This window comes from Cimex lectularius, unplaced genomic scaffold (assembly GCF_000648675.2).
Source record: "Cimex lectularius strain Harlan isolate CLEC.00 unplaced genomic scaffold, Clec_2.1 scaffold145, whole genome shotgun sequence".
Lineage (NCBI taxonomy): Eukaryota > Metazoa > Arthropoda > Insecta > Hemiptera > Cimicidae > Cimex > Cimex lectularius.
This window is the reverse complement of record NW_019392922.1, coordinates 379,112-508,340: the sequence shown is the minus strand read 5'-3', so window position 1 is coordinate 508,340 and position 129,229 is coordinate 379,112. Positions and strand designations below refer to the sequence as shown.

The 129,229-nt window shown below is 34.9% G+C and overlaps 4 protein-coding genes across 10 annotated transcripts; 2 read left to right on the top strand and 2 right to left on the bottom strand.

Annotated features, from left to right (window-relative positions):
* The first annotated feature begins 20,470 nt into the window (after positions 1-20,470).
* Positions 20,471-108,793, top strand: LOC106669185 (single-minded homolog 2). Of its 6 annotated transcripts, none has more exons than XM_014398500.2 (9): positions 20,471-20,560; positions 95,167-95,341; positions 100,908-100,993; positions 101,058-101,259; positions 101,587-101,672; positions 103,081-103,280; positions 103,361-103,467; positions 106,358-106,505; positions 107,928-108,793. In XM_014398500.2, the coding sequence occupies exons 2-9, from the start codon at positions 95,167-95,169 to the stop codon at positions 108,352-108,354; spliced, it is 1,431 nt and encodes a 476-aa protein (XP_014253986.1). In that variant the 5' UTR covers positions 20,471-20,560; the 3' UTR covers positions 108,355-108,793. The 6 variants fall into 6 exon arrangements, with proteins under 6 accessions (XP_014253986.1, XP_014253984.1, XP_014253982.1 ...); XM_014398498.2 differs by lacking the exon at positions 20,471-20,560 and adding an exon at positions 20,581-20,831; XM_014398496.2 differs by lacking the exon at positions 20,471-20,560 and adding an exon at positions 31,568-31,796.
* A 6,085-nt stretch (positions 108,794-114,878) lies between these two features.
* Positions 114,879-115,893, bottom strand: LOC106669151. Its single transcript, XM_024229322.1, has 6 exons — positions 115,780-115,893; positions 115,628-115,706; positions 115,472-115,571; positions 115,335-115,417; positions 115,184-115,276; positions 114,879-115,079 (listed from the first exon to the last, which is right to left on the bottom strand). The coding sequence occupies exons 1-6, from the start codon at positions 115,891-115,893 to the stop codon at positions 114,928-114,930; spliced, it is 621 nt and encodes a 206-aa protein (XP_024085090.1). The 3' UTR covers positions 114,879-114,927.
* Positions 115,894-119,082: 3,189 nt separating this feature from the next.
* On the bottom strand, positions 119,083-125,627 carry LOC106669180 (WD repeat-containing protein 6). 2 transcript variants are annotated; one of them, XM_014398487.2, is made up of 15 exons: positions 125,533-125,627; positions 122,638-122,827; positions 122,411-122,575; positions 122,195-122,330; positions 121,894-122,106; positions 121,640-121,833; positions 121,228-121,577; positions 121,017-121,162; positions 120,734-120,961; positions 120,486-120,677; positions 120,167-120,428; positions 119,936-120,107; positions 119,514-119,878; positions 119,270-119,429; positions 119,083-119,201 (listed from the first exon to the last, which is right to left on the bottom strand). In XM_014398487.2, the coding sequence occupies exons 1-15, from the start codon at positions 125,609-125,611 to the stop codon at positions 119,132-119,134; spliced, it is 2,922 nt and encodes a 973-aa protein (XP_014253973.2). In that variant the 5' UTR covers positions 125,612-125,627; the 3' UTR covers positions 119,083-119,131. The 2 variants fall into 2 exon arrangements, with proteins under 2 accessions (XP_014253973.2, XP_024085089.1); XM_024229321.1 differs by lacking the exons at positions 119,083-119,201; positions 119,270-119,429 and having other exon boundaries at positions 119,515-119,680; positions 119,772-119,878.
* Positions 125,569-128,767, top strand: LOC106669181 (trafficking protein particle complex subunit 5). Its single transcript, XM_014398488.2, has 4 exons — positions 125,569-125,987; positions 126,043-126,169; positions 128,232-128,414; positions 128,485-128,767. The coding sequence occupies exons 1-4, from the start codon at positions 125,764-125,766 to the stop codon at positions 128,581-128,583; spliced, it is 633 nt and encodes a 210-aa protein (XP_014253974.1). The 5' UTR covers positions 125,569-125,763; the 3' UTR covers positions 128,584-128,767.
* The last annotated feature ends 462 nt before the right edge of the window (positions 128,768-129,229 follow it).

The window sequence follows — 129,229 nt, the reverse complement described above, 5'->3', positions numbered from 1 at the left end:
ATTGCAGATGAACTTTGTTGTACTTTCCATAATTCACTATTCACTGATCCATTGTATGCGATGACTTTACAATCTACAGAATTCTCTGATTTTATCTGATTAAACATTTTCAAGTTCCTGTCGATCAAACCGTTACCTTTTCTCACCCTGTTCAATTTTACTATATTGGTTCTTTCCAAAAGGTAGATTGGGGATGAGGCCAGGAAGATAGAAACAACATTTATTTTCTTGTCGAGCTTTTGGCAGAATATATCGCCTTCCTCAGAACTTCGAAAAAATCATTATACTATATGAACAGGTACATGTGTGGATAATGGATTGGTTCTACTAGCTGTCCATTATCCACACATGTACCTGTCCATATAGTATAACGATTTTTTCAAACTCCTAATGAAGGCGATATATTCTGCCGAAAGCGCGACAAGAAAATAAATGTTGTTTCTGTCTTCCTGGCCTCATCCCCAATCTACCTTTTGGAAAGAACCAATATAGTAAAATTGAACATGGTGAGAAAAGGTAACGGATTGATCGACAGGAACCTGAAAATATTTAATCAGATAAAATCAAAGAATTCTGTAGATTGTAAAGTCATCGCATACAATGGATCAGTGAATAGTGAATTATGGAAAGTACAACAAAGTTCATCTGCAAGAGAACGAGCAAAGTCCTTCATACAATGGCGCAATCTACCTGATCTGATAGGACCGAAGACCTAAAAGCCCCCTATCCTTTGCATTTCATTGTCAAAGAAAAAATATTTATCAAACGGTTTTATTTTCTTACAAAAGTAGAGACATGACATAATTGGTGCTTACCCAGAGTCATATAAAAGAGCAGTGCAGGAAGAGGTGCATTAAAGTTAAGTTTTGATTATTTAAGGGTTAGCAAATGAAAATAATATAAAACCAAATGTGTAAAGAATAAGTATATCATTAAGTTTTTATTTTAAAGAAAGTTCTTACTCACAGTTTGTTGTTTTCATCTTTCCGGATTTCAAGCTTAAAGCTCATCACAGGTTGAAGGAGTTACAGGCATATCTCACGACATGAACTGACATGAAGAATGAACCCGCCGATCACCCGCCAACGCTTGGGACGTTCCAATGAGAAGCTCGTTTTAATGCCGCCTTATTTTAAATATGCGAAAAAACGTTAATTACAACACAACTAAATATTATCTTAATAAAGAAATAATTTTAAATTAGTGATTAATTTATATATCAAATATTATTTAGGTACATGATTAAAATAGGAATTAGAGCAAAAACTGTATTAGTTATGCATTTTATCTCCACGTTTAATTTTACATTTTTGAATTTCAAATTTCTCAAACCAATCTAGTTCCCTCCGATTGTTGAAACGGTCTACCACTGCTGCATTTAAATTTAAATTGTGTTTTGTTTCATTTATATGATTGTTAAATTTTTTAAAAAGAATTGTTCGAAATTGGCAAATTTTTTTTAAACTCTCGTTTTCATTTCTCTGCCGCTTTTTCCAGTATATTTAATATTACAATAATTATAATTAAGTTGGTAAACCTCGCTTTTGGACAAGTTGTCAACCTTGTTTTTAGGTTGTGAGAGAATGTTTCTAAGTGAAAACGAACCATTAAAAGCTGCTCTAAAAAAGCTTTAAGCTTGAAATTCGGATAGTTGAAAACAGTAAGTAAGAACTTTCTTTTTTAAAAAAAACTTAAACAACATGCTCACCCCATTTTTATCATTTCTGTCACATAAGTTGTCATACAGTATATCTAGATAGTGAAAACTTTATAATAGTAATAATGAAGTCAAATATGATGTACTTCAATGATCCATTTTAGGACCTATATTTTTTGTGATATATTTAAATGGATTAAAAGGTTTCGTAAATAGTACAGATAATGGTTGTTTTGAGATCGTGAGATGCAGTCTGGTGTGATATAGGTTTTATAAAAACATTTTCTTTAACGTGCCAACGCTTCGATCTTTATTGAGATCATATTCAGGGCTCAAAGAGTTTATTTTCTGTGTAAATGTGTCATTCTTGTGTGTCGTGTTGAGAATACAGATAATATTTCCCTCTTCCAACTAGCTGACGATACTAATTTTATTAGTACAGGTTTCCCAAAACATTTTAGTCAGCGGATCCCTTTCCCAGTACAAAATCCCAGGTGGACCCCTCTCAGTTAAGTATTTAAAATTAGATAATTATACTATATGTAGTAAATTAAAGTTTTATAAATTAGCCAGTCCATTCCTAATTAATAGAGAGGGATATCACTCTGAAAATAAACTTTAGATTGACATACTTAACAATATTTAAAAATCCGAGACACAAAAACTGTATGGAACATTGGACAGAACTTAATGAATAATGATTGAATTTATGGGAAGAGTGAGGTTGTTTTAGCCTACGAATTTGGATATATTGGGTTTAATTTTTGATTAAGATTGATGTCGGATTCAGCATCTAGAGCTTTGGTATTTAGTTTTGGTGACTGTATAGATAGAAAATCCAGATTCGCCTAGGAAGTTGTGGAAAATGGAAGAACCATTGCTTTTCAACAAGCTGTTGAAATTTTTTGTTTTCCAGACGGAGTCAAAAATAGGGTCAAGTATTGGACTAGAAAGTAGATTTCAAGGTAGAGTCTGAAGTACAGTTAATCACACATTCGTATTCCCATGAAGATAGACTGGTTGGCCTTACCAAAATTGAAAATGGTTTGACCACCCTTTCATGGTCTTGCAGCATTGTATTGTTTCTCAAGCTGTTGGGAAGTAGTGCTCAAAGAGCATCTACCAACTTTGAAGGTGTTCACATATTTCATAAATCAACGCAAGCTGTGTTTTTTTTTTCTAAAAAATCATTTAACACAGAAAAACAGGGGGGATAGGTTGCCGCAATGATTTAGGCGTTGACACGGCGCTCATCACTGTAAGGTTATGGTCCCAGGTTCGAATCCAGTGGCCCTGCATTCGAACCCGACATACTTACAAATGGGCTTTTTTCAAAAACACCAGCACCTGAGGGTTTATATGACCTCTGCTGTTGCAGACCCTCGTAAAAAAATAAATTAATTAATTAAAAAAAAAAACACTAACTTTTCCTTCTCAACGGATCTAACCAAAAACTCGAGCCAAATTCAAAAGTAATAATGTGAACATTAATAAATTAATGGTTTGAGTGAGGTTATTTTAGCCTGCGCAATTTGTCGGGTTCAGCATTTAAACAGCTTAAGTTTTTAGTTTTGGTGGCAGTATAGATAGAAAATCCGGATTTGCATAGGTAATTTGTAGCAAATGGAAGAAGAAAAGTTTTCTTTTTCAACAAGCAGTTGACATTTTTTGTTTTCCAAACGGAGTCAAAAATAGGGGCAAAATTAAACTTGAAAATAGATTTCAAGGAGGAGAATGAAATAATGTCTATCAAACATTCGCATTCACTTCAAGTAGCCTGATCTGTCGAAACTAAAAACGATTTAACCACCCATTCTTGATCTTGCAGTCTTATATCTCGATCAGTTGGGAAGTTGTGCTCAAAGGATATCTCCGAACTTTGGAGTTGTTCACATATTTCATCAATCAACAATTCACAAGCTTCAGTTTGTTTTCTTGTAAAAAATCATTTAATACAGGAAAAACAGTCCAACTCTTCCTTCTCAACAGATTCAACCCAAAACTGAATATTGTTTTGAAGGCGTGAATTTTGTCATTAGCATCAAAAATTGTGATATTCTCAAATATTTATTTAACACAGGAAAACTCTCCACTTCTTCAGTCTCAACAGATTCATCCCAAAACTAGGTTTTTTTGGGTTTTTTTTTAAGGTGTCAACTTTGTCTATGGCATCAAAAGTGTGGTACTTTTCCTATGCAACATCTCATCTCATTCATTTTAATGAAAATATCTGATAAATACGACAGTATATATTGCCATTTCTCATCATTGAAAAATTGGTCAATTTGATATTGTGGTCCATCAACAGAGATAAGACTTCCTGTAATCGTAAGTGCTTTCCCACGAGACAGCCACCTCACTTTTGTATAGTTAAGTAGGGAATGATGTAGACTTCCCATATCGACACATAGTATTGTGAAAAGTCTTGACTTCACCTAAAACTTTTTTGAAAGAGGCTGGCATTTATTTCATAGCTAAAGCATGTCTGCTATGGAGAACACATGGCTGCTGCTGCAGAATAACAAATTTTCGTTTTCCATACTATTGTTATTAATTTTTCATTTTATTTATTCATTCTACGTTTATTTTTGAAATTATTAATTTTTCTCAAAGTTCACCATGAACCCATACGTAGGGTCAACAGACCACAGTGTGGGAAGTCCCGTATTAGTAAGTACAATATAAAAAATTTGAAAACGGTGTTAAATGAAGTATATTTCTGTTCTAACTTCCTTGCTGTAATGTGAATAAAAATCAATTAATCAGTTAGTTATAAGACTTAAAACAATAATGAAAACAAAACTATAAACTTCTAGGTTTTGTACCAGGTAATAAACTTAAATGGCATAATCATATTGACTATGTATGTAGAAAATTTGCCCTGATTTGTTTTATACTAAGGAAATTAAGAAATGATGCTGATCTGTAATATACGAACTATATATTTATCACTATTTCAAGGAATTGCTCTTCCTGTCAACAACAAAAAAAATAGTCCAGAAAACAGTGCAATAGGACACAACATAAAATCATTATTGACTAACAAATCCTTAACATTTATACAAAGTCCTTAACAGATCCTATACACCACAAGGATGAATTCAATGGGGTTTTATAAAGCATAAAGTAATGAATTGTCTATTTATAAGTGTATATTTATTTTGAGACATTTCTACAATGAACTTGTGAATGCAATAAAACTATTCTATTCTATTTAAATATTTAAAATTTTACTTTACACTAAATTCTTGGATGGAAGAAAAATAATATTGAGATTTTAAAAAAATGCTTATTTCTAACAATATTCTGACCATGGAACAGAAAAGCAGTTTTCCTATGGAATTATCTGAAAAATGGCAATCCTCCTCATAAATCAAAGCAATTAACATGCCCTATTGCAAATCTGGTCAATAAGTAACTAGAAAGATAAACCCCAACTCAAGATAATTAGCTAACTCCTTAATGGTGATTCTTCTTTCCAGTTGAAGTCCATTTATTAAAATATAACATTCGAGAACAGTTTTGCCTTTAAAGTTTTGCCTATCACACAACACTATTAGGTTAAGGGACATGGTGTTACTATTACACCAGACATTAATGACTTATGAATGAACTGAAGAGAAATGCAGTAAGAAAAGATTTAGCTTAATATTTTTAGATCTGCATAGACCAGGATGACCTACTGTGAATCAAAAATGTATTGGCACACTTAACTGTTTTTAGGTTTCAGTTTTAAAAAATCAAAAAATTTATTATATCAATTACATATTGTTATTTACAATATGTAATTTGCGGATACATGAACTTATATACAACTATTTACATTGAGGGGAGCAAATAATCAATGTTATCCTCCTTCTTCACTTTGTTTATGTTGTTTTACTGTTTACTCAGAAAGGAGGTCGCGGGGCCATTTCCTCTTGAGACGCCTTTTGGGGTTGTAGGGACGGGTTCTATTGGTCAGGGCTTGGGCAAGACTATTTGGATGTTGGGAGAAGTTTTTTGTGGAACTTGGTAAATTTTTGGGGAATAAATTTTTGGATATAAGGAATTAGAAGGTCGTTGTGGGTGTAGCATTGGAAACATAATAAGGAGCATTTACAATGGATCTGAGGACTTTAGATTGAAAAGATTGGAGACATTGGATAATGGAAGGTTTAGCAGTTCCCCACAGTTCTATTCCGTATGTCCAAATCGATTGTAGTAGAGTTTTGTAAATTGTAAGTTTGTTTTTTGTCGATAGTTTAGACTGTCGTCCTATAAGTCTGTGAAGTAGACCATATCGTCTGTTTAGGTTTTGTCGTGTTAGCCGTGTATGTTGATTCCACATTAGCCATGAGTCTAGGTGAAACCCAAGGTAGCAAACGCAGTCGGATTTGAGGATAGGAACATTGTTGTAGTATATTGTAAGAGGAGGTTTGCTTCGGAGTGTAAATGTGACATGGACGCTCTTGCTTTCATTTAACTTCATTTTCCATTGTATACACCAAACTGCTATACATGAGATATGTTCCTGCAGACCTTCCAAAGCAACCGCAGGATGGGAATTGGAGGATAGTAAAGCTGTGTCATCGGCGAAGGATTCAAGTAGGGTGGTAGGTTTAGTGGGAATATCTGCAGAGTACTCCTGCGGCCTGAGAGCAGTATTCGAAGTAATCTGATCCTTGTCAAACCTGAGAGAACCGCTCTGTTAGATAAGAGCAGAGGATTGTTTATTACTAACATGGTTTTTATGGACGGGCTACCACTAACATTTAGTCACCATACCAGTGGCATCGATGAAACAAGATTTTGGGTAACTTATTGGTGCAACATGCAGATTGCTTAGTAGTTATTTTGAACCTGAACAGTATGCAAATGTTACTGTGGAATACCTAAATTACATTATCTGAGAAATTTCTAATAAAAAAAATATCATTATTTTCTTGAGAAAGGGAAGTATTTATTATTGGTTTAAACATTGTTTATGTATGGGATAAATTCACTAAATAGGGGCAATAATAAAGAATTTTGTAATGTTTGTAATGTATAAAAATGATGGAATGTTAAATATTCAAACAATCATGCATTAATGCTTAATGATGTGACACCCAGCAGTCAACTTACTTTGTAAATTCCCACTGAAAAGAAAGGATTCATTTAAAATGAGAGAATGGTAGGCAACATACATAAATAAACAGCACAAAGGAAATGTTAACTAACAATAATAACATTTATGACACTGAGCAAACCAATTACTGTGACAATTGTAATATTGACATAGTTTTGATCAAGAGCCAGTATTATGGAAGGAATATGAATATGAATATAAAACAATTAATCAACTATAATTATTTTTATTCAGTTTTTATATAATTTAGAATATTATATTTTGATAGTACACTGTCAATTCCAGCTTTTAGTATTTACAATAAACTGCCGATAGACTCAAGAATCGCCCACCTGGTGTTGGCAGTCTGGGGTCAAACCTCGGACTTATCCATCCAGCCACCAAAATTGTGATCCAATGGGGGGTGGGGTGCTGTCAACAGCTTTGTCAATTCTGCATACCCAGTTCCAAACCAATTTATACTCACATTCATTCTTAATTACATTCACTTTTATTTGCATCCCATTCATTCAATTAGGGTGATGGAATACTCGATATTCCTCCATCTCTCTTTACATATATTATACAACTAACCTAATTCAGAGTCGATATTACATTTTGTTTTTCTATAAATGATCTTCATTTGTGATTATTGAAAAAAATTCTAATTTTAGTTTTTGTGACAATGATGAAAAACAAGGTTGCAAACTCGAGTAATTTTGGTTTGCCAGTGATGAGATTTTTTGTCTTCTAATGTGTGTTATATTTTAAACAAGTGAGGGGACGTTGGTGGTTGCAATGGTTTAGGAGTTGATACAACACTTATCACTGTAAGGTAAATGTCCCAGGTTTGGATCCAATGACCCTGTAGTCAAACCCAACAAACTTAAAATGGGCTTTTTCTCAAAAACTATGAGGTTATAAGAGTCCTCAGTGTGCCGAACTTAAACCTCATAATTAGATTACCCAAAGAACCATGAGAAAGACTTTCAGTTGTTCTAAAAAACAAATTATTGAATATTATTGTGATTTATTTCAGCGTTATACAACAAATCTAAATGGTTGAATGTTAATTGCATACAAAATTCTAAATAACTAGAGTCACAGCTGCAAATCATGTTTTCACTTACCAAACTGTCACAAAAAGAACATTCAGTGTTAAAACAAAATGGCATATTGGTCAGTATATAATTGTTAAATTGATAACAAATTGGTTAAGGGTTTGATGATGGATGTTGTCTGTGGACCCTGACATGTAGGTCTGGAGAGTAACGAAAAGTCTGTCAAAACGTATAAAGCTGAGACATACGTTATCACCTCTAATGCATTAAAAAATCAAGGTTAAAAGAATGTGGCAGTGTCAGTGGGCCAGGCTCAAGAATACTGTCAATAGGTGACCCACGGAGGATCTGACTCGTAAAAGAGGGGTAATCCACACCTGATTGGCCATGCGAGGTTGACACATAAACACTTACTTGTGGTATGTGTCTGGTGTTGGCAAGTAGAGAAAGATCGCTTAATGTCACCCATCTAGTTGAAGGGTGCAATTCCTTGGCTCCAAAAAAGAGCATGGAGATTCCCAACATCTGAGGTGGATGATTCTCGAGGCCTGCTGAAATTACAAAAGCTGGAATAGCCAGTGGACCGCGAGAAGTGGTAGGTTCAACTCTGTACGTAGGTGATGAATGTACATGTACGTGTTTATTTGTGCTTATATTAATCAGTAATCATTAGTCAGATTTTTAAACCACGTATAAATGACATCCAGATTAACCTTTGTTTAAAATTATTTCATTGATTTTTAAAATGGGTGCCATCAAGTTATACCATTAATATTCAATGTTGATGCTTAAAAATAATCTGTTAATTGTACACTGTGATAGAATGAATCAATAGAATGAACTCTGATATTATCCTTTTGGAACATTGAAGCAATGTAAATGTGTTCTGGACGCACTTCCAATAGGTTTGTGTGAGTGTGTATGTATGTATCTGTTTATGGGAATATTCAACTTTAATGTTTATTCTTTTCAATTTGGATGTCACAGTTCATAATGCAGTGCATTGCATTTCATGCATTACACTCTCTTTTCGCCTTTATACAAGGTATAACACCTCAAGAATAATACTTCCTTAAAATCTTTGTAAACTTTTTAAAAGAGAAAACAAATCTAGCTCATTAGAATTGTAAGATAATAATCCATAGAACTTTTTTAAAATTATATCATTGCACCTTATATTTCCTGTATTTTATTAAAAATCGTCAGTTAATAACTAGGATTTTTTTTTAGTTCATTGATTTTTGCATCTATCAAATAATTACAATAGTAAAACAGCAGTACTAAGAACAAAACAAAAACAAACTTGATAAACAAGTAAGGAGAATGCCCTCAGAGGCGAGCCTACTAAAAAACCAATAAATAATGATTAATTAAAAAATTGCTCTTTTTTCACTTTTCAATTATATTAGTCACCCATATGAACAGCAGTGTTTGAATCAACCGTGATAGTGTAGTATTTACAGACCAGGGTATTGCAAATTTTTGTCATTGTTTTCAGTAAGATGATTAAGAAGGAAATATTATTTGCTCAATAAATGTGTTTTTATTTCATAATATAAAATTTCCTGTCTTTTGTGCAAAAATTTATATTAGTTATTGTAGTTTAGCTGTTGGTATTCAATTGGTTTACCCTAGCTGTTTAGGTTTACCTTATGCGCTTTGGCTTTTTGCATTCTTCAATTGTGAATCTGTTGAAATTTCAAAGAACCCAAACTTCAATGAGCTATTCTGAGGTGATGATAAAATTTGAGATACACAATAAAAGATCAGCGTATCTATTTAAAAAATTACAGAACATTGAGGCAAATTCCCAAAAAAATATACCAGGCACAAAGTAATAACTTCACAAATAGTAAATAAATCATTGCCATCACACATACATCTGTATAACACCTTTAAAAAAATTAATAAAACGATGATGGTTCTAAACTAGTTTTTGTTGTTAATTTATCTATATCTCCCTCTCACTCTCTCACTCATTCAATTACCCACTCTCTCACACTCGCTCTCATTTTCTATCTATTAATCTATCTCTGTTTATTTAGTTACATCTATACCTATCTACGATCAATTAGACAACGTGTATTGTTAGTAAATATTATTAAGATTAATAAAACACTGTTAAAAAACATTGAAGACGACGTTTCTTATTACTAGTATTATTTGCTACATGGAAAACAGGTCAGAATTAATTTTGCATCCATCAGACTTTTTCCCACTTCGGTGTATTTCTAAGAACGCCATTGACAAATAATGGTATATCCGGAGTGTGTGAGAGAATGCGGGGTGGCCATTCCCGGGTGTGTCGGGGTTGATCGTTGTAGGTGTAATTAGAATAAAGGTGGCCCAGGGTTGCCGAGGGTGAGTTCCGTCCTTCTTGATTGATGGTACCTATGAAGCCCTTCAACCCCCGCTGTAAATCGTGAACCCTGAGTGTGACTCCGCAGTACTCAGGAGGATTAGTACGTCACCTGTACTTCTCACGCCCCCTCCCTCGGATCGCAACTATTACCTTTCCTAGGGCATTTCCTCCTTTCCGCTCTATCAGACCGTTTATTTGATTTTTTTACGTTTTAAACTTGGGACACGTTATTTTAACCCAATTTTGAATCAGTTCAGACAGTGATTTCTGGCGTTTATATGCAATGTATTAAATTTGTGATTCGTAATACTTCAAAAAATACATTTCCTATTACAAAATGTATGCTCACTAAAAGTCGCTAGGACTATGTTAGTCCGTTATGGTCTCCCTCCAAAAATAATTTTGTGCCGATTTCGTAAAAGTCAAAAATAAATGTTTAAGATATGATGCTTTTAAATTATAAATCTCTTTTAAGGATTTGGCTGATGATAACTTGTTCTCCTTCTTACCTTTTACAACCTTTTTCTTTTAGATGTCACAGGGGAAGAAATAGATATATTTATCCTCCACAACTCTATCAAGAATGAATAAAGTTACCTTAAGGTTATTTCCCCTGAAATCCTCTAATTTTCTCGGTTAAAAAGTTCTCCAGGATGCACTGACTATTTTAAATTCACTGACTATTATGGATATGATCTTTTAAAATGATAAGAATACTTTTAGGAGCTGCTTGGCTGTTTTATCTTATGGGGATATTTTGTCAGTGTTACCTTTTAACTAAACTTAACTTTCTATGGTGCAAACATTAATAGCATGTATTTAAAAAATTCCGAGATGTACTTCCCTAATGAGTTTAATTGTTCATCGGTGCCCGAAATCTTTAGTTTCTATCCGATTTGGTTTTTGTAGAGTCTGTGTGGGTGTACAGTAGCTTCTCCTTAGGTATGTTTCCAATGGAAGTAGATTTACTAGTGTTTCTAAGGCAGCTGATGGACTTGTTGTTGCCCTTGCAATTTTAAAATAGAAAAGTGCAAATAAATGTATTATGTTTTAAACCTCCTTAGCGTTTATATAGTTTCTACTACCTAAGTTTTATGTAATGAACATTGAGATTTGTTTGGATGACATCGGTCAGAAATTGGTGAAGATGTTTAAAGATTTTCGAATAAATCAAAAATAAATTGTTGACCAAACTTTAGGTGCTCCATTTTATTTTTAATTACTACTTTGCTTTAGTGATAAATGTTTTATCTTTGATTCAAATTGGCATTAACCAAACTTTTGAAATATCCATTTTTTTAGGTTTGGAGGTTGAATTTTAAAAATCCTTTCGTAGAGGATGTCTATGCGATCTATGTAGACCTGTATAGATGTAGTATCCCTATAAACTATTATCATATCTCAGAAAGTGAACTTTTTCCTATAAGCTTAAGCTCTTTCCTCGTTGCCTTTTCACGCACTTCTTTTGGTGTGAGAATTGCCTAACTGAAATGGCTGTACTGTAACCAGGCTAATGCTTCTTCTTCACAAAGTATAAGTGCAGATGTCTTTGGTTCCTCCTGATAGAGTAAGCATATTTCTGTCTTTTTCTTTGTCCAACTTCTTAAGGTAGCTCAGAGCGCAGAGGCCCGTATAAAGACTATAAGAGTATAATTTTTCTGAAATCCTACTTGCCCAGAGAGAGGAATTTCTTCGTTTTCATTTTTGAGAGATTTATAAATCTCTTAGTTTGCCTCATACCTGGTACTTTTTTGCAGTGTTGCAGTTTTTTCTTTTTCTAGTCGCTTTTCAGTTCCAAAGTAAGCACACCTAGTTATGGTTCTGGTCCCATGGTTAGAGGGTTGCCTCTTTTTTGGCTAGTTGGTCAGCCTGTTCATTTCCCTTTATACTTTCATGTCCAGGGATCCAGTTTAAGATAGATTTAGAGCAGTTTGAAATTAAAAATTTCAAATTCAAATTCAAATTTGAAGTTGAAAGAATCCGGAATTTAGTGACTTTCTAGCTGTCTGCCTGCCAGTATGTAGATCTGTGCATCTACCACTTTTTCTTTATTAAATCCTGTGCACAGAGTTGGATTGCGTGAACCTCAGCTTGGAAGATTGTTAGGACTAGGGTCCATGGGGTTTTGGTAGAATATATTTTGGCCCCTTTATCTCTTTACCTACTCCGTTTCCATCTTTGATTCATCTGTATATTTGAGCCCCTTCCTGAAATTTCTTCTAAAGTAGTCTCTATTATGTATGACCACATATAATGGCCAGTCAAATTTGCGTTTTTCTCCCATTTTGTCAGGTACCGTTAGCTCTCATTTATTTCAAATCTCTGCAGACTGCTGTGGTGGCTTATCTTTAAATTTGGCTTTGTTACCATATATCTCAGGAGTCCATTGGCTCTCTCAAAACACATTCAGTATTCAGCATCTTTTGTACTTAATACGGGGTGTTCGGCTACTCGTGTTATAAATTTTGCCAGTAGATTCTACATTCCAAATGGAACCAGAAAGTCCTGATTAACTATGATCTGAATCTCAACCGTTTTGGAGTCATTTTACTTTTTCTGATTTTTTAAGATTTCACGACCTTGCTTCAAATAAACAATGATAACTTCAAAACTAAAAGGTTTTGGACAAATCCGTTGATACCATTGAAAACTACGTTAAATTTCCAATAAGAGTGATCAATACTAAACTTTTAAACCTTCGTGAAATAAGCTATTTAGTAGCGAGAACTTTGAAAAAAAAATTTCAAAGTTGAAAAACTTACTATGGTGATTCTATACTACTATTTCCAAACCTAGCGACCAGCAAATTTCAGAAAACGTATTCCATTTAATATTCTTTTTAGTGGTGCAATTGCTTTTTTAATTACTTTTTCAAATATGAAGAAATTGATGAAGGAAAATAAAAAAAACCGTGATTGAATCATTGGTAAGATGGAAAGAATAATAATAATAAGAAATAAAAACTTAAAGAAATTTTGAATGATTTATTAAACGTTTTTTACTTTTGATTCGAAATGTTCTCCACCCTCCGGAATGTATTTTCGACGCAATGCCGTCGCATTAAACCCGGAAAACCCTGAACATAAGATGTACATCAGCGTATTCGTCATTAGAAAAAGTAGCCGTAGTGTTAACAAGATATCACATAGATAACTAAAAACGTTTTGGATCTTAAAATTATTTTATTCTGGAGAATAATAACGCAATAATTCTTTAATCAATGTTGCAGTCGTGTTGGTAATTAACTAAACACTTGCACTATTTCGGTTTCGTACCCAAATTTAAAAAAGTTTAATAAATTCGTTCAAAATTTCCTTTTTTTATTTATTTATTATTTTTTAAATTTTACACCTTACTAACCCCTCAGCCACTGTTTATTCCTTTCCTCCATCAATTTCTTCATCTTTGAAGAAAGTAATTAAAAAAGAAATTACACCAACAAACAGGATAATAAATGGAGGACGTTTTCTGAAATTTGCTGGTCTCTAGGTTTGGAATTAGTAGTTCTCGCTAATAAAACATAATCACTAATAACTAAAGCATAGATTAAAGAATCTTGTCACTAGTCTTTGTAGCTTGTTATGAATCTCCTTGTTCAGTGTTTGCAGCCACCGTACTAGAGCTCCTTAGAGGAATAGGGGTCTGACCGTTGTACTTTAGAACCAATACGATATCCTGGGGTTTATTCCCCAGAAATGCTGCATAATTTCTGCCCAATAAGTTAAGTAAGTAGAGCTTTCAGGTAGAATGCTGCCTATGTGATTTCTCCAGTTGAGCCTTTGGTTAAGGGTTATACTTGTTGTTTCTTTGAAGAAACTTAAGACTTCATCTTTTATAGCGCTACTACAGAAAACGTCTAATATTTTTTTAATTATTAGGTATTTATTATTCAGTTGTCGTATATCATTGGAATTCATTTTTCTCCTAGCAATCTTGTACTAGATGTAAAACCCGTGTACGATCATCCAGGTCTTCCAGGGCGAGATATTCAAATATTTTGAGCTGGGAAAGCACTACGTTTAAACATACGCGATAAAGATAACAGCCGTGTCATGGAATAAAATAACCGATTCCTTTCGCATGAGTAATAGCAGTGGAAATTTTTATTTTGGCACGTTTCCTCGAGAAATGAAAACAAAACCTTCTTAGATAATTGTATCACCGAAAAACCCTGTGTGACTGACACATCCATTATATATAGTTTTTCCAATTTTATTGATTAAAAACAACTTATTTACGCATACTTTATGCCATAATTGTATAAATATATTCATTAAATATATTCATACATTAGAAAGTGTGTTTTTACAAAGGCTTATCTACTTAAGCTTAAATTACGTTCTACATGTATTTTTTCTGCCGACCCTTAAGATACGTAAGTTTCCTGTTAGTGCTTTCTATACTCAATTGGCAAAATTAATAAAACGATCGATAAATAATATATAATGTGGCAAATGGCAACTTGGAAAGACACAAATGTCTTGAAGGTTTAGTATAAGCATGGTTCAATAATACGAACTTAGTAAATCATTCGAGCATTTTAGCATTAATTAACCTAAAATAATTAGATTAGTATTAACAAACCGTCTATACTTTACTACTCTAACAAGACAAATGCCAGTGATGGCAAATAAACAGATTTCCAAGCGATACATTGAAACAGAGTATTTATGCGGTATGCGGAACAAAAGTTGCATTCCCAGAAAAAAATTGGAATGAACCACAAAACATTTATTCGTGATTCCCGCAATATGAGGAGTTGCGGATCAGTTGAGTGCGCACCAAGAAATCGAGTATATGGTATGTATATGCGTAGTATGTTTGCGAAAATTCAAATAATTCAAATTCCTCTATACCAAATACTACATAGATTTTGGGTTCCTTTTTCTTCTTCCTCTTTATGTACCCTATCGTTAACGGACGTTGGACACTATCATCGCTATGTGCACTCTGTCAACAGCTCTAAAGAGGGGTCCAGTTCTTTGGTTGAACCATTGCCTCAGGTTTTTCAGCCACGAAATTCTTCTCCTACCAGGTCTTAGTCTCCTTTCGATTTTTCTTTTCAGACTAAACTTAAGCATTTCATATTTATCCGGGTTGCGTAGAACATGACCGAAATATCAAGTTGCCTTGTTTTTGTGATAATTGCTGTTATTTATGCTCTACGTTAGTGATGTGGTCCAGCTTATGTTTAGCAACCTTCTATATCCTACCCTATCTCGAATGCCTCAAGCTTTTTCACAGAGGCTTCCGTTAGTACCCAAGCTTTGACACCATATAGCAGAGTTGAGAAGAAGTAACATTAGAGTAATGTTACCATTAATCTCAGATCAAGTTCGTGACTGCAGAGTACCCTTTTCATTTTGGTAAATGCCGTCTTTACCTTTTCTATCATTGCTTGTATTTCTTTAGATTGGTCCCGTAGGCGTTCAACTGACATAGGTATGTTACCTTTTGGATCCTCTCAAGGTGACATCATCTGGATTTATACGCCCGTGATAGGTGGTTTATTGATGGCCGATTTGCCGCATTTAGTTTTAAATAATGTTCATTATTATTATTATTTTGGTGACATTTTATCCAATAGGCTTTGTAATTTTTCTTGGCTGATTGCAATTAAAAGGTTTTTTAAAGAACAAAATTAGAGATTTGTTTCGAACTTACAATTTTAAGCAGTATTGCTCACATCTTATCTACGAACTTCGTACACTGATTATGACAGGCAGATGTCGATTTGGGATACTGAAGAAAAACTTCTACTATCCTGTAAATTGATGAAATAAAGTTCACAACAAATGTAATATTGAATCTGTGGAAAACCTCCAAATTGCGTACACCTGTACCAAATGAATCTTGAGATAGAATATACCAATTTTTCTAGATGATGATCCTCTGCAACAACGAGGAAGAATAATACTCCAGTTCCATAAGCGCCACAAGGTTAAACAGAGCCGATCTTTCCACCTTGAACCATTAAATTTAGGTTGGTACGTGGATTTTTGGATTATTTTATTTGCTAATTGGACAGTATTTCAACAATTCCTTATTTTTAAACAAAACAAAATACAATAAACAAAAGTTATCTTTGGAAAAAATTAAACAAATCATACAAACAAAATTATGTGTTTTTTCCAAACTTTGAACCAGTATTTTTTGATTAACTTCCAATCGGATTGTGGCGCTTTTCAGAGTAAAAAGTCCTTTAAAATGATATGTCAGAAGGTATAGGACCTTAAATTTTAATGTTGCACAACATCAAATATTGTTATAAGATTATCGATAGAGGATTGTCTAAGAGATAATTAAAAATATTAATGGTTGCCAATATTTTTGTCACTCAGCGTAGGTCAATAAAAGTCACGTTTACTGACAGTTTTATTACCTAGATGGGTTAGACAATTTCATTTTATAATTGAGCGTTGATACAGCAGATTCTAATTTATCATAAGAGTTGTACGATTTTCGTTTTTATGATTATGCAATACTAAAGCATTATGTACTTGATATAAATCCATAAATTACCACAATTATAAACTTAATGTTATTGCCAGATTATATCATTAAACCGATCTATCTTTCCTCAGAAACAACTAAACAGCCAACAGTATTATGTGTTTAGATAAATCCAAGAATTACCAAATTTATGAATTTGGTTTCATTGTTTGGATTATCCAGATTTGGCCAATAGGTGATCGGTCGTTGGTTCAGCAAGTCACTCTATGAATAGCCCAAATAGTCCACCACGATTTTTTCCACAATTTTAAACGTGGTTATGTTGTATTTTGCATTAAACCTATCTATGGTATAGCTGGTCTTGCTTAGATTTTCTCTGATTGTTTGTACGATTTTTGTTTGTTGTTTTTGCAGTATTAACAGCATTATGCTTTTGATATAAATCAATAAATTACCACAATTATAAACATGGAGTTATTGTCAGAGAACGCGGATTTGGCCATTAAACCGACCAGCACGTCTCGCTTTGATTTCCTCTAATTGTTCGTATGATTTTTTTTTTTTTTTTGGTAATGCAATATTGACAGCATTATGATCTTGATATGAATCCATAAATTGCGCCAATTAAAAAACATGGTTTCGTTGTCAGGTGACCCGTATTTGACCATTAGGTGGTCGGTCGTTGATCCAGCAAGTCACTCTCTGATTTACCCAAAGGACCACTATTATAAGCTCAGTTTTATTGCTAAATTACCGGTTTATATTCTTAAACGGTTGATTGTACATCAAGTCTTGTGCTCTGATTTATCCTAAGAGTTCGATTTTTGTTTTTAGGTTATGCAATCAATACTAATAGCAATGCCGCTGATAAATTACCGCAATTATATACTTGATTCAATTGCCTAGAATTCCAGGTTATCCGGATTTTGCCATTAATGGTCGAAATGATGGACCTGCAGTACCCTAAGTACTAGAACGATTTCTGCTTTGTTGTTGTACAATACAAACAGAATTATGTACTTGACATTGAATAAAACTATAAAAAACAAAAATTATAAACTTGTTTCAATTGAGTAGAATTCCAGATTGTCCGGATTTTGTCATTAAACCGAACGATGGTCAAGTGGGCGTCGCCCTAATTTACCCTAATGTTAGAACGATTTCTGTTGTGTTGGTCGAAGAATATAAACCGTATTATTCTTGATATATATCAATAAATACCTACATATTTTTTTTATTTAGAGTACCGAGATTTTTACAATAGGTGTGCGATCATAAGTTTAGCAAGTCGCACTGTGATTTACCCTAAGTCCGTGCTTCCCAAACTGTGATCCGCGGCGAATTTCGAGAAAAATTAATAATCGCAAAAATTAACGTAGAATGAATAAATCAAATTAAAAAACTAATAAATAACTAACTAATAAAATTAAAAACAATGGGAAATGAACACGAAAGTTTTTTTATTATGTAGCAGCAGTCATTGTGCATTAGCTATGAAACAAATGCCAGCCTCTTTCAAGAAAATTTTGGGTGAGTCGGTGAGCAAATAATTAATTATATCAAGTCGCGGCCATTGAAGTCAAGACTTTTCACAATATTATGTGTCGATATGGAAAGCCTACATCATTCCCTGCTTAGCTACACAAAAGTGACGTTACTGTCTCGTGGGAAAGCATTTTAACGATTACGAGAAGTCTTATCTCTGTTAATGGTCCACAATGTCAAATTGTCCAACGATTTCAATGATGAGAAAGGGCAATGTATTTTGTCGTATTTATCAGATATTTTCATTAAAATGAATGAGAATATCACTTCGTATGAGAATATCACAACTTTCGATGCTAATGACTAAATTCACCCCTTCAAAACAATATCCAGTTTTGGGTTGAATCTGTTGAGAAGGAAGAGTTGGAGTGTTTTTCTGTGTTAAATGATTTTTTACAAAAAAGCAAACTGCAGCTTGCGTTGATGGATGAAATATGTGAACACCTTCGAAGTTGTTAGATGTTCTTTGAGCACTACTTCCCAACATCTTGAGATACAATACAATGCTGCAAGACCATGAAAGGGTGGTCAAACCGTTTTCAATTTCGACAAAGCCAACCAGTCTATCTTCACGGGAATATGAATGTCTGATTAACAGTTCTTCAGACTCCACCTTGAAATCTACTTTCTAGTCCGATTCCTGACCCTATTTTTGACTCCGACTGGAAAACAAAAAATTTCAACAGCTTGTTGAAAAGCAATGGTTCTTCTTCCATTTTCGACAACTTACCTAGGCGAATCCGAATTTTCTACTTACACAGTTACCAAAACTAAATACCGAAGCTGTTTAAATGCTAAACCAGATATCCATCTCCAGCTATCAAAAATTAACCCCAATATATCCAAATTGTGTAAGCTAAAACAACCTCACTCTTCGATTTTATGTTCCGGATTTTGTAAATAAAGTTAAGTATGCCAATCTAATGTTTGTTTTCATAGTGATATCCCCCTCCATCACTTAATTAGGAATGGATTGGCTAATGCTAAATTATAAAACTTTAATTGAGTACATGTACAATAAACATCTAAGTTTAAATACACGAATGCGAGGGGTTTGTTTGCCTTGGATTTTGTTCTGTGAATAGGGTCCGCTGGCCAAAAAGTTTGGGAAGCCCTGCCCTAAGCGTTGGAAAGATTTCTGTTTTGTTGTTCACAATACAAACCGTATTATATTCTTCATTTACATCAATAAATACCCACATATATAAAATTGTTTTTATTATTTTGAGTACCGAGGTTTGGACGATATGTGAGAGTTCATTAAGTTCAGCAAGTGTCGCCCTGGCTTAGCCTATGTACTAGCACGATTTCTCCTTTTTCGGAGGTGCAATACAAACAGTATTATGTAGTTGGTATTAAACAATCAATTACCACAATTTTAAACTTGGTTCAATTAAATGGAATTCCAGATTATCCGGATTTTGCTTTTAAAACGAACGATGGTCAGGAGGGTCACGTTCTAATTTACCATAAGTATTACAACGGTCGAACATTACAAACCGTATTATGTTGTTGATATAAATAAATACCCACATTCTGAATAGGGTTTTATTTTCAAGATTGCCGAGATTTTGACAATAGGTGAGAGATCTCGTTATGATATACCCTTAGTGTTAGAAGGATCTCTGTTTTGTTGGTCGAACAATACAAACCATGTTATGTACTTGATATAAAACTATAAATTACCACAATTTTAAACTTGGTTCAATTGCCTGAAATTCCAAATTGTCCGGATTTAACCACTAAACTGATCTATGGTTCTTTAAGTCTCGCTCCGATTTAACTTAACCACTTGCACGATTTTTGTTTTGTTGGTTCATTACAGTTCCACTAACATGCTCTTGCTTTAAAACTATAAATCATCACTATTTTAAACTTGGTTTTATTGTCTATATTACCACAATTTTGCACATGGTTGATCGTTCGCCCAGAAAGTTTTGTGCAGATTTTTTCCTAAGTGTAATTTTCATTCCGATGTTATTTATGCAATACTGACTAATAGTGTAATGCTCCTGAGAAAAATTCATAAACTATCCTACGTCTTACTTCTTACGAGTGTGTACTTTACATAATGTAATATATTAACAGCGTGATGTATTTATAGTATATTTACGTATGTTGATTTTTGTCCGTTTTTCGTTGATATCCGTAATAAAATAAATGTTCAATATGATTCTGTGGTTGATGTTTAAGGACCGTTCGTCTGGGAGTCGTCCTGGCGGACTGAGAGGCAAGGCGCCTGCCGGGGAGGCCATGGCTGGCTGCTGGTTGGCCGCCTCCCCGTCCAATGGCGGCCCCGCCCGAGCCCCCTTCTCGGCCGGCCTCCCGTCGCTACTTGCCGCACCAGTAGTTGCCAGGTCACGTATCAACACCCACAACAGCAAGGAGACGAGGTAAGGCCGCCCTTCATCTTCATTAACAGAGATCACGCGGCCCCAGGACGGACGGCTCACCCGGGCCGCCCCTTCCGGAAATAGCCAGTCCCTCCTCGGCCCCCGGTCCGATAGCGGCTCGGAGGCCCTTTTCACTTAGAGTTAATGGATCTAACGCGATTTACAATTAGGATGTGGACTTAGGTAATTCTAGTAAGCCGGGATTGAGTTTTCGACAAATTCCATCATTCAACCCCTTGGAACAACTGGATTCACGACTGACACAGATGGGGTAGGATCGCACTATTTTCACATTAAAATTATGCTTAGCACTAATAAAAAATGTCAATTTATCATAAACTATATACATTTGAACTTTTGTCTTCTTCCTCCAAAGTCATGGATATGTGATCTCACCCTTAAAAAAATAACAGTTTTTCCTTGTCCTTATCTTTTATACAATACTCTCGATTCATTTTAAAACTTTGTTTACTTTTATAAATAAAATCCATTTCCCTGTAATAGCCATTTGACCTCTTTGAACATCGCCCACCAAGCCTTGACAAATATACTTTTCTCACATATATACATTCTAAATAAAATAACTTGACAATCCACGGGATTTTCCCAAGTTGGACATTTATTTATTCTAAACTCGTTTTGTTTCATCCATTTTTACCACAATTTTTTCCCATAGGGCTTGTTTTTATAAACTTTTTTAGCGTTATGTTCATTCTCATCATCAACCCGTAAATAAATCATTCGTTGCACATAATTTTGCTAAATTAAACACCATTTTTTTCGTTACAAAATTATAGATCAAAAAGAGATATAGTGTTTTCTAATAATTAAACTATTTTTTTATCCTTCTGTTTCTATACTAGTCTTGTTTTATTCTGTTTGTTAAAACTTATAATTGAACCGGGACTTGCAAGTTTGTTTCCTAATAAATAAACAGTCTGTTAGTTTCTTCTTTATCCACCTAGACATTTAATATTTTGACCTACTACAAGTCGAATTGATTTTTCCCACATTTAAAAAAACCTCAGATTGAAGTCAAAATTAGAGTTTTCTGTAAATTCACATTTAAAAGTTTACAAATTTTCCCCCAAACAATCAAGTTGCAGATAAAATTTTCTACGAATATCTTTTCTGATAAATAGTCTCAAAATTATTCTTGAAGGGATTTTGCTATTTTCTTCCTATACACTTTACTTGATTTTCTCCATTTCTGTTACGATTTTTTTACTGCTACCACAGAAATATTCTAAATATAGTAAATTGACAACCCTTTAATAGCGTCTGATTCGCTTGTTGAACCCCATTTTGTTATAGTTTCATATAGGTTTTCTAATAAAGAAAAAGTTTGCTTGATTTTATTGATAAAAATAAATTTTAATTAATTTCATTTAACCTTTCACCAACATATTTAGGCCGTGGTAAACATGTATTTTGCACACTCTTAAGCACAGTACTAAATAGCAATTTTTAACATCCTGATTGGAAGCGTTGTATTAATAAATAAAAGTCCATTTTTTGTCTAATCATAACAATTTTTTGATATTCATCAACTCATGGCGAATATATTTTTCTTACTTTTATACATTTTATACTTTTTTACTTTTATGCATTCTAAATAAACAATTTGACAAGCCTTTCATTTAAAAATTTTGCCAATCGGACATCAATTCGTTCAAGAATGTGCGATTGTTTATTCTCTAGTGTATAAAGAACAGGAATCGAAGTTGGGTATTTTTTATGGTAAACCAACGCTTTTGTTTTGTCCATTTTTACCACAACGATTGTTTTTTTCGTAAGGATTTGTTTTTGTAAAGCATTTTATCATTATATTTATATGACATTTTAACATCCTTCACCAACCCGTGGCCTATTCCTTTTCACCCTTAACCCTTAAATCATTCGGCCAAATTAAACATAATTTTTTCGCTAAAAATTACTATCAGAGCAAAGATGGGTTTTTTCTTATATTAATTTTTTTTAATCCTTCTATTTTCATACTGACCTCTTTTTGTTTTTCCTCGTTTGCTCTTGTAAGTCAAGTCCATTATTGATATATTCATTTGGCATTTTGACTTCGTCCACCTAGACTTAGATGTAAATATATGACACCCTTTAAAATTCTAAACGAAACAACTACACAAAGTCGTGTGTTTTGAAAAAAACCTTCTTTTTCCATGTAGTCATTTGATCTTCTGACCTCCTCCAAGCCACGCCGAATTGAATTTTTCCCACCTCTATTAAATCTGCGATAGCAGTGAAAAGTCCAAAATCTAAACTTTCGGGAAATCTTATTTAAAGGTTTAAATATTTCCTCAAATAGTCAAGTGGTGGATAAAATTTCCATTTTCTGTTTTTCTGATTCTCTCAACACTAGCGTACTTTCTTAAATATACTTTAGCNGAGAGAGAGAGAGAGAGAGAGAGAGAGTGAGAGAGAAAGAAAGGGAGAGGGAGGGAGGGAACGAGAGAGAGGATAGAGATTCAGAGAGAAAGATACATAAACATAGCGAGCGAGTCTACTGTTGAGAGATTATGAGTGTGCGTGCGTGTGTTTAATATGCGAATATATATGTTTATAGCATACCTTCTTAACTCGATTTTCACAATTTTTGACTTAACCCACTTTTCACCGCAACCAAAGAAATATTCTAAATGCATATAGCAAATTGACAGACCTTTAATGTCATATAATTTTACCAATTAAACACTTGTTATAGTTTGGTATAGGTTAACTAATAAACAAACAGTTAGTTTCTTTTTATTGATACAAAATCACTTTTTAATTAACTTCATTGAATCCTTTCAACGATCTTTAAGCTGTGGGAAATATATATTTGCACACCCCTAAATAATAGTTTTTCACAATCTCAATTATGTGATAAAATACACCAAGCTGGATTGAATTTTTAAAAAAATCAGTTTAATATTATAAATGAAGCCCATTTCTTATCAATTATAATTAATTGGCACCTTTTCTCATCAGCCATCAAGCCATGGCAAAAATATTTTTCCCACCTTTACACATATTTAACACATTTTGTTAGTACGACTTGTGTATTTTTAAAATATTGTTTGTTTTCCCTTCTTCCCTCAGTTTTAGCACAAGTGCTCTTGATTTTTGTTTATTTTTTACGCAATACTAATTTCATTATAGTTGCAAGTTAAATCTATAAATTACCGCAATTAAAAACTTGGCTTTATTGTCTTAAATTCTGGATTATACGGAGTTAGCCATTAAACCGATCTATGATCCAGCAAGACTCGCTTTTATTTACCCTAATTGTTATTACAATTTTTGTTTGGATGACTGTGCAATAATTAAAGTTTTATGTGCTTGATATAAGCCTATAATTCACCACAACTTTTAAGTTGGTTTTATAATTTTGAATTCCAGATTTGACCGGATTTTACCCTTAAACTGATCGATAGTTCAACGGATCTCGTTCTGACTTTTTCCTAAGGGTTAGAATAATTTTTGTTTAGTTATTTATGCAACATTAACAGTATTTTGTACTTGATATATATTCATAAGTATCACAATTAAAAACTTGTCTTTATTGTTTGGATGCCAGATTGCCTGGTTTTGCCACTAATCCGATCTATGGTCCAGCAAGTCTCGCTTTGATTTACCCTTCTAAAAAATGTTAGTATGATTTTTGTATTGATGTTCTATAGTTTCTGGAATGTTTATTAATAGTGTAATCCCCTTGATACAAATCCATAAAATATCGTACGTACGTTTTAGTTCCTATGAAAGTGTGCTGTTTTTATTTCCTTCATATTCGTAAATAATTCGTTCTCAGGATTTTTACAGGAGCTCGTTGCATTTTACAACTTTTTCTCCTCTTAATAAAATCCATTTTTTGTTAATTATATCTGCTTAATCTTTCGACTTCGTCTATCAAGCGCCGGTACTATAATCTTTATCGTCTTTAAACAATGTAAATAACCCAACTTGACATAAAGGTTTTGCCAAATTTAAAGTTTGTTGGCAATCTGATTGTTTATTCGATAAGAATTACATTCCAAGTATTTTTATTACATGTGCGGCTCGTTCTTTTCAAACTGGACAACGTAAATAAAGCACATTTTCTGTGCAACGAATTGCAACGAATACAAAAACGATTCTAATTTTTTTAAAAACTGTACAAAATTTCGATTTTTGTGACGAAATAATTGTTGCAAATATCATCAAGGTCATGTATATATATACAAAAATCGAAATTTTTTACAGTTTTTTTAAAAATCAGAATCGTTTTTAAAAACTTGACTTTCTCTTATAGATAACTTGGTCGTTACTGATCATTTTGGTTTGCATTTTATTACTAGGTTCATCTGGTTTTTGTCACTAACACAGCGAAGGTATGCGGATCAACACGATCTATAACTACCAAATCACAGGATAATCATTCCGCAGGCCACACGAAGGACTCTCACAATATCATAAATTTATGACATGTGTTTTCAGTGATTATATCCATTTAGCATTTTGACTCTGTCCACCAACCTACTTGTTCATTTATGACTATTTTCGATAAAGGACTACAATTGGATCAAATTTTGCTAAAGTTCGTTTTCTTGGATTATTTAAACAGGCTGTTAGTTTTTTTTGTCCACATTAGGCAGGTTTCTTGTTAACACTTTCGTTTACTGTTGTACATAAAGTCCATTTCTCGTTTATTAAATCCATTTGGAATTTGAATTTATCCACCGAGCCATTGCAAATAAACTTTTCACGCTTTTGAACATTCTAAACATAGCAATATAGATTAATATTGGCCTTAATAATATAAATGTATATAAAAAAATAGGGAAAGACGAATTTAAAAGAAAAAAAAAACCCTGTTCTTTCAAGGAATGTATCCCCCTCATCAGAACTTTGAAATTATTTCTAATGATTTACCGGGTTAAAAAATATAAACATTTACTTACTATATTAAAAATTATGACTTTAGTTTATGAGTTCATGTTAGTAGAAGGGACCAGATCCATTCTATTATACAATTGTCAATGGTAAGAAAATGAAACTGTGGTTTTATTTTTTTCGAATTTGCATTATCACTGGTATGCATTCATGTATAAACGTTTAATGGCATGCAATTTTTCCAATTGAACACTTGGTTGTTAACTTTTCATTGAATCGAAGAGAAAATATTTTTTCTCACCCTAAAATATATTCAATAACACTTTGTTATTATATTAAATAACACCGATGTTGGGCTCCATGAGCTATCAACAGGTAGGTCATTTCAGCAATTCCTAGATCCACACCCATTCACACTCTCACTCACTCTTAAATATATTCTTTTCTATTTACATGCCATGAACTCAGTGACAGTGGTAAAGTACGAGATATTGCTCCACACCTACGTATAACTAATCTAATTGACTGTCGATGGGCTACTCAATATTCCGCCATTGGCCACTTTACATTCACGCCAATAAATACATTCACTCTCAGCACATGCTAACGACACAAAATTATCAGCCTATATAAAATAAAACAACCCTGCTTATTTCAAAAATCGGAACAGGGGACCCAGATACTCATTCTCTTGTCAGGTGGCACTCCTACACCCTCTCTATATAGAGCCAATGAGTTTCACCCTTTACTTATGTGGGACAAGTGAATCAATCTTTCTCCACATGCCGGACACATAATGAGTATTGTCAAATTAACAATTACACTATTAGAACAGACATTGAGTCTGTTTTGCTTAATTTTGAATTGGGTATATGCATCATCTGAAACGACGACTGTGAAAAAAATGTTTTGCAATTGCTTATTCAATTTTTAAACAAAGGAAATTTATATTTAAAACTTCACATCTGTCTGTCAAAACAGGATGTCGAACAAAAAACAAGGAATTTAGCTTGTTGAAAGGAAAAATATATTCATCGATTTCCGTCGGAATTGTTTGAGGAAAAGGTACGAGAAATCGCACGTCCTGAATAACACGACTGTTCTTTTCTGTTTTCTATTTTGCAAGCACTAAAAAATGAAATTTTCTTTTTATGTTTTATGCTAAACATATTTACGATTCATGCGGAACTTCCGATTTTGACAATCGGATTAATACAAGCGGACAAATTAATCTCGTGTCTGGTTTTATTAAAAGCATTCCGAATGGAAGGAATTAAAACCGCTTACTGGCTAACATTGTGTAATTTTAGAACCAACTGAATTAGCTATTCCCTGTTCGGAAACATTATTTAATGCAATTGACTCGGCCCCCGCATGGGGATTTCAACTCGGGTCTAATTTTAAATTAATTACGAATCGAATCTCTTTAAAAGACCAGATACGCGATGAGGTTTTCGCTCAATGGAAGGTCCGATGAAAATAAATTCTTATGAATCATTAACATTAATTTTAGATCATATTTTGCTATTTGTTGCGATTTTTTAACCCTAAAATGATAACTGAAACAATGTATTTTTTTTATTATTTGACATTTTCAGTACTGATTTTTCCGATGTTACTATTATTTTATTATACTTTTTTAAACCTTATTGCAAAAATTATATAGTTGTAATCGTAAACTAAATATAAAATATGACTTCAAACTTGTAGTGAGGACAAACCCCAGCAGCGTTCCTTACTAATGAAATTTTTAATACATTTGGTAACAATAGCCTTCAATAAATAATTATTTAACAGCAATAAATATCTGATCACTTTTAAAATATAACTACAAGTAATTAAGTTTTTGGCTGAGATAAAAAAGTCAGTGTCACAAGCGGGATTCGAACCCACGACCTTCGGCTAAATACGCCGCTGCTCTACCACTTGCCACTTGAGCTTTCGTGACTTCGATCCATTCGAAATGTCGTGTAATCTATTTGATTCTCGGCGACAAATGAAATGTCCACGGAGAGCTTTCGTGAAGATATATTTCATTTTAACTTATCAACTTCAGTAAATTTCGTGGTCCGATTGACCAAATAAGATCTTTTCAATTAATTAAGTTTTTGGTTGAGATAAAAGTCAGTGCCACGAGCGGGATGAAAAATGGCAAAAGGAAGAAAAATTCAAAAGGTCGGGTTGAGATGTAACACGGTGTCCCTTCCTTTTTAGTCGTCTTTGTGTTCTTGGAGTTGGTTGGCTCTGGGCAATTTCTTGCTTCAGTTGGTTGAGCTGCGCCAGGATGGACTGATGGTGTCGATTGTAAGTGTCCTGGATACAGTGTAAACTTCAGATCCAATCCTTTTTCCTTTGGTTCCGAATATACCAAGGAGCATTTGTTATTAACCGGGGGATAAGGTTCTGAATGGTTTGCTTCTTTTTAATTTGCGAATTACCAAATGGTGCAAACGTATTGCCAGATCATTATATAAATGAGTCTCACGGAGAGGGATGGTTTTACTGGCGATGAGATGGTTAAGTACTCACATTCGATTACAGTGGTTTTGATATATATTTCTCCAGGTGTAGCCCTAGATATCCCACCGATATCGTAGGTGTTAAGGGTTCTCCCTGCCATAAAATTGCTTTATTTGACAATAAGTGAATTGGATTACTTGTGGCTTAGCTGTGTTCACTTTTACCCTCCAGATTTTACATCAATTACTGACGCTGTTGCTTAATAGCTGCAATAACATGTGGATTGGCCTTCTTCACTGGCATATTGACAATATGGCTATCTCATCAGCAAAGAGGGCTCTTTTTAGTAATTTATTATTAAACTTTTACATCTGATTTACGTATTATTTTCTTTAACAATTTATGCTCAAGGACAATCATTTAAACATTATACATTTCCTTTTCTCCGTACTTTGAATTTTTAGATCATCATTATAACAATAAAGTATATAATTAACCTTGGCCATTTCATTTTATGCAATAAAAATACAAACTTGCTCAATTTTCTAAGCAAAACTTTTTTATTTATGATCTTGCATGTTAGCCAGAGAAGTAAGGCTACGAAGCCTATTGGGGGAAGGCTCACGAAGAAGTATCGAACCCGTATGTGTCGTTATAAGCGAGAAAATGAAATTATTTGGATTTATATAAGCTCAAGTCTGCACATCTATGTACATATACATACAGGTACAGAAGAATCGAACCCACGACCATGGGGTCTATGAGGTCTAGAGTTGTCACATTAACCATTAGGTTATCGCCGTCCCTAAACAAAACTTCCATTTTTTTTTTTAATTTTCTATCATCTTTTGTTAAGTATACGACAATCAGCTTGATGCCATTACCCAATTAACTTTAAACGTGTTTTGAAATCTGATATCTCCCGTAAGAATTTTTTTAAACGTTAAAACAATGAGAAATTGGTAGGAAAAATCCATCTTGATAATAAACTATCATTATCTTGGTCTGCCTATCCTCGCTGATTTTTCTGTCAGACGCGTTTCGACTTTTCGCCATCTTCAGTAATTAAAATTCACTCTACAGAAATCACCTATGATCATCATCTACGATTAAACTAAAAGATGTTTTCTGATCTAACTATTTAAATTCTCAACCAAATCTGGAAATAAAACTTTTAAATAGGCTTACAACATAAAAATTTTTTGTCTTTCAAAGGTTATAAAATTATGCAAATGATAGTCTTAAACATACTATCAAATTAAAGAAGCTCGAAAAAATGTTAGTAGATCAGAAAATTGACTTGTTTCTGGTTTTTCTACTACCACAATGCTCACAAGCTCCTAATTCTGAAGGTTGAAGTGAGTACCACATATTGCTTTACTTCGTTTGTTCTTATTCCAACCAGCTTGTTTTTTAGTATCGAGTATCTTTTCATTTATAAAACCTTTCTTTTTTCCAATTGTTCGTAATGTTTTCTGCAGGCTTCCAGCGTAATTGTGAATTTTATGTGTTGGACGATAAAACGTGAATTGGTCGTTGCTTTCTTTGCCAATATATCAACTGTTTTGTTGCGTTTTATTGGCGAATTACCCCGCACTATGTTTAGTTTCACCTATTTTATTTTTGTTTCTTAATATGTGCGTTTTGGATATCAGAAACTCGTAATCCACTAAGTCTATCTTTTTGATGCAGATTCTTATTGATTCAGTGATTTTGGCTCAAATTCATTGTTGTTTTATTATTACCATCAAACATTTTTAACGTGTATTTATTGTTTATTGTTTCACTATGATTTATAACTGTTCGTTAGGCAGATTAGTTATTAAGGCAGTTTAATTTTAATTAATACAGCAAAAAGTGATTATTTATTATTTTCCTTGTAGAAGGGGCAAAATCAAGATTGAAGTGAAAAGTTTATGGTACCACTTTTACTGTTAGTATTGTAGGCCAGCCAATAACTGAATTATAAATACGCGTTCACACAAACACGCATAAATAGGAGAAGGAGAAACAGGCATAGAATGAGTTAGACATAGAAAGATAGTAGATAAATAATAAATAGATAGAGAGAGGGAGAGAGAGAGAGAGAGAGAGAGAGAGAGAGAGAGAGAGAGAGCAGGATTACATAAAATTGACCTAATCACTAATCAATTTAAAAAAATATTAAAGCATAGCAATAAAATAGAAACTTCTAAAAATAGACTTTCTTACCCAGAGGGGTCATTTGCACTACCAGCGATGCGGTGCAAACAATAATTAGTAATAGAGAAAGAAATTGGAAGAAAGTAAAATAGATAGAGGGAGAAATTGAGAGGGAAAGAGAGAGAGAGAACGAGAGAAAGGAAAGGGGGCTAGGGAGAAAGAGAGTGGTAGAGCTAGAAAGAGAGGAATTAGGGAGAGGGAAAGAGATAAACAGATATACAGACAAAGAAAGAGAGAGAGAGAGACAGTGAAAAAGAAAAATACAGTCGATGAGTGAATGGGAGAGAGAAAGAGAGGGAAGGAGAGAGTGAAATAGCTGGAGAGAGCGAGAGAGAGAGAGAGAGAGAGTGAGAGAGAAAGAAAGGGAGAGGGAGGGAGGGAACGAGAGAGAGGATAGAGATTCAGAGAGAAAGATACATAAACATAGCGAGCGAGTCTACTGTTGAGAGATTATGAGTGTGCGTGCGTGTGTTTAATATGCGATAAGAATAATCCTTATACGTCATGAATAAGCTAACCATATGAGCTAAGCATAATTAGGTTACCATAATTAATGACTGATAGAACCTGATCAAATCAAAGAATAAATAATTTAAAGATCCTACCGTTATTCATGTTGCAGGTAGAATGAACATGACTTTTTATCTTTGTCTTGTCCTAGAATAAGCATGTGTTTAAATACTAACATACCATGAATAAGATAAGAATATTGCATAATATTATATCGATAGGGTTTTTTATAAAAAGACATTCATGATTAAATTTTAATTTTTATGTTGGTTGTCTATAATGATAACTGCAGAGAGCTAATTTTCCATTAATTTCAAAAAATTATAATACTAATACAAAATATATGTGATTATTACTTTCTTTTATGTAGGTTGGGAGAAAAATCCTGATTTTGCCATATTTTATTATTGTAACATATGATTATGATTGGAATTTTTTTTGAGGTATGGATATCCTATGGATATTCATGTAATTGGTAATGGTGGTAATTATGATTATTGGGAGATCGTGAGATGCGGTCTGGTGTGTCGTACGTTTTAGAAAAACGTACATTTTTTTTCAAATCCTATACATACATCACACCAGACCTTATCTCAGATCTCCCAATAATCATAATTACCACCATTACCAATTACATGAATATCCATAGGAAGCATGATCTCCGAATAATCATTAACTAACGGTCACTAAACACCACATATGGTGGTACTTATAATACATCATGAACAAACAAAACAACAAACATATGCACTAATGAAGAATACAGCATGATTTAACTTTGTTTACAGTAAGTGAACATAGGAAGTAAGTCCTAATTTGTTTTTCATGTCCACTGTAAGGATGTCCATGTTGGTAGACATGAATGTTTTCCTTATGTTTTTAATTTTGTATTAAAGTTTACAAATAGTTCTAATTCTAAGATGTCGTCCAAGGTTCCGATCAAGGAAAATAACAAACAGTCCTGATTGTTCTATCGTCTGTTCTCCCCACCTCGGTTGGAAATGATCGAAAACCCGGCAAAATAAAACCGAGCCCCGGTGAGCAAGACGCGTCAGTGTTGAGGTAGTCCGGGATTTCAGCTTATGCAGCAGAAACGTTCTGAAGTCAAGGACTCGTCGTTCGAGCAGCCCGTTGCCGTCCGCCGTAAAATCAGTCCCAGTCAACCTTAGCCATGGAAAGGCTCATCGAGGACACCATCCAGGTTAGCGTTTCTGCCTCTAATTCTAAAAAGAAAAAAAAATAGAGAGAACAAACAAGAAAACACGGTTCATTGTGAAGATACAAAAGGCTAAAATCATCCAAGTCTTATTCTTAAGATCTTCAAAATTCAAAAAATATTAAGCCATCCTATTAATTAACTATGCAAATAAGCATACAGCCTGTTTAAAAATATCATTTTTTAACACACAAGCAAAACAAACACGTACAAACATACTCTTCGTAAGACAACGAACAAATCGGATATTTCCCTTTTCAAGCCTTGCCCTTGAGTATGTTAATATCACAAAGGGAAATATTATTAAAAATTTATTGATACCTTTAGCTGCAAAGTCTGCAAAACGATGTTAAAAATACAATCCATACTATCCATTAGAGGGCAACAAAAGGACAGGTTGTTCTCAATTCTTGGCAGTCCACTATTTTGACTTTTATTTTTGAGATCCACCCTCTCACTCTCCTCTCTCTTTCTCTCTCTCTCTCTCTCTCTCTCTCTCTCTCTCTCTCTCTCTCTCTCTAAATCTATCTATATCTATCTATCTGTGTGTGTTTGTGAAAATAAAATTGAGAAGATGGTAACAGCATTTATGGGTTCGTTCTACATCTAGTAAATCTACATCTTTGTCTGGTAAATAACAAGAAAAACATTTGATGTCTAAATTTCTTTATCTTTAGTTTTCGCCCAAATTAGACTTTAGATAGGAGGCATCATTGGGGTTTAAGGAATTAATACGTAAGGATTCGATGACCAAGAATCGGAGTTGTGGTCTTAGCTTTCGATCATTTATTCGATCTTCTTCAGGGCTTTACAATAAAAACCATTTCATAAAATTATATCTATCATTATTAAAGCATTACATACATGAAAAATTATTGTAAAATAGACCAAAAACATAATCCCGACAATGAATTTAAGAGTGAACCCGCCGATCAACTGCCAATGCGACAAATGAGAAGTTGATTTTGATGCAGCTCAATTTTTAACGTGCGACCGACGTTAATTACAACAAAACTAAATATTATCCTAATAAATAATGTAAGAAAATAATTTTAAATCAATGATTGATTTACATATCAAATATTTCTTAGGTACATGCTTAACATGGGAGTAGATCAAAATCTTTATTATTTATGCGTTACGCCCATGTTTAATTTTACATTTGTTTTCTTTCAAATTTCTCACATTAGAAAAAGTTTTAAAATTCTTAAATGAGGAGGTTTTAGAGTAGCATTTAAGTAGTAGCATGATGATGAGCGTTTAATGCTTGAAATTCGGATGGTTGTAAACAACAAATCTATAAGTAGAACCAATATTTACAAAATGTGAAAGATTCTGTTGTCTTATTTAACAGATTCGTCCACCAAATCCGCACAATTGTTTATTGAAATTTCCAAATACTTCTAATTTGGCTAGACAGATTGTCGAGCCATGGGGTTTTTCAACATTTTCTTAGGGGCTTTCTCAGGGAAGTTGTATGTACCTGTATTTTCACGAGGATTTGACTTGGTATCAAAATCCACTGATTCTGATCTGACGATTTTCGCTCTCCCCAAAAATCCCAAATGTTTCATTGGCCTTTGATTATTTTGAAGTTTCTTCAGACTTGACTAGGGCATTTTAGGAGCCACCTAATAATTTTATTTCCTTTTGCGAAAGGAAGAACAAATTTGGCTTCTGCTTGACAAAACCAATCCTACGTCTTTTCTGGGCAAAAAAAGAAGGCAACTTTTATGTCACCTTGCCAAACTTGAATGTGAAGTTTTAACATGCTTCTCCGCTTGGTCAATTTTTTAAGTCTTACGTTAGGTGGTTTATTTCATAAAACGTAAATCCTTTAGATTGGTCGTTGATTTCAATATGCGTGTCACCAACTGCAGGGACATCTAAGTTTAATGACTTCACACTAACAGAGAAGAAACGTTATACTTGTACTAGTCTTACGTGTTTTGTCTCTGTTTCAGTACAAATTTTTGTCTTAATATTAATATCGATAATAAACTTACAGATCCATAGTCTGATTTTCCTTTGACTAATTAACCAATAATAATTGACATAAAACTAAATGTTCCGTTTTTAGGCTCTTTATCGAATAAAAAAAATTAATTTGATATGGATATGTGTAAAAAAAGGCCCAACGTGCAATATTTAATAATGTGTACCACACAAAACTAAAACTAAATAACTAAAATAAACTAATCAATTATTTTACTATTTTGAAACTATCTTTACTAACAACGCCATTGACCATATTTATGCCATAATCGTTTTCTTCAATGCCAAATTATTATTTAGATAGTTAGTTGTGTTAGTTGTTGCTGAGATGTACACGGACATTCTACCTTGGAAACGTTATTTAAAAAGTAAATCCTAGTTTTAAAATTTTTTTTTCAATTTTAAGCGTTAAGAAGTTAGAATTAGTATTTAGTAATTTATTAAATAAACTTGTGAAGCACTGGGCTTAAAATGAAGCAATAATTTTTGAAAGCTGCGAATCATATGTGGTGAATCTTGCCTCCTGAACTTGCACCTTGCTTTCCTACGCACTGCTTGAACACTTTTATGTTGTGAGGACAAAAAAGTCCTTTCTAACTAAACATCTTCTGCCCCTACTTCATGCGGAATCGGTATGTTGTAACGTTTTTATGCCGTAACTTCGGCCTCAACGGGAAAATTCGCTTACAAGTTGTATTTTTTCACTTTTTCGTACACTTTTCTACGGAACTCTTCACTACATTGAGAAGAATTTTGTATAATTATCTCGCGAACAATGTCTTTTGTTAACATCCGGGGGTGGAGAAATAAATTTGGTTGCATAGAAAAAGGTAATTTTTATGTAAACTTGAATTGTCAAAAATTAACCATTTATTATTTGTAAGAAACCCTTAGCTACGAAATTGAAATATACAAAGAAAAACAAAACTAAACAATATTGGCTGTACTTGGCAAAATAGATTTTGAGAAAATGGTACAGAAATATGTCAACTTTTTGGCTCTATTTTCGAGTTTTGTATACTTAGCCAGAAGTTAAAGAATCCCCTAATAAGAAATGCTTACCAAAATTAACACTGAATTACTGAATTATAGTTTTGTCCTTTTAATTGTAATTCGTTTTGAACTTTTTTCATTAATTTGTTTAAAAAAACAATGTTTTGAAGTATTCTTTGCCAGGTGATGGACCAGAAGAATCGGTTTTGTATGTCAGCGATCTATCCAATTTAATCAGGGACAATCAACCTACAATTTTTTTTAAGTTTTTATTATTTTTCTTATTTATCTTAATATTTTCAAAATAACTAAATTATTAAGCTTCAATTAATATTCAAAAGGTCTTTCTTCTGGGTTTCGCTCTAGTTTCCATCGTGAGTCATTAATGATGAAGACCATAAACAATTTCACCAGCTATCACACGCGATGACAATTTTTGAACTCTCATCACCCACATTTATGGAAATACGGTTATCCGTGTGATTATAAGTCTCTCGATTTCGAGAAAAATCGCTTGACAAAAGTGTTAATTTTTCTCGTTTCAAACATTGGAGGAAAACCGTCGGATTGATTTACTCAGGCTATCAGATATTCTATAATTGCAGAGCTTTTGCCTCTCCTTGGTGAAAAAATAACATTTGGAGGGGAAAAAAAGTTTACACGATATGACGTCGATTTATAAACTGTTTTCCTCGGTTCGTGATCATTGTGACAACACGCGACATATCGGCTCATTTTACTCTGAATCGTCCAAACAAAATCGGACGATAATACAAATAAAGATTTACTTTCAACTTTTGAAGTTTTGTCCAAATCGAAAAATTAGTTCTGGTTATTTTTCTTTGTAGATTTTTTTGTTAATTTAGATCCCGGTGTTTACAAACCGAGGAAAAACAGGCCTTGGTAGGTTTTAATAATTGTTTACCTCGTCTTCCCTAACTCGTTTATGCAGCTTCAGCAGAAACGTATCCGAGCTGTCTTGCCATTTGTGTCCTTTGTTTTCGGAGATGAGCCGAGATTTTATTTTCGCGATTAACGCTCCGACTTCAGAGGCGTTATTTTCCGGGGACGGTAACGGCGTTTTTTTACGGGTTGTTAAAAATCCGATGTTGGGAAAACGGTTATTCTTTATTATGCATTTAAAGGCATTACGCATACTTTAACACCCTCCTGTGCTAAGCAATAACCAAAATCACTTTCCGAGGGGGATAAATGCATCATAAAATCATAAAACATAAATAAGCCCGGGCGGAAGGAAACTTATAAAAAAATTATTAAAAAATTTTTTAAAAGTATTAAATTAAATTAAATTATAAAAAGTTGTATTACACGATATATTTATAGATCAATCGTGGGTCTGTAACGTCTCGCTTTAAATTGTTACCCAAGACCAACAGTCATGAACCTTGCATTGAGAATTTATAAATTATTTTTTAGCATATCACACTTTGTTTTGCCAAGATATTTGCCTATAGACGCACCAAGGAGCGTTGGTGACTACTCGGTTTACGGGCTTCAGTTCAATGTTTGGAATAGCTAGCATGTATGTAGTCCCGACATAAACACTATCGAACACCTTTGGGGGGTGTCAGAAAAAGTAAAAAGTTGTTCAACGATGCCAGGGAATTTGCAGGTTTAAGAATGGCTCTGTTGGAGCGTATGGAAATATTCCACACGTACTTTCAAAACCTCATAAAATCGATGCCGCGTCGAATTCAAGCGGCAATCAACGCAAGAGGAGAAAAATTCTCCGTACTGAATTGTACTTCTTTATTTTAGCAACCTTTTTGATAAAATCGTTTTATTCAGTTTAATTTTTTCTTTAGCTATATATCATACTTTTCTTTATAAATATCCAATAAACAACAACAAAAATTATACCGACTTAAATATTTACTAAAACATCGAGGGGGCCACCTTTTTCCCTCTCAGTTTACATCTCATTTCAGCTAACACAACCTTACATATTATTTTATTATCCTACATAAAAAAACGAATCGACTGATATTCATTTGTCTTGGAATATATGCATAACAAAGAAAGGAAATTATTAAAAAAATATTTAAATTATTTAAACTATTTTTGTCTTAGCTTCTAAAGCCCATTGGCAAGTACCCTCGTCGACGAGTTATTTTTCTTCCAAGCACCACGAACAGAAGTTTCAATTATAATATCCCGCATCCCCTTGTTAGTTCAAATATTAAGGCTATAAAAACTACTTTATTTATTATTTTGAAATGTTTTAGACAAGGTTTCTATACAGTTTACAGTATTCATAGCCAGTTATGGTCAAAACGTCCCCGTCGCCCACATCTCATTGTTCAAATGTAAATAAAAATAAAAGAAATACTCAGTTATAAAACCGATAGAAAAAAATAAATACGTTCGTTCAAAGCTTATTTGAACTTAATTTTATAAACCAAGTAAAACAGAAGAACTTTCATTTTGGCAATTCGGCTGTTATTTTTTGCCAATTCATAAAAACAAATGGTTGGATCGTTGAAAAAAAATATGGGAGGAATTTAGTTTAAAAAATTTTTATATAGATTTTTTTTATAATTCATTTTACTATAGAACATTTATGGTATGATGACTCTTGGGCGGTGTGATCAAACAAAACATATTAGAATGTGTGGCGTTTAGTGACCGTTAGCCAATGATTATTTGGAGATCGTGAGATGCGGTCTGGTGTGACGTAGTTTTAGAAAAACATTTTATTTATCGTGCCAACGTTTCGATCTTTATTGAGATCACCTTCAGGGCCTTGTGTTGTCTGCATTTCAACAAAAAATTCTGTGATTGATAGCCGATGCAAGTTTCTTCTCATTGTGGCGATGTCCTTCAGAATACCCTTTGCTTGGTGTCTATATGTGGTTGATATCAGTTCAACAATGAGAAAAAACTTGCATCGGCTATCAATCAGAGAACTTTTTTTGTTGAAATGCTGACAACACAAGGCCCTGAAGATGATCTCAATAAAGATCGAAACGTTGGCACAATAAAGAAACTGTTTTTCTAAAACCTACGTCACACCAGACCGCATCTCACGATCAAATAATAATCATATATTAGAATTGGCATAAATACAAAAAAAATTAAGGTTAATATAATGTCGCCAAAGTGTTTTTTGAAATATTGTGATTATAGGATTCCTTGATCCGCAGCTGTTTTTTTTTGGAAAGGGGTAAGTTATGACTTATGATTATTGTAGTTTATCACATTTTTCCCCTACCGCCGACCATTGTTATTTCTTATAATTTTCTTCCTCTGAGAAACAGAAGAGATTCACAGGCCTGAATAGGAAGGCTGATCGATTCTTCGAGCCGCGATTTTATCAGACGCCCTTAAGCGGAAGTTGAGTGAGAGCGGTCTGAAAACCGTTCCCACGTTGCATGCGGGCGTCTTTTCTTCCGGAATGTCATTGTCATCCTCACATCCGTGAGTAGACGACGTGTGGAGAAGTGAAAAAAAAATAATTCCACATCCCCACCAGGGCTCGAACTTATTTATTTTATTCCGTGTTTACCCCGGTAAAGAGGGAGACGTCGGGAGCCCTCTTGTCTAACTCAAATGGCTTCCCCCTCGACGGCAAAGTCCACTTATCCGGGCTTGGGAGGGCCCAGTCAATTAACCCGCCGTCTCCCTCGAGAAACTTCCTTCTGGACTTAAGAGGAAAGTCTCGGGATAGTCAAATAGCCATTTCACCTCGCGGTTCATTTACGCTAATTAGTCTTGGCTTCTTTGGTGGGATCTCGATTTTCAATTAGCCTTTCTATTTGACTTTTGGGAAGATTTTGTCAACTTAAATCTGAATCTGGTAAACTTCGTTCATGCAAACTTTATAAAAAAATGAATAGAAGCAAACTTTAAAAAAAATTCAAAGATTTAATTAACCAACAAATCCAAATACCTGCGGTTATAGTTTACCTATTCTATTGGTAAGCGAGATCAGAGAGTAATTTTGGGAAATGCTAATATTGTTTATAAATCCATTGGTCTGATTGATCAAATTACTTCTTTCAGTTAATTATTCTTTTTATTTAAGGTCTTGGTTGAAATGAAAAATTTAGCGTCACAAGCGGGATTCATACTCCCAAGCCGAAGGTCGTGGGTTCGAATCCCGCTCGTGACACTAACTTTTCATTTTAACCAAGACTTACATAGAATAATTGTTTATATATATTACATATGAACAATCTTGGTCATCATATTCTTGTATATGATATCTTGATGTGTTTTGTCAAGACAGTAAAAATTATATTCGTCCTCTCCTTTCATTACCTGAAAAGTGACCTTTCAAGTAAATTAATATTACTAAAACTAGCGAATTGTTAAATAATAAACTGAACTTGACAACACATCCTGAAAAGAAGTCCTGGCCATGTTTAAATCTTGTCCTAATAAAGCTCCTGAAAATTGCTTGAACGTTAAAACTAAATATCAACCTTGGGCCAAACGCCAGATAATCCAAAAATAATGTTATAACAGTCACATATTGACTATACTAAACACTTAATTAAGTCTGGTGAGATACAATTGTAGCTCTTCAAAACGGACTATTACGTTCATCTCACATATTTTTTCTTCGAGTGTCAAACCAGAACAGTAGAGTTTAAATTTTTATTCTTCTTCTAATACTTAAAAAGTGATTTTCCAAGTCAATCAGTATATTACAAAACCTGATTAATGCCAAAGTTATAAAGTGAACTCGAATAAAATACATCTGTGAAAGCCATACTGAATGCATTTACGAGAAATGGCGGACCAGAGAAGGTTGTATATATACACCAAATTCGTGTACTTATTCGTTTAAGCAAAATGCTCTTAATCTTAAAGGTGAAGGCAAAAATATCTTGTTGGGTATTAGAAATAGTCAATATTGAATTTAATTTATCGTCTCGGCTATGGCATTCAACACAATATATCTAGGTAAAATCTTCTATATGCTGCATAAATAGTACATAACAGAAAAAAATGTTTTCATTTTTCATGTTCTCGCCTGTTACAAATTAAACAATAGTTATTTCATTTAATATATATGTACCTTTGAAATGTATTATGATCAACTTTTTATTTGCTAATCTCAATTCCATAAGAATCTCCTGTTTATACAGTCGGTTGAAATTGGATTTTGAGTTGATTATCCGGTCTATATCCAGTGATAAAAGAAGGTTTTCCCATCTGTCAATAATAATATTTACCTTTACATTATTTTTAATGTAAGGTCTTGGTTGAGTTGAAAAAGCTAGCGTCACGTGCGGGATTCGAACCCACGACCTTCGGCTCAATACGCCGTTGCTCTGTCCAATTGAGCTATCGTGACTTCTGACTACTAAATACATATATGGATTAATGTAATAATAGGAATTCTTTTTGAGTTATTTATTATTCAAATGTCTCAGATTCAACCCTATAATAAGTCAAAATCACTTGCATTTGTCAGAACCAATTCTGCGGATTATTACAATTCATTAATTTATCCAGATTTACCATAAATGAACGACAAGGCTTTCCGGGATCGTGATAGAACCGAAATCTATCATCATAAATCAATCTATGTCCATAAATCGATTGATTTCTACCCTATTTCTAGCCTGATAAAATAATTAGGGGTGTTCATTTTCAAGTAGAATAATCTTTAATAAATCTAGTCTATATTCAGTTGATCTCACCCGTACAAAACAATTGCGGATATTATGGATTCAAATAGTTTAAATTTCGTTGTCGACATATTGCTGTAATCTGTTATTAATATTTATTTATTCTTCCCAATGCTTGCATTTCTTTTTTAAGTAGAGCAATCTGTAGCCAAACCGAAGCGGCCATGAGTATGACACTACAGTATCAAATGGTTTATTTATGTCAAACTGAACGTAGGGATTAAAACTATGGGGCACGTCTAAACTGTCCAACATACAAAGAAAACAGTCGTTCCAGCCATTGTCAACGCTCCCTACTTTTTCAACACTACACTTCACAATGACCTCCAAGTACCCTTCGTTAAACTCCTAATTCCCAATAAATTTTCCACATACCATGAAAAACTATCCTTTAACTAACCCCTTCCGGATCCATATCCAACATTACCCACCCCTACAACCCAGGCGACTGAAGCTGAGATGGCCTCGAGACCTCCTTAGATATAGATATACTAGTCGGTGTGTGTAATACTGCGCCTTTCAAGAGCTGTTGTATTCCCGTTCTGTGCCTATAGCACACCGTTGTGTATTATTTCATCAAGGAATTTAATTAGTAGGCCCGGTTTCAGTAATTAAATCTTTTCTACGGTTACGTTGTATGTCCCAAGCATTTCCTCCAGCGGGCCAGTGTAGCATCACAATTTGTTAATAAATGTGTTGGTGTCTCCTGTGCTTCTTTGCAGAATCTGCACGTGCCGTCTTGGGTTATACCTATCTTCTTTAAAAGTTAGTTTGCAGTGTCCTGTTAAGATTCGCAGTTTTTCCTGCTTCCTTTGATACATTCTATTACTTCTTCCCTTCCGAAATTTGTTAGGAGATTCTTGGATTGTTTGTGTCCAACGTGTGAGTTCCATTGTTCCCTCATTTCTTTTTTTCCTTCTGTCTGAGGTACTCATTGATAGTGTGGGTTCCCATGCCGCAGAAGAGTTCGGGTCCTACCAGTAGTATAGCAGCCTCTATTTTTGCAAGGGTGTCAGCTTCCTCGTTGCCTTCTACTCCCACATGTCCTGGGATCCAGCAGAGGCTGACTTTGTTCTGCATTCCTGATATGTTTAATTTGGTTAAGCAGTTCAACACGAGACCTCCTTACGAATAGTACTAACTATTCAGATAGCTGAGAGAGCAACCGTTGCTGGCTCTCCTCAGGATCTACATAAACGATAAAAGGGTATTGTATCTCATGACCTAATATATATAATTTGTAGAGATTGTAATTGAATTAAATTTCTGTGCAATTTTAAGACTTTGTCTGCATGACTTGTGCACAACTTGTAAGTTTATTGAAGAGCTTCTTTTAATCGATACCCTAAGGTATCTTTTTGATAATAAATAAATATGAGAGTGTTTATTTTTGAAGATTATATTAGTGGATAAATAAATGTGATTTGCGCTTGATGTCGGTTTTGAAAGAGGGAAAAAATTACAAAGTGCCATAACCATAAAGACGAGCCGGAATGTAATATTTTCAGTCATATCCAGATGATGATGTTGATGATGGGTGGTTACAAAAAAGCGCCCAGGGAATAATTGCGTGTGTCGACGGGGTGAATGTATCGACTGTGATAGCTGCCATGGCAACGTTAGCCGGCGGGGGTGAAAAAGGGGGGTTGGCAGGGGAAAGTCTGTTGTAGAGCCGTGGCCCGTGATAAAGGCCGTTTGTGGGGAGCGGGGGGCGTGGCCTGCTCGGATTGATCCCTTTCACCCCCGCAGCCCCTTTTCCCCCTTTCACGCCCTTTTACTCTTTTCAACGCCATCCCGGCTTTCATAGGGGGCAAAGCTCATGTGTCTGTATTTGTGTACGTTACGATCCTCCCTTCAAATTTATGTTTTTCCACCTTTCTTTTCTGACAGAAAATACCACGATTATAAGGATGTATTCACTTTTCAACTTTCAGAAATAAAATTATAACTATAATTATACTAAAGAACTTTTCGACTTATTTAAAAGTCATTAATCTGACAATTATAACATTACATTTCTATTTGGCTGTTAATTACAATTACAGCCTTGAGAAATAATAAAAAAACATTTGCACCCACTTTCGCTATTTCACTTTTTCTTTTCGAAGGGAGAGATTTCCCTTTACTTCCTTTGCGTCAATGTGAGCTTATTTTGTCGGCTGATTTTATGAATAGTTTTTAAAGTCTGAAAAAACTTCAGGCAAACCATAAAATATCCTAGAGCTATTTTTTTTCTTATTACACCCTATTCATTGCAATTTACTTTTGGGGTTTGCTGACTGCCTTTTATTTTATTTTTTCAGCTTACACTTAATAAACTTAATTTTTGTAAGGCCCAAATATTTTACCATACTGTATTTGACAAAAAGGTGAGGCAAGCCACAAAATTTTATAGAATTCTCCGTTCCTTTCACTCATTGTGAACCTGATTTATGCTGCTAACCTAGATTTTTGTATTTACGATCTTAAATAAATGGATTCGTAAGATCAAAATATACAACCAAACAGAAAAAATCTCAGGCAAACCCTAAAATTTTAGAAATTTCTTTTCTTCCTTTTAACAATATGAGCTTGTTTTGTCGGCTGATGGGCTGGCTTTTGCATTTTCTGATCTCACAACATTCATTGGAAAGCCCAAATGTATAATCAAACTGAATCTTACTTTTTTATTGGTAGATTTTTTCATTAAAGCTGTAATGAATAGTTTTCTAGAGTCTAAAAAAAACATCAGACACACCCTAAAATTTTCTATAGCTATTGTTTTTACATCTCATTCATTGCAATAAACTTTTTTTAAACCTGGAAAACATTTTTGGGGTGCAGCCTGGCTTTTATATGTTTTGATCTTAAACACATTTTTTAAAGGCCCAAATGTTCGACCATACTGTATTTGACAACAAAATTGAAGTAAGCCACAAAACTTTTGTGATGGCCCAGATGTAAAATCAAACTGAATCTATCCTTTTTGTATTTGTAGCTTTTTTCATTCAAGCCACTGTAATGAATAGTTTTTTAAAGTCTGAAACAACTTCAAATAAATCCTACGATTTCCTATAGCTATTTTTTCTTTTTACATCCCAGTCATTGCAATTAACTTTTTAGGTTTGCAGACTGGCTTTTATGTTTTCAGTTTAAACTTAATAGACTTAATTTTTGGAAAACCCAAATATTGGACTATAGTGTATTTGACAAAAAAGTTCAGGCAAGCCACAAGATTTTAGGGAATTTTCATTGTGAACCCGTTTTTATGCTGATAACGTAGATTTTTGTACGTTATGTTCTCAAAAAAATTGTTTCGTAAGATCAAAATATCCAACCAAACTATATTTAACAAAAAACTGTTCATTCTGTAGAAATGAAGGAAGAACCATCAAAAAGTTCAACTTTCAATTTTATCACAGATGTTCAAACACATTATTGGTTCATTTCTATCTTTACAATCTGTACTATTCACTATAATCAAAGAAGCTTTTCTAGACTCAAGAGCGAACATAAATTAGACTTTCCCTGACCAACAACTAACTATGGCTAACGAAAAAATATTCGATCGTATTGTATTTAACAAAAAAACGCACAAAATTTTAGGGATTTCTCCGTTCTTTTCACTCATTGTGAACCTGATTTATGCTGCTAACCTAGATTTTTGTATGTTACGATCTCAAACAAATTAATTCGTGAGACCAAAATATACAAACAAACTATATTTAACAAAAAAACCTCAGGTACCTAAAATTTTAGAAATTTCTTTTATTCCTTTTAATCAATATGAGCTTTTGTTGGCTGATGGGCTAGCTTTTGAATCTTCTGATCTTAATGTTTATTTCTTAAACTTAACACGCCTATGAAAATCTCCTCTAACAATCTTCTTCGACGATCCCATTCCTAAATCTGAGTGCGTAAGCTACTTTTAGATCAGTCTGATTCATCAATACCCTCACTTGAATTTTCCTGCTTTTCCCCTTTTTGCTAGCAGTATTTATCACTTGTAACAACAATAATTGCTCTAGCACTTTGAGTGGTAATTTCTTTACAGTATCTAAACAACTTTAGTACTTTCTTTCAGTTTTATATAAACCATTTCATTTTTATATTTAAACATTCGGATGCAAATCATCCCTCAGTCTTCTCCAAAAATGATCCCATCACTAAATCCGACTACCTTGAGTTCCTCAGGGTTAACCAGTTCCCAACACAAGCGACTAAGTTAAGACCTAAACATGCATTAAAGACAACTTTATTCATTTTTAAATGAAGCTCCGTCTCTTTGTAACAAAATCCTGAGTACCTGGGTTTCGACCTATACAGTACTACAGAATGCGCAGAATAAACTGTAAAAATTAGAATCTAATCAGACGATTTGGACTTCCGAAACCGACTAATAGGAAAAATAGCTAGAAAAACATTAGAAAAACTTAACATTAACAAAAAAATAGAGGTGTGAATTACGGACTTACTAACCTAAACTGAAAACAAACATATACGGTGTCTTGAGGTCATTACAGAATGTAGCATCCGAACGTTAATCCGGACGTATATACGGAATTGTAGGGTTGATTGTGTTTTTTAATGTTTAAATAAGGTCTAGGTTACGTTGTTTGTTAAAACTCCTGAAATTTAGTTCCTAAGTCAAATTGGGTATGATAACGATCTATAGAAATGATAAATGAAAATCCGGATTGTTGAAAACAACTAATTGTGAGTAGGAACTATCTTTTTAGAAAGACTGATAACGATTCTTCACGTCAATTCCACTTTTTCTATTAATCTGTTCAGAGGTGCTAATTGTCGGTTTAGTTCTAAACTTTTTGGTCTCTTGTGAGGACGGATGAAGATTTTGACATTTTTCATAAATATGGTTTTATTTTTTTCAAGAGAATTCATTCTGACATTTTAATACTCGCCATCCAATAATTAATTAATAGATTGATTTAATTTTTTATGGAATTGGACATAATATTCTTCCAACAATATTCTGCTATTTTATGGTTACAGCCGAAAATCCATATGTGCTTGATTTGTCCACAGCATTTCAAGAATAACATATAACAAATCTAATCATTTAGTATTAATTTAAGTTTTCAATATTTGGTAGGGCATAAAATGATCGGAGGCGTTTCGAACAACCTCGTTTTTTACAAAGAAATCATAATATGGTCGGTTCACTGCAAACCAATCCAACAATAAAATGTACAAAAATGTTTGATTGTTTGATTAGACAAACGGAATGGAATAACGAAGAGACGGAGGGAGAGAGAGAGAGAGAGAGAGAGAGAGAGAGAGAGAGATAGAGAGAGAGAGAGAGAGAGAGAGAGAGAGAGAGAGAAAGAGACAGACAGTCAAAGACAAGTTGGAAAGATGAAAAACGTAAAATATGATGAGAATCAATGAAATTAGGTGTAGTGAGCGACTGATAAAGAAAGAAAACATGTAGATTAGTAGAGAAAGAGATGACAGAGACAGTTAGACAAGCAAAGAAACAGTTATAAACGTAGACGGTGAGATTTGGAACAGTTAATAACATCTTATGGGAGAACGAGCAAGTGAAATGTAGGTAGCTAGATGTATAGCGATTTAGTGAAATATTGGTAGATAGGTAGAGATATACGCAGAAGAAAGTGACAGGCAAACAAAATGAAAAAAGTAAAGTATAAAGGGAAAATAGGATAGGGGTGGAGTGAGCAAGAGAAAAAGAAAGGATAGAAAGAAAAATAGAGAGAGTCGGCGTAGGCAGTTAGACAGTCAGAGATAGAAAAACAACATATTTATGCAGATTGTAAGAGACGAAGGAAAATAATTGTGTAATATTTGACGGCTATTTTAAGCTCACTGGTGTGCTAGTGAACGAGTGAATTGCTGTTAGATGGATAGGTTGATATACAGAAATATAGATAGATACATAGAGAGAAATAGAGCGATGGAGGTAAGGTAGTATCAAAGAGAAAGATGGGGACAAAGAGAAATGAAGAAAGATTTGTGTGAGAGTGAAAAATGAAATGTGGATAAAAAAAAGGAGAGAGGGTGAAAGAGAGAGAGAGTGAGAGAGAAATTCACGTCGGTTTGATAATAAGGGGGGATAGACATAGGGAAATCGCCAGGAGATAAATATCGATCAAGCACGAAAAAATGACCTTTAATTTTAGTATTCTTAGTGAATAAGTAGTTGTTTTTCACCTTTATCTACTTTGGGACTACTCACTACTAGTAAGTAGTCATGTAGTTCGGCTTCTTTTAAATGTGTAATTTTCCACGGGTTTAGAATTATTTCCACTTTCTTTTTCAGTCAGAGACAGAGGATACAATACTCTCTTTTGAAATATGAACGATCGATAGTAAAAATTGATTTTTTTATTGTTGTATTCATTGGGTTTCATTTTTCACGAATGGGTCATCGCGGTGAGAGGGGTGGACGGCAGGAGGGAGGGCCCTCGTAGGAGGAAGTGAGGGATTAGGAGTCAACTCGACAAGATTGTTTACAGGATAAGCCTAATCTCTCTTGTCAAATCTACTTCATTAAATCCGAGCACCGTGGAGAGCGGAGAGGCCGCCTGGCGGGGCGCAGCCTGCGATCCAGCATTCCTACCCTTTGCCGAATCCTAATGTATTCAAAGGCACGCCCCTCTTATCAACACCCCTCAACCAATATTTCTGGAAGCAACAATTTTTCGTCTTTTTTTACATAATAATTTTCCTATCAGCTTTTTCCTTTGTAAAACGGTTTTTTAATCTGGGCGTTCGTACAGTAGAAATCAAGGAAGAACCATCGAAAAATTCAACTTTCAAGTTTATTACAGACATTCCAATTATTTTATTGGATCTCTATCATTATAATCTGTACTACTCACTGTAATCAAAGAAGCTTTTCTAGACTCAAGACCTAACATAAACTAGACTTAGGTCAATAACTAACAACGGCTAACGAAAAAAAATACTATCACACAAAACAGTTTAAGACTAGCCAAACTTGCGTAATCGAAAAAGGGCTAAACGGTTAGGCTGTTTACCTCTCCGTGTTTGTTTCGCGCCGGATTGAACTTGTAACACCCTGTACATCACGTAAATTCACTCTCACTAACCCTAGTCGATATGAACAAAAATAAAATGGATAATTGACTTAGTACTTCTTACGAATTGTCATTCGTAATTAAAGGTCAAAAGTCAGTTAGATGCAAACGCAACACGTCCATCAGGCAGAATTACGTATTTCAAAGGTACGTAATTTCCTCTCTCACGAGCCGCCGGACATGCCCGTGGTCAGCAGGCCGTCGAGAGTGTCAACGTCTGCAAAATGATTGTACGACCAGACGGAAGTAAATGATGTAAGAAAGACCTGGGTTCAGGACCTTGACCAGACCGGCCGGCACCCTTCGGTCGCGCTCCTCCCAGACAAGCCTTACGTTGACAAATTTCAATTTGAATTGTTTAAAAAAAATTGTAGCAGAAGGAATTGGATAATCTCGCCGTCCAGAGGACGTAACAAGCGGTTCCATTCACGTAGCGTTAATAAGACAGATGTGTCCTGAAATTATGACCATTAAAACAATATCAATAACAATGACTCATTATCATTCTCTCATATCCACTCATTTTTACTCTATTTGCTATCTCTCACTCTTTATATGCGTTATTTTGTTTCTCCGTTTCTGACGTCTGCCTTCCTTACTGTTAGGTTATTCAGCAGTTTTTAAAATTTAACTTAATAATATATTATATATACAGATTGTTACGGGTTAAATGTCAGTACTGTCATGATGGATTCACTATTAGTTCAGCGCCACTGGAACGAGGTTTCTATCTTGACTCTTTCCTTAGATATTAACATTTTTGTGATTTTAGTCTAAAATCAGATTTTTTTACATGAAATTGTAATTTCTCAACTTTAGCGCTATTAAAATACAAATCTGACCTTTATATCGATATTTTCAAACTATATCAAATTCTCCACAAAATACCAACATTTCTGTTGAACGTTCGCGCTTCTAAATACACAGAAGCCGCTCAAAGAATAACTAATGGCAAAAACCAATGTTTTTTGGAAAATACTCTCTCTCTCTCTCTCTCTCTCTCTCTCTCTCTCTCTCTCTCTCTCTCTCTCTCTCTTCCCACACACACGGTCTCTTTCTTTCTCTCCCTTTCACTTATTTCAGAGAAGTCTGTAGAATCTAGATAGTGTAAAAGAGAGAGAGACAGATAGTTCTATTTCATCTGGCCCGCTCTCATATTATCACCCATTTTCAATTAATTATTTTTACAGATTCTCCTTCTCATTCACCGGATTCTTTTTTTAATGGCCTTATGAACTCGCATATAAGCCAAGTTTGTATTTATATACAAGCGATGCGTCTTTTTTTGGGGGGAAGGGTTGCGTGAAAAAATGGGCCAGGTGCGACTGTGGGATTCGAACCCACGACTGTGGAGTCGTGTCGCAGACCGATTTCCCTGGCGCAGTGATTACTAGAGCGATGCGATAGTTATGCAACATGAAACTATCTTTAATCGCCAGATACGACTTTTATTGGCGCAACACTCTCGTGCTCTCTGGAGGGTAGTGAAAAGCGATACGATACATACCATAGTACCTTTTTACACTAAACTGTTACTTAAGCTGAAGAAGTGATATTGCTGCCAGGCTCTTCTTTGGTGTTACAAAAAATAATAGGAGATTTAGAAATGTATTGTCACTACTAGAAACATAAAGTTAATACCGCTAAACAAAAATTATGATATTCAAAAAAATAAACGTAATTTTCGACCAAACGAAAGATGAAAATCTAAAAATAAAATTTTAGAAATAATTGAAATTTTGCGGTATAAAGAAAATACAGATTTAGAAAAATTCCAAGGGTTCGCTGCAAGCAGAATATTATCCCCGGAATATTATAAAAAGGATTGAATATTATCCCTTTCCAACACCCCCTACACAATACGCTAAATTATGCAATCTATTTAGAAACTAATACGTCAAGTTTATTTATTTTTAAAATTAAATACATTCCATATTTATTGCTAAAACATTCGATGATCATAACAAGCTGGTTAATTTGATTACTCATGAAAATGTGAGGTTAAAGACGGTTGGGTTAAGTTCTGGTTGGAAAGAACGCAGGAACTCGAAACCAAAACCAACCCTGGTGACAAAAGTAATATTTCATTGTTCACTATTCAACTACAATGTCAATGAAACTGTGCATTTTCTAGGCGCATGTCCTATCCTGGAGAATTTCGTTTAATTTATTACAACCGGAGATCTTTGCCAAATGGTCAGTGTTTAGCCATTTTAAACAGAGACAACAGGGATGAATTTTATTCATACACTATTAAAATACAGACAGATTTTGGTGAATGAATTTAATTTTCATTTATTAATTTTTTTTAATTTTAATATATTTACTTCTGTATTTGTTATTTATTGGCATATGTAAACTCAACAGAGGGACTCTAGTCCATTGTTATTGTCTTGATCTCTATTACTAGTAGTAGTGCCTTTTTACGCAGTTGAAATCATGAGCTTTTCAGAGTCATTTTTGTCATTATTGCTTACTGGTACTAAAGTCAGCGGAAATAAAAAACGACAAAATGTTGGATACCCTAGTAGAATGTTATTTTCTGCTATTTTCTTCGATTTGCTTCCTTTCTACGCTTGTCAAATTAGTTCTCGAATAACATTTCAAAAAACAGTTCCATAAATATGAGTTTTGTTCAAATATTTTGTCAAAAAAAATATTAGCAGAGACGTCCTCTTGTTGGTCGACATGATTCACGAGTCGCGCCGATCTATCGCCTGCCATGCTGTGTCGCTCCTAACGAAACGCCGCCGATAATTAACGGCGTTGATCGCGATCGCGCTAGTGTGCACTGGAAGGACAAGGACAAGGAATACGTGTAGTAAAGCGATACGGTGTCGAATTGTATATCGCATCACTTATCGTATTGCATCGAGTGAGCCGCGCCTTATGCATAAAAAAATATCTAGATTTTTCTTTGCCGTTGTGAAGAAAAATCTCATGTATGAAAAATACCCTTTTTCCATTAATGCAATGTAACTTTGCATATTTAGTAGTATTTAGCTCTGTTTTACTATTTTATTTATTTCTTAGGGCTTTAAAAATTTGCATAATTATGTAAAGTACAAACAGAAATATAAAGATCTATGAGTAAATAGGATTGCGATCCGACTAATTTTACCGACATTTCTCATAAATTTATGTTCGAATCTTCGTAGATTATTTTTCCTAATTTTCTTGGTTGTTATTTTTAAACATAATACAGTGGCGATTGGAGAAAATAATCGATGATCTTATAGGTGAGTAAATAGCTGTTCCTTCGAACCTGTCGTGGCCGAGCAATAAAGGTCAGGATTGTTTACATTGCACCGACATTTCGAAAGTCCGCTGACGAATGTCTGGGCTCCCTGAGAGGCCAAACGGGATGCGATAGCAGATTCCCTCTTCAATTTATTATTTCCCTTCTAGGCCAGTTATTACCCTCGCAAATTTTTTCTCCCTTTTTTTCATCCTTCCGGATAAAACATGCGAGCAGGTAAACGTCACGTGATCAAACAGGGCGAAACAAAACAGAGAAACAGCGTGGCGTGACGGTCCGCTAATCTTCGGGCTTTAACTAACGACCCCGATCAAACATCGGCCAGACTATTTGCGGAAGGATAACCGGCGAGTCAGCGGACTCGTCCCTCATCACCAAATCCTTCCATTAACGTAACTAATGCCGATACAGAACTGCAAAATAGCCCAGAAATAAACGAGTATTCTTTCAAAAAATGGTTCCTAACCATTCTTAACGATTTTTTTTAGCTCATAAGCTGTTTATAAGGTATTAGGAGTTTCAAATTATCAATTATATCTTTAAACAACATATAAATATTACCACAAGACCACGGTGACCGAATGGTTTCCGATTCGTATTTGCCACCTGGCTCTGGGTTCCCAGCATATCCCATGACTCTTTAATTCAGAATGAAATGAAAAAAGTCCTTTAAAATCATTTTATCCTCCCGTACGCGACACCGAAGGGTTAGTTAAGCCCTCCTGCAAAAGAGGAAATAGTTTACTTTACTATTACATTATTACTATTAGACAAGACATTAACAAGTAGCAGAACTAAACTAAAGGATTATTGGGACATACAGGACTATTACTACCATTTCTGTGAGTAGCTCATGATTAACTATTAGCACAATACGTCTAACAATGACTGAAATTTTGTATACCTACATTGAATATTAAAAACTATTCAGCCAAAGCATACTAAAAAATACATCTCAAACATGCACAGATAAAAGGAGAATTGGCCTACCAGGATTGGCTGAATCACACATATACAGAGTGTTCAACTACTCGTGTTACAAATTTTGCCAGTAAATTCTACATTCAAAATAGAACCAAAAAAATCCTAATTAACTATGGTCCGAATCTCAATAGTTTAGGAGTCATTTCACTTTTTCTGATTTTTTAAGATTTCACGTCCTTGCTCCAAATAAACAATGATAACTCCAAAACTAAAATGTTTTGGTCAAATCCCTTGATACCATTGAAAACTACGATCCATTTTAAGATAATCTTTTTGTGGTTTCTTAGAGCCGTAAGGAATTTAGTCACTCCCAGACAAATTTGATGTTGAAAGCATCCGGAAGCTGTTTAGCCAGTATGTAGATCTGTGCGTCTTCCACTTTTTCTTTATTAAATACTGTACACAGAGTTGGATTGAGTGAACCTCAGCTTGGAAGATTGTTGGGTCTAGGGTCCATGGGGTTTTGCTAGAATATATTTTGACTCCTTTACCCCTACACGTGCTCCGTTTCCATCTTTGGTTCATCTGTATATTTGAGCCCCTTCCTGAAATTTCTTCTAAAGGTCTCTTTTAGTAAATGACCACTTAGAATGGCCAGTAAAATTTGCGTTTTCATCCATTTTGTCAGGTACCGTTATAGCCATCTCATTTATTTTAAAACTGCTGTGATGACTTATCATTAAATTTGGCTTTGTAACCATGTATCTGAGGCGTCTATTGGCTCTCTCAAAACGCATTTTTTGTACATAAATACAGGGTTACAATGTTACAAACTTTGCCAGTAGATTCTACGTTCAAAAAGGAACCAAAATGTTCTAATTAACTATGGTCCGAATCTCAACAGTTTCGGAGTTATTTCACTTTTTCTGATTTTTTACGATTTCACGACCTTGCTTCAAATAAACAATGATAACTCAGAAACTAAAAATTTTTGGACAAATCCGTTAAATTTTCAATAAGGTGTGATCAATACTAAACTTGAAAACCTTCGTGAAATAGCTTTTTAGTAGCGAGAACTTTGAAAAAAAATTTCAAAGTTGAAAAACTTACTAAAATTCTAAACTACTATTTCCATACCTAGAGACCAGCAAATTTCAGAAAACTTACTCCATTTAATATCCTTTCTAGTGGTGCAATTGCTTTTTTAATTATTTTTTCAAAGATGAAGAAAGTGATGAAGGAAAATAAAAAACTTGAAGGTTTGAAAAATTTGAAGATTTGGTAAGGTGGAAAGATTAATAATAAGAAGACGTAAAAACTTAAGGAAATTTTGAATGAATTTATTAAACGTTTTTTATTTTTGATTCGAAATGTTCTCCACCCTCCGCAATTTATTTTCGGTGCAATGCCGTTGCATTAAACCCGAACATGAGATTTATACTAGCGTATTCTTCATTAGAAAAAGTAGCCGTAGTGTTTACAAGATATCACATAGATAACCAAAAACGTTTTGAATCTTAAAACTCTTTTATTACGGAGAATAGTAAAACAAAAATCCTTTAATCAAAGTTGCAGTCGTGTTGGTAAAGCAGTAAACACTTGCACTATTTCGGTTTCGAACCCAAATTTAAAAAAAAAAACTGTAATAAATTCTATCAGAATTTCCTTAAGTTTTTTTTTAATTTTCCTCCTTACCAATCCGTCAGCCACGGTTTTTTCCTTTCCTCCATCAATTTCTTCATCTATGAAAAAACGTAATTAAAAAGCAATTGGAGTACGCAAACTAAATGGAGTACGCTTTCTGAAATTTGCTGGTCTCTAGGTTTGAAAACAGTAGATAGAATCACCATAGTAAGTTTTTCAACTTTGAAAAAAATTTCAAAGTTCTCGCTACTGAAAAACTTATTTCACGAAAGTTTATAAGTTTAGTATTGATCACATCTTATTGGAAATTTAACGTAGTTTTCAATGGTATTGACGGATTTCTCCAAAACATTTTAGTTTTGGAGTTATCGTTGTTTATTTGAAGCAAGGTCGTGAAATCTTACAAAATCAGAAAAAGTGGAATAACTCCTAAACTGCTTCGATTCGGATCATTGTTAATTAGGACTTTTTGGTTCCATTTTGAATTTAGACTCTACTGGCAAAGTTTGTAACACGAGCAGCCGAACACCTTGTATATACACACACAATAAAAGCACACAAAAACAAACAAACAGTGCTGATTTACTATCTCTCTAGTGATAATTAATAATATTTAAAGGCTGTAATTGATCTAAAGCTTAAAATTATAAAATTTGAATCGAGCTCACGTCATGAACAAATTTATATCTAAAATACGCCTGTAGCAAATAAATGATGATATAAAATTTGATTTTGTTGGAAGAATGGATATGGACTGTCAAATACAACGAAGCCAATAAACTTCACTCCCTACCGTATCCTTACACCTACAACTATATTCCTCTTCCAGCAACCAACCTCGTGCGCTATTTGGGACTTAACATTTACAAAGGACTTTACCCTTACAAAAGAAGGGTGAGTAGGCATAATTTTCCTTCTGATAAGAAGAAATTTTAACAAGCTGAAGGTTAAGAAAGAAATTTTATCAGGATTACTTTACGTTTATCCTTCAGTTACATATTCATTCATTAAAATCAAAATGGGCTACTTTTAATTTTTTTAAATGTTGAATCCCTCTAAGCCAGTTAACTTAAGAATTTAAAAATCAGATTTATTTTGCAATCCAGCTTTGAAAAGTATAGAAAATCGCATAATTAAACATCATGAGGAAAGTAAATCTGAATAATTAGGAATTCGCGTATAATTTAATATTTAACTTCGATATGAGCATAACTTATTGCTTAATAGAGGCTTTCAGAAACCTCCTGAACCTTGTCTCTTTGAAAGAAAGGTTCAAGAAATAAAGAATCAAGGGTGTTCCGCAAGGCAGCATCCTTGGTTTCACTTTCTACTTCGACTGCAGGCATTGCTTCTTTTCTCGATACAGGCTCCGTCATCCTTTTTACAGACCTAGATTCAGTAATGACCACCATAAACAGGACCATCTCTCTTGCTTCGAAGAAACGTTCAACAAATCAATCAGCCGAAGGGTTGCATCTAGGTCCCAATTTCTATTCAGTATGCACTATTCCTTCTCTTCTCGACACAAATAGATCCTCTTCCTATCAGCAAACTTAGATCAGGTAGTCACCTCCAGGACGATCTCTACTATTTGAAAGAATGGTTCAAGGAATGGTGGATGAGACCAACCAACCCAAACCCCAAAAAATAAACTTGGTCTTTCGCCGTATCATTTCTAGTCGAATCTATTACAAAACTGTTCCCCTCATAGCAACCTAATGTCGTCTCCTATTTCGGACTTTACATCGAAAAACCAGACGGTACAAACTATAGAAAAGACTTCTTCATAACAACAAATTTTGACTACAAAACAATCGCCTCATATAGACGTTATTATTACATCCGATTGGACGTATTTATCTGTGGTTCAGATATCTCTCTATCAGTCAACAGTGCTCGGGGTGCTACCTAGTTGTGATGCATGTTTCCAGTCACTTATTACCTCATCCTAAAATCTAATCTGTCCGATAGATATTTTCAAGTGCGAATCGGAACACCATTCTCCCCCAGTCACAATAACGAAACGGGTGTTCTGCAAGGCAACATCCTTGGTCCCACTTTCTATTCTCTTCTCGATACAAATGGTTACGCAATATTTTAATCTTAACAATTTATTGCCTTCCAGAAACTACCAGGTCTTTTTTATTTTTCAGTTGGGGAAAAAAGGTTCAAAAAATGGTGAGACCAACAAAACCAAATACATGAAAATAACCTACACCCTTCGCCCTCCAATCTACTTCAACTGTGTTCGTCATACTAAATTGAACCGTGAGGTTCAACCCACAAAGAACCCATCGCTCCATGGATCCTCTGAACCATTCCACAAACTCCTTACTTTTCCTCCTTTTTAATTAGGCAAGCTTTATAGAAATTTTTCCTTGGCCTTTTTTTAAGGAAATAAAATCTAATCGATCAACCTCTTTTGACCAATTTCATCCACATTCCATATTTGAAACCTGTCGGTGATTTTATAGCGACAGCATCCGCTGAAGAAAGCCGGCCGTTTTGATGTTCATTAAAGGGACAAAAGAGGCCTGTAGGCCGGTTTTTACGACGTACTAAACCCCCCTCGTTAAACCCATTATCGCCCACGCCCCCAAGGCCTAAAACGTCCCGTATTATTTGTATATAGGAAAAATGATTAGGATTTTTCCAATTGTCGCCTTGATCCGAAAATAGTTGGCCATCTGCGTTCGCACGATAACAAATGACGACTACCATTCGAAAAACGAGATAGAGCATGGAAGGTGACGTAATTCTGACAGACATAAGTACATAGAACAAGACAATTTCTCTGTAATGAACAGCTTAGGACAATAGTTATTCAGCAGATACAAATACGAATATTCACTATAAATTTACCCGTTCTCACTTTTAAGTTTCTGGGGAAAATATGATGTCCACTAGTACCACTATTATTGCAATTTAAACAATCAAAAACTTCTTTGCCACCCTCTATTTTCAAACTTTACAATCCGTCTGCAAATTAAAGTATAAGGTGCGTAGAAAGGATTCCTACTTACCCCGATATTAAATGTAGAAATTTAGTCAAAAGGACTTCAACATGCTCCAGATTTTCTTTTATCATAGCTTTACACGTTTTAAGGCAATACATTTACGCATTGTATTGATAACTTTTTCGGATTGAATTGTAAATAAACGTTAGTGTGCTAAATAAAGAAATTCCTTATTAGGCAGGACAAAGATTAATGTACAAATTATGTTCTGGAAGTTCATCGTGTGGACAATTATGCCCCTCGACAAAGTTTTAACAGAAAGATAAGAAAGAATGTTTACAATTTCTTACCCGAGTAGGTGAAGTTACAAATTAAGTCATATTCATTTTCTAGGAGTGATAGCTTTTTATAACTTCATTAGATTTCGTGGTCCGATTGACCAAATAACATATTTCAATTAAATAATCTGTATGTAAGGTATTGGTTGAGATAAAAAAGTCAGCGTCACGAGCGGGATTCGAACCCACGACCGCTACTCTACCACTTGAGCTATCGTGACTTCGATCCACTCGGACATTAACTTCCCATCTCAACCTATCCTTTCGAATTTTCTCTCCTTTTTGCCATTTTTCAAGCTTTTTATAACGTTACTGTTTCTTTATCAGAAAGATACGTGTTTCAATCACTAAAATCATTTTTAAAAGAAGGGTTAAAATTCAAAATAGTTTAAATTTTTTAAATTTCTAACTCAACCTGCAGGTAGATAGGATTAAATTTGAAATTCCGTACAGTTTCTGAGTATTAATTTATTTTTCCTCTAAGGGAATAAATTATTCGACAATATGTTGATAAATTGAGGGTTAGATACGTTAAGTTCTAAGCCCTCTCTTGATGTCCCAGATTTTCCTTTGCCCTCATTGGACAAGCATATGTTTTAATCAACATCGTACTGTCAAATCTGAAATAATATTTCTTTTATGGTTCCTTTTTTATTATTATGTTACAACATGCAACTTTTTTGTCAGTGAATTTTATAATAATAAAATTATGAGAGTGGAAGGCAATCCATTATTATACTATAAATACAGCATTGTTTCACTTTGCTCAATAAGGAAGAAATCGCGAGAACATTGGCGTTTTAGACATCTTAGAGGTTAATCGGGAATATTCGAAAAGTGTTAGATTATTGGGCTGAGATGAGGGTTTTATGGAGGGATCTGTATCGACTGTCAAAGGTCTGACTGGATAGTAACGTTGGAGAAACACAGAAACTTGGGCAATGGTTCAAATGATTTTTGACTTGATCTACTGGGTCCTTTTTAGGTTTTAGGTAGAACTGCGCAGTTTAATTCCCTGATGAGTTATTTGTTTTGCAGTGAGAAGTTCCGTTGTCAAGTCATAGAGTATGGGGTTCCAAATAAATCTTCTGTCGATGTAAAGTCCCAAATTTGTGTACATTAGTGGCTGGAAGAGAATATCGTGGCCCATTGAATGAGAAAAGATACGGCCGAAGGCGAAGGTTATTTGTTCGGAAGGGAAGTAGAAGGGATCGTCCTGGAGATTTCTGGAGTTCACTACTGGATCTAAGTTTGCCGAAAAGCGTATCTATTTGTATCAAAAATAGAAGGAATATGTGCAGTGTAAACTGAATAAAGAGTGAGACCGAGGACGCTGCCTTGCAGAACACCCGCTTCGGAGGATTTTTCATTTCTTGAATTTTCCAAGCAGGAGAGATGGCCCTTATTGTTTCTGACATTATTGGGAATTAAATTCTGGCCGCAGGCGAACTTAAATATAAAAACCTATGTAGTTGATGCATATTTCAGATTTATTTACCTTACAATTACAATTATGTAATTATCTACATTTTTCAATGCTGGATTGCTTTTAAAATAAATCTGCTTTGAAATTCTTTATTTAACCGAGTTTCTCTGCGAACTTGCAAATTAAACATTAAGTTCTACTTAAAAAATCTTGACTTAAAGACTTTCAGCTTGTTCAAATTTCATCTGAACAAGAAAAAAATCACCTTCTCACCACTCTTCATTTAAAAGCAGGTCAAAAATGTGGACGATAATGTATCTTTTAAATTTCTTACTTAACCATGCAAGTGAACAATACAAATTATGTCCTTAGCAGTTCAGTATTCTTATCAGTTCGTGATCAGAATTAGGCCAAGCTTGATGTTTTCGGTTTCCTTTTTTCAAAATAATAAAGCCATACTAGACTTTATAATGCAGTAAAATTAAATTTATAATTTAAAGTTTGTTGAAATAATTGATATAAGTACTAATTTAGGCGGTGTTTCTTCGGGATGTTTAAGTAAAATTAATATAAGCTCTTATTTATTTTTATGTATTATTTATTATTAAGAAGTAAAAATAGTACTTCCGCATTATAAACTGAAATATGATTTAATTAACCGTTATTATTTTAAATATCATTATTGTAAAAAAAAAAGTCTGTTGGTTAATTTTGCCCCGGCCGTTGGAAAAATCCCTATTTAATTCCACGAGCGGTCTTAAGCGATCTTATGAATATGCCCCGGTCTTAAAAGGATTACGCAAACGTTAAATTATTAATCAGGTCCACCCCGGAGGGTTGCCGGTCACCTAGGAAAGGTCGTGAAGAGCCTGAAAAATCTACTCGCGGTAGGTGGTCGAAAACAGATGTGAAGGAAACGGGGATTAACACGGGTCGAAAGGGGGAGGAGAAAGGGGAAAAAACCGCCACCCTCTGAAAATGTTAATTCCGAGATTTCAGGGAAGTCTCGAAACTCTCAAGCACGTGGGAATGAGCCCGAAATGGAATCTAGATTCGATGATCAATGGTATCGATCCGTGGACACGTGCCACTCGTGGGTGTCGATCTTCTCACGCGTCCCTCTTCAGGCAAATGTTCGACAAATATTGTCTCACGCGCCTTGTAAATCCCTACTTTCCGAGTGAAAGACTTGGAAACAGAATATTGGATAAGGAAGCAATAAATCTTTATTGAGGATGGATTAAATGACAGTGGGTTTTTGCCTTCGTCGACAATTGGTTAATAAATTGAAGAGTGGAAATTCCAAACGTTCTAAGTGCCAATTTACTCAAAACTGAGATTTTTTCTTAATATGTTCTATATACCATTGCAAATAACCCTAATAATAAGTGCCAAGCCTCATTAAATTGGTTTGTTGCGGTCCTCAAAGAAGGCACTGGTCTAAGTATCGGACGTATGATTTTTCAAAAGGTTCTATGTGCCATGGCGTATGAGCTAGTTAACATGGAACGTTCTAGACTTAAAACACGCCTGTGATTCCATATTAAAAATAAATTTTCCAATTACAAAGGCTACTATGATAAAAGTTTCCAAAGATAATTCAGGTTTTATCCAGTATAAGTCCACATTCAATGGCTCAGACTTGTGGAAAGGTGTTAATGTATTAAAAAAGGGGCTAAACCTGATGATATTAAAAAAGTTTGTATGTCATTAATACAAAAGCCATTCCTGTCGGATGGTAAGAAAAAACATTTCTCGCCATCTTGGATTTTTTGCCAGAAACCGGTAAAAATTATTATCAAAACCTTCTATATAATCCTTTTCAATTAATTAAGGTTTTGGTTGAGGTGAAAAAGTCAGTGTCACAAGCGGGATTCGAACCCACGACCTTCGGCTAAATAGCCGCTGCTTTACCTATAGCTCAAGTGGTAGAGCAGCGGCTATTTAGCCGAAGGTCGTGGGTTCGAATCCCGCTTGTGACACTGACTTTTTTATCTCAACCGAAACCTTAATTAATTGAAAAGAATTGATTTGGTCAAGCGGACCACGAAACCTAATACAAATAAAATTCTATATAATTAAAACTTTAATTTATCTTTAAACGTTAATTTCATCGATTAAATTATTTAGGTTTACCATGTTCTATGTATCAATATAGTTTTCATTCAAAGAGTTCTATGTTCAACGGTACATAGAACGTTTCTTCTATTTCTTATTTTTTTGCATATTAAGGAGTTTGTTTTTGTTTTTCATTGTATTGCTGCGAAAGAATATACTCCTATATTACCAGTAAAATACATTTCAATAAAGTTTTTGAAATACTTTTTGGCTTACGCTATTTTACTGCTTTCCTGAAAAAAAAATAACCGAAGGCACTTAGAACATTTAGAATTTCCACTCTTCAATTATTTTCCACTTCATCACAAACAAGAAAAACTTGTTTCTAGAATAGAATTCTTAAAACTAAATGATAAACGATTTTAACGTAATAAAGAAATATCTTTGATTAATCTTGTTGGAAGAGTCTGGATATCAGAATTGATATTCAGACCAAAAAAGGCCCCATTCTGATATCCAGACTTATCCAGCTAACCAGGAAATCGTGAAATCTCGTCCTGTGGTCTGCAAAGTGATGCTCAGTAATCTGATCGTTGCCACGTTAATAATATAATTTTATATTATGAAATAACTTTACTTTCGAGAGCTTCAGTGGTGGACCGACAGCCGACCCAGCGAATATAGGCAGACCAAAATGATCGACAATGACCAAATTTCAGGTTCATCAGCCCGCAGGCCACACGTCGTAATCCCAGATTTTTACTCACTTTACTTTTGTTTGTATACTAAATACTCATAATATTACTAGACTATAAGCATAGTAAATACATAATTAAAACATGACTTTTTTCTGTTTGATAACAAAAGGGTGTCCTTGATCCTATTAATAGAGTGTATTGTCAGTATAAGTCCCTATACAGGGTGTTAAGGGTTAAATGTCAATATTACCACGGTAGTTTCATGAAAGAAAACATTCTTCAGTACCACCAGAATGAGGTTTCTGTCTTTACTCTTTCCTGAGATATTAACATTTTTTTGGTTTTAGTCTAAAATCAGATTTTTTTACATAAAATCGCAATTCCTCAACTTTGCCGTCATTAAAACACAAATCTGGCCTTTACCTCGCAAACTACAGTAAATTTTCGACAAGATAACAAATCCGTAAAATTCGCGCTTTAAAATACCCAGTAACCCCACAAAGAACAACAAATGGCCAACCCATGTTTTGTTGGAAAAAGTCAATTGTGGTTCGTGCAGTGACATTTCTATCAAAATTGTCAGGGGTTTCACCAAAATTGCCTTATTGTATAAGAAACCTAAGGACAAACTCACTTTTACCTTTTTGAGAACTTTGCTTAGTGACATATCCTTTGAACGGTCGAAAAACGCGATGTCGAACTCAAGGAGAGCAGCAACTCAAAAACATTCTACCTATCATATTTTTAATGAAAACTTTCATTAGTTGGTAACAAAAATTAAATAAAAAATCTGATTTCAGACTAAAATCACAACAATGTTAATATCTCAGGAAAGAATCGTAGATAGAAATCTCGTTCTGATGGCACTGAAGTACGTTTTATTGAGTGAATCCACATTTAACCCTGTAACACCCTGTACACCTTATGAACACAGCTCCTCACTGAATATGTAGTAAAGGCGAAACGCGTTTGAGAAACTCGCGAGTTTACACGGATCCACTAAGTGGCCAATTTCAATCATGTTACAAACACTCGGAAAATCAATGATTAAACTTTTTATACTCTTAGCACACTGGGTACACATCTTCTTGCTCATCATTTGATTATTAATTTGATATCAAATAAGATTTGAGATGTTGAAATTTTCTAAAAGTTCTACAAGGCTAACAAAAACGTCTCTGGCAAAAAATTGAGGTTAAGATAAAACAGGAAACTTGTAAAAGTTTTAAATAAAATGTTTCATCCTTAATGAAGGGTCAAGCCTGCCATCCTTCCCTGTCTACTTTTCAAAGACTTTTCAGAAAACGATAACACAAAATAAATTATGATAATACCTCATTAAAAAACTTTTAAAAATTTAATTATTCTTGGAATTTTACGAGTTTAAATATCCATATCTATTATTAATCTTTTGTCTTATTTTCTTAGTATCTCAGTTGAAAGAAAATCAAACATTTCTGTTTTACACAATCTCACTCACTCTCTCTCTCTCTCTCTCTCTCTCTCTCTCTCTCTCTCTCTCTCTCTCTCTCNCATCTATCTATCTATCTATCTATCTACCTATTTCTCTCTCTCTCTCTCTCTCTCTCTCTCTCTCTTTCTCTTTCTCTCTCTCTCTCTCTATCACTGTCTTACTCTTTCCGTTTCGTTCTTTTCTTCCTCAATATCGAAATCTTTAATATGACTCCCGAAATATGGTCGTCCGTTTGAGTCGACTTAGTACACAGGGTGCCCTGTGTGGTTTTGCCTTGAAGAGTCAAGATAGCACTCGAGAAGTAGAGAAAGAGATTTTTGATTTTATCATTTTATTTATACTCGCAAAATTACGTCTCAATGTCCTTTCTTACATTTAACGAGATATTGAAGTAAAAATACGGCGTACATCGTCTTCAGAAGTAATTTATGCAAATCAAAAGTAAAATTCTTTACATAATTATGACTTCTTAGTTATCAATTAATTTAAATTAAACTCGATCTTTCAAACATAAATTTTTTTACATACTGAAACAGAGAACCATGAAATACTTACTTGCGGAAATCATCATGAAAACTTATATACATATTATAAAGACGAAAGAAAAAAAGAAAAAAGAAAAGAAAATAGAATAAAATAAAATAAATAAAACTGAAATCGCAAGTATTCATAGTAACTCTTACAACACAAATAGTGAAAATAGTTAATTTAATTATTTTTTTATTCATCAAAAAACAAGATAATCGTTTGAGTTTCAAGCTTGTGAAATTGAATACTTTTTGGAATAAATGAATTTTTATATGATTGTGTACTACATAATGGATTTTCGTACACCATATTTAAAAGTGTAGCTTTAAAATTCATTAGTTGTTTAATTTCTACCAGGTAGGATGGTTTATTCGTCAACCTCATGTTGGTAAACAAAAGTCTAGAGCTTTTATAATTTAGATATGATATTACAGACAAACAGTATGTAACATGAGAGTTACTGCCATCATGTAACAAGAGAGAGAGAAAGAGAGGAAGAGAGAGAGAGAGTGGAGTACTCGATATTCCTCCATCTACCTGTTTACTGTACTAAACTAACCTAAATTGAGGTCGATGGGGTATTTTTATAAAATTTCCGCCATCGGACCAACTCTTACACACAACCTGAGAGGCGATGGAGAGGCTAGTTCGCCATCAGACCCTCCCCATTCACACCAATAAATACATTCAATCATACAAGACACAAACACAAAACACATATTTTGAAGGCTATATACAATTAAAAAAATTCCCAATTCCCCTAAAAAGCGGAACAGGGGACTGAAACTCGCTAGCGTGTTCGGAACTCTTCTTAAATCTTGCAGCATGCCTACACGCTCTCTGTATGGAGCCAAGGCATGACACGCCTCTATTATGTCGGACACATAGAGCAACCTTTCTCTGCAAAAGGGGCACCTGCGCGGGCTTTGGCCCAAAAGCTGGAAAATTATTAAACAGCTTTATGCTGGTAATTAAAAAAGAGTTGGAGTATGTTTTAGTTCTATGAATTGGAATTTCGAATATATTGTTTTGTCTTAAATTTAATGTTTTAATTTTTCTCTTATATTTAACAATATATTGTTCGGTTGCATAGAGTGTATAATTTTAAACATTGTTGATATTATGGTCATTTTTTTGTAATTTATCATATCTTCACATATTTATTCTCTTATAATTATCACATACAGTACTATTGTACTTTAGTCTTAATATATATCTTACACATGCAGTTTGTGCTGTTTGTAGATCACGTTTGTTTGTATCAGACAAATCAGACATTATATTGTAGCTGCCCTGTGTCGCAAATGAAGTGTTATGAGTGAATTAACTTTTTTTTTTTCTAACAAACACATTATTAGTGGATATGATTTTATTAAAACAGTACAAAAGTGAATAGTTTTTATTAACAACAAGTCTAGTTTTGTTTTATCCAATTGAGTTTATGGTCTGTTGAGACACCTAGTATCTTTATTGTATTGCATGAGAGAGAGAAAGAGAGAGAATTTTTCTTGTAATATTGTTTTATAATGTTAATTATGTTATAAAAAGAAATAGACAGGGCGAGAGAGAGAGAGAGAGAGAGAGAGAGAGAGAGAGAGAATGAGAGAGAGAAAGAGAGTGAGAGGAAATAGGGAGAGGAGGGAGTGTATAAGAGAGAGAAATGGAAAGAGACAGAGAGAGAGTGAGAGGAAGTATGGAGAGGGGAGAGAGAAAGGGAAAGAGAAAGAGAGAGGGAGAGAGAGACACACAAACAGAGAGAGAGAGAGAGAGAGAGAGAGAGAGAGAGAGAGAAAGTGACAGAGAGAGAGAGGGTATTTTCATTAAATAAATTTTTCGTTAACAACTTTTACTTTCACTTTTTTGTGTGGATATTTTTACTTTCTTTCTACTGAATACTAAACTAAGAAAAAAGGCACAATAATCAATATTCAGGAATAACAGGAATAATACAATTTAAGTTTAAAAGATCGCCTAGTAGTCTATAATTTGAAGGATTCGTTTATTTTTCGAATCGTTCCATAAGTAATTAAACATAATTATACCATTTGAAATATTTTATTGTTTAAATTATTTGTACATAATTTTATTTGGTACATTATTTTCTTAGGATGTGTATGAATCCTGCTCTTAAAAGGCTAATATTGCCTTTTCTCAATCAAAATTCTTATTCATGTGTGTTGGTTTCACGAGTTCTTTCGTGTGTATGCGAGAAAGTTACTAGCAATTTTTATTTCATTTTCACCGACATAAAATACATACAAAACCAATATTTATATACAACGCCATAACAAATCCGATTGTATAACTGTCTGTATTTCGGCCGAATTTGCGCAACACCCAATCGTTTGGATATTAAAAATTGTTAAATAAGACTCGGCCGATTAGTGCGTATCAGCAGCGCAATGATCGATTGCTGACGTGATGATACGTGACCCTTTCTCAAATAAAACCGGCGAGGCGACAACCGTATTCGAAGAAGGACTCGAACCCCCTCGTTTCCTCCAGAATTGCCTCTTGCAGATGGGGCTGACGCGCGACAATCGCCCTTTTTCCACGGCGGTGCTTTCTTCCGATTCGATTCTGCAGAATAGCCCGAACCGGTTGAAAATGCCAAATCGTTCTGTTGAACCTGCAACCTTAGACAGATGTAAATCACGAATCTTACAGTGTAAGCTGCATTATAGATACAAATAAACACTGAAGGGGTAAATGAAGTGAAGAGAGGAGAAGAGAGAGAGTTTGAGAGAGAGAGAACGTACAGAGACAGACTTAAATACACATATGTAGAAACAAAAACAGACAGAGAATGTGTATGAGATGTAAAAAGATAGAGATATATATATAAAATAAATAAACAGAACTAAATATAATTAGATGATTGCGTATAAAATAAAGTTACAGATATGTATATACAAGGAGAGTGTGAGAGAGGAAGAGTGAGAATGCAAAAACAAAGACGTAGAGACAGGTAGAGAGAGCGAGATAGATAGAGATAGATAGATAGATAGAGAGAGAGAGAGAGAAAGAGAGAGAGAGCAAGAGAGAGAGAGCAAGAAATCGATATATGAACAGAAAGAGAAACAGTGAGAGGTGGTAACATATCATTAACGATCTTTTAAACTTAAATTTTATTATTCTTGTTTTTCCTGAATATTGATAATTGTGCCTTTTTTCTTAGTTTAGCAATCAGTAGGAAGAAAGTAAAAATATCCACACAAAAAAAGAGAAAATAAAAGTTGTTAACGAAAAATTTATTTAATGAATATTCCCTCTCTCCCCTCTCCATACTTCCTCTCACTCTCTTTCTCTCTCTCATTCTCTCTCTCTCTGTCTCTCTCATTCCCTCTCTCTCTTTCTCTTTCTCTCTCCCCTCTCCATACTTGCTCTCACTCTCTTTCTCTCTCTCATTCTCTCTCTCTCTCTCTCTCTCTCTCTCTCTCTCTCTCTCTCTCTCTCTCTCCCCCTTTCCATTTCTTTCTTTTCTCACTTATTTTTGGAATTTGTAATACGACAGCAATTTTGCCGCTCTTTTTTAGCCAACATGATATACAGGGTGGTTTTGGCATGAAAGGTAGATAGAAATAGAAATAAAGAGGTGGAGAAAGAGAAAGAGAGCGAGCGAAAGCGAGACAGTCTACCAGCTTTAAAGACACATAAACTTACACATAGACAGATAGAAAGGCATATAGAAACACATACAGGCCGAGAATGTATATGGGAGAAAGGGAATAAAATAAATAAACAAGAAATATGTAAATATAATGAGAGAGTGTGTGTGAGAGAGAGAGAAAACGTAAGTAAGAGGTAGAGACAAACAGTCACAAAAACAGAAAGATAAACGGAAATATACAGTGTCCCTGTTTAGTTTTTTTAGTTTTGTCTTGAAATGTAGAAAGAAATAGTAATAAAGAGATATAGATAGCAATAGTAGATGGAGATTGAGACAGTAATACAGATGTAAAGATAAATGTGTTTGGGAAAGATAGATTGATACAGAGAAATATAAAATAAATGAACAAGATAATAATAACTTGAGCAAATTAATTGCGTAGAAATCAGATTTTTTTACGCATGTATATGCAGAGAGAAGAGAGAGAGAGAGAGAGAGAGAGAGAGAGAGAGAGAGAATGTTTGAGTGAGATTTGAGTAATAATGAGAGAGAGAATTTGTTTGAAAGAGAGATATTGAAGTCTCATACTTAGGTAAACCGGCTTTATACAATTAAATCAATGACTAATTTGTTTCATTTTTAATACCAATCGACTGGACCTTTTATGTTATTACGGCTTTTTATTATTATTGTTTAGATAATTGAATTTTTTTGAGCCTGGGGCGAAAGCGTGCCGTGACCATGGGGTCGAGAAGACAAAACAGTCAGATTAGTCAAAATCATTTTTTTCCCCTGCCCAGAGTCGGTGACATCGTCGGGAAAGACGTCCGTCCCATGGATTTATGCCAGCCACGGCTCGTTGTCCAAATCGGCGTGAAAGTGAAGCCTTTTATGAGGTTTGAGTTATGGAGCCGGGGCCGAAACCCGGCTTTGTCGGCCCTCGGCGAGACGTCCTGTCGACAACCTTTCAACCCTTTACGCCGAAGTTTTGACGTTTTGAAAATCTGGATTTACCCCGTGTGGAATTACTAAGTTTCTTAATCGATTCCTACACGGTTTCGCCGGGCGGTCCTGGTTCAAACATCCTAAGGCTCTTCACCTTTTCTCTCTCCCAAACCTAAATATCCTTACTATAACAGAAAATACTGTACTCTACTGACTATCATAACACACATATTTTAAATAAATTTTCCACTTTTTAAAATTTCACTGAAATTTGCCTTTACAAATGCAAAATAAAATATATATCGGAATTAGGGTATATTTTAGCCTTCGGTAGAAGTACAGTACTTTCTGTCGTAATAAGAAGACTTACGTTGAGGAGTGAAAGGTTGTCGATAGGAAGTCCCACCGAGGGTCGATTTGTAACTATCTTGGGGCGCTGAGATTCGAACCCGGGTCCCTTACCTGGTGTCAACGCTAACGATGCGGCCACCAACGCTTCTCCATATCTTGTTTTTATGTTTTATTCACGGTCAGATGCATATACTATCTTGTTCTGTATATTTATAAATGATAAAATATCACACTACTGACATTTTATTAATTGTTTATTAAGATTGTGATCCTGTACTTTCTAGTTCTTGACATAAACCTACTACTCTCAATTTTGGAACTAAGTGTAACTTCCTATTAGTTATTTCGATTGCTCACAAGGCAATATTCATTATTTTATTATTAATTAAGTAAATTTTTATTATTATTTTTCTCTAAATTCTTATTATTGCAAATATTGTTCCTATTTTTTTTATTTTGTGATTTCACTATAATTAATTATTAGTCAATTTATGTTTAGTGGTCTAATTGACCAAATTACTTATTTCAATTGATTTTTCTTTTTATGTAAGGTCTTGGTTGAGTTGAAAAAGTTAGTGTCACGAGCGGGATTCGAACCCACGACCTTCGGCTGAATCCGCCGCTGCTCTAACCATTTGTGCTATCGTTGGCGGGTTTTTTTTTATAATCAGTTTTTCCCCGCTAAACGCAGAAACAGGCTACATAATACAAAATGATTACAATATTAAGGTTGTAGAAGGTTATAAAGCCCAGTGTCTTTCGCACTTCTAACGCAAATGTAAAAAGTGTCAGGTTGCAATCTGCACATATGTAAATATTTGGTCAAATAAACTAGTTTTTCTTCTTCTTCTGCTATCGTGACTTCGATCCACTAGGACACCAAACCGAAGGACGTGGGTTCGAATCTCGCTCGCGACACTAACTTTTTCATCTCAACCAAGACGTTACATAAAACGAATCATTAATTGAAATAATTATTTATTTTGACGTCAAACCATCTTTAATTCAATGCCAGATTGGTAAATATTTCTGAGAACGTATTGTTAATTTTAGGGGACTCTAGTCGAAAGTATTCTCCCTCTCTCTCTTCTCTCTCTCTCTCTCTCTCTCTCTCTCTCTCTCTCTCTCTCTCTCTCTCTCTCTCTCTCTCTCTCTTTTGCTTTTTTGCTTTCTCTCTTTCTCAATAAAGTGCCACCAACTCACCGTGTTTTATTGTCTCGATTACAGATTATTTCAATTTTACGATCGATTGGTCCAGCAAATCTGGCTCTGATTTCCCCAATCTTCTATTAGTAGAGCAATACTACTAGTGTAATATAGAAATCCAGGGTTTTCATGAACTTGAACTTAAAATTTACAGGATACACTTTAACCATTAAAACAAGGTTAGCGAAGCATTTATACAGTGTAAAAGAAGAGGAGAAATGAGGTTAGCTTTACTTCACTATTCCCAGATTCCATGAGGTTTAACATTGGTATACCCTGTATAAAACTTTGTTTTCTTTTACATATGATAATATCCTGGATGGGTCGTTTCTCTCTGTTGTAATGATAAATACTAAGAGAGAAACTTCAAACCGAGAGATGACACGCAAGATTCTGTTGAGACATAATTTACGTTCCGACTTGACAAATGTAACATATTTTGCATAATATGGTATGAAATATGCTGATTTTGAAGAGTTATGTTTTGTTTTTTGAAAATCAAGTATCAATGTACTCAGTTTATCAGTAGTACTGTTATCAATTGTGGTTATGGTTCAGCTTTACTTGGGTTTTTTTCGAGTTTAATGAGGTTTTCAAAAAAATAAATCTTATGGTTGATAGCGAAAAACAGTGCTACACTTCATTGAAAGTTTATCAAACTAACTTTTATCATTTTTTTCTCTTTTACCTGGTAGTTCACTTACTTCATTCATGTTGGAGGGAAATCGTCCGACTCAAACTTCATTTGAAACTCGCCCTGGTTGTAAAGAATTGCAAATGAAAGACCGGACGCCAATCGGATGAGGGATCTAGGCACGGAGGAAGCGATGAATAAATTTCAAGCAGGTTAGAGAAATCTTTTGACCGATGTCTCCCCCTTTGGCAATAAATCGCCTTTTTTACAACCGGAACAATGTCCCGCGGGTTATTTACACCGCAGTAAAACCCAGTGCGGATAAAAGAAAGAGGCTCGTAGGACGAGTTTAACATACGTTTTCCATCTTGCGACACTTTTTCCACGCCTGGTCTTTTCTGTTAAAAAAGGCACTTTTTTTAATTGCTTTTCTATGAAGTTCTAACTTAAGCGAAGTCAGACTAGTCTAAGCCGTTCTAAGTTCAACTATTTTACAACAGGAGACGCGCACAAAAGCTAAAAATGTTCATAAATCACTTAATACCCCTCATCTAGATGATACGTGATCATCATGTTCATATTAGGCCAGAAAAGACATCATGCAGGAGTTCCACCAGGTGTCCTTTCATTTTTGAATTTTCACACATACCGTACATCTCACTGGTACGCCGAGCGTTAGTAAAGCCAATGTTTTTGTCATAAGTTAGCCATAATAATCGGGTCTTTTTAGAAATTGTGGTAATGAAAAACTGTTTATGTACATTTCGATAGATTAACGAGATTTAAGATGGACGTGAAATCTACATGCTACAAATAATTTTTTATTCTCTCTCTCTCTCTCTCCCTCTCCCTCTCCCTCTCCCTCTCTCTCTCGCTCTTTCTCTCTTTCTCTCTCTCTCTCTCTCTCTCTCTCTCTCTCTCTCTTTCTCTCACTCACTCACTCTCTTTCGTTCTCTTTGATTGATTTATTACAGTTAAATAAATGTTTTATTTAGTTATTATCACTGTTCCACATTCAGCTTAAATTTTTTAATTTTTTTTTATTAATATATACATATGATCATCTAGAAGCGCATGTATGTAAATTCAGATTGTAAAATGTTCGTGTCTCGTTGAGTGTAAGAAAGGCAAATTGACCTACTCTGTGAGATTTGTAAAAATAAATCTTTTATCAAATCAAATCTAATCTTTTTCTAGCTCCCTCTCGTTCTCTCACTCTCTCTCTCCCTCTCTCCATCCCTCCGTTACTCGTCTCTGTCTTTACCTATCTATATCTCTCTCCTCTCTCTCTCTTCTTTCTCCTCTTTCTTTCTAGCTCTCCATCCCTCTGTCCTGAAGTGAAAGCTAGTCGCCTGAAACTGGGACAAAGAAGTAAATAAGTTGCTCGTTCCGTGTTTCTACGCCGTCCATTTCGTTCTTTCCAAGTCTGACGAACGGAAACACGTGGGTGATTTTTTCCTCCGTCGTCCCCCGGCTCATATGATACGGAAACTCCTTCCATTTCTAATTTGAATATGTCGAACCGAAGAACCGTGAGAGCATTGAATCGCCTTCAAGAATATCCCTAAAAGAAATGAAAAAGTCATATATAAAAAAAATTTGACGTTAATTAAAAATAATACAATTGTTTTTAAACGAAGATTACGTTAGCCGTGTAGCCGAAAAGCTGCATAAGCGCGTTATAACGCCCTGTAATGCGGCGACAGCAAAACCACGGGGTGAATGAGATCATCAATGAATCTAGACATGGATTCTATTGTTCCGATTATGACATCATTCTTTTCATGTAATTATCTTTATTAAATTACGCAAATTTGAAATGTAGCGATAAGATTTTTTTTGGAGGATGGACCCGACGTTGACTGTCGATACATAGCTTATCAGACCGGTTTCAGATGTCTCCTAAAAATCTGTACATTACTTCTTCATTAATGAATGCTCATTCATAAATCTATAAGCTCTACTACAAATAAACAAATGATTAAAATAAATAAATAAACCATCTAGACAAAACAGGTTGGGTGGTGTATATAAATGTTTTGCCACTTGTTTATTTTTGGAAGATTATTTCATTAAGTACATAACTTAATTTTTAAACTTATTATGAATTCAATTTTAAGTTCGAAATCTATTTTCACTGATAAAAATTTATACTAATCCTGTTTTATAGCTAATCAAAATGAGCGAACTGAAGATTTTTGTTATGAAGAATATCGATATTTTTTTTTCTTTTTCTAGATTTTATACAGTTTTGAATGTTTTCCTTCCAACCAGGGCACCAAGGTCCGTCGATTCTGGCTGTATCTGTCCACATTTTAAAAGTTTTCCTGACCGTCTTTGGGTTGAGATTTTCCACAAAAATCAGACTTTTTAGCTGGCAATGAGTTTTACCATCAATTGGTATAGAGTAAAAGGAAAACCTATTTTCCCTGATAAAAAATCATACTAATACTGTCTGATAGCTAATCAAAATGAGCGAATTGGAGATTTTCCTTATGAAGAATATCGATAAATTTTTTTTATTTTATGTAATAATTGTAATTTTTCGAGATTTTATATAGTTTCGAATGTTTTCCTTCCAGCCAGGGCACCAATCAAAATGAGCGAACTGGAGATTTTTCTTATAAAGAATATCGATAATTTTTTATTTTGCATAATAATTGTAATTTTTGGAGATTTTATAGTTTCCTTTTCCTTCCAACCAGGGCACCAAGCTCCGTCGATTCTGGCTGAACCTGTCCACATTTTAAAAGTTTTCCTGACCTGTGGGTTAAGATTAGATTATCCACAAACATCAGACTTTTTAGCTGACGAGTTTTACCATCAATTTAGCAAGATTTATGATAAGAAATTGTAATTAATCCTAAATAGTATAAAGAGTAGATTGGACAAGCAGAATGGGGCCCAGAATGAACGTTTTACTTCAATTTTTTTTTTTAATTTGGTTACTTCAAATGTATTCGTTCAAATATGTATTTGCGTTTTTGTAATCATTGCAATTTTAAATATTCAAAATATTAATGATGAAATATGATCATGATGTTATCATATAAAATGAAGGTTAATCCGTTTCAAGCGAGAATAAACGGATCGTAATGACTTCCAACAACACGTTTTCACAGCTGACATGATTTCATGTTTTTCTACATTTCTTCTTCTGCGCTGCGCAATTTTAATCGATATTTTACGCAACATATTTTCAAAAGTTAAGTTACACTGATAAATAGTTTTGCAATATATACAGAACGGCTTAACGTCAAACTTCACTTTGAATGTCGCGAACCAGTTTATAATACTTTTTCAACAAATGATCTGATATAAAATTCCATGTGATATGGCTGGATTCGAACCCAGAACTGCTAATGTGACAAATACGAATCGGACCTTCTAACCACAAGCTGTCCCCAGGATAGTTTATAAATTTAATTTATTATTTATTTGTAAAGATATCCATGTTGTTAAAAATATTGTTGGTAAAATGCTTTTAAAAACATTATCGTGCTGATTAATTATTAGAACTTAATTCTGAGTAATAAAGGAAGAGTTGACGGATCCATTGGCCCATAATGTCTTTTGATAACAATGTTTCAATACAAACATGAATCCATGTTTTTGTACTTTTAAGGTCGTTTCTTACCTATCAAATCTCTATTTATATGGCAAATCTTTTATAAAAATATCAACTACTTAAGATTTACAGATTGTCACATCCTTCTTATTTTAAAAATTCGCCCTCCTCGTCAAAAGATCTGTAGTATAAACAACTTCGAAAATGACAGTTCGACAAAACGGTGATTTCAAACTGTTCCTATGTTTCAGGTTTCCCTAATGACCGAAGTTAGTGGATCAATAAGTGTCAACTTCAGCTTTTTTACGCTCTTAAAGGATCGCTCGGCTTAGCCCCGGTCGTCCTGCAAATTTCGCAAAATAAAACATTCAATAACAATTCCAACAATGCACAATGATTTGTGTAAGTCCGATATACGTAGTTTATAAATTTTACTGTTTGCTTTGTTTTTCTCTATTTCTTTCCTTTTTTTTTGTGGGGGTGAAATATACTTCAAATATTCTTTCACATAAGGTTGAGAATATTTCAGCTTAATAAATAATCAAAAATTTTACAATTTTGTGGACAAAGTGGACATGCACACATTTTTACAAAAATTTCAAAGAAAGCTTAATTCATTAAACTATATATTTTATACCATATTTACATCATACGATATATTTTATATCATAAAATAATATATTTTATATCCTCTTGATAAATTTTATTGGGCATAATTTCAACTCCAGCCTGCCGCGTTTTGCTTACAATTACAAGAATTTAGAATTACAATTACAAAGCTCAAATAAATTTGCCTTTAGTTCATAAAAATTATTAATTATTAAATCCATTATATTCCGTGGTCCGATTTACCAAATAACTTCTTTCAATTAATTAATCTTTATGTAAGGTATTGGATGAAATGAAAAAGTTAGTGTCACGAGCTGGATTCGAACCCACGACCTTCGGCTAAATACGCCGCTGTTGTACCTTGAGCTATGGTAATTTCGATCCACCCAGACATCAACTTCCCACTTCAAATTCGAAAGGTAGGTTGAGATGGGAAGTCCGAGTGGATCAAAGATACGATAGCTCAAGTGGTAGAGCCGAAGGTCGTGGGTTCGAATCCCGCTCGTGACACTAACCTTTTCATTTCAGCCAATTCCTTACATAAAGATTAATGAATTGAAATTATTAATTATATCACACTTAATTCCTACAATTCCTATAGTGGATAAAATTTGATATGTTAGCCACTCAAAGAAAGACTATATTTAGTTTGTTTAAAACCCACATTTTCTCATTAAATAAATTTGCCTGTATTTGATTGACACTTAAACCTAAAAGATAACAAATGATACTGTTAGAATTTCATTTTTTTATGAAGGCAAAGCTTTTCAATATTACTAATTAATATTTAGCCTTTTTAAAAGAGGCATTATTATTTCTAAAATTGTCTATTTATCTATCTATTTGGTTTTATTTTTTGTTTTTATCTTGTGTCTTCTTTGGAAGTACATCAGGATTTAAAGCCCAAAAGAAGACCCAGCAAAGCAAATTTGTCTACATTACTTGCTTCAATCCAGATTGGTATTTCAATTTTTTTGCCGATATATGTATCATTCATGGAGGTTCATTCAAAAAAGCCTGATTTCCCATTAAAAATAAATTAATGCAATTCCTGACATACAAGATGATTTAATGTCCATCTACCCGTTTGGTATTGCTGACGAATGGTCAAAACCACTTTACAATACCTTTTACATATATATATATATATATATACATATACATACCAATTAAAATTCCATGGGCTGTACTGGGATTCGAACCAAGAACCTTTAGCAAATATGAGACGGCCGCCCGAGCTACTCGTCGACCGTGGTACAATATTTTTTTTCGTTAAGTCGAGGACTTAACTTAGAGTCTGGACAAATTGCCCAGTTGGACGGGTCTTTACCATTTTTAATTGTTACAGTGATAATAGTGAATAATTAACGAACAGGGAAGGCCAAAACCTATTTTCTAATGGATTTTTATGTAAGTTTCGTTCTTCCCTTCAACCAAGAAATTATTTAGAGGCGACGTTGTTCTTCATGATAGTTTTGTTGAAAATATGATTGGAGCTTTAGTTGGATTATTAAAAGTCTAAAGCCTAAAAAGTTAATTATGGTTGTTATGTGGTTATGTAAATTATTATATTCACTAGTTTCGTGGTCGGCTTGACCAATTAATATATTACAATTAATAAGGTTTTTAGTTGAGATAAAAAAGTTCCACTCGGACACTGACCTGAACTTGAACATTTGTCGTCGAGAATCCAATCCGATTACACGACATTTGAAAAATGGCAAAAAGGAGGGAAAATTCAAAAGGTGGGGTTGAGATGGGAAGTTGGTGTCCGAGTGGATCGAGGTCACGATAGCTCAAGTGGTAGAGCAGCGGCGTATCTAGCCGAAGATCGTGGGTTCGAATCCCACTCGTGCCATTGACTTTTTTATCTCAACTAAAAACCTTAATTAATTGTAAATTATTATCTTTAGTATTTGAATGCATTTGTCATTTGTTTAGATTTAGATGGTGCTTAAAGCGCTATTAATTTTGTATGATATATAACTGATTCTGTCTATCATTTATTACGTTATACAGCTGTCTATTTCCCGTATATTAGCTAAATACTATAATTGCTTAATTAAGTCTATTGTACCTGTCGGTTATAATTATTTCAGTAACTTTATTTTCGTCTGGCTTTATAATGAACTTACCTAACATTTTAAAGTAAAGTGAAGTTTAAAAAAATTTTCATTCCTAAAGATAACAAAAATCCCAATTACATATCCTCCTAAACCTTTGTTCCTGGACATGTTCCTGCATTTTGATAGGCTCTGTCACCCAGGGATTCTCTTTAAACTTGAACGCTTCCTAACCACTTCTTATTACCTTTCCTGTAATCTTCATTAACTGACCTCCGCTTCAGAACGAGGTACAGCAATGAGTAATCGGATATTAAGCTAATATAAACTAGCGCCCCACAAGGGACCGTTCTTGGTCCCATCCTGTTTCTACTGTTGGCTTTCTTAAGAATAAATCCCAACACCATTGTTACTAACTCAATTCTAGCCAAACAACTTCCAACATCCTGTAAGTACACCTTGAACTAATCAAACACTAGTTAGAAACACTAGAAGAAACGTACACAGTATTTACCTTGAAAAAAACAGCCTTGCTCTCTGCTGTACATCACCAACAAAGAAATGACGATTTCCATTCAAGACAGATAAGTAGAAGTACAGCTGGACAGCTGACTGGCGTGGAATCCACACACAAGACTTAAAAGAGAAAAACGTAACAGAAGACGTGAGCAACAATGAAGACGTCTTGGACCGAAATCCGTCTTGACCGTCAGCACTAAACTAATTAACCTCATTTACTGCGACCACTTTGAACATGCGGAGTGGAACTGTAGGGTGCAGCTAAGCCATACAATACTTTCAATCAAAAGTCCTCATACAGACCCCAAAACATGAGAAATCAAACTCATTAGGGAAGTACACTTCGGTCTTTCAAGCAGAAATACAAATAAATGCTTGTGCCCTGGAAAATCTTAAAAGAGGTTACACTGACAAAAAAAATCCTCTTAAGATCAGATTGCCAAGCAGCCATTAAAGCATTAGCATGTAAAAGAATCACGTCAAAATTAGCCAGTGAATGCATCCAAAATCTCCAAAACCTGGGGAAACATCAACCTGATGATATCTTGGGTGCCAGGGCACAGGGGAATTTTGAGTAACGAGAAAGCAGACAGACTGGCCAGAGGAGGATCTGCAAGACCTAGGCCCCGAACCTATTCTTGGGATAACAAAAATAAAAATAGAATCCTCCATCGCAGAATGGATCCAAACAAAACAAAAGGAGAAGTGGATAAACTCTAGCAGTGCTAGACATAGTAAACTTATGATGAAACAACTCTCACCAAGACAGGCAAAAGCACTGCTGCAATTGGAGAGGGCCATGCATTCAGAGGAGTGGTAGGACAACTAACCGATCACTGGCATCTGAGAAAACATCTACACAACATGGGTATATACAGCGATGATCCCATTTGCAGATTGTGTAATGAGGAGGAGGAAACAGCCACTCATATCATCTTCGAATGCGAAGCAACAGCTCACTGGAGATTTAACCTAACGTACGAAAAAAAACTTAGGGAATCAAATTGCAGCAGCGACAGTCAATGACCTGATACTTCTAAAAAGAAGGATTGAGTCTATTGCCCTGAACTAAGGAACTAGGAAGGCACAATAAGCCAGAAGGCTGCAGTGCCTGGGAAGTGCAAAGCCCGCTTCCTATTATCCTTTTTCACCATACGCTACCATACCTCATACAGACTGTCGAAGTTCCATACTACGTCACTAACCTCATTATACACCTTTTGTCAACGAACTGATCCCGATTCCAAATGTTTCACGCCAATCTCTCAGTCTAACCTAACCTTACTGATTGAGCACCTCTGTACATCAACAAGCTGAAGACTTCCACTCAAGGTACTTAGGACGACTACACCTAGATTGACATGGGGTTCCGCCGAGCCATACAGTATCCAGCGCATTGCTTCCAATCAAAAGTCATCAGACTAACTGTCAAAGCTACATACTACATTACTAACCTCACTCAATATTCCTTTTGTCAAGAAACTGATCCGATTCCGCTTCAGAAAGTTCAACTTCTTGATCCAACAGATCCTAACAAGCCAAACCAGCGACCGACTGTCTAGCATACGCGGACCAAGATGAACGGGGAATGAAAAACTGCACTTTTTAAACACAAATTTAAACAGAGCACTTCAAAGCTCATCGTAGTTTTTTTAAATTAGAAATTTTGGGATTTTATGCTTAGTTTGCTTCTAAAAGTTTGACAGGTCGTAGATTTCAATTCTGCTCTTTATTTGTTTTCGTGTACGCTGAAGCTTTATGCTCCTTTATAAATATTCAATTTCCTTCTTTTATTTTATCTCATTCAGAAAACAAATAGCTTATTTACGAACAAGTGGGAAATTCGTAAATTACCGATTCACCCCACGCGCGTCTATATTAGAAAGAATTGTTCTCTGGCCGGCTGAAAAGGCCGAGGATGCAAATTAATCGCCTCTCACGGGCAGTCTTTAAGTTTCGCTTTTTAAACGGTTTGTTTTGAGGAATGCTCGTTGTTTGTTAAAAGCTCCGTGTGTTGCATAATTGTCTTCGTAAAAGGAGCGGACAAATTCCCACGTACGTATTGGAAAAAGAGTTTATTTAATTTACAGTTTGTTCGTTTGGATGATGAATCGGTGTGCGTAAGGTCTCGCTTTGTTTACCCAGGCCGTACTACAACCGAGCAGGCAAGTATTGTATTATGGCTCGGTTATGATTGTTGTAAATCCACAGCCGGGTGGTAAGTGGGTGCATGTGTCGTTCGGATTACAACAGCCCCCCGATTCTCCCTCAGAAGTTCTAATCCAATATAATCTCTAACCAGCTTTCTTAATATTTATTTCAAAAAAGATAATTGAACCGCGTGTGCTCTCGAGTGCCGATGAGTAGAAACTGATTTAATGATGAGTGCTATTCCAGTAGAAAGGAAAATATTTTCATAATCACGCACACGACCCGTTTGAATCTACTTGCTCAATTTAATTTTGGTCATTTCGCATAAGTGAATGTAATTTGGCCCTTACGGTTAAAAAACGCGTTTCGGGATTCGCTACGTTTATAAGAAACACTATAACAAATTAACCCCAGACCGAACGAACGACCAAACTACAACATCATCATCTCGCAGACCTCAGAAAAATATACCACATATAAGTAAAACTGACAATCTGCAGTTTGGTCGTTTCCCATTATTTGTTCTGGCTATCCCTTCTGTTTTGATCTGTTAGTCGCATTTGTAAGCTGCACGGCAGACGAATGCCGCACAGACCAAACCAACAGGCAGGCCTCAGCAAAACATACCACATAAGTAAAACTATCACACAAGAAAAATCTTAAGGAAATTTCAAAAAGTTCGTATCTTCTGGTTTTCCCTTTGATTCTGAAATTAGAGGAATCTTATTCATGATTCCTAGCTAAATCTGTGGAGAGATGAGCGTGCAGTTTAGTCGTTTCTCATTAATTGTTCTGCCCAGCCCTTCTGTTTTGGTCTGTTCGTCGCATTTGCGCACCATTAATAAAACTGAAAAAAAAACATAATTAGACGGAAATAATACTTGAAAATCAAGAGTAAGTCTGCACTTCGCTGGACTGTAGCCGACCAGTCATGTGTATAAATTTTAAACGGCTCGTTTCTACTTTTTTCCTGAAATTAGAGGAATCATGTTCATGATTCTTGTTCAGGTATTTTCTCTTGAGGTCTCCGGGGTGATGAACCTGTAGTTTTGTCGTTTCCTATCATTTTGTCTTATTTTCGCTGTTTTGGTCTCTCAGGCGCATTGGGAAAGAACATTATAGGCAAAATAACGCACACACTGAACCAACGGGAAGACCCGATGATCAGAAACGACCAAACTACAATTTCATCATTTAGCCAATATATACCAAGTATATTTAAAACTGCCAGCGACAAAACTTAAGATTTATAAATTTCAAAAAGTTCGTGTCATTTTTTTTCCCTGCGATTCAGAATTAGAGGTATCATGATCATGATTCTAGTTGGCAGATTTTGTCCCTGAAGCCTGCGGAGTGACGAGCCTGAAGTTTGATCGTTTCCGATCATTTTGCACTTACTATCCTTTCTGTTTTGGCCTTTCAGGCATTTGTAAGCGGCACGTCAGACAAAACAACGCCCAGACCGAATCAATGGACTACCTCAGCAAAATATACCCATAAACAAAACTAAAGAAAAAACATAACTAAAGAAAATTTGCCATGAAGAAAACTTGAATAAGTCTGTTTTTCGCTGAACGGACTCTCGTCCTGGTAATGAATAAATTTTCAAACAGCTCGGTTCTTATTTCCTGAAATTAGAGAAATCATGATCATGATTCTTATTAAGATATTTTCTCTTGAAGTCTCCGTGGTGATGAACCTGTAGTTTTGTCGTTTCCTATCATTTTGTCTTATTTTCGCTGTTTTGGTCTCTCAGGCGCATTGGTAAAGAAAATTATAGGCAAAATAATGCACAGACTGAACCTACGGGAAGACGGTGATCAGAAACGACCAAACTACAGTTTCATCATTTAGAAGACGTCTTCAATATATAACTTTATACCAAGTATAAATTCACTATTTTTCGTGGTCCGCTTGACCAATTAATAACATTCAATTAATTAAGGTTTTTAAGTTGAGATAAAAAAGTCAGTGTCACGAGCGGGATTCGAACCCACGACCTTCGGCTTGATACGCCGCTGCTCTACCACTTGAGCTATCGTGACTTCGATCCCCTCGGGCACTAACTTCCCATCTCAACTATACCAAGTATATTTAAAACTGTCAGCGAAAAACTTAAGATTTATAAATTTCAAAAAGTTCGTGTGTTTTTTTCCCCGGCGATTCAGAATTAGAGGAATCATGATCATGATTGACAGATTTTGTCCCTGAAGCCTGTAGTTTGTCGATTCCGATAATTTGCACTTCCTATCCTTTCTGTTTTGTCCTGTCAGATGTATTTGTAAGCGGCAGGGCGGACAAAAAACGCACAGACCGAATCAGTGGGCTACCTCAGCAAAATATACCTATAAGCAAAACTAAAGAAAAAACATAACTAAAGGAAATTGACCATGAAGAAAACTCGAATAAGTCTGCTCTTCGCTGAACGGACTCTCGACCAGTCAGGTTATAAAATTTCACATAGCTCGGTTCCTATTTCCTGAAAGTAGAGAAATCACGATCATGATTGTTGTTGATAGATGGTTTGATTTAAATGATTTCCTCTTTGAATCTGTTGAGTGATGAACTTGTATTTTGGTCGTTTCCGATCATCTTGCTCTGTCTATTCTCGCTATTTTTGTTCGTCAAACGCATTGGTTAGAGGTAGGTTAGATAAAATAACGCACAGATCAAACCAACGATAGATCTAAACAAACACCACCGTAAATAAATCTATTACCAAATAAATTATCATAAAATGTATAAATTTCAAACATCTCGTATTTTCTATTTCTAAATCTTTTGATTCTGATATTAGAGGAATCGTGACCATGATTCTTGTCGAGAGGTTTTCCTTGAGGTTTTTGCCGGGGTGTACTGTACTTTTAGGGTCGTTTTTCTCTCCTATACTCCCTATTTTTCTCTGTCAGCCGCGTTTCGACCTTCGCCACCATCAGCAGTTGGTCTGTGCGTTTACCCGTGTCTTTTTTACAAGTTACCGCTAAATGGCGGATGGAAAGACCAAAATTATCGGAAACTGCAGGACAGCATGATTCTTGTTTTTAAATTATCGATTTGCAATAAAATTTTGTTTATAAAAAAGGTTTAACATTTATTAGAGTTCGTGGTCCAATTGGCCGAATAACGTTTTTCAATTAATTAATCTTTATATAAGGTTTTGGTTGAGATAAAAAAGTCAGTGACACGAGCTGGATTCGAACCCACGACCGGTTAAATACGCCGCTGCTCTACCACTTGAGCTTTAAGCGTTTTAAAATTTGTTCATTAAATCAGTAAAATCGTGCTAGATACAGAGGAAAAAAATTGATAATATTTGGCTTTGTATAAATCAATTTACTTTACAAAAACGATACACTCCTTTTATAAAGGGAAAGTGTGAAAATCTGTAAAATAATGATAATTAACCGTTCTTAGAATAAATTGGAGCTTCATGCAAATTTCTGTTTAACAGAATTAATTGATTCGGGTTTAGAGCTGAGGGTAAAGTAAAGCCTGCGGTTCTTGGGGGCTATGTTGGGTTAAGGAACATCAGCAAAGGGGAGAGTGATGTTGGGGGCGTATTAGATAACTGGGACAAAGGAGGTGTTGAATAAGCAGAAAACGGGCCCTTTTGTCCCCGAGCAGGGCCTCTCCGCCCGGGGAAAATCCGGGCCCGCGCTGTCTCGCCTTGTCCAATCCATGGAGAAAGCTTACAACCTGATTAGATTATTTAAAAATAAATTAACGTTGTGGCATATCATCAGTCAGAGTGGGTATTGAGTGTTCCTATTTTTTACTACTTCTAGTCCATCTAGCCGTTTAATGTAGGTTGTATTATGAATTAGTGTTATTGCTTTGTTTGTAGTTTTTGGTTTTATATCATGGTGTTTCTTTTTATTAGATAGGATTTTTAAAAAATATAAACTTGCCACATCAGAGGTGTAAAAATGAGCAGGGTAGGATCGAGCAAAAGTGAGACTTTTGAGTAATTTGCGCCCTCATCCTTTAAGGGCCTCTCGAAATGAGTAATTCACCCTCTCACCCCCTTCGCAGCCCTCACGCCACTCCAGGCACCCACTCCAGGCCCTCAGATGATGAATATTTACCTAACCGTCATTACCTTCTTTCCCAAAAAATTCAGACATTTTTCCACAAAGTTTCCAGCTCCGGGAGTTTTACGCCTGGGCAAATAACGCTTCAGTCTGGTAATAACGCCCCCTTTCCGGCCGGAGATTCAATGCAGAACCCCCAACGGAAAACAGACAATGCCACGACTGCTGAAAAGTCCGTTTATGTATTCATGATCACGCACCATCGGACGACCTCTTTTTTCCATCTAGAACGATTTATCAAATATCTAATTACAACAGTAACGCTTCATCTGCTTTTAAATCCGAAGACTTGTGTCGATTCGCCATCTGCTCAGATTGTATGTCCTGTTACCATCAACTGATCAAGTATGAAAAACCTAAATTACATCAATTAGCCAATAATTAAAAGACCATCATCATGTTCTTCATCGTATTTTCTACAAATTAAAAAACTACCTCAGACCCATATCGACCAACCCCATGAACATCACTCAAATGAAACATTAATTGTAAATATAACCGTATGATAATCGCACGGAGAATAATTAATCTCTCCTCTTCTTATAAGGTTTACAATTTATCTTAAGCGAATCAACACGTAGTTTGACAATCAACCAAAAGAATGCCAATTACGGTGGAATATTATCGAGTTACGACAACTATCAGAAGGTTGCACAGATGACGAACGCCGGGAATATGCTGACCTGGGATAATCAGTATTGATCCTGATAACATATTTATGTTAGAAATGTAAACAATAGATTAGTACTTTTTTCTTACAATCCTGCCCTCGTTCAACTCTAGTGAAATGGTCAAAATCACGTTCATTCGGTCCGTCCGTATATCCTCGCTGTTTTTCATTACAATGTGTGTATTGTTGAAGATGGATCAGTTTAACCGTGAAGGTTTTGGGACAATGTAATAATTTCATCGACAAACGGGAAAAAAGTTCAGATACACAAGAGCATGAAGTGTCTATAGAACTCAGTACATGCCTTTGAGTTGGTAAGCCTCAACTATGTTTGAGGTTTATCTCCTTCAACTTTTCCTCCTGTCCTCTCCCTTTGTCGTTAAAATTATATGAATAATTTACTGTTCATTAGATTAGTTTAAACTAGAAATAAATTATTGAATGTTCTTGTACTTTGGTCACACCATGCCCTGTAGTTAGTTTGGTCACCAATTCCAAACCGTGTATGGTCCGTCTTGTTTTGTCGTTAGAAATGTGCGTATTTGTCTTAACTCACTGTGCTCAATAAATTGTTTATAAAAAAGAAATAAAAACACAGCAGGTTGAAATACTTATAGAGCGCCATCTATTTTGTTAAACCTCAAAATGGCTGAGGTTATATCCCAACTGGTCCATATGTTCTCGTTCTTTGTCATTAGAATTGAAATTTTCCTTGAAAATTCGTCAAATTGAGTGAATTATTCAATAAAGCAATCGCTGTCTGTGGTATCTGTATGGATCTGGTTCGCTTTTTTTTCGGGTTCGCAACAGCAGAGATTATATCAACCCTCAAGGTGCCGGTGTTTTTAAAAAAAGCCCATTTGTAAGTATGTCGAGTGTGAATGCAGGGCTGCTGGATTCGAACCCGGGACCTTTATATTTACGAGCGCCGTGTCAACGTCTAAACCGTTGCGGTCACCCCCCCCCCGGTTCGCTTATTCTCGCTGGTTTTGGTCAAAATAGTGAGGAATGTTTTAACCCATGTCTATTGGACAGTTCAAAAATCAATTAACGATGGTTCGTGTGGCCTCACTGAACGTGTGCCAAGTTGAAGACCGACACCTCGGCCATACATGGTCTTATCCTAGTTCTTTGCCATCAAAACTGACGTATTTGGTACACTGTAACATTTCCGTTTATTCTTATTGAGTTGTCCACAAATGATGATTTTTAATGATCGTTATATCACCTCATTTTATTAATTGGCAAAATGTGGTTGTCTTTGTATAGATGGATGATATCTGGTCCGTCTTTTTTTTTTAATCCAAATCGATTATACGTGTTTTTACTTATTATGTGTTTACTTGAGTGTTCTTGCAATTGTCCCATTGTAAGAATAATAGGTTGGGTGATTCAACCGTCTATTCTCGCTCTTCTCACTGAAAGAATAATTATTTGGGAGTTTAAACCCTAACCATGTATGGTCCGTCGATCCTCACTCTTTGTTCTTTGAACTGTGACGTTTTTGTACCTTGAGATATTTCGCTTAATACGTATAAGTTGAATAGTCAAAAAATTAAATTAGTCAGACACAGATTCAAAAATATTATACAGTTTGATATCGCACAGTTTATATTATGGCAAAAATAGGTTTGGCTTTAAGTTGATGTTGACGCTTTATCATATCTGGGTCCGCCTATCCCCCCCTTTTTTGGTAATATTAATGAGATATTTTAATGCACATTTATTACTGTCTTGTTACCACTTAGGTGTTATTATGTGTTCCTGCAGAGGGTTCACTCTATGAATAGCGAATTGGGAATTATACTCCTGTGTATGGTCCTTCCATTCTCATCGTTCTTTAAATTGCGATTTTTTTATACACTGGGATACTTGATTCGAATGAATTGAATATTCAAAGAGGATGGATTAGACAGACACGCTTGAACGGTATCTGGTCCGCCTATCCTCGCTCTTTGGCGTTAGAACTGCATCATTTTTTGGTACATTGAAATATATCGTTTTAATTATTAATTTAGCTGTCCAAATTTGATAACTTATAATTTTCATTTTACAATAGACAAAAATGTGAGAAAGGGATGAGTCTATATACAGTCGATCCGACACGCAGGTTGTGAGGTTTTACCTTGCAGTCTTCATGAACTTGTAATTTGGTCGTTAAATGATCGGCATCGAACAAATTACACTGCAGGTTTTTTAGGAGTATAAAACCTATGAATTTTAAATTTCTAACCGACAAAGAGTAGATAAGGAATCTTGAACTATCTATGTAAAAAAGTTCTTTGGTGACTTTGTCCGTCTATGTTGTTAGAACTGCGACTTTTCTGGTTCAATACATTTCTACTTTAGAATACGACCAAAAACTTATGTTTGACATTGTTTTTTATTTATAAATTTTCAGAATTTTTTTTTGGATGTTTATCGACCTGCAGAAAATTAATTTTGGGTGATAAGATCTTCTCTAGAGGTCATATGGGACAAAAATAACTTTTTAGGCTGTGGCGAGCTTTCTTTCGGTGATTTATTCCACAGGCCCTGAATATGGTGGCTTTTCGAACTTTCTCTGGTCGGCATTTCCTTGGCTGTGAGGTTCGCGATTTTCTTTTTTAAAGAAAACCACCAGGATGTTACGGGACGAAAACCCCCATAGGATTGTAATAAAGCCGGAGCAATTTTCCCGCTTTCCTCTTTTGCCCCTCTTTCTCTAAGCCAGCCCATTTCCCGGTCGTAACGATAATTGAAAGACAAACAGTCGGTTATACCTGCTTTGTTCCAACAGAAGGAAGGGCTCGTCATATGCCCTCCATTACGATTAATCCGTCCCTTTTACTCCCGTCCCCATTCCGATAAAATTGATCCTCTTACCGGCTCCGGAATGACTGCCAAATGCCGTCAAAACGCCACCAATCCCACGGATAATGAATTATTTAAAAAGCACCCTGAGCTTAATTAGCCGGGCGAAAATCCATTTTTTTTAAACGAAGCCGACCTTGGCCAAAGACAAATGTTTTCCATTCTGTTTACGTTTATGCTCTTGTTATAAAGGATTCTTTCGTTTTCGGCCTCTATTTTTTACAGGACAGTTTGTACAAATATCACGTACATCCCCACTCGGCTGGCTAATATTGTTTTCTGTTTAACATTTCGCGTTTTCTCTTTTTAATAATAAAAATGGGCTTTGGGTTTTTGACGCGGAGCGGCACGTAACCATTCAGGATAATACAAACATGAAGGACGAAAGGAAGTCAAACGGAGAAATCAAGGTACTACTACTATTACTTCATTAGCTTTTTTGTACTTTAACATTGGCTATATTTAAACCTTGCATTTTAAATATTTAATCGCTGAATTTATACTTCTCAGGGTACAAAATTTAGAGAAATTTAGTCAATCATGAAGTAAAAATCGTATTAAAACTTGTGCTTTATCGGGTTTATATATTATTATAAAATTCATAATATTAAATGATAATAACAACCCCTTACAATATTTATTCAGAAATCGTAAGATGCGGTCTGGTGTGATGTAGGTTTCAGAAAAACGTGTACGTTTCGATCTTTATTGAGATCATCTTCGGGGCTTAAAGTGGCACTCTCAACACGACCCGCAAGAATGGCACAATTACACAGAAGACAAACACTTTGAGCCCTGAAGATGATTTCAATAAAGATCGAAACGTTGGCACGATAAAGAAAATGTTTTTCTGAAACCTACATCACACCAGACCGTATCTCACGATTTCTGAATAATTATCGATTAACGGTCACTAATCGCCACCCATTACAATATGTTAATATTTATTATTAAATCAGGCCCTGATGATGAAAGAACTTTTGAAAGTCTGACAAGGAAGAAAAAACTTAATCTGGATCCATCTCCTCTTTACTCTCAAATTTACTTATACTTAATGATTTGTTCTGTTACTTATTCATTTTTCATGTTTCTTATAAAGAAATTGTCAAAATTACATTATCTAAATTTCGAACATCTTATAGATCTTTCACCTTCAACCTTTTTGCTTAAAGATCTCATTTATACTTATACACAAATTACATTTCTTTAAGTTTGTTTTTTGTTCTAGTCGAGATGTGAAAAATATTGTTAAAAATTGTGCAATTTCAAACAAGTTCAGGAAGGAAAAACCTCCTCAGTTCTAAGTAATGTAAACAAAACTTAGGCCTTTATTTCTTGGCATAGTTACAATTTGTATTTTATGTTTTTAGGTCAAAAATATCAAATTTTAACCAATTGGGAGTGATTTAGTAGGTGTCAGGGATAAGTGCTGTAAGAATAAAGTGAAAACCGTTGTGTCATCTCTATTTGATTTATCCCTTGATTGACTAATCCCTGACACCTACCAGAAAGTCAACGATCAATATTTTTGGATGATTTTTCCTCTAAAATGCAAGAATTTTTGTACAGATCGGTCCGTCGTAGAAAAGCTGAGGTTCTAATCTTTGCAAAATATTCCTGATATAGTTTTCTTATTGGGTGGCTTATATGATATCAGAGTCTTTATTGCTGGCAATACTCAGAGGAGTGAGACGTTAGGGTTATAAACAGGACGAGGCAAGACGCCTAATCCTTCCATTTTCGCGTTTTTCCCAAACGAGAAACGCTATTCATAATTGTAATTTTGTGTACAAAATGGCTTTTTGAATAGACCGATAAAGTATGTAGATAAATAGTGTAACATTAGGGTTATAATCAGGGTGAGGCAAGACGCCTACTCCTCTAATTTTTGTGATTTTCGCCCATGTCAAACTTGACCGATATTCATAATCGTCTTATACACAAAGTGACTTTTAAAACGGACCGATCAAAAGTATAGTCAGATAGTCCAACGTCAGGGTTATAAGCAGGGTGAGCCGGCACGCCTGCTTTTTCTCTTTCCTCGGGTTTCTCAAATGCGGCCGATGTTGAAAATCGTTACCATATGTACGAAGTGAACTTTCATAATGACCGAAAAAGACCGTAGTCAGATGGCGTAACGTCAAGGGTATAAGCAGGGTGAGGCAAGACGCTTGCTCCTACCATTTCTCCAATTTTTACCCGTTTCAAAAAGGCCGATGATCATAATCGTTGGCTTATGTAAAAAGTATGTTACCAATTGGCTATACAGAGCGTAGTTTGAATGAACCAGGTCAGGATATAAGCAGGGTGAGGTAACACAGCTAGGTACATTTCCAGGAATTTAACCGGTTTCTTTGTGGATGCATTTATTTAGTTGAACCACCTGAACCCAACAAGGTTTTAACTTTATAAATGTTTGTAATAACCAAGAGAAGGCATGTCTAATATAAAATAGATAATGGCAGTAAAAGAATCCATAGAATAACTTGAACTAATTGAAAAAAAATGTAAGGCTTAAAACTTATCCCTTTATAACTTACTTATATATGCCCTGAAAAATATTTTGAAATTTAATATAAATATGTGGTGATTAGTGGCGGTTAGTCGATGATTATTCAGAAATCGTGGTCCAGACCACATCTCACGATTTCTGAATAATATTTATTATAAATAATCAATTATCGCTTTTCATTGTTTTGAACAACCAGTAGACTGTATGGAATGCATTTTTTAGATCATTAAACAGAAAGAATTAATTATACTAAATATTAAGTATTCTTTTGATGATAGCATGCGACTTGAACAGATGTCAGTAGTTTGATCATCCCTGATTATTTTGGTCCGTCTATTCTCGCTCTCGAATAACAAAAACAGGATAAAATAGCCATATGAACATATAACAACCTGACATAAAATATTAATTGCTGAGCTTTATTAGTTTGTTCTTCTGACAGTAAGTGCGATTAATGACACCAGGCAGAATCCGGTTATATGTGTTGGGCTTAGCCGTTTATTGGGTGCTACGAAAAACCACCACACATGTCAAAAATCGAACATACCCCGGCTTGGGAGGTATTTTGTTAAGGTAAACCTCCTTAGGTTCGACATGTGTGTGGGACATTTTACCGTTTGACCGTAAAGGCGAAAAATGGAACGTGCCCAACTGTGAGAACTGCTGATTCCCTCCCATAGCTTGTCCAAATTCGCACCCCCCATAGAAAACAATTTTGTAAGTTGTACTCGCTTTGAGTACCTGTCTCAGTGTTCCCACCGACACCTGTTTTCCCGTTAACGGTGGGATTACAGCACGTGTTTCGGATCATCCGATGGCCACCTTTCCCACGGCAATAAACTTTTACGAAGAAATCGGCATTTTTTTTTTTTTTTTAATAGAATTTAAACCGATTGCGCCACTTCTAGCCTAGGCACGTGGTCCAATACAAATAATAACTGTGTCAAGATCACACATTAACAAGAAAACATGCAGTACATGTATTTCCTGCCACACAATACTTATTTTTTTAAATATTTATAAAGGCAATGACAAAAACGTGATTCTCTCCCATTGTTTAACAAACTGGGCATTCTGATGAAAAATATTATTATTGGTGATTTTTTTTTTTTTTTTAATATTTACCCCTAACATATTTGATTTTAACGAATTTTCAAGAGACTATTTCTGCTTAAAAAGGTCCAATTTTAACCAAAATACAATATGATTGTTACAAAAACTAAAATAAAATAATAACGTGTGGCATATTTCTTCATGAACTTTAATAAAAAAAATTAAAATATTTCAGAAAGTGTGTTATTAAGTAAAAAACTATATNGAGTTAGAGAGAGAGAGAGAGAGAGAGAGAGAGAGAGAGAGAGAGAGTATTTTCCAAAAACATTGGAACAGAGTAGAAGGCAAAGAAAAGAAGTCAAAACAGAGGTATACAATAGATATAAGCGTAGTCTGTGAGGTATGAAGAATAATAACGATTTTACGGATGAAAGTGAAGAGATATGTAAAGGGAGAAAGGAAGAAGAGAAAGAGAAAGAGAGAAAAAGAGAGAGAGAGAAAGTGAGAGAGAGAGGAAAGAAAAAGAGAGGTAGAGACAGAACAGAGCATAAAAATGGAACAGTGAAATGTAAAAAAAAAAGAGTAAGGTATACAATAGATATAATTGGACAGTGAAGTATGAAGAAAAATAATGAGATTGGGTGCGAGAAGGAACGAGAAGTAAAGATAAATAGAAAGTTACGTTAATCATCAGATTATTAAACTAAGCCTTAATATATTTGATATAAACTTTTTTAAGAGAAGACTTTACTTCCCAATTCATAACATGGTAAATTAGAGAGAGAGAGAGAGAGTGAGATAGACAGACAGGTCGATAGTTAGATAGAGGGAAAATAAGAGAGAGGGGCAGAGAAAAAGAGTAAGAGAGGAATTAATGAGCAAAGTCTAATGTTAGACATGAAGTAGAAAGGGAAGAAATTAGGAATAGAAAGTATATAAATGAAGAAATATAAAATGGCAAAGAGATTTTTTAGATTTCACGTCACCCTTCCTTGTAAGTATTAAAGAAAACACAATAGATTAACTAGAAATGATTGGAAAATGAAAAATGCTCGCAAATTTGGAGGATGGTTGAAGTAGTGGTAGTAAATTGAATGATTATTTCGTATCTAAACGTTTTCATGACAGGTTGTCCTTTTGAAAAATCAAGTGGAAGTTATGCCGTCACAAATAGGACTTTGAACAAAAATTGAACCTGTATTTGAAAGCTAGATGCTTCATTTCTGAAATTAACCTTGTTTCAAAGTCGAGCCTTTGCGTTTTACTGCTTCGATAATTGTTTTAAGGCTATAAACAGACTAAATTATTATAATAAACTGGAAATAAAAAATATATTTTGTTGGCTGGTTATATAGATTATTTGACAGTTGTTAGCAGTTTAATCAACCAAAGCTAAAAGAATTGTCTCTGTACGAATTAGCTTAATACAATCAGCTCACAGCGAGAATGTCGCAGCTCTACTCGGCGGTCCCATTTGATCATTTACGATCAGACCAAAAACGAAAAAGGGATCGAGAAGGCGTGTTTGTTATTATTTCAAAGGATGGCTAACTCAAAGGGGGCTCTTTTTTTCCGGTTTTGGCTAATCCGGCAGAGCCGAGCAGTCTGCCTTCCATGAAAATCGCCCTGAGGTACGACAATTTTCCAGGCCAGGTCGGCACTTGTTAGGAGTTTTCCCAGACCGGTAGACGCCGGGACAATGGTAATTCCTTTCTGCACCGGGCTTAGTTAAATTAGGGGCAATAAGTCAGTTTAACGCCAATTTACAACCCCGTGCTCCTTTTTAACGACGGATTCGCAGACTGCCTGTCTTTCTCACACTCATTTCAGCACGTACCTTTGAGCTACAAATTAGAAAACATAGAAAAAGACAAATATGATCACTATGAAAACTTTATTATCATCAAATCATGCTACCGCAATAACAATTTTGACATTGTACAGGAAAAAATAACCTAAGTTACGACTTACTATACTGTACAGGGTGTCCTTTTTAGATGGCCCGGCTGAATTTCTCTTGAACCAATTACGCTATAAATAAAATACATGTTTAATATTTTGTACTCTAGTTTCAAAATTTTTACCTTTTTTAGAGGAAAATTATACAGGGTACTTCAGGCCCAGTTCAACTTCAAAATTTCAAGTACGACCCCTAATATCCTGAGATCATTTTAAAGGATTTTTCACGCTAAAAACGATGGTGTAACCGGATTTTAAATTGGTCAAAAAAATGTTAAAGTTGTGGCAAAAAGTTAAAAAACACAGGTTTGCTTTGCTATTTATTAATCATATTTCATGTTCGGACTGCCTGCGTAAAGATTTACTCTTTCTTAACCGCTAGTAGTAGAAATAAGGCCCAATTAATTTATTTCCGAGAAGCCCACACCAAACGTGGATGATGATGATGATGACAAGAGTACGAAATTCAACGATTTTCCTCTGCCTCACGTTCGAAAATTCCAATGGTTTAGTATGCCATTAGAGGGGGAAAATTGAATTCTTCAGTCCAAAGGATGAAAGTTTCTATCAAAAGTTTTTTTTTCTGTTTATATATCAAAATAAAAATTTGCCAAAGGATGCATGCCAATGAAAAAAGTATAAAATTTATTGACCGTTATATTAATAATCAGCTTACATTTTCACACAAAAACCTGCTTTCTGCCACTTTTTAACAGAGTATGGCCTTGTACCCTGTATAATTTTACTCCAAAAAACGCAAAAATTAAATAAAAATTAAAAAAGTAAAAACTAGACTAAAAAATATTAAATACGTATTTTTTGTTTTTTTGATAGCGCTATGGATTCAAGAGAAATTCAGCCGGGCCAAAGGGCACCCTGTATACTTAAAAATGAGTGATTTCAAGTTATTTTAAACTAGTTTTATTAAAATGCACAAGAAAAAATTCTATTTCTAATGACAATAAGTATATGCACAACACTTTTATCATCTGACTTTATAATAATAATATATATTTTTTAGCAATTAGTATTGTTGTTTCACTGTCAGACAGAGTGAAAAACACTTCTATCAAAAGTTTTTCTTTCTATGTTTAGATATCAAAATAAAAATTTGCCAAAGAATGCATGCCAATGAAAGAAGTACACAATTTTTTGACCGTTATGTTAACAATCAGCTTAAATTTTGACACAAAAAAACTGCTTTCTGCCATTTTTAGCAGAGCATGGCCTTTGTAGACAAAACTGGTACGACCTTTATTAACTTTATGGATTAATTAACAAGAAGATACTTTATTTAATTATTTGGAAATCGTGAGGTGCGGTCTGGTGTGACGTAGGTTTTAGAAAAACATTTTCTTTATTGTGCCAACGTTTCGATCTTTATTGAGATTATCTTCAGGGGCTCGGATTTACAAACATTGTTTGGATATTTCACATACACATAGGATGTATAAAAAATATGAATTTATACAATGCAAGAAAATTTTAGATAAACAAACAAAAAATATATATATATGTATATATGAATTTAATAAATTAATATTTTTTCATATATATTTTTTTATTTATTTTTTGTTTATCTAAAATTTTCTAGCATTGTATAAATTTATTCCTTTTTTTAATCTAAAATTTTCTAGCATTGTATAAATTCATTCATTTTTTTTTATCTAAATTTTCTAGCATTCTATAAATTCATTAATTTTTTTAATCTAAAATTTTCTAGCATTGTATAAATTTTTTTTAATCTAAAAGATTTTCCAGCATTGTATTAATTCATATTTTTTACACATCCTACATGTATTTGTTAAGTTTAAACAATGTTTGTAAATCCCAGCCCCTGAAGATGATCTGAATAAAGATCGAAACGTTGGCACGATAAAGAAAATGTTTTTCTAAAATTTACGTCACACTGAACCGCACCACACGATCTCCAAATAATCATTGGCTAACGGTCACTAAACACCACACATACTTTATTTAGTTAATTATTATAATTAATACACTAATAATTAATACAATATTTTGTTATTAATCTACATGGAAACATACACGAGCGTACTATCCACCTACTAAGGACCGATGTTAAGAAACGACTCAAAAAGAACAAGTGCAATCATGTAAAAACCACTTGAGTCTCGAAGAGAAGCTGACATTTTTTAGAATCCTTCATTTATTCATTTACCCAATGATGATCCTTTTCCTATAATTCTATAGACAGACTTTAAATTCGGTAATCTTTAAGGTGATTGATTGTTCCATTATTGTATTTTTTTAATCAAACAAGTTTAGTAATTAATCAAGTTAAACGTACTTAAATGGGAGACCGCGGTGATCGATTGGTTAGGGCGTCTGACTCGTATACGCTAGCTGTTCGGGGTTCGAATCCCCGCACAGCCTATGGATTTTGAATTGATTATAGAATGAGAAATCCATTATAATGTTGTTTGACCTCTCGTCCGGAACGCGCAAATGGTTAATTGGTCCTAAAACCCTCTTAAATAGCAGGAACTTTACCTTACTTACTTGGTACTTAAAATACCAAAGATGTAATCGACTATTTCAACTTTCTGTTCTTTTTCGATTATGTCTCTTTTTTCAGAAGCGTCAATCCTGTTTGCTTCCTTCAAGTGCTACTATGCTTCCATTAATAGTATCATATTTATTTCCTTGCATTTCATGTCCAATAATAGCAGATATTGTAAACTCTAATCAGATTTTACTGTTGTCTCTGCCATTGTTTATTGTTTCTTCAGTTTTCTAATCATTTTGGTAAGGTTCCTGTGAAACTGATTTAAATCTTAAATCTGACGGTTATCCTGTTTTTTTCTAGAGAGAGAAAGAGAGAGAGAGAGAGAGAGAGAGAGAGAGAGAGAGAGAGAGAAATATACAGATCGAGATTATTTGTCATAGCACGTTCATTTTTGCCCTGAGATGGTCAAATTTCACACTTCTCTGTCAGTAGGGTGTTGAAAAAAAGAAAAGATAGCCATGAGTCTTTCAGTCATTTTCCACCTTTCCCAAGTAAGTCCCACCCCCTCGACGTCTCGGCGATCATTGGCCGTCCATCAACAGGTAATACTTTTTCCCAAAGACGTCAAGGTATATATAGGAGTCCCAGAGCCGGGGTGGGTTCAGTTGTGAGTTGGAACAGACAAGAAATGAGGCTCGACATTCAAATGTGTATTGACCGCAGACCTGTAAGTCGATGTTTTTCCCCCGACGTGCAACGTGTAAAAACGCAATATTTTTCTCAAAGACACTACCATAAAAAACATTCCAATCACTGCAATAAACCTTTGTTGTACCTCTGCCTTTTGTCATTCCATTGACTGGTTTGCATTTACATTCCTTTCCCGTCGTGCTCTACGGGTTAAGAGGCATTTTTCTTACAAAGCACTTAGTTAAGCATTTAAAGTCCGTGCTAAATTGCGTTGAATGGTTTTAAATAATAGTATTCTTAATATGGAAGGTCCTGTCCGTGTGCATTAGTTTCACACCATACTGTATAATTTAAAATTCTCTTTTGGACCAAATTTTTTTTTTCAGATGAAGGAAAAGAGTAAGAACGCAGCACGGAGTAGAAGAGAAAAGGAGAATACGGAATTTCTAGAACTGGCCAAACTTCTGCCGCTCCCGGCCGCCCTCACGTCCCAATTGGACAAGGCGTCGATAATCAGATTGACGACCAGTTATCTCAAAATGAGGCACCTATTTCCAGAAGGCAAGGGAATCAATTAAACTATAAACTATAATACTATAAACTATAATTTGGTCGTTGTCGATCATTTTGGTCCGCCTATCCTCGCTGCGTTCCTGTCAGGGGCGTTTCAGCATTTCACACTCTTTATTGTTACGCTCTCTTATACCAAAATTATCGATAACGACCAAATTACAAATTCGTCACAGAGAAATTTTACAAACTATTAAACATAAACAATAAGTAATTTTGTTGAGCTGGGAGGGAGATGTCAAAATTTGAACTTAGCTTGCAAGGTCTTGTATGACTGATTATGGCAGTGTCTAAACAAGCGGTCCGCCTGTTTTCGCTCTTTGTTCTACTTAAGTCCTATGGCAGTTGTTTATTCCAATGGTAACAATCGTAGATCCGACAATAATTTTCAAATTTAATTCACTTTTCATTATAACTTCACCATACGTTATTGAATTAATTATCAATCAAAGATACAACATATTTTCAATAATTAACATATTTTTAGCAAAAATTAATTAGTTTTTCAAAAGACACACCTCTCCTGAACCCCATTGAAAGAGCAAAACAGCAAGTTGGATTTTGTAAAATTTTGATCATTGTCATTAATTTTAAATAAATAATATATTAACTATTTGCAAATTTATTATCTATTATTTTTATATCAAAGATCGAAAAACCTAATATTAAATTAATTAATTATACTTTTTATCTAAGTTCTTGGTTGAGAGGAAAAAGTTAGTGTCACTAGCGGGATTCGAACCCACGACCTTCGGCTCAATACGCCGCTGCTTTGACCATTTGAGCTATTGTGACGTGACGTGATGTTCTCGATATCTCAAGTGGTTAGTTACAGCGCCACCTTCAGCTGGTTTCGAATCCCGTTCGTGACACTAACTTTTTCAACTCAACCAAAACCTTGCATACAAATGTTAACTAATTGAAAGAAGTAATTTGGTCAATTAGGCCCTTAAACACAAATGGATTATTCCCTAATTTGTGGACATACTGTTCTAAATTTCAACATTTCAATTTATAGAGTAGCAAAATTTCATTGAAAAGTCTTATGACAGTCGGGTAATTTTTGAAGCCACCATCCAGAAAACTTTTTCTCCTTAATGTAATTAATGTAGTACAACTAAGACTTGGATAAAAAGTATAATTAATTAAAATAATTAACAGGTCAATTGTGACTGCTAAATCTAAATATTAAAGTTGATCGTCTCTTATCAAGCGTGTCACCTTATGGATTAGCAGGATGGATTTTGTCAGACTTTGATCGTTGATATTAATTTTAACTAATAAATTAATTATTTATACCTTATTTTATAGATGGTACATAGTTAACATGTTTTTATTCCATAATGGATCGAAAAACTTATGATTAAAGTTGATCATCTCCAATGTTGCGTGTCTACGGGGGGATTAGCAGGTATAGATTTTATTAAATTTGGATCATTGTCATCAACATTAATTAATTACTTTTTTTAAAGGTAGTTAGCATATTTTTATTACACAAGGATCGAAAAACCTGATATTAAAGTTGTCGTCTCTGTTCAACCGTTACACCCTTCGGATTAGCTGAACATAAGTTGATGGAAGTTGATCGTTTCTGGTCAAGCGTGTACCCTCTGGATTAGCAGCATGGATTTTGTCAGACTTTGATCATTAATATTAATTTTAACTATTGGATTAATTGTTCGTAATTTATTTTTATAAAAGGTAGTTAGCATATTTTTATTATATAAACGATCCAAAAACATAATATTAAACCATTAAACCATGAAAAATGGCAAAAAGGAGGGAAAATGCAAAAAGGTGGGGTTGAGATGGGAAGTTAGTGTCCGAATTGGATCGAAGTCACGATAGCTCAAGCGGTAGAGTAGCGGCGTATCAAGCCGAAGGTCGTGGGTTCGAATCCCGCTCGTGACGCTGACTTTTTTTATCTCAACTAAAACTCTTAATTCATTGAAAGATTAAACCATACATTTTTAGCAGTCATAATTGACCATTTTAATTAATTTTAAATTTTTAAATATTTTATCAGCTTCTACTTAATTATGTAAGTACTCAATTAATTATACACAATTTTTTCGAAATGAAAAATTTGTGACACAGGCGGGATTTGAACCCGCAACTTTCGGCTTTTTCATTTTGAAAAAATTGTGTGTAATTAATTGAGTATTTATATAATTAAGTAGAAGCTGATAAAATAATTAAAAATTCAGTATTAATCTAGAATCAAACCTGTGAATCGTACACAGTCCCACTAATGCAGTACAATCGTTAATAAAAAGTGTTTCTATATGAAGCCTCGATTTGCTTACAATTGGAATAAAATCTGGGAGTCGAAATGAGAAGTTAAGTCGCATGGGCTAGTGGTAGAGCAGCGTCGTATTTAGCCGAAAGTCGTGGGTTCGAATCCCGCCTGTGACACAAATTTTTCATTTCGAAAAAATTGTTTATAATTAATTAAGTATTTTAATTAATTATTGTTTTTTCATTTCGACGAAGATCTTACATAAAAAATCAATTAAGTGCCTAATATTAAAGTTGATTTTTTCAAGTGTGACAGTAGCACGGATTTTGTCAGATTTATATTATTGTAATTAATTTTTATTATTGAATTAATTATTTGTTAATTATTTACTTTATAGAAGGTAGTTAGAATGTTTTTTATTACATAAAGGAATGTTTATGTTTATCGTCTACGGTCAAACATGTACCTTTTGGAATTGCAGCATGGATTTTTATCAGACTTCGATCATTGATATTAATTTGAACTAATAAATTAATTATTTGTTAATTTTTATTTTAAAAAATTTATATCTAAAGCTAATATATTTTTATTATATAAAGGATCGAAAAATTATAGTCATGCATGTCACCCTGTGCATTAGCTGCCCAGTTTTTGTCAGATTTGAACTTCATCAAGTTTAAATAATGAATTAATTATTTATTTTTGAACGCGAGATTTAAGATAAAGGTTTTGATTATTGACTTTAATTTTAAATAATGAAGTAATTGTTTTTATAGTAACTACTTAACATATTTTTATTGCATAAAGAATCGAAAAACCTTTATGCAATAAAATACGTAGAGCACCATAGATTTAAACGATGACCTGTGAATTTTGTTTACGTTGTCATATTTAGTTTGTTTTACTATAAACCAAAAAAAAACCTTGTACCAAGTGGAGGCAGATAAAATCACCATTCGGGCCCAACTGGTTGCTGTGGTTTTTTCCGCAAATCATCCCGAGTTCGCTTATTGCTCCAAAATGTGATACAGACCAGTCACGGGGTCTTTGTCCAAAAAAACAATATGAATCACAACCCAAGACCGGGTTCGCTTCAAAGGCTAAGAATCGCGTCGGAAATAGTTTTTGCCGGCCCTTAACACAAAGTTTTCTTTTGACGAGGGTGTCACCCGTGGTAATTGGTCAAATTAAGGAGCGTCACATCCCTCAATCGTCACCCCTCCAATCAGTTGTATCTACATTGTCAACTGGCAGAGGACCGACCTTCGGCATTCCCTTACCTTTTGTCCACCTCATTTGCTTATCTCGCAGACCCAATAGGAAAGAAAGGGCCCCGTGGTTGATAAAAACGGCAAAAATTTGATTCGGGACGTTTCACACCGTCAGAGGGATGAGGACTGAATCTCTTTGGATAGCCATTCCATAACCCAGGGGATATGGACAAAACATTTTTGTGGAAAATTTTTAATATCGTGGTGTGTCGTTTATTTTATCCCCCACAAAAAAGGATATAAAAAATATATACCTTTTGATATATACCCCAAATTTTGATAAAGATGACTTAGTATGTCCTGGTTTCAATCAATTTTAAAAACGTCTTCAAGAAAGTCAGCCGCTTTTCTTACTTCCTCCACCCTTCTCGCTCCTTATTAAACTCTCCCTTCCTCTTGCACCTTCTCTCGCTTTCCTTTCCTCTCTCTCTCTCTCTCTCTCTCTCTCTCTCTCTCTCTCTCTCTCTCTCTCTCTCTCTCTCTCTCTCTCTCTCTCTCTCTCTCTCTCTCTCTTTCTCACTCTCTCCATAACTTCCTTCCATTCTCCCATCATCAGTTGTTCTTCCTAATCTCTTGTAGACCCTCACACTTTATCTCTCCTAAAGTATTTTATAAATTCTCCCCTTCTCTCTCTCCCTCCCTCCCTCTCTCTCTATCTATCTATCTATCCATCTATCTATCTACCTACCTACCTATCTATCTTCCTATCTTCTATCTCTCTCTCAAATACTTTTACTTGTTGAAATATTTATAAAAATGATCTTTAGATCACGTGGACAAATTGACTCTAAATTTATTGACAACTAACAGGAAGGATTTACGCCTTCAATAACGATAACGAAGTATGTCAGTTTTTCAAATTCCACCACTTTGGCAACTACTTTACGGAAAAATGTTACGGATAATGGATCTTCGCTTTTCGATAACGGGTAATGAGAAGAAAAGTTTGACTTATCATGCTGATGGTTCCTTTAAAATGACGGGTCGTATTTGAAATTTTGAAGTTGAACTTGGCCTGAGGTTCCCTGTATAATTTTTCTACAAAAGAAGTTAAAAATTGGAAACTAGTCTAAAAAATATTAAACACGTAATTTTTGTTTTTTAATAGCGTCACTTGTTCAAGTTAGGGGTTCAAGTAAGGCCATCTAAAAAGGACACTCTGTATATATCTAATCCATATATGTTTAGCGGCCATAATTGACCATATTAAATATTTCAATGAAATATTCGTTTTATTTAAGGTCTTGATTGAGATGAAAGAGTTAGTGTCACGAGCGGGATTCGAACCCACGGACCTTCAGCTCAATACGACTCTGTAACTAACCCCTTGAAATACCGAGACCATACGTCACGTCACGAAAGCTCAAATGGTTAAAGCAGCGGCGTATTGGGCCGAAGGTCGTGGGTTCGAATCCCGCTCGTGACACTAACTCTTTCATCTCAACCAAGACCTTACATAAAAAGAATAATAAATTGAAATATATATTTCAATTTATTATTCTTTAGTATATATGAATATATATATATATTTATTTATTTATTTATTTATTTATTTATTTATTTATCTATCTATCTATCTGTCTATCTATTTATCTTTTCTCTCTCATTTATCTCTCTCTTTATTTCTGTTCCCTCAAGACTGATCTCTCTGAGGGAGAGATAATACAGACAGACCGATTTGCTAGTCAAGGATGATGGAATTTCTAACTTTGGCTTTTTGTTTTTACCGCGTATGGTGATTTGAGTATAGTCAGTACGTTTGAAAAAAAAAATTAAATCGACTTGTTCATAATTGTCACCTTTTTAAATTTAACTCTATTCGTGTATGATCCCTTTTGTTCTTTAGATATGCGATTAATTGGCGCAAGACGAATTGTCTTGACTCCGCGTCTTGATTGACGGCCGTCCGTGTTAGACAAAGAGCGAGCCCACGCGGACCAATTAGGGCGCGTGCTCGGATAACAAAGTCATACAGCGGCGGTAATTGGGAGAGGGCTTTGTCCCATTCCTTTTCACAGGGCTTTTATAACCGACGGACTTTTCACAGGGCTCGGCGACGCCTGGGGGGCTGCGCCCCCGCCGTCAATTCCGAGGGAGGCCTCCATCAGGGAACTGGGATCGCATCTATTACAGGTATTGTTTTCAAACCGGACCCGTTGTTTTATTTTATTTTAAATTTTTGTCGTTTTTCTTTTAGACTCTAGACGGTTTCATATTCGTAGTCGCTCCTGATGGAAAAATAATGTACATATCGGAAACTGCTTCTGTCCACTTAGGCCTCTCTCAAGTCGAACTGACTGGCAACAGCCTGTTCGAATACATTCATCCGAATGATCACGACGAAATGTCATCCGTGCTTTCCCTCCAACAACCTCTTCCACACCACCACCTTCTACAAGGTAAGTAACAGCTTCATCAATTAACTTACCAAAGCTTAGATGTCATTTCTGACTCCGTGGGCGTCATTCCAAAATAGGAAAGTATGACTGAAATTAAGGCAAAAACATATTTTGTTTAAAGCCAAGGACTTGCGTAAAGTAAATGCAATATTATTTTAAAACAAGATTTAAGCAGTCGCTGAAATATAAAATCTTGATCTTTTAACTAAAAAATAATATACAATAAAATGAATATTTGTAAATTTAATGACAAGATTTTCATTGAAGGAATGCCCGTTGGTTAAAATTAATCAAAAAATCAATTTTATTTTAATATTTTTGTTTCAGAATTCGAAATGGAAAGGGCTTTCTTCATACGCATGAAGTGTGTTTTGGCGAAAAGGAACGCCGGACTTACGACAGGAGGGTTCAAGGTAAGTTAACCTTATTGTAAGCTTGAAAGAAAAAAATATTGAAAATTCAAGAACAATTTTTAATCAAATCAAAAATAACGTCCAGTTTTTAAATTAATATCTTGAAAATTTATTATTTGAAAACGCGGATAAACCGCGAAAACAAGCGGACCTTGGTTTTAATAAAAATTCGAAGGGCATGGTAATAACACTATTAAATCAGTAAAAAATTTTGATCTAACTTTCCATTACAAAACAATCGGACCTGAATCCTAATCAACCTCTGCAAAAAAATTTTGGGATCTACTGAACAAAAAAAACAATTTTCAAATATTTGTAGGATGGCGAAGCCTTCTAGTTTCGTTAAAGCCACTATAAATTACGTAAAAACTTAAGTAGCAATAATAATTTTCTATTTTTTCTATTAACTATACTACTAATATTCTTCAGGTAAATAATATGAAAGATTATCAAAATTTTTTCAGTTAATTTAGCATAAATGCTCTCAATTTGGCACAACCAAATATCTTTTTGAATATTTTCTTATACCATAAATCTAGATGTGTTTTAAGTTCAAGTGCAATGATTGGTCAGCTACGTCATGTTTTATAAAAACAAAAACCGGAATTGACCCAAAATATTAATGGAATTTTTGATTTATCCTTAGTCTTTCATTTGTAGTCAGCATGTTTTAACTAAAATCTGTCGATGTTTTTTTATATAAGTTCTTGATTGAGACGAAAAAGTTAGTGTCAAGAGCGGGATTCGAACCCACGACCTTATATTCACGTTCAATACGCCGCTGCTTTAATCGCTTGAGCTATTGTGACGTCACGTGATAGTCTCGACAGCTCAAGTGGTTCGTGGGTTCGAATTCCCGCTTATGACACTAATTTTTCATCTCAATCAACACCTTCAACAAAAAGAATAATAAATTGAAATATATATATAAACTTTTTCAACTCAACCAAGACCTTAAATAAAAAAAGAATATTTGAAAAAAGTAATTTGGTCAATTACACCACCAAACATAAATAGATTTGTAATTTGTAGTCATACTTTAAATTTCAAAATTTCAATTTATAGAATAGCAAAATCTCATTGAAAAATCTTTAGACAGTAGAGTAGTAGTTGTTTTTAAACTACCACCAAGAAAACGTTAAATGTTCATTAAATAGCATCTAAATTGGATGGTATTGAGTATTTATGTTTTCTTTGTGTGAAGTACGGTTTGAAGCGTCTCAGGCTGAAATTTCCAAAACAAAAGGCAACGAAACCTGCCTCAGTTGACACGGTATGACCCGATACACAAAAACAAAACTAAAAAGGAGAGAGAAAAAATTTAAAAGACGTTTTGTACAGCCGGTGTGAGGACGCATATTTGTCCAGGTCCGTGGCTATGAATTAATGAGTCGTCTGGCGATTCCAGGTGATCCACTGCTCCGGCTACCTAAAAGTGAAGCAGTACTCCCTCGAGGCATCCGGATACGAGACCTGCTACCAGAACGTCGGCCTGGTCGCAGTCGGACACTCGCTTCCACCCTCGGCGATCACGGAAATCAAACTTCACTGCAACATGTTCATGTTCAGGGCGTCACTCGATCTCAAACTGATATTCTTAGACGCGAGGTAAGCCGACACCGGGTTTTTTAATGGTGTGAACGAGCCCAGTTGCCCTCGTGTGACTCACGTTGACGTTTTACAAACAGGGTGTCCCAGTTGACCGGATACGAACCGCAGGACCTGATTGAAAAAACTCTGTATCACTACATCCACACAGCAGATATGATGCACATGCGATATTCCCATTGCACCTGTAAGTATTTTACCTTTAATTAACTCGATTACATTTTTTAGAAAATTTACGTTTTCTACACAATAGTTCACAGTTCTACAGAACAAAAAACCATCCACTATTTTACCCTTCATGTAATTGTCTTATTTTCTGATCTAGAAACCCTTTTCAAACATTACAGAATTATTTTTTACACGAATATTTTCATAGAGTGAGGTCTAAATTTTCCTTTATGACTGCCTCTTCACTCATTACGCTAAAAGCGAATTAAAAAATAAATTAATATTTTAAGTAGTAATTTTTAAAATTTATGTTGTATTTCCCTATACCTCTAAATCTGCCACCTAAACTCCAAAACAAGTACCACTAGAAGTGCGACAGCTTTCTAAAAAAATGGTCATGATTTGATAACAGGTGAAGTTTTTCAAGAACTTCTCAAAAAAGCAGTCGTCTTTCTGACTTCAATTTTGAGAACTACACACTTTCCCATACCATGAAAACTTTCTTATATTAAAATGAGCCCAAAGCATCAGAAAAATCCCCATCATCTTATCGTCCTATTAGTTTGTTACCCGTTCGTTCTAAATTATTCGACAAATTAATTTACAAAATAATTATCTCTATTGCTTCTTCAAACGTCTTACCAGGTCAACAGTTTGGCTTTCGAACCCATTATTCACTACTCACAAACTTCACACAGTTACAGATTTCATTACATCATGTCTCGAGCAGAAACTGTACGCGACTTGAATGTTTCTTAGATGTTTCTCAAACCTTCGACAAAGTATGGCATGGGGGATTACTATACAAATTAAAATTATTTTTACCCCAGGTCTATTATCTGATTGTACAATCATAATTTATGGAGAGAATTTTCGTAGGAAACCAGGGTTCGGAGACTTCCGAGTTGGAAGAAGGACTTGCAGGTGTGCCACAAGGGTCAATACTCGCTACGCTGTTGTACACAATTTTTACTTCTGAAATGCCGACAAATGACAATTAACTTGATGAAACCGCCATATTAGCAAGTCATCCCTCTTCTACAAAAGCTTCACTTATGTCACAAAAATCTATCAACAATTGAAAAGTGGAATAATCTTTGGGAAATAAAGCTTAAACCCTCAAGCACACCGCAAACCAACATAGCTAGCTATTTAGGACTTTATTTGAAATTTGGAATCCACACACACACGTTTAAAAATATAGACACTCAACAAACTATTTAAAATGCTTTATAGCGTGAATATGTGGCTTATTCCCCAATTATTCCAAAGAATATCGAGTACTCTGCGGTAGAGTGAACGAAGTCCGGTGTGTGAATGTAATTTATTAGCGTGAATATGGGACTTATCGCATAATGTTATACCATATAGCATTATAAAATTGGCGGTAGAAACATTAGACGAAATTAGAACTACAAAGTTAGTTTAATGGCCCTAAAATATATGTTCGTTGGTGTAACTCTGTAGAGTGTGTGTGTGTGTGTGTGTGTGTGTGTGTGTTTTGGTGGTTTGTGTAATTATCTTTGACTGTATACATAGCTTTATGTACGATTAAGAGAGAGAGAGAGAGAGAGAGAGAGAGAGAGAGAGAAATATATTCAATTTATAAATTCACTAATTTCGTGGTCCACTGGACCAATTAATATATTACAATTAATTACGGTTTTTAGTTGAGATAAAAAAGTCAGTGGCACGAGCGGGATTCGAACCCACGATCTTCGGCTTGATACACCGCTGCTCTACCACTTGAGCTATCGTGACCTCGATCCACTCGGAGGTGGCCATTTCATTTGTCGTCGAGAAAAAAAAATAATATGTATAGGATAATCTTTAGTTGATACAAATAAAATGAATATTTATAAAAAATGAATGTTTAGTCGTGTTGTTATCATGTTTTTCACATGTTCAAAACTGAATGGCATGAAAAACCAGCTTCTCATTGGAAGGCTTGCCGCTTGGCATGGTGGATTTACAAATCACTCCCACAATTCACGTTGAAGCCAAGATGATGAGCATTTAATGCTCAAAGTCAGGATAGACACTAGCAACAATTTTGTACAATTAACAACAATCTGTTACAAAAAGTGAAAAAGCACCGTTCTTTGTAGCAACTTTTGCTGGAAGGTCCACTATTTCATTTTCACAGATGTCACAATCTCCCAGACTCCAGCAAAAAACAACTCTTTAAGCCTAGACTCCAGATAATAAGACTAATTTATAATTTCTGTTAACAAATATTAGCACCGATTACACGACATTTGAAAAATGGCAAAAAGGAGGGAAAATTCAAAAGGTGCGGTTGAGATGGGAAGTTGATGTCCGGGTGGATCGAGGTCATGATAGCTCAAGTGGTAGAGCAGCGGCTTATCAAGCAGAAGATCGTGGGTTCGAATCCCGCTCGTGCCATTGACTTTTTTATCTCAACTAAAAACCGTAATTAATTGTAATATATTCAATTTATTGAAGCAGACAAAAGCTACAAAAGCCGGTCTTTGAAAAAAAAATCATTTTTATTTTTTTACGACAGTATCATCGTTTTATTACGAGCAATCGTGTTTTTAAATTGTAAAACGTTCATGTTTCTTATTCCGCAAGATTAACGACGATAATCCAAAAACCTTCATGTGCTTCTGTGCTTTTCGATTCACCCGAAATATTTACTATTTCCTTATAAAAAAGTTAATTTTGTAATTTTTCAATATAAAAATTATACTACAATAAATTATTTTATTTTTATCGTTTTCAAAATTGAAGTGAATCAGAAATTTTTCTGTCAATTTCGACGATAATAAGCCCGATGACCTGTAAAGACTTCTCGCTTTGTTACTTTGCCTTATTAAATAGTTGTTGGCTTCCAAGCGCCTTATAAAGAGCCTTTTTTTAACACTTCTTTTTTTTTCTTTTTTTAGTATTATACAAAGGACAAGTGACGACAAAATACTACAGGTTCCTGGCCAAAGACGGTGGTTGGGTTTGGATGCAGAGTTACGCCACGATTGTCCACAATTCGCGCTCCAGCCGGCCACACTGCATCGTCAGCGTAAACTACGTTCTGAGGTGGGTAAATTCAACGTAAATTTAATTTAACAAAAGCCTGAAAAGCTCGGTTATTGTTCCGTTACAAAGGTAAGTAAAGGTCTCCTTCCAGCTCACATGACAAACTGTCGATGAAATCACATTATCTTTTAAAACAGTAAAAAATAACAGACAGACATAAAAAGCAGCACAAAACAACCTTTCAAACCACATATGAAAACAATGAGAAAATATAGATTAAAAAAACACAATAAAGTACAAAATAGTAAACAAAACCAAAACATATAACATTAATAATTCACATGAAGAACACATTACAATACAAAATAGCACACGATAAAAGCACTATTCATAAAAAACATAAATAGAGCAAGCCAAACGTCACACAAAAATAATATAAAACGATCATTACAGTCGGTCTTCAAAGAAATTTGAAATAGACTGTGAAAAGAAATTATGACAATCTGTGGACATATTTTGCTCTGATGATGGTCTTAAACTAGGTCGAAAACTTGGCAGTAACAACTGAATTTTGCTTTTTCATCAAGACCAATCCGTGATCTAGAGCATTCGTGAATATAAAACAAAACTAAACAACATGAGACAGCACAATATAACCAACAACAAAAAAATTGTGGAGATCGTTCAGCACACAATTAAAAAACACTTCTGCAAATATTGCTCAAATAAGAAAAATGAATAATAGACAGCATAAAGAATGAGGATGTGGGGTCATATAAGGGTCAACAGGCTTGTGTCATTAACTTTATTTTTTGCAAAAGCTTGGCGACAATTTTAATTAATACAGCCTGTTGGTCCTTACATAATCTTTTATCATTATGGTTAATTCAAGTTTCATAAGTTTTCTTCTTGAGATCGGCGAGGTGATCGACTGTAGCTTGGTCGTTTTACTCTTCCAATCCTCTTGTTTATGCCTGTCAGTCCCTTTTTGTGTTTGTGTGAAAGTTTCGAGCTTTTATGACGTCTGTTCTTGTTGGATTTCTGTGTATATCGAAGTTGCGTTTGTTGTCAATTTTTGTTAAAGTTATGTCAACTAGGTGTCTGTTGCGATTGGATGTTTTTATGTGAGAGGTTCAAGTTAGTATGTTTTTTATTTCTTTTTGTTATGTCCACGAGTAATATCATCAATCTGTGCTTATGTGTAATGTGTTTTCCCACATTTTCGGGAGGTTTTTTGTTCTTCTTCTTCTTCTTGAGTCCTGCAGGCCGGTCGGTCATTTTGATCTATTGTTTTGGTCAGTTTTTTTTTTGCCTCTAGGTGAGGTTTGAGCTAGTATGACGTCTGTTTATGTTTTCTGTACATATTCATGATGAAATGTTTGTTGTTAATTCGTGTAAAAGTCAAGCCAAGGAGGTACAGCATGGAATTTTGTGTGGCACACCTTGTGTTTTATATTTGTTTATAAAATTATTTTTTTATAGTGAATGGGAGGAGAAAGACGTTATTTTGACGATGGTGGGTGGCGATGAGCCTTCGACGACCAGGACCACCCCTGCGGTACCAGTCGCTGCGAACCCTGCGCCGATCGGCGTTGAAGAACCGGCTCCGTCCTACCACCACCACCAACCTCAGTTGCATCTGCAGCCGACAGACATCTACCAACCTCAGCTCTACGAGCAGTACCCCCCTTCGGAACCTTCCTACCCTTCGGCCGAGTTGTACTACGCGACGGCGGCCGGATATTCGGAATCCGGCTGCCTGGGTAGACCTTATTCCAGTTCTAGCTGTTCCAGCGGCGAAGACCCTCCATCCTGCTCTTACACGGCACCTCATCATTCCTCCACCCCGCCGACCTACACCTCCGTCATCGTAGACTCCCAGCATTACGTCAACGAATTCGTTCACTGACCTGGTTTCGAAAGAAAAACAAAAAAATTACGTGCAGACAATAACCAAAGATACCCAGTATTAAATCCCAGTGAAAAGTGTATATACAATAGTAGTTAAGAACGATTTTTTTTTAAGTAAATTTTGTTTCCATAAATATATACATATATATATTAAAAAAATAACATTTCTGGTTGTGTGTAATTTATAAATCGGATATGCTCCAGGGCGAGTTTATGTGATAACTGGCTCTTCGAATCAGAAAATTAATAGAAAAAAAGGAATGCCCAACATGTCTTCCATTTTTGAAAAGAGGGACATTGAAAAATCTCTAGATAGCTATTTAATATAAATTAAACTATAAATATTATAAATAAAATTGTACATTGTACGATACATCAAGTGTATATACTATATTGTAAAATATGTTATTTTTGTGTCAACGGAAAATATAACAAGAAAAAAAAAGAATTTATTACAATTTTAAAACGTTTCTTATGTTTAGTATTAACCACACATTGTTCTTCCTGCTTATGATTTTGGAAAAATCCAGCACAATCTTCAAGGTGTCCTTTTTAGATGGTCCGGCTGAATTTCTCTTGAAATGATGACTATCAAAAAAATACTTGTTTAATATTTTTTTAGTCTAGTTTCAAATTTTTACCTTTTGTAGAGAAAAATTATACAGGGTACCTTAAGTCCAGTTTATCTTCAAAATTTCAAATTCGACCCTATACATCCTGACACATCATTTTAAAGGATTTTTTACGCTGAAACAATGTAGCAATCGGATTTTAAATTGATCAAAAAATGACAAAGTTATGGCAACAAAAAATCGGCAGCATAATTTCGACAAGGAGCTAAATATTTTACTGTATGTTCGAGAAAATCTGAATTCCTCTATCAGAAATGTTGGAAGGGTTTTTCGAAAAATAAAATTAGAGATGTACGCCGGACTTACAATTTTAAGCCGTATTCCAGGAACTTCGGGGCTCTGATTATGATGATAGGCGCCTAACGTTCCTTGCACAAATGTCGATTGGGAGGCTGGAGAAAACTTTCTTCCATACATCCTATGACTGATGAATCCAACTTCCCCACTAATGGCATACTAAACCGTTGGAATTTTCGAACGTATACAGAGGAAAATCGGAGAATTTCATATTATTGTCATCATCAGGTAGCTCACAGCATAAACGTTCGGTGTGGAAGTACCGGAAATAAATTAATTGAGCCTTATTTCTTAGGAAATAATTTAAATGGTGCTGAATTCCTCAATTTTTTGAGGGAGGTTTTACCAACTATATTAGATGATGTTCCTTTGCAACAAAGACAAAGAATGATTCTCCAGCTTGATGGATGCCCCGCACCCAATTTTTTTGGGCATCTTTCCGCAAGGGAGGCAGTTCGAAAATAATATTTGATTAACAAATAAAAAAACATAGGACTAAAATCCGATTGCACCATTGTTTTCAGCGTAAAAAGTCCTTTAAAATGATCTGGCAGGATGTAAAACGTCGTATTTGAAATTTTGAAGTTGAAATGGGCCTGAGGTTCCCTGTATAATTTTTCTCCAAAGAAAGTAAAAATTTGAAACCAGTTTAAAAAATATAAAACTTTTTTTATAGCGTTATTTGTTCAAGAGAAGAGTTCAGCCGGGCCATCTAAAAAGGACTCCCAATATCCTCTACCGTGGATTGAAATTACATAAAATCATTAATATTAAATCCATTATATTTCATGGTCTCATTGACCAAATAACTACTTTCAATATTTTTTTATGTAAGGTTTTGGTTGAAATGAAAAAGTTAGTGTCACGAGCGGGATTCGAACCCACGACCTTCGGCTCAATACGCCGCTGTTCTAACCACTTGAGCCGTTGTGACTTCGGTCCGATCGATCTAAAGCGTCGTATTTGAAATTTTGAAGTTGAAATGGGCCTGAGGTTCCCTGTATAATTTTTCTCCAAACAAGGTAAAAATTTGAAACGTCTAAAAAAAATTTTTTTTTATAACGTCATTGGTTCAAGAGAAGAGTTCAGCCGGGCCATCTAAAAAGGAGACCCAACATCCTCTATCGTGGATTGAAATTACATAAAATTATTATTATTAAATCCATTATATTTCGTGGTCTCATTGACCAAATAACTACTTTCAATAATTTTTTATGTAAGGTTTTGGTTAAAATGAAAAAGTTAGCGTCACGAGCGGGATTCGAACCCACGACCTTCGGCTCGATACGCCGCTGCTCTAGCCACTTGAGCTGTTGTGACTTCGGTCCAATCGATGTAAAGCGTCGTATTGGAAATTTTGACATTGAAATGGGCCTGAGGTTCCCTTTAAAATTTTTTTCGAAAAAAGGTAAAAATTGAAAACTACTCTAAAAAATATAAAGCACTTATTTTTTGTTTTTTGATACCGTCATTGGTTCAAGAGTTCAGCCGGGCCATCTAAAAATTACACACAATATCCTCTATTGTGGACTGTAATTACCTAAAATTATTATTATTATTATTATTACATTATTCCACAGAAGTTTAGCGGTATATGTTCCATATACCCATATATGTTCAACATACTACTTATTTCAATTAATTACTCTTTTTAACTAAGGTCTTGTTTGAGTTGAAAAAGTTAGTGTCACATGCATGACCTTCGGTTAATTACACATGGAGAACATAACATTACAATGCAAAATGCACTGCAGCAAAATATAATAGCACAAAATAAAAGCAGACAATATACATAAAAAAACATAACAAATAGAGCAAGCCAAACGTCACAACGTTAAACAAAAATAATATAAAATAAACCTTACAGTCAGTCTTCAAACAAAATTTGAAATCGACTGTGAAAAAAATTATGTCAATCTGTAGACATATTTTGCTCTGATGATGGTCTTAAACTAGGTCGAAAACTTGGCAGTAACAACCGAATTTTGCTTTGTCCTCAAGACCGCACCGTGATCGAATATTCGTGAAAATAAAACAAAGCACAGAACACAAAAGTAAAACCCAACTGTAATAATTCAAAAAGCAAATGCAGAACAACTATGATATCGTCAAGGCACTGTGAAATCGGCTAACGTACATTATAACAAAACGACAAAAAATATAACACACAATAATACCTCGAAATCAAAAATGACAACATTAAACAAATTGATATAAAACTGCACAGAACTCAAAAATAAAACAATAGTATAATAATCTAAAAACAACGGCAGCTAAAAATTCCGCTGTTCTAACCACTTGAGAAATGACTTCGGTCCAATCGGACACCATCTCTCTACTCAACCTACAGGTGCGAATTTCCCTTCTTTTTTCCCAGCCAAAAGCCGTGGGTTCGAATCCCGCTCGTGACACTAACGTTTTCATCTCAACCAAGCCCTTAGTTAGAAAGAATAATTAATTGAAATTATTATTATTGTGTAATATTTAGTGACCGTTAATTAAAGATTATTCGGAGATCGTGAGATGCAGTCTTGTGTGATGTAGGTTTAGAAAATATTTCTTTATCGTGCCAACGTTTCGATCTTTATTGAGATCATCTTCAGGGCCTATTATTATTATTATTATTTTATTGTTAAACCCTGATGAAAATTGTTCAATCTTTATGTTAATTTTAGATTCCAAAAGTCTTAGGTTTAGAAAGTTTAGGCAAAGTGAAATGATGATTTCTTAAACTTGTCTTTTCTGTGTAAATTTTTGGAAAAAAAAGTTCTGTGAGATAACACCTTGGATTATTTTTACAGGTGCTTCTCAGAGCCGGGCTTTGGACGGAAATCGAATTTATTTCCAAAGTGGGTGAAACGTTGTTCCGTTTGTTCCCGGCGTCGTCAGAGAGGGGCGAGTGTGACTGAATGGCCTCCGGTGGCAATTACTTGTCGTGCAGTTTGTCTTGGTTTGGGTAACAAGGGGTGGTGATAAAGGGGTTGTTTCTGAGGGGGCTGTGTGTTCAATTACGGCCCAGTCGCGAACCCCACCCACACAACATTCGATAGTAATTGCGACTCCCTTTTCCACCGCTGTACTCGTTAAGGGTAGACTGCTAGTTGTCTTCTATCCCGTTTTACTCGTTTCCCCCCAACCTCATTAAATTCGTACTAAATTTTACTTTCCTCTGACAATTTGAGTAAATATTTGGGAAAGAATCAACACCTAAAACCCGAAATACAATGAAGTTTTTTTTTCAACAAAATTTTATCTTCGAGTCCAGTAGCAAAACAGGGTTAAAGGTCTTTACAATAAAAGTCCGCTATAAATATTAATTAGCGTATATAACGAGTCGAGGTGCCTCGTTATGGAGGAAGGCCAGTTTCCAAATGATCTCTGACGAATTCTATTTAGAGCAGGGATATTCTGTCTGGGTTAGACGAGGCCGAGACGTGAGGTTTACGCCGTCACAGCAATAAAACTGCCCTGGTTAATTTGGCAGTTCTACTTGAAGAAAGCTGAAGTCGATGAATTGTACGAATACAAAAGTCTTAACTGTATAAGCCTGGCATTTGCAAATTTCACGATGTTCCACAAGGCTAATCTTTCGTTTAAATTTTTTTGGTAGTTTATGTAAATTCCCGGATAAATTGAACGTCTAGGAAAGGGTTTAACCGCGTTTAAGGTCGATTCATACACAACAGTAACGTCACAGTGCCGTGACCGTCATTTTGTTCCACCGGCGTGTTTGAAATTTTTTTGGAATCTTGGCTTTGTTCACACCTGCCCGGCGCGCGACCGTGGCCGTGCCAACACTCAACCGTGCTGCCGTTGTCACCGGACCGTGATTTTACAGTTTTCAAGGCCGTACAACATGAATGATAAAAAAAATCTCATTGAGTTGGTTCGAAACAATCCTGTAATAAATGATACATATTGAGGACACTTGTTTGTTTCAATTTGAAATATATGTGTTAAAACTCCAAGCTTATAAATTAATGCTTAGAATGTTAAGTTTGTTGAAGTCCAACAAGGCTTTTTTTTCTTTTACGAGGGTTCGCAACAGCAGAGGTTATATGAACCCTCGGGGTGCCGGTGTTTTTGAAAAAAAGCCCATTTGTAAGTATGTCGGGTTCGAAAGCAGGGCCGCTGGCATTCGAACCCGGGACCTTTACCTTACAATGATGGGCGCCGTGTGAACAACTTAACTGTTGCTGCCACTGACGCCCCATCCAACAAGGCTTTCGAATCTCCTCTACTCTATAGAATAAAAAGTACTGCTTGTGGGTTCGTACCTAGATGTAGCACAGGCTTTTGGTAGGGTCTGGCATCCGGGCATGATATATAAACGTAAACGCTTCCTACCCACTCATTATTATCCTATCCTGAAATCCTAACTAATAGGACACTGCTTCAGAGTGAGATGCGGAAAGGAGTTCTCAGAAGTCAGACAGATACAAGCCGGTGTCCCACATACCATACCGTCATCACCACCAACCCGGCCAATTTTGTACTCTACCTCAAATCCTACCCAAGCTACCTCCAACCTCCAAGAGCTCCTTGAGCCTATCAAAGACTTGTGCAAAAAAAGAAAGACAAGACTGAATGAAGAAAAATTTACACTATATATTGTACATCAATAACAGATACCGACTTCCATTCAAGTCAAATACTTAGGGCTGTACCTAGACGGCAGACTGACATGGAATCACCATACAAGACTTAAGAGACAATAACTCAACAGAAGATTTGAACAACAACGAAGACTTCTAGTACCAAGATCTGCCTTCACCGTAACACTAAACTAACCTTATACAAGCTTTACTGCATCGATTTGGAAATAATATGTCAAATAATAATAAATCTTGCATTATGTGGGGTTCTGTCAGACAACATCCAGCACATCCAATCTTTTCATTCAAAAGACCTCAGGCAAATTGTCAAAGTTCCTTATTACATCACTAACCCCACTATGCACAATGACCTCAACATTTTTTTTGTCAACGAACTGATCTGTTTCCTATTCCAAAAGTTTCACACAACCTCTTGTTCACCCTAAGTCCCTAACCTTACCATTCCCATCCGAGGACCCACCACATCAACCTAATTGACGATGACCTTGGGACCCACTTGTCCTTCAATCCTTCACAGTGAAAGCTGGCATTAGTGTTAGTGTTGTGATCATGTGAAAAAAAACTTCTTTTTTATCACATTTGTAATATGTAAAAATAGTAAATAAAAAATTAAAAAATCATAACAGTATCTAATGTAGAAATGATTTGAAAGTGATGAGCACATTGAGAATCTAAGGAAAGTGAAAAAATAGCACTACAGTGAGATGAAAAAGCAAATGTCATGAGGGGGATTCGAACCCATGACCAGCTAAATACACCAATATCGTCTCAGACACCAACTCTTCATCTCAACCTACAATCTTTCAAATTTTCACTCTTTTTTGCGAGGAAGGTCATGGGTTCGAATCTCGCTCATGACAGTAGCTTTTTCATCTCAACAAGACCTTAGATAAAAAGTATAATTAATTCAAACAATTAATATAGTCAATTAAGACTACTAAATACAAAAATGGATTAATTTAGCCAAAATATTAAAATAAAATACAATGTTCATTTGTTTTTCGTTTTTGTTTTTTATAATTTACATTACACAATTGGAGGACAGTTTGTTTGATCTATACTGATCAACGGCATGTTTCCATTGATGTAAGTTTTCAGTGTATCTGTCGCATTTGACAAAATGGTCTGGCTAGGATTATTACTTCTTGTTATGATCCACATTATTTTACCTATACTACCTGAAAAAAATTCATTGCAAACACTTTATTAATTATCTATAATTATTGGTTGGTTACATCAAAAAATTAATTATAAATGTAGGTAGATTTTTTTTTTAACAAACCATTTTTGTCTTTAAGACTGTTGCACATTGTAAGTGACATCCAAGAAGTAAAATCGTCTGTACCAAGTATAGCAACCGTGAAATTTATCTGTGCTGGAAGAACAAAAAAGCGATAATAACAGGTCAAAAATAACTTTAAAATAAGACCTACCAAGAGGAACATAGGCATTGTAAATTGATAAAGTTTTTGAAATCAAGTTAAGCCGAATATCAGTAGTGCCGTATGATCGTAGCCTGAAAGTAAACATTTTACCAACTTTTATTTGCCATATTTTTTATACAACTTACTGCGAATTGTATCCAAAATTGATCAATGTGTAGTTTGTTATAGGCGGCGTTTGGTTCGTGGATATATACACTCCAATGCACTTACAGGGTGAGACTGTGTCTGGAAATAAAAAATTATAATTTAACCATTTGGCAAAAATTCAGGCCAAAGCTTACTGAAGAAGCCGCAGGCATTGCTGGACCCATTGCCTCCTCCGATCTGAACACCCTTGACAAGATGCCATTTCCCAGAAGCCTGCAATTTACAATTAAATTAAATTTACAACATATATATATANTTTTTTTTTTTTAAATACTTGAATACTCACTGATGCATTAACTATACCGTATGGCTTGACTGTGTCACAATGATGGCCAGTAAAGTTTGATTTTATGATTGTTACGCTCAGAAAAAAATATAATACACTTTTGTACAAGTTCATCTTATGAATAAAAGCAGAAATGTTTCTCGGGCAAGCTAACGAAGGAAGAAGTAATGCTAAACTAAACTAAAACTGCAAAACTTCCTTTTTATGTTTAGAAAATGAGATTAATTATTTCCTTTTTAGGTAAGATAGTGTGTAAACACTGAAATGTAATTACACCTTCTTTTTCTCTTCAAATTTAGTGCTTTCGTTTTATCTCTCCACTGAACTGGATCGGTAGGCTAGAAATATAAGATAACTGCTTCCCAATGAGAAAACAAATTCATAGGAAGTTTTTCTGTTCATTCATTATATGGAAGATAATTAGAAAAATATTGTCAAAGTGATTATTAACCAAAACTTTCTTACATCATAAAATAACTTTTAAAGTAGCAATTTTTTCTAGAGAAAAGCAGTCATATTATTTTGGTTGTTTTTATTCAATTTGTATATTTACAGCTAGATTACACAACATAAATAGTACAAATCCAATGATTTTAAGCTCTAACATTTTAATATTATTATTATTAACTGCCCAATCACCTGTATGAGGCCCTGGTCAAGTCTAGCAGCTGGGGAGTTGTATTGAGCTAGATGAAACCAAAAAGCATACCGGGTGTCCTGGTCTCTCCCCTTGTTTACTGAACGGCCAAATACAAGAAAAGTGCCACACGACCACATGTACAAAAGCGAATTCAGCACTGATGATGAAGAACCATGAGGTTTATTTTCGCAGACACCAAGACGCTGTGCTGTATACATGGAAGGGCAGGTCGAAGGTATGTCCCTTCCTACCACAGCGAAGCTTGTACACTACAGAATTGAATGCCATATCTCTCGCACTGAGCATAACACATCAACAGGAAACAAACCTATATAATATGCACGGATTTGCTTAGTGTTGTCTCAGAACACAGGAGAAAAGCCTTCATGGATCCACTAATAAAAAATAAAAAAATATATGAATAATTAAAACGGATCAATGCTGATTGGAAGAAGGTCGTGCTGGTCTGGATTCCCAGCCATATGGATAGGGATAAAAGAGGCGGTCACAAGGGCTTCTGCACCTTGGCCTGAATAGATATATTATGCTCCCATGTTTTTTATAATTCACTGGCCAGTTTCAGGTTGTTAATCAACCTCCATAACCTTGCCAGCGGCCTCTTAGTGTAGGATCTTGCTTGCGGTTTTTCTTGTTCCTAGTTGCAAGAACTTGCCTACATAGACCTTCACAGAAACATAAAATGTGTCTGCAGTCTCCTCCTCTTCTTAGCAGAATCTGCACAGTGTTTCTTCTGTGCTATTGGTGCTTTCTTAAGTGGCAGTGCTCTGTCAGGAGTCCAGTTAGAATCCAGGTTTGGTGGCGGTTGCCTTCAGGTAATCCTTTTGTAAGTTTTGCAGATGGCCCTTCTATGAATCTCTGCATGCCTCACACCTGTGGTATTGTTCCAACAGGTTTTGGACTCATTAAGGATCCGTTTTAAGATGTATCCTCATTTGTGGCAGGATGCTAAGTCACAGTAGGGTTCAGGACCTAGAGAGTCCATGTTAGCCCCCTCTTTGGCCAACATGTCAACCTTGTCGTTGTCTCTATGCTCTGAGTGCCCAGGACCCATGCCAGGGATCATCAGGGATGTCACTGACTTCCTGTGCCTCTGTGCAGTTCCAAACACTCTTTGCCTTCACCTTGCATGAGGCCTTTAGTGCTACCTGTCTGTCAGAGAAGTCCTATCTTCCGGGAGTATATTCCTAGCCTTTTTATTTCCCTGGTGCAATGTTCAATCGCTATGATTTCAGACTGGAAAACTGTCCTGAAGACACCAGCTCTTGTCAGTTTTGGGGGTACCAGTAGGAGGGCCATATAGGAATAGCCAGGAAATGAACCAAAAGGGCTGCATTTGACTTTGATGGATCACACACCAATTTTTGTTGGATGCTAAAGATAAAACTCATCATTACAAGAACAAGAAGGCAGATGCATGGGAGGAAATGAGCATCAAAATAGGACAAAGACAAAAAGTATCGCCATGATAGCAAACGCTGTTGCAGCAGTTAGTGTAATTGTAAACAGCATGCTTGTCACCTCTAGGTGGCAAAATGTTTCACCTCGTGGAAATGATTTACCCGAGAAGGCGTTTTGCGAGTGATTCTTGTGTTTAGTTGCACGAGTGATTTTTTCACACAATCCTTTTACAAACACATCATCTTGCAGTATGGCAGATGGCAGATGAAAAGGCTGTGGAAAGCGAATTAGAAACAATGGAATCCATTTCTTTTTAAAAAGATAATTCCTTCACAGTAAAGACAAAGCGGTAGAGAAATAAAAATGAGAGTAAAAAACACTTGCCTAAACCGAACAAATGTTCGGAATTTAAGGACCACATAAAAGAAACAAAACATAATTTCAATTCAAATTTAAATACAAGTGTTACATAATTTCAATAAAGGGTGAGAACTAGATTGGTTTAAGAAATTTGAAATTAAAAAATGTAAAATTGAACATGAGAAAAAACTTACTGAGTTTGAAGTAAGTGAGTAGGAACTATATTTAAAAAAAAAAAAGGATTGAACACCGCACTCACTCCATCATTTCTATGGAATCCATTATCTTTGCAATCGGGGAGCACTTACTTATAGACCTATAGTTATTTAGGATGTTCTTTTTTTCCCTTCTTTGAACAGAAGTATACATAGCAACTTTTAAACTTAATTGTGATTTTCATGGGTCTACAATAAGAAAATTGGTTTATTCATTCACCCCCCCTAAAAAAAAGAAAAAATCTTACATGATTTTTAATTCTTTTGATAGATTTAGTGTATATCTTCATTGTGCTATTTTTATGCTATGGTAATGGTCCCAGGTTTGAATCCAGCGGTCCTGTATTTGAACCCAACATACTTATACATTTTTTTAAATAATAATAATAATAATAATAATAATAAATAGAGGAGCGTCGGTGGCCGCAACGGTTTAGGCATTGACACGGCGCTCATCACTATAAGGTAAAGGTCCCAGGTTCGAAACCCGTGGCCCTGCATTCAAACCCGACATACAAATGGGCTTTTTTTCAAAAACACCGCACCCCATGGGTTGATATAACCTCTGCTGTTACAAACCCTCGTTAAAAAAATAAATAATAATAAAAATAAATAATGTGCTTATATAAATAATTATTAAAAATGGAAGACTTTATTAAAATATAATAAAATTTTTCATATACATTTGCATTATTCGCAATATATTTACAACAATTGTTTACGAAGTGATCATGTGAAGGTCCAAAATTTGGACACCTATGCCAAAAAGGTAAACTGTAATTTTTCCCCTGGAAATGAAATTTAAAAAATCAAAAATTTATCCTGCGTATCACAGCATGAAAAATGGCCGACTTACTCATTTTCCCAAGCAATCATTCCGTGCGAATCTGGGATGCAGGTTTTAACCTGAGCGACCAAACTAACCTTCAGGTCTTCACTGAAGAAGGCCAACTTGAGTACGCTGATCTTCTGGTCCATACCACTCGAAATGAGATAATCCCCACAAATTTTTATACCTGCAATTTGGAATTACAAGTTTTTTAGTAAGTTTTCGCTAGAATTTCCCCTTCACCGCCCCAAATAATTATGAGTGGTATTACCAGAAATTTGACAAGTGTGAAGGTTCTTTTCAAACCAACTATTCTTCAGGGTCAGTTTGCCAGATTTAAGCGCAAAAGTGTTTAGTGCTACACTCGCATCGTCAGATCCTGTCGCTGCAACCAGATAGCCGTGATTTTCAATAATGTCGCAACAATTGATCCCAAGGCTGTGAATTTTAAACACAGCAGGCTTAATATCAGTTCCTTCTTCCAGGGTTTTCCAACTCCAAAAAGCAATTTTCCCATCAGTGTACGTACTCGTTACAAAACATTCCAGATGTTTCATTTCCAGAATGCAACAATGATTCAGTTTGAAGGAATTTCTCAGTGTGATTTTTTTATCGTTCTCCGAAAATTTGTGTAGTCTGAAAGCATATTTTGTTTTATTGATTATTTGTTTAATATTGCGTTGTTTAAAATACCTAATTATTCCATCGGAACAACCACCAATAATAAAAATGTCATCGGAATCCCTTTCAACCATTAATAAATCCATGTAGCGTATTTCAGGCTCATCTAAAGGCTCAATCTGCTCCGAAGGCTTATTTTCTTCTCGTAGCTTATTCTCAGACAGTTCACCAAGCATAAAGCCCTCTTTAAATTGGTTAAACGAGTTGGAATCAAATTTTAAATACTTGACTTGAATAATTTACCATCGTTTCTGATCATCTTCCAGACGACCAACTGGCCTCGACCTCCTCCTGAAGCAACGTACGTTCCCAATCTAGAATGTTTCAAATGTGTAACAGTCTTTATACTTGAAATATGCCTTCTGTAGATGCCGCAATTTGAAAATTGACTTTCTGAAACGTGAAAAAGCCTCAGAGTAGCGTCTTCCCCACCAGAAATAACCCAGTACGAATCATCATCATAGATTAAACTCGAAGAATTTATTGTCTTCGAATGATTTCCTGCCTTGAAAAATAAATATTTTAAAAAATACATTAAAAATGAAAAAAAAAATCTTCATACCAGTACAGTCTGGAGGGCAATAGAATCGTGTGATTTAGAATAATACTTGACAATTTTCTCTTTGATAAAAGAAACAGTCAGACGACCATTTTTATCATCCTCGATATAACAATCCCAGGATCGATGTCCACCGCCACATTCTATGCTTAAAATCGGCCTTCTTTCACTTATACTCCATATAATTAACTTCACCTGGATTAAATTTTAATAAGGATTTTTTTTCGTAAACTTTTTTTAAAGAGACAAACCTCAAAAAACCCGATTATAACATTTCCGAATGATTTTGTAGGAACAATTGCGGCTGGCCATTCCATCTGAAGTTTATAGGTGCTTATGACATTTAATTCGTTTTCATTTTTTATGACAATCTGCTTGTACGTTCCATCCCTCCCGGTTGAAAAAATAGAACCTTTTAAATTTTTTAAATCGCTCACACCTCTCGGGCCATGCTCTCTTTTCAGCGTATGCAACGGTTCCTATAAATAAAACAATATTAAAAGGATTATTTAAGATTATTCTCATTATAAGTACCATTTTTTCACACTGTTTAAACAAATGTATCGAACCACCACGGTCACCGCATAAAAAGTAATTTTCATATAGGCAGCAACACGTGAACCATCTTTCCTTACTGTTTGGAAGATTGAAAACAAAGAGTTTTTCTAGAATATCGCTTTCTAAAAAGAAAAAAATACAATTTTTCAAAATAATTTTTATTGCAGTTTAAAAAAAAAATATCAACCTGGGAAAAATTTCCAAACTATTATTTCACCCTCTGGACCAGAAGAAGACAAAACTGAGTCGTCAGCCCAGATTAGAGAATAAATCCTTCCATTTATCGCTTTCGTATGGAGACGTTTGTGAATATCACTCGTTTTACCGTCAAGAATAACAATATGCCCACGTATACCACCTAACGAAATGTAATCTCTATTCGGGGATATACTCAACTGGCAATAATTGTAAAAATTATCGTCTTGAAATATCGTTTTCCACTGATCTTTATAGACCATAATCTCTCCCAGATTTGTTACGAGGACGACTTGACCTGACTTAGAGCATACGAGGCATCTCGGAATCCTTTGATTATTTCTAAACCAAAAAATATAAATTATGACAATAACTTTATTCTTTAAACATTCATTCGTACTCACTTTGCATCAAAAGGAAGAGATTCAGGCAAAGATTTGGAAACAACAGGCCATAGGTTGATACCTCCGTCACTGCCTCCAGTTGCGACAACGCCCAATTTGTCTGAAAAGTCCACACTCCAGATACACCCTCCTTGATGGCCGGACCACTGGTTTTCACATTTCCCATATTCGTTCCACATGGAAATCAGTGAATCCTTGAATAAAAAAAATTTACTTTAAATTTTTTTTATTTTTAATCCAACTGATTTTAATACCTCGCCGATGCTAATTATGTATCTGTTGGGCAAGAAACAACTATCCCAGACTCGTGCCGTATGAGCGAATATTGTATGCGTAAGAGTAATTTGACAGGCGGCCCAGTTTGCCTCTTCGGCAAAACAAACCTTCCAGAAACGAACAGTCCTATCATCCGACGTCGTACAAATCAATTGTGATTTCTTGTTGTAATTCACAGAAAATATAACACCCTAGGAAAAAAACGCTTTAAAAAAACATATATATGATATTTTTACATTTCCAACATATTTATATTATCCATTATGTTGAAAATTTTACCATGTGTCCTTTTAATCGATGGAGTAATTTAACATTAGGTTTAACATCATTCAACCAGATTAGAACTTCCTGAAATACAGTTCCAGCAAGAATGACCAGCTCATTCCAATTGTCGTTAAGTATAGTTCCCGAATATATAAACATACATTAAGGTGTTTTTTTTATTTCTTTTTTTAATAAACTTTTAAAATTATATTGCACAATTGACAAGGATACAATATACACCTTATAGTGCAGGGATTTTTCTCGATGACTTTCCCTTCTTCTAAATTCACTCGTAAGAGACAATTGCTCGCTGCAAGAACCGCGACCTGATTCGAGTTCAACCAGACAGCTTGTAAAATCCAATCTTCAACACGGAACTTATTTTTTATTTCGACCCTATGAAAACAATTTCAATTATGAAACGAGTCTGAAAAAAATATACTGACGCCCGAGCATACTTAAAATTTTTTTGATCAAATGTATAGTCGACAATGGCGATTTCTTTACCTCCATAGATCAGAATCTTACTAGCTTTTGGTTTTATACCGTAAATATTTTGATTCTCGAAAATTGTAACTGAGATTGCAGTCTTCCAAGGTGAAGTCTCATCTTCGTCGGGTTCGAGAACATTAAAATCTCCTCCGATTCCTAAGAATAAAACTATTAATTAATCCGGGGATTATAAATGATAGGTACATACAAATATATCATTTAAAGAATCTAAATAATGGAAGGGTGTCAGACTATGGCTCTTTATAGAAAGCGAGTAGGCATGCCACCTGATTTGATAATTGCCCTTGTGAGTCCTTTGAAGACAGAATAGCAGCAAGTGAAAAATTTTATTAAAGGACCACCACAGAAAGTAACAACAGAACTACCAAACCTATTAAAAATGGTGAATGATGGACTGAGTGAGGTGTTCAATCCTTTTTGAAAAAAGATAAAACCTAAAAGCTTCCCACTGGAATGTCATGTTGGCGGGGGTATCGGCAGGTTCACTTTTGCAATTCATGTTGAAAGACGTGATTGTAGAAATTCTTCAACCTGACGATGAGCTAAGGGCTCAAAATCCAGATCATTGGAAAACATCTTACTGTTAGTAGGAACTCTTTTTTAAAAAAGGACTACCAAACCTATTTAGACTCTCAGCAGTAGAAACAAGTCTTTGCACAAATTGCAAAAAAAAATGTTCTATGTTGGTGCAGGCTGATTTTCCTACTCCTGGAAGAGCAAAAACCAATCCCTGAAGGATACGCAAAGCTTAGGCAACTAATAAAAAGCCTTAAGCTTAACAAAGAGCTGTAGATAAGCTAAGTTTAATTAAGCTGTGTACTTCTTTATTTGACTATTAAGAGATGTAGGAATAAAGACAACTACTCAAATGTACAGAAATTTAAACTACGCCTTTAGAAAATGTGTGTACACTTGTTTTTAAACCTTTGTATCTATGGGCTGTAATTAAAGTATAACATGCAGGAATATGAAGATCAATTTTAATTAAGTTGTGTGTTTCTTTATTTGGCTTTGGAGAGATGGAGAAATAAAGAGAACTACTCCAACTGTGGAGAAATTTCGAGTACTATATTACTAAAATAACAAGCATATTTTTTCTTATACTTTCATAACTAGGGAACTATCATTAATGTATAAATGCAGGGATATTAAAGTATTGATCCTTAATTAAGTTTTAATTATTGGACTATTGAGTGATGGAACTACTCCACTGTAGAGAAATTTGAAGTGCTCCATTAATAGAAGAATGTATATTTTTTTTATACTTTTATACCTAGAGGGCTGTACGTCATGAATACATGTAGGAATATTAAATTATTGATGCTTAATTAAGTTTTGTACTTCTTTATTGGACTATTGAGTAATGGAGGAATATGTTGAACTACTCCACTGAAGAGAAATTTGAAGTGCTCCATTAATACAAGAAAGTGTATATTTTTTACACTTATGCTTACAGGGCTGTGCGTTATGAATACATGTGGTAATATTAAATTATTGATGTTTAATTACGTTTTATATATATTTTTCTTTCCAAAAGGTAGATTGGGGATGAGGCCAGGAAGACAGAAACAACATTTATTTTCTTGTCAAGCTTTCGGCAGAATATATCGCCTTCATAAGGACTTCGAAGAAAAAAAAATTGTTATACTATATGAACAGGTACATATAGTATTACATTTTATACTTCTTTATTAGGCTATTGAGTAATAGAGGAATATGTTGAACTACTCCACTGGAGAGAAATTTGAAGTGCTCCATTAATAGAAGAAAGTGTATATTTTTTACACTTTTGTCCTTAGAGGGCTGTGCGTTATGAATACCTATGGTAATATTAAATTATTGATGCTTAATTACGTTTTATACTTCTTTATTAGGCTACTGAGTAATGGAGGAATATGTTGAACTACTCCACTGAAGAGAAATTTGAAATGCTCCATTAATAGAAGAATGTGTATTTTTTTATATATTTTTTTTTTAATACTTTTATGCCTAGGAGGCTGTACATTATGTATAGATGTAGGAATATTAAATTATTGATGCTTAATTAAGTTTTATACTTCTTTATTAAGCTATTGAGTAATGGAGGAATATGTTGAACTACTCCACTGAAGAGAAATTTGAAATGCTCCATTGATAGAAGAATGTGTATTTTTTTTATTTTTTTTTTTTAATACTTTTATGCCTAGGGGGCTGTATGTTATGTATACATGTAGGAATATTAAATTATTGATGCTTAAATCAGTTTTGTACTTCTTTATTAGGCTATAATGTAATGGAGGAATATGCTGAACTACTTGACTGGAGAGAAATTTGAAGTGCATCATTAATAGAAGAATGTGTATATTTTTTTTTACTTTTATGCTTAGGGGGCTGTACGTTATGTATAGATGTAGGAATATTAAATTATTGATGCTTAATTAAGTTTTATACTTCTTTATTGGGATATTGAGTAATGGAGGAATATGTTGAACTACTCCACCGAAGAGAAATTTGAAGTGCTCCATTAACAGAAGAATGTGTATATTTTTTTATACTTTCATTCTTAGGGGGCTGTACGATATATATACATGCAGGAATATTAAATTATTGATGATTAATTATCTTGTACACTTTTTGTAGTCTTATTTTTTGTTGTAAAGACATGAAGTACTACTCCACTGGAAACAATTATGTAATTTTTCACACGCATTTCTGTTAGAATTACTCAACCATGATAAGAAGAAAACTTTATTAGGTTTTAAAAATTGTATAAATTAAATGTAAATAAAATCATCTTTAAAGTGTGTCAGCATAAAATTTGTTATGGGGAAGATGAAGATGCGATACATAAATTTGATTACCTGCTAAAATATAATTGTCCCAAAATTTAATACAGGTAACATGGGTCGTCAGATATTTTCTATTTACCCGACAACCCATCTTTCTAAAGAAAGAAACAACAACAACAACAATAATTCAACTTTAGTTTGATAAGCACGTGGAAAACAGAAGCGGAACCTTCTGAGAAACGTCAATGAAATAACAGTCGGGGGAGTTTCCGTCAATCGAGTCAAAATTATATTCCATCCGGTATGAGCGTAAACAAGCTTTTTTCCGAAAAGTTCACCCTCCAGGCGGCCACCAGCCCGATCCCTGCAGCGATCATATCCCAGGTGAGGCCGAGGACGAGCATACTCGACAGGAATCTGAGCAAAGGCAAACGGGAAATCGGCCTCAGCACATACGCCCTCCTTTTCTCCGAGATGGTCCAGTACTGCCAGAACAAGGTGCACACTGTACCGGAGCTGCAGAACAGGTAAGACTTGCAGACAGTCTGGTCGATGGGATGGTCCAAACGTTTCCGTTTCCAGGCTGGCGGAGCTGGGCCAAGAGGTCGGCATGAAGCTGATAGACCTGTACTGCGTCAGGGAAGCCAAGTGCAAAAGGGAGACGAAACTCTTGAACATGCTGCTATTCATCAAAACAACACTCTGGAAGGTAAAGCTATCATCTTAGCATACAATGAAATAAAATGCCAATACTCATGTTAGATTGATCAGTTCTTGATCACTCTGTCTTCCTGAAGAGGCCCAACCCTTGATAGAACCGTAGAGCGAATAAGTGCCAATCGGTTTACCGACTTGCTGACCGTCAACCACCAACAGACAGCTTGGTAAATTACATGCTGGTGAATCACTTCTTTTGACACAAAGACCAACGTAGTATGGGTACAGTGATGATTAAATAATAGTTGTCAAATTTTAGATTAGTGGGTCAACCACTGGACCATATTGTGAAAATTTAGTGTTGCAAGTGACTATGTAAAAAGTCAAATTAGGCAGAATGTTGTAAAGTTCATACTCGATGAATCATACTTTTATCTGACACATACATGTCAATTTTTTTTTTTCTTAATCACTCTTTGTCCTATCTTATTTTTTCTCTTTCTCCTAAACCCATTCAATGCAGGAATCGCCCAGGTACCTTTTTTTCTCTCTTTTCTTTTTTTAGAAGAAGAAGAAAATAAACTTTATTGTGGGCTTAAAAAGCTCCCTTGAATAATAAAACTACATAATAGAGCCATAACTAGTCTTGTGCTCAACACAAATGTAAATGATTATTTGGAGATCGTGAGAGCGGTCAAAACATTTTCTTTAAAATGCCAACGTTTCGATTTTTATAGAGAGCATCTTCAGGGCTCAAAGTGTTTGTTTACTGCGTAATTGTGTCATTATTGTGTGTCGGGTTGAGAGTGCCAGTGAGATATTGATTTTTTTCTTTATATACCTTGGATTTTGAAAGGGTGGGGAAGGAAGTAGGGATAGAAATTCATTTTTATATGAGGAGTCGGCTTCTTTTAGGTGAAAGGAGCCGACAATGCGAAAAAAATGGGTAATGGTTCGGCCTGATTATCCTTTATATATATAATATATATATATATATATATATAAACAGACACACTTCCTCCCCCTCCCCCGGGGCATGCAAAATATAACAACACACATTCAATGTGCATTCACATCTATATACATTGCATTCACTTTATTTGGTAGATGGAGTACTCATTATTCCTACATTGACCCAAGTCATGTACACAGCTTGATATTTCACCATCATCCTCTCCCCATTCACTCTAATAAATACACTCACTCATACAAAACACAGAAACCCAAAACACATATTTTGCTGATTATGTACAATAAAAATTCCCAATTCCTCTAAAAAGCGGAACAGGAGACCCTGAAACTCACTACAGTGTCTGAGAACCATTCTTAAATCCAGCGTCATGCCTACACGCTTTCTGTATGGAGCCGAGGCATAACAGGCTCTATTATGGAACATATCTCTATGTGGAACACATCAAGCTCTGCATAAGGGGCACCTGCATAGACTTTGGCCCAAAAGGAGGTGCCCGTGTGTCAACAGCGTATGGCCACTCCTCAATCTGGTGAGGACGATCCCTCGTCTCCTGCTCAGGTTCTCTGAGGGCCATCTGTTGGTCGTGCTTTTGATTCGCAAAACCCTCTCCAACGGCTTTTGCCGCCCTCTCCCCATGTTTGTCATACTCCAGGCTGACATGTCCAGGAATCCAGAGTTCCCAACAACCATTTTTTTTCCAAGAGGTTCCAGCTCCGCGTATTTCTCTAACAAGAGCACGATGAGGGGGTCCACAGAGAACGTATTATTATTTAGAAGAAAGGTCAAACTTATCAAAAAAGTGCCAGGTAGAAAGTAGATATGCGCTTGTAGTGCTACCTAGACATTTAAGGTTAGAGACTGGAACGAAGATCTCTGTAAGGTCCAGGCTGTTCTGAATCATTCGCCCTATGGGGGAGGGGCATTATAATACTTTTCTAACTAAAATGCGGAAGAAAAGTTGACTTCTACGAGAGAGGGCCTTGGCACTGTGGGGTCACCCATACCTGGCGGGAGTCACGAATGACTCCACTGTGGTGTCACCAACGTTGAATGTGTTAATTCTCATTAATAATGAAACAATTAATAAATTAATTTAATATCTAAATAATTTTCTCTTCATTTCATTGATTTTTTTTTACAGGGTTTGTTTCTAAAAGAAATAGACATATTGGAACATGCCAACGACGATGAAAAGATCTATTATATGAAGGAACAAGATCCAATAGTCAACACGTACATATCGATCCCGAAAGACAAGAGGAGTTTCAACTGCGCCGTATTTGCTGCCGGTATCATGGAAGCTTTCCTCTGCGGCACAGGCTTTGTAAGCTTTCCCAATAGGGTCGATAGCATCGGTCGAAACATATTTATAAGTTTTTGTTTTGTTTTTTCAGACAGCCAAAGTGACAGCGCACTGGCACAAAGGGACGACTTACATGATAGTGTTCGACGAAAGCGTAATGGCGAAGCAAAAACTTCTCACAGATAGATAAAATCTAAATTCTTACTTTTTAAATAATTAGGCATCGTGTTTCTAATGAAGGTTGCCATTTGTAAATATAAGTTTGAAATTAAGCACTTGCCAATAATTTATATTTCTTTTTTAACAGTTATTATATAATGTGTATATAATGTCGCTGTTTTGTATATCTTGTATAATAAAACATGTTGAAACATTTTGCACATATTTATACATGTTGAAAACAAACATAAGGCGAATCAATTATTTTTGAATTAATTTATTAGCCTAGAATATGTTAACAACTTTTTTTTTGGGGGGGGTCAAGGAACTGTGAAGATAGTTTGACATATGTTGATGATAGAGGACGCCTGTGGCCACATCGGTGTAGTCGTTGACATGGCGCTCATCACTGAAAGGTAAGGTACTGGGTTCAAATCCAGCGGCTCTGCATTCGAATCCGACATACTTACAAATGAGATTTTTTTCAAAAACACCGGCACCTCGAGAGTTCATATAATCTCGAAGTTGGAATCCCCTCATTAAAAAGAAAAAAACTGTGAGTGATAATGTACTCTACTATTATAAAAGGTCTATGGCCTTCTTTCTCCTTAAGAGCAATCTCAACATTTTAAATTTTTTGACCTTTAGAATAATTATTCAGAAATCGTGAGATGCGG

Excerpts from the sequence above, each read along its gene's own strand:
- LOC106669151 (XM_024229322.1), bottom strand. The coding sequence starts at position 115,893 with ATGAACTTGTACAAAAGTGTATTATATTTTTTTCTGAGCGTAACAATC. Across the intron at positions 115,572-115,627 it reads CAATGCCTGCGGCTTCTTCA|ACACAGTCTCACCCTGTAAG; the intron begins GTAAGCTTTGGC and ends TTTTATTTCCAG. Across the intron at positions 115,277-115,334 it reads CAATGCCTATGTTCCTCTTG|CACAGATAAATTTCACGGTT; the intron begins GTAGGTCTTATT and ends TTGTTCTTCCAG.
- LOC106669185 (XM_014398495.2), top strand. The coding sequence starts at position 86,471 with ATGAAGGACGAAAGGAAGTCAAACGGAGAAATCAAG. Across the intron at positions 86,507-95,166 it reads AGTCAAACGGAGAAATCAAG|ATGAAGGAAAAGAGTAAGAA; the intron begins GTACTACTACTA and ends TTTTTTTTTCAG. Across the intron at positions 100,994-101,057 it reads TGGGATCGCATCTATTACAG|ACTCTAGACGGTTTCATATT; the intron begins GTATTGTTTTCA and ends TTTTTCTTTTAG.
- LOC106669181 (XM_014398488.2), top strand. The coding sequence starts at position 125,764 with ATGAGCGTAAACAAGCTTTTTTCCGAAAAGTTCACCCTCCAGGCGGCC. Across the intron at positions 125,988-126,042 it reads GTACCGGAGCTGCAGAACAG|GCTGGCGGAGCTGGGCCAAG; the intron begins GTAAGACTTGCA and ends TTCCGTTTCCAG. Across the intron at positions 128,415-128,484 it reads TCCTCTGCGGCACAGGCTTT|ACAGCCAAAGTGACAGCGCA; the intron begins GTAAGCTTTCCC and ends TTGTTTTTTCAG.
- LOC106669180 (XM_014398487.2), bottom strand. The coding sequence starts at position 125,611 with ATGGGTTGTCGGGTAAATAGAAAATATCTGACGACCCATGTTACCTGT. Across the intron at positions 120,962-121,016 it reads TTAAACAGTGTGAAAAAATG|GAACCGTTGCATACGCTGAA; the intron begins GTACTTATAATG and ends TTTTATTTATAG. Across the intron at positions 120,429-120,485 it reads TTGCCCTCCAGACTGTACTG|GCAGGAAATCATTCGAAGAC; the intron begins GTATGAAGATTT and ends TTATTTTTCAAG.